Genomic DNA, 144,179 nt, shown 5'->3' with positions numbered 1-144,179 from the left:
GTCATCAAGACAGTGTGGTACTGGCACAAAAACAGACACATAGATCAATGGAACAGAATAGAGAATCCAGAAGTGGACCCTCAACGTTATAGTCAACTAATACTCGATAAAGGAGGAAAGAGTATCCACTGGAAGAAAGACAGTCTCTTCAATAAATGGTGCTGGGAAAAGTGGACATCCACATGCAGAAGAAGGAAACTAGACCACTCTCTTGCACCATACACAAAGAGAAACTCAAAATGAATGAAAGATCTAAATGTGAGACATGAGTCCATCCAAATCATAGAGGAGAACACAGGCAACACCCTTTTTGAACTTGGCCACAGTAACTTCTTGCAAGATACATCCACTAAGGCAAAAGAAACAAAAGCAAAAGTGAACTATTGGGACTTCAACAAGATAAAAAGCTTTTGCACAGCAAAGGATACAGTCAACAAAACTCAAAGACAACCTACAGATTGGGAGAAGATATTTGCAAATGACGTATCAGATAAAGGGCTAGTTTCCAAGATCTATAAAGAACTTATTAAACTCAACATCAAAGAAACAAACAATCCAATCATGAAATGGGCAAAAGACATGAACAGAAATCTCACAGAGGAAGACATAGACATGGCCAACACGCACATGAGAAGATGCTCCGCATCACTTGCCATCAGGGAAATACAAATCAAAACCACAATGAGATACCACCTCACACCAGTGAGAATGGGGACAATTAAGAAGGCAGGAAACCACAAATGTTGGAGAGGATGCGGAGAAAAGGGAACCCCCTTTCACTGTTGGTAGGAATGTGACTGTGTGGAGGTTCTTCAAAGAGTTAAAAATAGACCTGCCCTACGACCCAGCAATTGCACTGTTGGGGATTTACCCCAAAGATACAGATGCAATGAAACACCAGGACACCTGCACCCCGATTCTTCTAGCAGCAATGTCCACAATAGCCAAACTGTGGAAGGAGCCTCGGTGTCCATTGAAAGATGGATGGGTAAAGAAGATGTGGTCTATGTATACAATGGAATATTCCTCAGCCATTAGAAATGACAAATACCCACCATTTGCTTCAACGTGGATGGAGCTGGAGGGTATTATGCTGAGTGAAATAAGTCAATCAGAGAAGGACAAACATTATATGTTCTCATTCATTTGGGGAATATAAGTAATAGTGAAAGGGAATAGAAGGGAAGGAAGAAGAAATGGGCAGGAAATATCAGAAAGGGAGACAAATCATAGAGACTCCTAACTCTGGGAAATGAACTAGGAGTTGTGGAAGGGGAGGTGGGTGGGGTTTGGGCTGAATGGGTGACGGCACTGATGGGGGCACTTGACAGTATGAGCACTGGATGTTTTTCTGTATGTTGGCAAATTGAACACCAATAAAAATAAATTTATTATTAAAAAGTAAAACAAAATCAATTTGTCTGATATAGTGATGGCTACTCCATCTTTCTTTTGAGGATCGTTTGAATTAAAAATATTTGTGTATCATCTCACTTTCAAACTTACTCATATCTGTTTGACTTAGATCTCTGGCCATAACCTTATCTTGTTCTTTCGTTTGGGATGAATTCTTCAGGCTTGGCATTTTGTCTAAATCTCTGTTTTCTTCTTTGTGTTAGAAAAGCCCATTATATTTCCTGTTCCTGGGAGTCATGGGTTTATGAGGAAGAGGCCACATAGTTTTCAGAGCCTACCCTTCATGGTATGTCTCTGGTGTGTGCTGCATGCACTCTACTCCTGTGTTTTAGCTGCTCTGTCCTTCAGGCCAGTCATCTGCAGAGACTCTCCTCACCCACATTGACAGTGTTTGATCCTTGGCCAGGTTGTGCTGAATTTTTTTTCTGAATTTAACTAGGTGTTCTCTGATCTGCTTGTTAAATAAGATTTGATACTACTTCCACTAGAACAGAAGCCTTTCAGGACTCTGGCCAGGAGACGTTGTCTTTCTGCTGATCTTCTAAAAGGGGTCTACTGCACTGGGATTGAGGCAAACTTGACCAATAAGTATACAGCCAGAGCTCAGGGGTATGGGAGTTTGTGTAAGCAGGTTAGGTAGGCAGTGTAGGCCCTGTGTTCTTTATCACAGGTAGCCCTATGTTTATGCTGAGGAATAGGTGATGGAGATAGTGTCAGCCAGCTCCTTTATACCTGGAAAGGAATTTCAGGATATGTTGCTTCTTGAGAAGAGCAAATAATCCTTCTGTGTATCCCAGATATTTTCCAGATCACTTTTTCTACACTGTCTGCCTCCCAGTTTTTTACCTGCCTTCTCTCCAAGAGCAGAGCAGTGTCTTCCAGGCCCCATCCCAGGCAAGCCTGCTGACTTTTTTCTTTCAAGATTTTATTTAAATTCAAGTTAATTCATATGGAGAGTAGTATCAGTTTCAGAGGTGGAATTTAGTGATTTATCAGTAGCATATACACCCAGGCCTCATCCCATTATGTGCTCTAGTTAATGCCCATTACCCAGGTACTCCAACCCCAATTACCTTCCCTCCGAAGACCCTCAGTGTGTCCCCTGTATTTAAGAGTTTCTTATGATTGCCTTCCTCTCTGTTTATCTTTTTTTAATTTTCCTTCTCTTCCTCTATGTTCATCTATTTTGTTTCTTAAATTCCACATATGAGTTAAATTATATGATACTTGTCTTTCTCAGACTTATCCATCAACTGCACTCCTAGTACAACATAACTATATATGTTGGGTCTTGCTACACTGAGACTGACACATACTTGATCAAGAAGGGCAGTTGTGTTGAGCGTTGAGGTGTGGGACTTGGCATAAGCAGGTTAGGCAACCAGTGTCCCAGCTGACCTGCATTCCTCAGATGGCCCTGCATTTATGCTGAGGGGTGAGGGAGGGAAATGGTGCCAGCCAGCTCCCTTGTCCTCAGAAAGGCATCTCCTCGAAAACTAATTCTCAGTGATTCGTTCCAAGAAATGCAATAATCACCCTCTTGTGTGCTCCAGGCATTTCTCAGGTAGCTGTTTCCACATGGTCTGCCCCTGGGTTTTTTGCCTGCCTTTTCATCTGGAGTAGGGCACTGCTTTCAGGGCTCTATCCCAAACCAGCCCATCGGCCTTTAAAACTCTAGGCTTTAAAAAACAAAACAAAACAAAACAAAAAACTCTAGGCTTTAAACCCCACTGGTTGCAAGAACTCATGAAAACCAGCCCCTCTATTTTCCCCATCCTAGTTCATGGGAAAATGTTCTAGTTATTTCCATGTTCCTCTTTGTCTCACCTTCCTCTGTGACCTTGGCTCCCTCATTTCCCCTCCATAGCACCAGAGAGACCTATCTTCTCCAAACTAAGTCTCTGCGCTTCCTATTTTCTTCAGTGTGGCTTTGTCTCTCCCCTTAGTTGTAGAGTTTGTTCTGTCAGTCTTCAGATTGATTTCTGAGGTGATTAGAATGATTTGACAATTATCTGGCTGTGTTTCCAGAATGATACAAGCCTAATGTCATCCTACTATGCCATCATCTTGGCTCCTTCTCCCCACATCTTCATTTTTTTCTTTTTGCATTTAAGCTTAGTTGCTTTCCATTACCCTATCTTCCAAATTGCTGATTCACCTTTATGTGTTCCACAAACTTCCTTTAAAAAAAGACTACTTATTTATTTGAGAGAGAAAGCGAGAAAGAGCACAAGCATGGAGAGGGGCAAAAGGAGAAAAGCAGACTCCCCACTGAGAGCACAGCCCTACACAGACCTCAAGCCCAGGATTGCAAGATCATGACCTGAGTTGAAGTCTTACCTAACCAACTGAACCAGCAAAGTGCTCCTATGTTCTTTAAACTTCTATTAATACTTCATAGTGCATTATTTATTTCATTTGTTGGATTTTTATTTTTATTTTTTATTTTTTATTTTTTTTAATTTTTATTTATTTATGATAGTCACAGAGAGAGAGAGAGAGAGAGAGAGAGAGAGAGAGAGGCAGAGACACAGGCAGAGGGAGAAGCAGGCTCCATGCACTGGGAGCCTGATGTGGGATTCGATCCCGGGTCTCCAGGATCGCGCCCTGGGCCAAAGGCAGGCGCCAAACCACTGCGCCACCCAGGGATCCCTCATTTGTTGGATTTTTAAATTCTAATTTTATCCACTCATTTCTCAAGTCCATTTAGTATCTTTATAAACATTACTTTAAATTCTTCATCAGGGATATTGCTCATCTCTAATTCCATTTAGCTCTTTTGCTATGATTTTTGTCTTTTTCTTTCATTGGAGATATATATGTCTTTCTTCTTATTTTATCTAAATCTCTGTGTTTTATTAATGCATAGTTAAGTCAACTATATCTCCTGGTCTTGAAATTAGTGGACTTGTGTTGAAAAGTACTTATAGTCTCCTGTAGCACAATACCCCCTGGTCAGCAGAAAACAGAACTCTAGGGGTATTTACTCTGTAGGTTATGAGCACTCCACTGCTATGGTCAAGCCACATTTTCTGCTGCTTCTGCTTCTTCCTCTCCTCCTTCTCCTCCTCCACCCTCCTCCTCCTCCTCTTCTTCCTTTTCTTCTTCTTCTTCTTCTTCTTCTTCTTCTTCTTCTTCTTCCTTTTCTCCTTCTGTCACATTTACCTTCAATCAGGCTTACCCACTTTAGCTACTGGGTGCACTAAACACAGTTTGGTCTCTGTCCTATGAGAAATATGAATATACTGTGGGTTCACTGTTAGGCAAGTGAAGCAATTAGGATAGCTATCTGTAATTAGTTTCTCTGCCACAGTTGCAGGTTTTCTCCCTGTGAGGTTGAGAGCTTGGGTTGGTTGGTTGACCAGCAGTCAGACTAGATGTGTACAACAAACCTTGCCCACAGTTGTATGCATATTTTATGGCAGGGCTTGCTTCCTGACCAGCGAAGAGGCTCAGCTGCTGGACCTGCAGGAACACGGTTGTGTGGAATCACCTCTCCATTTTCCCAGTTTAGCAGTCGCTTTGGAGTGGTGCCAGTCCCAGCCAGGGCCACTTGCAGAGTGTGGCAGGGCAGGAATTACTTTGGATAGATGTCTCCTGGGAAAAGGGATTGGATTTGGCATATCCATGGGAACATGGACACAAGTCTTAACATGCTATTAAGGTATATCAAGAGCATTAAAAGTGATTCCTGGAAGAATCCAGCTATCTAGGTTGAGAGAAGAGACATTGTCTCCACTAGTACTTTTCCCCCCTTCTAGATATATCTCTGGAAGATACCTGCTCTTTCATCACATGTTCTGAGATTCGCATATAAATCTCCACTTATACTCCCAGGTGCTATTTCAAACTACTGCTTTTGTGCTATGGCTCAGGATGAGTAATTTATTATGTTGGATTTTTCTTTCTTTTCTAACAATTCTACACATTACTCCCTGCTGACTATGATAAGTGTAATCAGCATCAGTCAGCATACAGTGCTCTTTGAGGATAAGGACTCAGTTTCCTTTTCCTGTTACACTGTGGCTTTACTGCCATTAAGCCCACTGATTTTTAAAGTACTAAGAAGAAAGGCTCCTGGATGGCTTAATAAATGAAGCGTATGATCCTCAATTTTGGCTCAAGTCCTGATTTCAGGGTTGTAAGGTCAAACCCTGCATCAGGGTCTGTGCTGAACATGCAATCTGTTTAAGTTTCTCTCCCTCTCCCACTGTCCCTTTCCTGTTTTCTCTCTCTTTCTAAAACATACAAACTTGTAATAAAAAAAAAATAAAGCACCTAGAATAAAGCTCCAAGCTCCCAAAAGCAAGCAATACTGTCTTTCAAAACCTACTGTGTGTCCTCAGTGCCTAGATGGTTGGTATGTGGTTTGATCCTTTTTTCAACTCAAGTTTTGTGGTGTTTTCATTTGTCATTAGCCTTAGCAGGGGTTTAGTTCCCAACCACATCTCTGCCTCTCCTCCTCCTCTTCCTCCTCCTCCTCCTCCTTCTTCTTCTTTCTTCTCCTTCTCCTTCTCCTTCTTCTTCTTCTTCTTCTTCTTCTTCTTCTTCTTCTTCTTCTTCTTCTTCTTCTTCTTTCTTTTCTTTCTTCTTTCTTCTTCATGGCTTCTACATTATGATTACCTGCACAAGGTCTCTTCTGCCAGTCTTCAGGTCATCTTAAAAGTTAGTTGCATATGTGTATTTGTTATCTCAATATATCCATGGGACAGAGAGAACTCAGGATCATCCTGAAAACATTTTCCCCAAACCCTTGAATTCCTTTATTTTTAGGTCTGTGTTCACCTTAGGATCTTTGAGCATATTTAGAATATTTTATTTGAGGGTGTTTCTAGTAAATCTAATTTTTGTGTTTCTCTAGGAACAATTTCCAAGATGGTTATTTGTTTGTTGCTTTTTAACATTTTTTTATTTAAATCCCAGTCAGTCAAGAGAGGGTATAACATTAGTTTCATGTGTATACTATAGTGACTCAACACTTTTATACAACACTCAGTGATCATCACTACAAGAGCACTCTTTAGTCTCCATCACCTATTTAACTCATCATCCTTCCACCTTCTCTCTGGGAACCATCATCTTGTTCTCTATAGTTAAGGGTCTGTTTCTTGATTTGTATTTCTCTCTCCCTTACCTTTGCCTATTTGTTTTCTTAAGTTTCTTAAATTCTACCATATTAGTGAAATCATAAGGTACTTGTCATCCTCCAAGTAATTTATTTGGTGTAACAGAATATTCTGTAGCTCCATCCACATCATTACAAAGGCCAAGATTTCATTTTTTTAAAGATTTTTATTTATTCATCACACACACACACACACACACACACACAGAGGCAGAGACACAGAGGGAGAAGTAGGCTCCATGCAGGGAGTCTGACGAGGGACTGGATCTTGGGTTTCCAGGATCACACCCTGGGCTGAAGGCAGTGCTAAACTGCTGAGCCACCCAGGCTACCCAGATATCATTTTTTAATGTCTGAGTAATATTGAAATTTTGAAACTTTTTCTCCCTTTTCTATTTTTGGAATAGTTTGAGGAGAATAGGTATTAACTGTACTTTAAATGTTTGGTAGACCTCACCTGTGAAGTCTTCTGGCCCTGAACTTTTTTGGTTGGTGGATTTATGATTACTACTTCAATTACTTTTAATCAATGTGTTCAAGTTTTCTATATCTTCTTCTTTCAGTTTTGGTGGTATAATGTTTTTAGAAATATAGACTTTTCTTCCAGCTTCTGTAATGTGTTGGCACATAGTTTTTCATAATCTTTTTTTACAATTGTGTGTATTTCTGTCATGTTGGTTACTTATACTCTCTCAGTTGTGATTTTATTTAATGGGATTCTGTATCTTTTCTCTTTGATAAGTCTGGATACAGGCTTGTCAATTTTATTTTTTTTCAAAGAACCAACTCCTGGTTTCATTGACATATTCTATTTTTTGTGGTTTCTATATCAATTTTTCTACTCTATTAGTATTTTCTTCATTCTACTGGCTTTAGTATTTATTTTGTGTTCTTCTCTAGCTCTTTTACATGTTTAGGTATTTATTGAACATTTTTCATACTTCTTTAAGTAGACCGGTATTGCATTATACTTCCCTCTTAAGTCTGCTTTTGTTGCATTATTTTGGATTATTTTTAACGGGAGAAAATATTTCTTTTTTTTATTGGACTTCATTTTGCCAACATATAGCATAACACCCACTGCTCCTCCCATCAAGTGCCCTGCTCAGTACCCGTCACCCAGTCACCCCCAATGCCGCCCACACCCCTTTACAGAAAACACTTGTTTGTTTCCCAGAGTTAGGAGTCTCTCAAGTTCTGTCCCATCTCTGATATTGCCCACTCCTTTTTTCTCCCTTCCCCTTTATTCCCTGTCACTATTCTTTATATCCCCCAAATGAATTAGACTATATGATGTTTTTCCTTCTCTGATTGACTCATATCACTCAGCATAATACCCTCCAGTTCCATCCTTGTTGAAGCAAATAGTGGGTATTTGTCATTTCAAATGGCTGAGTAATATTCCATTGTATATATAGACCACATCTTCTTTATCCATTCATCTTTTGAAGGACACCAAGGCTCCTTCCACAGTTTGGCTATTGTGGACATTGCTGCTATAAACCTTGGGGTGCTGGTGTCTCGGCATTTCACAGCATCTGTATCTTTGGGGAAAATTCCCAGCAGTGCAATTCCTGGGTGTAGGGCAGATCTACTTTTAACTCTTTTAGGAACCTCCACACAGTTTTCCAGAGTGGCTACACCAGTTCACATTCCCACCAACAGTGCAGGAGGGTTCCCCTTTCAACACATCCTCTCCAACATTGTTGTTTACTGCCTTGTTAATTTTCCCCATTCTTACTGGTGTGAGGTGGTATCTCATTGTGGTTTGTATTTGTATTTCCCTGATGGCAAGTGATGCACGGCATTTTCTCATGGGCTTGTTGGCCATGTCTATATATTCTTCTGTGAGATTTTGGTTCGTGTCTTTTATCCATTTCATTTTTGGATTGCTTCTTTGCTGTTGAGTTTAATAAGTTCTTTATAAATCTTGGAAACTAGCCCTTTATCTGATAGGTCATTGGCAAATATCTTCTCCCATTCAGTAGGTTCTTTTTAGTTTTGTTGACTGTTTCTTTTGCTGTGCAAAAGCTGTTTATCTTGATAAAGTCCCAATTGTTCATTATTGTTCTTTCTTGTTCCTCTTGCTTTCATGGATTATCTTGCAAGAAGTTGCTGTGGCCGAGTTCAAGAAGGGTGCTGCCTGTGTTCTCCTCTAGGATTTGGATGGAATCTTGACTCATATTTAGATTTTTCATCTTTTTTGAGTTTATCTTTGTGTATGGTGTAAGAGAATGGTTCAGTTTCATTCTTCTGCATGTGGATGTCCAATTTTCCAGCACCATTTATTGGAGAGGCTGTCTTTTTTCCAGTGGATAGTCTTTCCTGCTTTGTCGAATATTAGTTGACCATAAAGTTAAGGGTCCACTTCTGGGTTCTCTATTCTGTTCCATTGATCTATGTGTCTGTTTTTGTGCCAGGACCACACTGTCTTGATGACCACAGCTTTGTAGTACAACCTGAAATCTGGCATTATGATGCCCCCAGCTATGATTTTCTTTTTTAATATTCCCCTGGCTATTCAGGGTCTTTTCTGATTCCACACAAATCTTAACATAATGTATTCCAACTCTCTGAAGAAAGTCCATGGTATTTTGATACGGATTGCATTAAATGTGTGATTTGCCCTGGATAACATCGACATTTTCACAATACTAATTCTTCCAATCCATGAGCATGGACTATTTTTCAATCTCTTTGTGTCTTCCTCAATTTCTTTCAGAAGTGTTCTATAGTTTTAAGGGTGCAGATCCTTTACCTCTTTGGTTAGGTTTATTCCTAGATATCTTATGCTTTTGGGAGCCATTATAAATGGGATTGACTCCTTAATTTCTCTTTCTTCAGTCTCGTTGTTAGTGTATAGATATGTCACTGACTTCTGGGCATTGAATTTCTATCCTGCCACACTTTCAAATTGCTGTATGAGTTCTAGCAATTTTGGGGTCGAGTCTTTTGGGTTCTCTTTGTACAGTATCATGTCATCTCCGAAGAGGGACAGTTTGACTTCTTCTTTGCCAATTTGAATGCCTTTTTTTTGTTGTTGTTGTTGTTGCCTGATTGCTGAAGGTAGGATTTCTATTACTATGTTGAATAGCAGTGGTGAGAGTGGACATCCCTGTCTTTTTCCTGATCTTACGGGAGAGACTCCCAGTGCTTCCCCATTAAGAATGATATTTGCTGTGGACTTTTCATAAATGGCTTTTAAGATGCTGAGGGATGTTTCCTCTATCCCTACACTCTGAAGAGTTTTGATCAGGAATGGATGCTGTATTTTGTCAAAAGCTTTCTCTGCATCTATTGAGAGGATTCTATGCTTCTTGTCTTTTCTCTTGCTGATATGATCATTCACATTGATTGCTTTGTGAGTGTTGAACCACCCTTGTGTCCCGGGGATGACTGTTCATGGTGGATAATCTTCTTAATGTATTATTGGATCCTATTGGCTAGTATCTTTTTGAGAATTTTTGCATCCATATTCATCAGGGATAATGGTCTATAATTCTCCTTTTTGGTGGGGTCTTTTTCTGGTTTGGAATTAAGGTGATGCTGGCTGAATGAACGAGTTTGGAAGTATTCCATCTCTTTCTATCTTTCTGAACAGCTTTAGTAGAATAGGTATGATTTCTTCTTTAGACATTTGATAGAATTCCCCTCGGAAGCCATCTGCCCTGGGCTTTTGTGTCTTGGAGGTTTTTGATGACTGCTTCAATTTCCTCACTGGTTATTGGCCTGTTCACGTTTTCTGTTTCTTCCTGTTCCAGTTTTGGTAGTTTGTGGCTTTCCAGGAATGCATCCATTTCTTCTAGATTGCCTAATTTATTGGCATATAGGTGCTCATAATAAGTTTTTAAGATCGTTTGTATTTCCTTGGTATTGGTGGTGATCTCTCCTTTCTCATTCATGATTTTATTAGTTTGAGTCTTCTCTCTCTTCTTTTTAATAAGCCTGGCTAATATTTATCCTTCTTATTAATTCTTTCAAAGAATCATCTCCGGGTTTTGTTAATCTGTTCCGCAGTTCTTCTGGTGTCTATATCATTGAGTTCTGCTTGAATCTTTTTTAACTCTCTTCTTCTGCTGGGTGTAGGATCTATTTGCTGTTTTTTCTCCAGCTCCTTTAGGTGCAAGGATCACTTTTGTATCGGAGTTTTTCCCAGTTTTTGGATGGATGCTTGCATTGCGATGTATTTCCCCCTCAGGACTGCTTTTGCTGTATCCCAAAGATTTTGAACGGTTGTATCTTCATTCTCATTAGTTTCCATGAATCTTTTTAATTCTTCCTTAATTTCCTGGTTGACCCTTTCATCTTTTAGCAAGATGGTCCCAAACCTCCTGTTTGAGGTCCTTATCCATTCTGTCACCCTCTGTCTTTTGATTAGAGCATTTAGTCTATTTACATTCAGAGTAATTAGTGAAAGATGCGCATATTGCCGTTTTAGTACTTGTTTTGATTTTGTTTCTGGAGATTTTCTCTGTTTCTCTATTGCCTTTGTTTCTTTTGGTCTCCTTTGCACTCAAAGTATCCTCTTTAGTATTTCTTTCAGAGCTCATTTAGTGGTTATGAATCCCTTAATTTTTGGTTTGTCTGGGAAATTCTTTATTTCTCCTTATATTCTGAATGGTAGCCTTCCTGGATAGAATATTCATGGTTGCAGAATTTTCCCAAGCAGTACTTTGTATAAATCATGCCACACCCCTCCAGCTTCCCAAGTTTCTGTTGAGAAATATTGAGCCTGTCTTATGGGTCTCCCCTTGTAAGTTAAGGACTTCTTGTGTCTTTATGCTTTAAAGCATTTTTTAACATTGTATTTTGCAAATTTAATTATAATATTCTTGATTTTGGCCTGCTATTGTTGTTTTTGATGAAAGTCGTCTATGCCTCCTGCATCTTGATGTCTGTTTCCTTCCCCTGATTAAGGAAGATTTTTACTTTTATTTCTTGAAATATTTTTTTCTGTTTCCTTTACTGTCTCTTCTTCTTCTGGAACTTTGATAAAATTAATGTTATATTTGATGGAGTCGGTGAGTTCCCTTAGTCTATTCTCATATTGCATAATTATTTCTCTGCTTTGTACAGCTTAATTATTTTCCATTATTTTGACTTTTAATACTCTGTTTCTCTGCTTCTTCCAGGCTGATCTTCATTGCATCAAGCCTATTTCTAATGTTGTTTATTGCATTTTCATCTCTGATTGATTCTTTATTTTATTTTATTTTATTTTATTTATTTTTTTATAAATTTATTTGTATTGGTGTTTAATTTGCCATCATATAGAATAACACCCAGTGCTCATCCCGTCAAGTGCCACCTCAGTGCCCATCACCCAGTCACCCCCACACCCCACCCACCTCCCTTTCCACCACCCCTAGTTCATTTCCCAAAATTAGGAGTCTTTCATGTTCTGTCTCCCTTTCTGATATTTCGACTCATTTTTTCTCCTTTCCCCTTTATTCCCTTTCACTATTTTTTATATGCCCCAAATGAATGAGACTATATAATGTTTGTCCGTCCTTCTCTGATTGACTTATTTCACTCAGCATAATACCCTCCAGTTCCATCCTCGTTGAAGCAAATGGTGGGTATTTGTCATTTCTAATACTTTTTTTAATTTTTTATTTATTTATGATAGTCACAGAGAGAGAGAGAGAGAGAGAGAGAGAGAGAGAGAGAGGCAGAGACACAGGCAGAGAGAGAAGCAGGCTCCACGCACCGGGAGCCCGACGTGGGACTCGATCCCGGGTCTCCAGGATCGCGCCCTAGGCCAAAGGCAGGCGCTAAACCGCTGCGCCACCCAGGGATCCCCGGTATTTGTCATTTCTAATGGCTGAGTAAGATTCGATTGTATACATAGACCACAGCTTCTTTATCCATTCATCTTTCGATGGACACTGGGGCTCAGATTCGATTGTATACATAGACCACAGCTTCTTTATCCATTCATCTTTCGATGGACACTGGGGCTCTTTCCACAGTTTGGCTATTGTGGACATTGCTGCTGAACATCGGGGTGCAGGTGTTCCGGCATTTCATTGCATCTGTATCTTTGGGGTAAATCCCCAGCAGTGCAATTGCTGGGTCGTAGGGCAGGTCTATTTTTAACTCTTTGAGGAACCTCCACACAGTTTTCCAGAGTGGCTGCACCATTTCACATTCCCACCAACAGTGGAAGAGGCTTCCCCTTTCTTCGCATCCTCTCCAACGTTCGTGGTTTCCTGCCTTCTTGATTTTTCCCATTCTCACTGGTGTGAGGTGGTATCTCATTGTGGTTTTGATTTGTATTTCCCTGATGGCCAGTGATGAAGAGCTTTTCGTCATGCTTGTTGGCCATGTCTGTGTCTTCCTCTGTGAGATTTTTGTTCATGTATTTTGCCCACTTCATGATTGTATTGTTTGTTTCTTTGGTGTTGAGTTTAATAAGTTCTTTATAGATTTTAGAAACTAGTCCTTTATCTGATACGTCATTTGCAAATATCTTCTCCCATTCTGTAGGTTGTCTTTGAGTTTTGTTGCAAATATCTTCTCCCATTCTGTAGGTTGTCTTTGAGTTTTGTTGACAGTATCTTATGCTTCTTATCTTGATGAAGTCCAAATAGTTCATTTTAAAAACTTTTGGTTTTATGGGTACACTGGTGTCTTCTATCATATTTTCAAGTCCAATGAGTATCCTTATGATTAAATTCTCTCTCATGCATGTTACTTACATCTATGTAGCTTAGATCTCTAGCTGTGGCCTTACCTTGTTCTGTAGGTTGTCTTTGAGTTTTGTTGACAGTATCTTATGCTTATCTCTATGTAGCTTAGATCTCTAGCTGTGGCCTTACCTTGTTCTGTAGGTTGTCTTTGAGTTTTGTTGACAGTATCTTATGCTTATCTCTAGCTGTGGCCTTACCTTGTTCTGTAGGTTGTCTTTGAGTTTTGTTGACAGTATCTTATGCTTCTTATCTTGATGAAGTCCAAATAGTTCATTTTAAAAACTTTTGGTTTTATGGGTACACTGGTGTCTTCTATCATATTTTCAAGTCCAATGAGTATCCTTATGATTAAATTCTCTCTCATGCATGTTACTTACATCTATGTAGCTTAGATCTCTAGCTGTGGCCTTACCTTGTTCTATAATTTGGGATAAATTCCTACATCTTAGAATTTTTTCTATAAAGCTGCCTTCTTCTGTATTAGAAAAGCCAATTATGTTTCCTTCTCTGAATGTAATGACCTCATGAGAAAAACTTCATGTAGTGTCCACAGTTTGGTGCTTCAGGGATTGTCTCCAGGATGTGCTATGTGCTCTGCCTATTGTGTTCTGGCTGCTTTATTCCTCAAGCCAGTGATCTGCAGAGGCTCTTCTTGCCTGCTGTGGCATAGTTTTGTACATGGACTGAATGTGATGTTTTAACCAGGTGTGCTCTGGAATGTTTGTGAAATGAAACCTGACACCAACTCCTCCAGAATTAAGGCCCTGCAGAACTCTCTTATCTGGAGACATGGTATAGGCTGCGATTTATACTGGTTTTCAGGGGTGGGGTCCCATGTCTTTGAAACTATGACAATATTGACTGAGAGGAGCTCCGCAAGAGCATAGAGTTATGATGCTTGGTAGAAACAAGTTAGGCAGCCAATGTTGGTGATGTGTTACTTCCCATCATTGGCTTTGTGTTCATCTTAGTGCTGGGAGAAAGTAATGGCACCAAGCAGCTCCTATGTTCATGGAGAGGTATTCTGTGAATGCTGCCTCTTAGGGTACACTCTGAAAAGAGCAATCACCCACCTACACATGGCCTTGTCTTTTTTCACTTTGCTGTTCCCAGGCTCTCTGCCCTTGGTTGTTTTCCTGTCCTATCTCCTGTTTTGCCTTCCAGGCTCTATCCCATCCAAGCCCCCTGACCTTAAAACTCTGCTTTAAAACCCTACTGCTTGCAAGAACTCATGAAAATCTGCCCTTTTCCAAGCCAATAGTTTCAGGGAAACTTTCTCCTTGTGTGTTTCCTGTGTGATCCTCTCTCCTTTCACCATTCTCTGTGACCATAGCTCCCTCCCTTCTGCATCATCCAAGATCCATTTCTTCTCTAAATCATGTCTATGTACTTACTACTTTCTTTGATGCAGTCTCTTCTTTCCCTTCAGCTGACATTGTAAAATGTCCCTTCTGGTTTGATAAGCAAGTCATAGTGGAAAAAGTCTTATAAGAAAGATTGAGACACATGAAGAGAATATTCCAGAGTAAATGTAGTGCTAAATGTGTGGCATATGTGGAAATAAAAATATTTGATATATGAATGGAGAATTGTAAAAATAAGAACTGGTGATGGACTAGTTAAAAATAATGATGGATTAAGGGACAAAAAGATAATTTCTAAAGTGTGAGGCTTTCTGACTTAAATAATAAGGGACTGGGGCACCTAGGTGGCTCAGTGGTTGCACATCTGCCTTTTGTTCAGGGCTTGATCCCAGGGTCCTGGGATCGAGCCCCATATTGGGCTCCCTGTAGGGAGCTAGCTACTCCCTCTTCCTGTGTCTCTGCCTCTCTGTGTCTCCAATGAATAAATAAGTCAAACCTTTAAAAAATAATAATAATAAGGGACCACTACATGAGATGTGTGTGTGTGTGTGTGTGTGTGTGTGTGTGTTTCCTTAAGGGTAATTAAATAAAGTTTAGTTTAGTTTAGTTTTGTTTTGTTTTAATTTAAACTTCATAGGTTTACAAGAAAAAATCAGTGAGGCAGAATGATTCTTTACATGGAAATTAAAACAACAATATTTCAAAAGGACACATAGTTAGAAACTTAATATTCAAAATTTTAAAGAATCATTTATTGCAGCAAATCTATAACACAAGAAAATCTACAGCCACACAGAAAAGATTTTCACTTTCGTAAATGAAGAGAGTGCTCAAATGCTTATAAAAGTTACCTTTGCATACATTATAATCTCATCTGGTAAAACACAGATTACTGTAAATGTATTGTCAAGATTTAGCAAAGAAATTGTGGGTATATCCTCTGTACAAAATATTTCTTGTTTCATTTACATTTTGTGCAATTTTTTGAAATTCTCTTCTTCAAATCAAAATAAAATATTTGTCACTTCCATTTTTATACTTTCTTGTTTGGGATAATGGTACACTGACTCACATTTGCATTTTGTTTTATTCTCTCAGGATTTCTCCAACAACATTGATTCTGAGACTCCATGAAAATCTGCTTTAATCAGAGTTACCTTCTGGAAATCTAGTGTTTATTATTGTAACCAAATTTTCTCTTTTCCAGTGAAATCACAGTTATTGTAGTTTCTGAAAATAAGCTTTAAGAATTTATAAAAATAATACATTATGATAAATGTAAATGAATGGAAAAACAGACACATAGATCAATGGCACAGAATAGAGATTGCAGAATTGAACCCATAACTTTATGGTCAACTAATATTCAACAAAGCAGGAAAGACTATCCACTGGAAAAAAACACTCTCTTCAATAAATGGTGCTGGGTAAATTGTACATTCACATGCAGAAGAATGAAACTAGACCACTCTCTTTCACCATACACAAAGATAAACTCAAAATGGATGAAAGATCTAAATGTGAGACAAGATTCCATCCAAATCCTAGAGGAGAACACAGGCAACACCCTTCTTGAACTTGGCCACAGCAACTTCTTGCAAGATACATCCATGAAGGCAAAAGAAACAAAAGCAAAAATGAACTATTGGGACTTCAACAGGATAAGAAGCTTTTGCACAGCAAAAGAAACAGTCAACAAAACTCAAAGACAACCTACAGAATGGGAGAAGATATTTGCAAATGACCTATCAGATAAAGGACTAGTATCCAAGATCTATAAAGAACTTATTAAACTCAACAGCAAAGAAACAAACAATCCAATCATGAAATGGGCAAAAGACATGAACAGAAAAAAAAAAAAGACATGAACAGAAATTTCACCAAAGAAGACACAGACATGGACAACAATCACATGAGAAAATGCTCCTCATCACTGGCTATCAGGGAAATACAAATCAAAACCGCAATGAGAAACCGCCTCACACCAGTGAGAATGGGTAAAATTAACAAGGCTGGAAACAACAAATGTTGGGGAGGATGTGGAGAAAGGGGAACCCTCTTGCACTCTTGGTGGGAATGTGAACTGGTGAAGCCACTCTGGAAAACTGTGTGGAGGTTCCTCAAAGAGTTAAAAATAGAACTGCTCTACGACCCAGCAATTGCACTGCTGGGGATTTACCACAAAGATACAGATGCAGTGAAACGCCGGGACACCTGCACCCCTATGTTTATAGCAGCAATGTCCACAATAACCAAACTGTGGAGGAGCCTCAGTGTCCATCGAAAGATGAATGGATAAAGAAGAAGTGGTCTATGTATACAATGGAATATTCCTCAGCCATTAGAAATTACAAATACCCACTATTTGCTTTGATGTGGAGGGACCTGGAGGGTATTATGCTGAGTGAAGTAAGTCAATCAGAGAAGGACAAACAGTATATGGTCTCATTCATTTGGGAATAAAAGGAAGGGAGAGAAAATGAGTGAAAATGTCAGTGAGGATGACAGAACACCTAACTCTGGGAAATGAACAATGGTAATGGAAGGGGAGGTGGGCTGGGGGTTCGGGTGACTGGGTGATGGGCACTGAGGTGGGCACTTGGCCAGATGAGCACTGAGTGTTATACTAAATGTTGGAAAATTGAACTCCAATAAAAATTTTTTTAAATGGTAAATGAATGGAGTAGACATTTAAATTGAAGTTGGAGACTCAGCGATTAGAAACGACAAATACCCACCATTTGCTTCAGCGTGGATGGAACTGGAGGGTATTATGCTGAGTGAAGTAAGTCAATCAGAGAAGGACAAGCAGTGTATGTTCTCATTCATTTGGGGAATATAAATGGTAGTGAAGGGGAATATAAAGGAAGGGAGAAGAAATGTTGGGATAAATTGAAGTTGGATTAAGTTACACACTTTTTCTTTTAGGAAATACACAAAATCACCTCAGCTTCTAGTTGCCTTTTCAATGAATTAAATTAATAAAACTAAAAGTTAAATAAAATAATCAATTAAAAGAATGAAAGAAAAGAAAGAAATCCAGTTATAGCTTTGGGATCAATGAAATGATAAAGAGAGTACTTAGATATAAATTATTCCATTGAATTCATATTGGAATGATTACTACCATTATTGGGATATGGAAATATTTCTTCAGTTGTGACTGGCTCAGAATATGCTAAACAGAAAGATTGAATTAGGTTTATCATTGTGGCATTGCACTAAGACACTCTTAATTGTACCAATTATACTATATCTATTTTGGTATAATTCAACCCAAAATGTCCATATTAAGTAATATCAATTTTATAATATAATTTTCAATACTTACCTTTTGAAATTTGGTTTAGGAATCCATTATAAATTGATTATTTTAGAGTGTCTCTCAAATCCTTTGCATGTTTGTGGTCAAAAGCAATATCTTTCTTGCTAGAACTTTTCTGAAAGCTGTCTTCACATCTTTGTTTCTCAGTGTATATATGAGAGGGTTTACCAAAGGGGTAACCACACAGTAAAACACTGAGATCACTTTACCAATGGTGAAGTTGTGTTTCGCTGGAGGGTGAACATAGGCAAAGATAATGGTGCCATAATAGATAGAGACCACAGTTAGGTGGGAGGCACAGGTGGAGAAAGTTTTTTTTTGTGCCTTTTGGGAAGACAGCTTGATTATTGTGACCACTATGTAGCCATAAGAGGACATAGTGAGAAGGAAAGAACTTAGAATCACGACAGAGGTACATGTGTAACCCAAAGTCTCCACCAAAAATGTATCTGAGCAAGAGAGTTTGAAAATGGGGTCTGAGTCACAAAAGAAATGGTTAATCTTCTGGGGGCCACAGAAATTTAGATGAGAAATGAGTATGGTTGGTGGGAGAGGGGCAATGAAGCCCCCAATCCAAGATCCAGCTGAAAACCGCAGGCACATACGAATACTCATGAGGAGTGAATAATGGAGAGGACTGCAGATGGCCAGGTACCGATCATAGGCCATCACCGCTAGCAGGATGCACTCTGTAGCTCCCATGGAGAAAAAGAAGTAGTACTGGGTGATACAACTGGAAACAGAGATGGTAACAACCTGTGAGAGGCAGGTGTCCAGCAATTTAGGCACCGTGGCTGTGGTGTACCAGATCTCCAGGAATGACAAATTTCCTAAGAAAATGTACATGGGCGTTTGGAGTGTGATATCCATGAGAACAATGAAAATAATGAGGGTGTTTCCCATGAGGGAGAGCAGATATACAATAAGAAATATCACAAACAAGGTGATCCGCAGATGTAGAACACCAGGAAACCCAAGAAAAATGAACTCTGTCACTCTTGTTTGGTTTGTTATATCCATAGCTCATAGTCTCTGATCTAGAATAAACCAGCAAAGCCCAGAGTGTGGTGGATAAGCAAAAATGGAATATTTATTTCATGATAATAGACTTCTAATAATAATTTAAAAAGTTAGTGGCTGGCAGTAACCTTAGTTGGTGTCTTTATAAATATTTTCCATGAGTTAGCTCATTTGGTTTGCAGAACAATTCTCCAAAATAAATATAATAATCCACTTCTCTAATAAAGAAACTGAGTTGAGAAATAATTCTGTTACTGTTACATCACTTTAAGTGGTGGGACAGATTCTATATAGGGAAGTTGTTTTGAAGTCCACAGTCCAAGCTAATATATAAAATGTGGCTATTGGAAGAACATAACATTGTTCCATAACTGAGTATTTCACATACTATTCATTAGATGATGGAGAAAGATCAATAACATTTTTATCAGGGGCTAGTGGATAGGATGGAGCTCTTATAATGAAGCTCCTAGGCATACTTGTTGTCTTATGAAGATAAATGGTTGCCTGCAGTATTAACTTTATTACCCATATTATACACCACCAATTAGGGTTAGGTTGGAGATGGGTACATGAGTAAATTCTATCTCCAGAAAATAGACAGTAGGAGTCAACATCTATATGGAGATAATTTTTTCATAAATATTCCTTTAATTTTCTTATTTTTTTTTTATTTTTAGTCATTACACTCACCAATTTTCCTACATTAGTTAGGGACAGTAAAGAAAATAATTTTAAGTCAAAAATCCATTATTCTCAATGAACATAGAGTTTGTTTCCATAGTATCATTACTGTGAAAGAACATTTAATATAATCACTTACTAATTTTAAACGTACAATATGGTATTTATAGTTACAGTTATGTTAAATGTTTCCGCCAAAATAAACACAAAAAAATAACCTAGAATTTATAATATAAGAAAATGATTAGAGAAAAAATTGGGAGTAATTTTTTAAAATATTTTTCTTGAGTTTGATTTTTTATTTTCATTAGAAAAATATTTTTTTCATTAGAAAAATATTAACATTTATGTAACACATGTAAGACCAAGAGACCGAAGTATCTCTTTTTGCTATTATCAGATAAATATTGTATGGAAATTTTTCTCCTAGTATTAATATAACAAGAAAAATAAGAATTTGGAAAGTATATCACTAGAGCCATGAAAAAAGAATTATCACAAAGAAAAAAATTTCTCTTTCTAAAAGACATCATACTTATTTAATTCTGTCTTTAGTAAAAATAGGGTTATATATGGGGTGCCTGTGTGGCCTAGTTAATTGGGCATCTGCGTTTGGTTCTGATCATGGTTTCAGGATCCTGAAACCAACCCTGTGTTGGGCTCTCCTGAGCAGGGACTCTGCTTCTCTCTCTCCCTCTGCCCCTCCCCTCTGTTCCTGCAATATTTACTCTCAAACAAATAAATAAATAATTTTAGAAAAAGGCTTAGACAAGTTATATATAACCATAGGAGGGAATTGGGTGATTAAAAAATCAATTTTAAATCATTTAACACATTTATAAAAATAAAATAATATTTAAATATGAAGATGAACATGAACATATATATTTTTAAATTTATAATTTTATATATTTTATACTTTGCATACCTATAAATTTATGCATAATATATTTACATTATTTATAAAACTATATATTTTAAAATTCATTAAATTTAAAAATTAATTCATATATTATTAAAATTTATTTATAGTTGTTTTAATTTATAGGCCATGGTTGCCTATCCTACATGCCAAATAAAATTCTGAGAAGGAATATTTCCCCAGATTGCAGAAATATCCCAAATTATAAAAGTATTTTATTAAATACCTCCACTACTCTCTAGGCAAGTGAAAAACAGTGCAGATTATATCCCCCAGATGTACTCACAGAATTTATTCTGTTTGATTATTTTTCAGGAGTGGAATTTTATTGGCTACATGCTCTTTAAATATTTCTTTTCACCAAGGTATATGTTACAGCACTCTATATTCAATTTGTTACAAGGGAAGTAAGCTAAGTAATCTCCACCCTGCTATTTTATTGGCTGTTTTACATCATCTATGCTACAAATAAACACCAAATTCCTTGTGTGTATGTGTGTGTGTGTGTGTGTGTGTATTTTCCCTCTATTTTCTTATACCTAATTGCCAGGATGCAGGAAACAGTACGTTCTGAAATTGCCTGTGTGAGAAGTATTAGAATTTTATGAGTATTGAGCCTTGGAAATTTGCCTTTACCTTAGGGCATTCATGTAGATTCCCTGAGGACTCTCCTTTGTAGAGGGTCAAAGTACTCTCCCTTGGGGCCAAAGGAAGAACAAAGCAACTATGAGAAATATTAGAAACAGAAGGAATTAAAAAAGAAAAAAGAAAAAGAAACTGAAGGAATAGTCTCCTAAGTGGCTTCATTAGCTGCTATTGCTCATGGTATTCACCCTTCATTTATGAGTATGGACTTGAACCTCTTAATATTTCAGCCACCAGAGGCATGATCAGAAAATACTATTTCCTAGCTGCAAAATACATACAAGATCAGCATTGAAAAATCTACTTTCAAATTAACAGAATACAAAACTAATAAGACAAACAAAACCCTGGATTGGTATCATTTATAAAAAAATAATTAAGAAAGCACTGACCAAGTGTGTAAGAACACATTGCTACCCACTATGTAGATTCCAAGGTTTAAGCATTTCACAAAGGTTTTAGGTACAGGAGCATAGTGAATATGTGCAGAAAGTATGAAAATATGACAAACTTTGGTATTGGAAGATAAGAAAATGATAATCTAGAAAATCAAATAAAATAAATATGGATGATATCCATATATGTGTATTTATAATAAATGAATTTGCAATATGAGTTTGAGCTTGTTCAAATTATTCAAGGAAAAGTATGTTTTGTTCAGTAAATTGTTTTATGAACACTGGTTATGCCATACATAAAATAAAAACTCACATCTTGTGCATAAATGCCAAGTAAGCCAAACATTTATTTATTTATTAAAGAATGGAACTTTAAACAAATGCTTATCACTATGTAAGTGGAAATCACCAAAGGATACTTGAAAATATGCAGAGGTGTTCATCTGCAGTGACATGGGATGCTGATGGCATGTATCTAGATGGACATGAGCATTGCTAATTATGTAAGGATGCCAAGTAATGCACCAGGGTGTTAGTCCTGTTCTCACTAAGAATAATTCCCCAAAAGGCAACAGGAGATATCTTTTAAAAATAAAATTGTGGAGTTACAGTTGACATATGATAAAATACACCTGTTATAAGTGTAAAGTTCAATATATTTTGGCAAATGTATATACATGTGTAGCTACAACCACAATCAAGAAATACAGTCTTCTTAATCACTCAAAATTTTCTCAAGCCTAATGCACTCAGTTAATTTCTTCCTTTAGAGTCAAGCAATCACTGTTCACTACTATGGCTTAGCTTTCCTTTACTATATGTTCACATATGCACAGTCATAAAGCATATACTTCTGGTGTTGGGCTTATTTCATCCACCATTATAAATTAGAGATTCAATTCATGATGCTGTGTGTTATTTTAAAGATTTATTTATTTAACTGAGAGAGAGGAAGTAAATGGAAAGGAGGGGAAGAGGGAGAGAATCTTCTTTGCTGAACATGGAGCCCCAACAGGGCTGGATATCATGACTCACAGTATCATGGCCTGAGTCAAAATCAAGAATTGGACACTCAATCGACTGAGCCACCCAGGTGCCCCCTTACTGCTGTGTTCTTTGTAAGCCTATCACTTTTTAGTGCTGAGTTGTATTCCTTTGAATAAATATACTAAATTTAATCATCCATTTACTCATTGTAGATTTGTTTGTTTATTTTCATTCCTATTTGGTTAAGAATGAAACTGCTTTTAAAAAGAATAAAAACTGCTTTGCATTGTTATGCACAAATCCTTGGCATAGATGTGTTTCTTTGTTGTTTTGTTTTCAAATGTTAAACTATCTTCATATTACCTGCATATATTTCAGTTGGTCATGATTCAATTCACGTATTATTTTGTATGTGTCTATTTCTATAGTCTGAAAATTACCTAAAAGTCTGATGAAGGGTCCTTATCTGGCTTGCCTAACTTGGAACATAGACTGGAAGATTTGCAGACATTATTCCTAAATTTTACACTAAAGAGCATTAAAACACAAAAGGAGGGCAGCCCTGGTGGCTCAGCGGTTTAGCACTGCCTTCGGCCCAGGGCATGATCCTGGAGACCTGGGATCAAGTCCCACCTCAGGCTCCCTGCATGGAGCCTGCTTCTGCCTCTGCCTGTGTCTTTGCCTCCCTCTGTCTCTGTGTCTGTCATGGATAAATAATTAAAATCTTAAAAAAAACATACCAAGGATAGGAAAATTCAACTAGTCAACATAGAATTGACTTCCAAAATTCAGAAGAAAAGAATTTTGAAGATTCATTTGACATTGTGGACATTTGAACATAACCATGTGTACAGGACACTATAGAAAGTCATATTTATGTTCAGGGCATGACATGTTCATGAAAGACTGGAGAAAATGTAAAGCTTCTTACCATAGGCTGAACCCTAGGATTAATGCAATACTGGCTAAAGGTGGAAGGATAAAAAAAAATTAAAAAAATAAATAAAGGTGGAAGGAGGCTCACGATAGTCAATACACTAAGGCTAGGAATGTTCTTATAGGTGTGTGCATTTTATTTTACTAGTTCCTAGAATTCATATGAACCTCTCCAAATACATTTGTATTTACAAAATATCAAAAAATCATTAAACACTTAGGAAAAAATAATCAAAGCATGTAAGTTGTGTACATGGAGTACAATATCATATTGCTGAAAAAAATTAAGAAATAAATTCTGAATAATTTAAAAGATATATTGTGCTTCATATACAAACAATTCAGTCAACATTTCAATACTACATAATCTGAAAAGTCAATGTCTTTTTTTCTGAAACGGAAAGCTCATTTTCAATTACCTAGAATTTTTTTTTCTTTTCAAGATTTTATTTATTTATTCATGAGAGAGAGAGAGAGAGAGAGAGAGAGAGAGAGAGGCAGAGACACAGGCAAAGGGAGAAGCAGTCTCCATGCAGGGAGCCTGACATGGGACTCGATCCTGAAACTCCAGGATCACACCCCAGGGCTGAAGGCGGTGCTAAACCACTGGGCCCCTGGGGCTGCCCTATTACATAGAATTCTTAGATGCTTTAAAGAGCCAAACTTTCTTGAAAAAAGAAGAAAATGTTGAAGGACTCATATTCTTGATTTCAAAACAATATAAGACTGACATAAGAGTAGACATACAGATATAGAATGACAGATCAGAAATAAACACATCTATGGAAAATAGATTTCTGAGAAGAATGCCATTTCCACTCAATGGGAAAAATGAAATTTCTTTAACAGATGATATTTGGATAAATGAACTTCCATATACAGGAAAATGAAGTTGGACTCCTACCTCAGTATATATAATAATTAATCCAAACAGACCAAATACATAAATATAAGAGTTGCTATTATAAAACTCTTAGAAGAGCAAATGGTAATAATACTTTGTGACTTGATATTTGACAGTGATTGCTAGATATAACACCAAATATACAAGCAGCAAAAGAAAGTAATGATAAATTGAACTACATCAAAATTAAAAGCTTTGTGTATGAGAAGTCATTGTCAGGAAAGTGCAAAGACAACATATAGAACTGAAAAAATACTTGTAAATTATGTCTGATAAGGTTTTTATATCCAAGTTATACAAATAAGTCATGAAAAAATTAAAAAACACAAGAAGTGATCAAAAGACATAAATATTCATTTCTTTGATGATATACATATATGATTAATAAATACATTCAAATGTGTTCAAAATCATTAGTCATTAGGAAAATTGAAATAAAAATTGTAAGAGGGACACCTGGGTGGCTCAGTGGTTGAGCATCTGCCCTCAGCTCAGGTTGAGATCCTGTGTCCTGGAATCAAGTCCTACATCAGGCTAGAGAGCCTGCTTCTTCCTCTGCCTGTGTCTCTGCTTCTCTCTGTGTCTCCCATGAATAAATAAATAAAATTTTTAAAGAACATCATAATCTAAAATTACTTTGCACCTACTGCATATTGTATATATACAGTGAAATATTATTCAGCCATAAAAAGGACATCCTGTTATTTGCAACAATATGAATGGACCTGTACACTTTATGTGGAGATATCATACAGAGAAAAACAAGTAGTGTATAATGTCATATATGTGGAATCTCAACCAGCAAAACATAGAGTGAGAGTAAATTGATGGTTAATAATGGATAGGGTTGGAGGAAATAACAGATATTATTTAAGGGTATAGGCATGATACAGGTAATAAATAAGCCCTAGAGATCTAATACAGAGTATAGTAAATATAGGCTACAATATTATATACAAATCATCAAACTTACTGAGATGAGAATTTAATTAATCCAACCACTGAAAAGAAATGATAATAATATAATAGGGGTGCTAATTATCACTGCAATGACAATTAGATGACAATATATGAGTGCATCAAATTATGTATATCATACATTTACACAATATTATATTATAAACAAAAATTAAAATAAGTGTGATATCTCATTTGGCTTATAGCCATAGATGAGCCATCTCCATGCACTTTTCCTGTGTTCTACCACCTAAATGGCTTTAAAGTACAGGATCCTATTTGAAATGCCCAGAAATCATCAAGAATCAGAGATTTTGAACTTAATTTGTCTGCCTAGAGCATTTGTCAGACTTTTGCCTACCTACTACAGGAGGAATTAAATAAAAAATAGTGGTAAGAATAATTGGGCAGAAAATTGGAACAATTCATTATTGTCAAAATACTAACTCTCTGTCAACATCATGGTTGGCTTCTAGAAACTATATGAAATTTTAGTTAATTAATTGTTTGTATATTTGGAAAATCCTTCATAAAGCTATTCACAAGAAACAGTCATGCTTGGGGATTGTTATTCTTAAATTTTCCATACAAGCAATCGTTCATAATTGTTGATTTATTAGATTTCTTAGGAAGATATTTCCTGAGAACTTCCATTTATGGGACATATTTGATTTCCAAGATAAGGCCCACACTTACTATACTAAGGCATTGAGCTAGGAAAACTTTAAAAGCTATTGGGTGAAGATAGATGTGATCTAACAAACTAGTTGTGTCCCTATTTATTATCCAGGAGAAAAGGGGTAAATATAATTATTTGAATTCAGTGTTTGAATAAACATGATCCAGCAGGGCAAGATGGTGGAAAAGTAGAGTCCCAAAGTCACCTGTCTCCACCAACTTACCTAGATAAATTTCAAATCATCCTGAAAACAAATGAATTCGGCCTGAGATTTAAAGAGAGAATAGCTGGAACGCTACAGAGAGAAGAGTTCGCGCTTCTAACAAGGTAGGAAGATGAAAAACAAACAAACAAACAAATAAATAAATAATTAAATAAATAAATCCAGTGGGGGAGGGGCCCTGCGAGGAGCCAGGCTAAGGCTGGGCGGGGAAAGCCTCCAGGACAGAAAAGCCCAGTCTCAGAGAGCAAGGAACTTTAACAATCTTCACGGAAGGCCAGGTGCTCGTAGAGAACAGGGTGACAGGATCGTAGGGACAGGATCTCAGGAGGGCAGTGGAGACTCCAAGTTCTGAGGATCACTAAGAGAAGAGGGGCACCCTGGGGGAGAATGCGCCAAACACCTTGGGCCAAGTGCAGTAAAGGGCTGGAGCACCCGCCTGGCAGGAACCTGGGTGTAGCTCAGGCAGTGGCTCCGGATGGAGGGAGTTGCACACCCCGGAAGCGGGATTCCAGTAGAACAGGCCCCAGATCCCAGGGCACTGGGGGACACAGCCCAGGATCCTGCCTTCCCCCCACCTCCCGGGACAGGCAGAGGTGGGAAGGGCACAGGACAGCAAGGAGGCTCATGCCACTGGCCTATCATGAGCTATTTAGGTCAGTGCCCTCCTCCCCTGGATCATCCAGCCCAGTGAAGCCTGGGAGACTGTGGTGGTTACTGTGAGAACTGACTCCAGGGCTGGGGAGCTAGCCACTGCAGTCTTGTTGTTCCACCTTGTGTCACCCTGTAACTGGGAGGGTCGTCAGGGAACAGGGAAAGGAACTCAAATACAAAAGAGAACATTGCACCTACATGAGCTGGAGAAAAAAACAAAAACAAAGAGATCCTACACCCAGCAGAAGTAGACAGTTAATAAAGATTTGAGCAGAACTCAATGATATAGAGAACAGAATAACTGTGGAAGAGATCAACAAAACCAGGAGTTGGTACTTTCAAAGAATTAATAACATGGATAAGCCATTAGCCAGCCTTATTAAAAAGAAGAGAGAGAATACTCAAATTAATAAAATCATGAATGAGAAAGGAGGGATCACTACCAACACCAAGGAAAAACACACCGTTTTAAAAACATATGATGAACAGCTATACACCAATAAATTAGGCAATCTAGAAGAAATGGATGCATTTCTAGAAAGCCAGAAACTACCAAACTGGAATTGGAAGAAATAGAAAACCAGAACAAGCCAATAACCAGGGAGGAAATTGAAGTAGTCATCAACAACCTCCCAAGACAAAAAAGTCCAGGGCCAGGTGGCTTCCCAGGGGAATTCTCTCAAACATTAAAAGAAGAAAACACACCTATTCTAATAAAGCTATTTGGAAAGATAGATAGAGATGGAGTACTTCCAAACTCATTCTATGAGGCCAACATCACCTTAATTCCAAAACCAGACAAAGACCCCACCACAAAGGAGAATTATAGACCAATATCCCTGAGGAACATGGATGCTAAAATTCTCAACAAGATACTAGCCAATAGGATACAACAATACGTTAAGAAGATTATTTACCAAGACCAAGTAGGATTTAACCCTGGGAGGCAAGGCTAATTCAACACTGGTAAAACAATAAATATGATGCATAAAATCAGCAAGAGAAAAACCAAGAAACATATGATCCTCTCATTAGATGCAGAGAAAGCATTTGACAAAATACAGCATCCATTCCTGATCAAAAGTCTTCAGAGTGTAAGGATAGAGGGAACAGTGCTCAACATCTTAAAAGCCATCTACGAAAAGCCCACAGTAAATATCATTCTCAATGGGGAAGCACTGGGAGCCTTTCCCCAAAGATCAGGAAAAAGACAGGGATGTCCACTCTCACCACTGCTATTCAACATAGTACTGGAAGTCCTAGCCTCAGCAATCAGACAACAAAAGGAAAAAAAAGGCAATCAAACTGGCACCGAGGTAGTCAAAATCTCCTTCTTCACAGATGACATGATACTGAACATAGAAAACCCAAAAGATTCCACCCCAAGATTGCTAGAACTCATACAGCAATTCGAAAATGTGGCAGGATACAAAATCAATGCCTATATCAGTGGCAATTCTCTACACCAAAAATCAGACTGAAGAAAGAGAAATTAAGGAGTCAATCCCATTTACATTGTATCCAAAATCATAAGATACCTAGAAATAAACCTAACCAAAGAAGTAAAGAATCTATACACTAAAAAATCTACAGAACAGTTCTGAAAGAAATTGAGGAAGACACAAAGAGATGGGAAAATATTCCATGCTCATGGATTAGAAAAATTAATATTGTGAAAATGTCAGTGCTAGCCAGGGCAATTTACATGTTTAATGCGATCCCTATCAAAATACCATGGACTTTCTTCAAGAGTTGGAACAAATTATTTTAAGATTTCCGTGATATCAGAAAAGACCCCGAATAGCCAGGGGAATTTTAAAAAAGAAAACCATATCTGGGGGCATCACAATGCCATATTTCAGGTTGTACTACAAAGCTGTGGTCATCAAGACAGTGTGGTACTGGCACAAAAACAGACACATAGATCAAAGGAACAGGAAAGAGAATCCAGAAGTGGACTCTCAACCTATGGTCAACTAATATTTGACCTAGCAGGAAAGACAGTCCACTGGAACAAAGATAGTCTCTTTAATAAACAGTGCTGGGAAAATTGGACATCCACATGCAGAAGAATGAAACTAGAGCATTCTCTTTCACCATAAACAAACATAAACTCAAAATGGATGAAAGATCTTTTTTATATATATAAATTTATTTTTATTGGTGTTCAATTTGCTAACATAAAGAATAACACCCAGTGCTCATCCTGTCCAGTGAGCACCTCAGTGCCCATCCCCCATTCATCCCCACCCCCAGCCCACCTCCCCTACCACCACCCCTAGTTCATTTCCCAGAGTTAGGAGTCTTTCATGTTCTGTCTCCCTTTCTGATATTTCCCACTCATTTTTCCTCCTTTCCCCTTTAATCTCTTTCACTATTTTTTATATTCCCCAAATGCATGAGACCGTATAATGTTTGTCCTTCCCAACTGACTTATTTCACTCAGCATAATACCCACCAGTTCCATCCATGTCGAAGAAAATCGTGGGTATTTGTAGTTTCCAAAGGCTGAGTAATATTCCATTGTATACATAAGCCACATCTTTATCCATTCATCTTTCAATGTTCACCGAGGCTCCTTCCACAGTTTGGCTATTGTGGACATTGCTGCTAGAACCATCTGTGTGCAGGTGTCCCCGCATTTCATTGAATCTGAATATTTGGGGTAAATCCCCAAAACTGCAATTGCTGGGTCATAGGGCAGGTCTATTTTTAACTCTTTGAGGAACCTCCACGCAGGTTTCCAGAGTGGCTGCACCAGTTCACATTCCCAACAACAGGGAAAGAAGGTTCCCTTTTCTCCACATCCTCTCCAACATTTGTTGTTTCCTGCCATGTTCATGTTCCCCATTCTCACTGGTGTGAGGTGGTATCTCATTGTGGTTTTGATTTGTATTTCCCTCATGACCAGTGATGCAGAGCATTTCCTCATGTGTTTGTTGGCCATGACTGTCTTCCTCTGTGAAATTTCTGTTCATGTATTTACCCATTTCATGATGGATTGTGTGTTTCTTTGTTGTTGAGTTTAATAAGTTCTTTATACATCTTGGAAACTAGCCCTTTATCTGATAGGTCACTTGCAAATATCTTCTCCCATTCTGTAGGTTGTCTTTTAGTTTTTAGGAATTAAGGTGATGCTGGCCTCATAGAACGAATTTGGAAGTACTCCATCTCTTTCTATCTTTCCGAACAGCTTTAGTAGAATAGGTATGGTTTCTTCTTTAAACGTTTGATAGAATTCCCCTGGGAAGCCCCCAGGCCCTGGACTCTTGTGTCTTGGGAGGTGTTTGATGACTGTTTCAATTTCCTCCCTGGTTATTGGCCTGTTCAGGTTTTCTGTTTCTTCCTGTTCAGTTTTGGTAGTTTGTGGCTTTCCAGGAATGCGTCCATTTCTTCTAGATTGCCTAATTTATTGGCGTATAGCTGTTCATTATATGTTTTTAAAATCGTTTGTATTTCCTTGGTGTTGATAGTGATCTCTCCTTTCTCATTCATGATTTTATTAATTTGAGTCTTCTCTCTCTTCTTTTTAATAAGGTTGGCTAATGGTTTATCTATCTTATTAATTCTTTCAAAGAACCAACTCCTGGTTCTGTTGATCTGTTCCACACTTCTTCTGGTCTCGATTTTGTTGAGTTCTGCTCGAATTTTAATTAACTCTCTTCTTCTGCTGGGTGTAAGGTCCATCTGCTGTTTTTTCTCTAGCTCCTTTATGTGTAAGGTTAGCTTTTGTATTTGAGTTCTTTCCAGTTTTGAATGGACGCTTGTATTGCGATGTATTTCCCCCTTAGGACTGCTTTTGCTGCATCCCAAAGTTTTTGAACAGTTGTATCTTCATTCTCATTGGTTTCCATGAATCTTTTTAATTCTTCCTTAATTTCCTGGTTGACCCTTTCATTTTTTAGCAGGATGGTCCTTAACCTCCATGTGTTTGAGGTCCTTCCAAACTTCTTGTTGTGATGTAGTTCTACTTTCAAGGCATTATTGTCTGAGAATATGCAGGGGACAATCCCAATCTTTTGGTATCGGTTCAGACCCGATTTGTGACCCAGTATGTGGTCTATTCTGGAGAAAGTTCCATGTGCACTTGAGAAGAATGTGTACTCAGTTGAGTTTGGATGTAAAGTTCTGTAGATACCTGTGCAATCCATCTGGTCCAGTGTATCATTTAAAGCTCTTGTTTCTTTGGAGATGTTGTGCTTAGAAGACCTATTGAGTGTAGAAAGTGCCTTAAGTGATGTCACCAAGTATAAGTGTATTATTATCTAAGTATGTCTTAAATTTGGTTATTAATTGATTGATTAATTTGGCAGCTTCCACATTCGGGGCATATATCTTGATGATTGTTAAGTCCTCTTCTTGCATAGATCCTTTAAGTATGATATATTGTCCCTTTTCATCTCTCACTACAGTCTTTGGGATAAGATTTAGTTTATCTGATATAAGGATGTCTACACCTGCTTTCTATTGAGGACCATTTGAATGGTAAATGGTTCTCCAACCTTTTATTTTCAGGCTGTAGGTGTCCTTCAGTCTAAAATGAGTCTCTTGTAGACAGAAAATTGACAGGTCCTGCCTTTTTATTCAGTCTGAACCTCTGGACCTTTTGTTGGGGGTCATTAAGCCCATTCATGTTCAGAGTTACTATTGAAACATATGAGTAATGTCATCATGATACCTATTCAATCCCTGTTTTTGTGGATTGTTCCTTTGGACTTCTTAAAGAGGAATTTTAAGAGTACCCCTTAAAATTTCTTGCAGAGCTAGTTTGGTGGTAACATATTCTTTCAGTTCCTGCCTATCTTGGAAGCTCTTTATCTCTCCTTCTATTCTGAATGAGAGCCTTGCTGGATAAAGTATTCTTGGCTGCATGTTCTTCTCATGTTGGATCCTGAATATAACCTGCCAGCCCTTTCTGGCCTGCCAGTTCTCTGTGGAGAGGTCTTCTGTTAATCAAATATTACTCCCCCATATAAGTTATGAATTTCTTGTCTCTTGCTGCCTTAAGGATTTTTTCTTTATCTTTGGAATTTGCAAGCTTAATTATTAAATGTCGAGGTGTTGAGTGGTTTTTTTTTTATTGATTTTAGGGGGGGATCTGTCTATTTCCTGGATCTGAATGCCTGTTTCCCTTCCCATATTAGGAAAGTTTTCAGCTATGATTTGTTCAAATACATATTCTGGACCTCTGTCCCTTTCGGCGTCCTTGGGAACTCCAATTAAACGTAGATTTTTCTTCCTCAGGCTCTCACTTATTTCCCTTAATCTACACTTATGATCTTTTAATTGTTTGTCTCTTCTTTTACTAGTTTCCCTCTTTGCCATCAACTTGTCTTCTATGTCACTCACTCGTTCTTCCACCTCGTTAACCCTTGTCGTTATGACCTGTAGTTTGGATTGCATCTCATTCAATTTATTTTTAATTTCTGCCTGTTTAGATCTAAATTCTGCAGTCATGAAGTCTCTTGAATCCTTTATGCTTTTTTCTAGAGCCACCAGTAGCTTTATAGTAGTGCTTCTGAGTTGGGTTTCTGACATTGAATTGTAATCCAAATTTTCTAACTCTGTGGGAGAGAGGACTGTTTCTGATTCTTTCTTTTGAGGTAAAGTTTTTCCTTCTCGTCATTTTGCTCAGTGCAGAGTGGCCAAAAACAGGTTGTATTGGGAAAAGGAGAAACATTATATGGTCTCATTGAATTTGGTAGTATAAAAAGTAGTGGAAGAGAATAAAGGGGAAAGGAGAAAAAATGAGTGGGAAAAATTGAAAAGGAGACAGAACATGAGAGACTCCTAACTCTAGGAAACGAATAAGGGGTGGTGGAAAGGGAGGTGGGTTGGGGTTGGGTTGACTGTGTGACGGGCACCAAGGGGGGCGCATGGTGGGATATGCACTGGGTGTTATGGTATAACTTGGTAAATTGAATTCCAATAAAATACTAAAAATAAATAAACTATAAATTCGTGTGAATGATAATAGTAACGTAAAATATAATCTTCAGCACTGAAAACTATGTCAACTCTATCAACAAATAATAATTTTTGAAAATAATAGAAGCATAACCAAATAGAGCACTTACATCTTCCCCTCTGTTTTCTTCAGTGAATTCTGACTAATATCTTCTTCATTATCTTTAATTTTTTTTCATTTATGTTAGAAAGAGCAAGAGAGGTAGGAGGGGCACAGGGAGTGAGCAAGAATCTCAAGCAGGTTCCATGGAACATGATATGGACCCAGACCTTATATGAACTTGAGATCATGATCTGAGATGAAATCAAGAATTAGATTTACAGATGTTGATGAGGACGTGAGGAAAGGGGAATGCTCTTATAGCCTTGGTGAGAATGCAAACTGTTGTAGACACTGTGGAAAAGAATATGGAGATTCCTTGAAATGTAAAAAATAGATCTGCTCTATGACCCAACAATTGTACCACTAGGTATTTATCCAAAGGATACAAAACTAATGATTTTTAGGGGCACATGGAACCCAATGTCCATAGCAGCAATATCCACAATAGCTAAAAAATGGAAAGAGCCCCGATGTCCATCTACATATGAATGGATAAATAAGATGTGACAAGTACACACACACACACACACACACACACGCACACACACAATGGATGGAACAACAGAGTATTACGTTAAATGACATAGCTCAGTCAGAGAAAGACAAATATCATATATTTTCACCCATACATGGAATTCAAGAAACAAAATGGACGAACTTAGAAGAAGGAAAAATAGAATAAGATGAAATCAAAGAGGAAGGCAAATCATAAGAGACTCTTAACTCTTGGAAACAAACAGAGGGCAAATCAAAACCACAATGAGATACCACCTCACATCAGTGAGAATGGGGAAAATTAACAAGGCAGGAACCCACAAATGTTGGAAAGGATGTGGAGAAAAGGGAACCCTCTTGCACTGTTGGTGGGAATGTGAACTGGTGTAGCCACTCTGGAAAACTGTGTGGAGGTTCTTCAAAGAGGTAAAAATAGATCTGCCCTATGACCCAGCAATTGCACTGCTGAAGATTTACCCCAAAGATATAGATGCAATGAAACCCGGGACCTGCACCCCGATGTTTATAGCAGCAATGTCCACAATGGCCAAACTGTGGAAGGAGCCTCGGTGTCCATCAAAAGATGAATGGATAAAGAAGAAGTGGTCTATGTATACAATGGAATATTCCTCAGCCATTAGAAACGACAAATACCCACCATTTGCTTTGACGTGGATGGAACTGGTGGGTATTATGCTGAGTGAAATAAGTCAATTGGAGAAGGACAAACATTATATGGTCTCATTCATTTGGGGAATATAAAAAATAGTAACAAGGAATAAAGGGGATAGGAGAAAAAATGAGTGGGAAATATTAGAAAGGGAGACAGAACATGAGAGACTTCTAACTCTAGGAAACGAATAAGGGGTGGTGGAAAGGGAGGTAGGTGGGGGGTGGGGGTGACTGGGTGATGGACACTGAGTGGGGCACTGATGGGATGAGCAATGGGTGTTATGCTCTATGTTGGCAGATTGAACTCCAATAAAAAAAAAGAATGAATATATGCAAGTGATGAATTACTGAACACTACATCGGAATGATGCACTATAGGCTGGCTAATGGAGTTCAAGTATTTAAAAAAAATTAATATGTCAATCAAGAAATTAGAGAAGACATTTTTAAAAACAAATGGAAACAAATGAAAATGAAAGCACAGCAACCCAACACGTTTGGGTTGCAGCAAAACTGGTCATAAGAGAGAAGAATACAGAAATATGGCCTACCTTAAGAAGCAAGTAAAATCTCAAATAACCACCTAGCCTTACACTTAAAGGAGTTCCAAAGAACAAAAAATGAAGCCTAAAGCCAGCAGAATGGAGGAAATAATAAAATTAGAGCAGGGGCAGCAGGATGGCTCAGACAGTTAAGTGTCTACCTTCAGCTCAGGTCATGATCTCAGTGGGATCAAGCCCTGTGTCAGGCTCCCTGGAGAGCCTGCTTCTCCCTTTCCCTCTGCCTGCCACTCGCTCTGCTTGTTGTTTATCTCTCTCTCTTTGTCTCTGTCTCTCTCCCCCTCTCTTTTTGTCAAATGAATAAAATCTTTTTTAAAAAGAAAAAAACTATCAGAATAGAAATCAATGATATAGATACAAAAATAAACAAACAAAAAAATGAAAACAAACAAACAAACAAAAAATCCACAAGAGAACAACTCAATGAAACCAGGAGCTGGTTCTTTGAAAAAAAAAAAATGATAAAACCGGTAAACCTCTAGCCAGAATTATCAAAAAAGAAAAGAGAAAGGAACCAAATAAATAAAATCAGAGAGGAGAAAAAGCAAACGAGAAAAAGAAAACAATAGCTCAGAAATACAGACAATTATAGAGAATATTATGGGAGCTCCTGGGTGGCTTAGTCAGTTAAGTGTCCAACTGTTGGTTTTGACCTAGGTCATGGTCTCAGGGTCCTGGTATCAAGTACTGTGTTCAGTTCCATGATCAGTGAGAAGTCGGCTTGGAATTATCTTCCCCTCCCTTTCTCTCTATCTGTATCTCCGCACTCCCTCTCAAATAAATCTTTTTGAAAAGAGTATTATGCACAGCCCAGGTGGCTCAGTGGTTTAGTGCCGCCTTTGGCCTAGGGTGTGATCCTGGAGGCCCGAGATCGAGTCCCATGTGGGGATCCCTGAATGGAGCCTGCTTCTCCCTCTGCCTGTGTCTCTGCCTCTGTGTGTATGTGTGTCTCTCATGAATTAATAAATAAAATATTTTAAAAAATAAAAAGAGTATTATGAAAAACTATAGGCCAACAAACTAGACAACCTGAAAGAAGCTGGTACATTTTTTTATTGGAGTTCAATAGGCCAACATATAGCATAACACCCAGTGCTCATCCCATCAATTGCCCCCTCAGTGCCTGTCACCCAGTCACCCCAATGCCCAGCCACCTCCTTTTCCATCACCCCTTCTTCATTTCCCAGAGTTAGGAGTCTCTCATGTTCTGTCCCCCTCACTGATATTTCCCACTCATTTTCCCTCCTTTCCCCTTTATTCCCTTTCACTATTTTTTATATTCCCTGAATGAATGAAGCCAAATAATGTTTCTCCTTCTCCAATTGACTCAATTCACTCAGCATAATACCCATTAGTTCTATCCACGCTGAAGCAAATGGTGGGTATTTCGATGCACACTGAGGCTCCTTCCACAGTTTGGCCATTGTGGACATTGCTGCTATAAACATTGTGTTGCAGGTGTCCCATCATTTCACTGCATCTATATCTTTGGGGTAAATCCCCAGCAGTGCAATTGCTAGGTCATAGGCCAGTTCTATTTTTAACTCTTTGAGGAACCTCCACACAGTTTTCCAGAGTGGCTGCACCAGTTCACATTCCCACCAACAGTGCAGGAGGGTTCCCCTTTCTCCACATCCTCTCCAACATTTGTGGCTTCCTGCCTTGTTAATTTTACCCATTCTCACTGGTGTGAGGTGGTATCTCATTGTGTTTTTTTTTTTTAATTTTATTTATTTATGATAGAGAGATAGAGAGAGAGAGAGAGAGGCAGAGACATAGGCTGAGGGAGAAGCAGGCTCCATGCACTGGGAGCCCGACGTGGGATTCGATCCTGGGTCTCCAGGATCGCACCCTGGGCCAAAGGCAGGCGCTAAACCGCTGCACCACCCAGGGATCCCCTCTCATTGTGGTTTTGATGTGTATTTCCCTGATGGCAAGTGATGCAGAGCATTTTCTCAGGTGCTTGTTGGCCATGTCTATGTCTTCCTCTGTGAGATTTCTCTTCATGTCTTTTGCCCATTTCAAGATTGGATTGTTTGTTTCTTTGCTGTTGATTTTAATAATCCTTTATAGATCTTGGATACTAGCCCTTTATCCGATATGTCCTTTGCAAATATCTTCTCCCATTCTGTAGGTTGTCTTTTAGTTTTGACGGTTTCTTTTTATTTTATTTTATTTTATTTTATTTTATTTTATTTATTTTAATTTATTTATTTATTTATTTATTTATTTATTTATTTATTTATTAACTTTCTTATTGGAGTTCAATTTGCCAACATATAGCATATGCTGTGCTCATCCGGTCAGGTGCCTCCCTCAGTGCCCGTCACCCAGTCACCCTAACCCCACCACCCACCTCCCTTTCTAAAACACCTTGATTGTTTCCCAGAGTTAGGAGTATCTCATGTTCTGTCATTCTCACCGATATTTTCACTCATTTTCTCTCCTTCCCCCTTTATTCCCTTTCACTATTTTTGATTCCCCAAATGAATGAGACCATATTCTGTTTGTCCTTCTCCGATTGATTTATTTTTCTTAGCATAATACCCTCCAGTTTCATCCACGTTGAAGCAAATGGTGGGTATTTGTCATTTCTAATGGCTGAGTAATATTCCATTGTATACATATATCACATCTTGGGAGATCCAGTGTTGTTACTGGGAGGCAGGATTTCTGGAAGAATGAGTGGCACAGACCTTGACGACCAGAATATATTGAAGGATTATGGGGCAGAGTGTCTGAGACTCTTGAACAATTAGGGCATGGTCAAAAGGCAGGGATCTTAGGTCTCATTTGAAAAACTATCATCTATTTACAAAGTAGTAGGAGAATACTTCTATCTTTTAAAAACTGGGTTGCTCAAACTAGCACATATTAGTTGAGTATAAATGTTATCTCCAGTAAATCCCAACTCCTCAAAGTGAGCAAGATTGAAGTGAAAGGTAAGATAAAAAATGCTTTAGATGAATGCACAAAATAAGTAAAAAGATTAAATATAATTGTATATTGCATAGAAAAGTAGCAGTGATTGGGGTGCCTGGGTGGCTCAGTTGGTTATGTGTCTGCCTTCTGCTCAGGTCATGATTCCAGAGTCCTGGGATTGAGACCATGCTGGGGCCCCTGCTCAGTAGGAAGCCTACTTCTCCCTCCCCCTTGCCCACTCATGCTCTCTCTCACTACCTCTATCTCTCTCTCTCTCTCTCTAAAAGAAGTAAACAAACAAAAAAAAGTAGCAGTGATGAATTATTTTATTGATCAGATGTGAAAAAATAACTTTCAAGGGAGACTTGCACATTAAATATGTCAAAAGGAAGGATAAAATAGACAAACTACATACTATAATTGTATTTTTATTCTTCTTTGAGACTTAGTCTTACCAAAAATACTTTGGGTATTTAATATATAGTATATATTTATACTTACCATTTAAATTTTGTACTTTGGGCATTTAATATTTAGTATATATTTATACTTACCATTTAAATTTTGTACTTTGGGCATTTAATATTTAGTATATATTTATACTTACCATTTAAATTTTGTACTTCCTAGAAGCATAGTTCAGCAACTACAATCTTGAAGCTTCACTAAAGGAAAAAAGTCCTTGTTAATGTTATATTTTGATGCTATGCAATATTGGAATTTAATTTGGTTCAGGTTCTTGGATTTCCTCAAAAGGCATATATACTAGTTGCTAATGGAAGAAGACAATTTTGAATTCAGATTTGCTGCTTTATTTCATACAATGGACGTTTTAACAATTAAATGAAACATTAGACTTGAAGCTAAGCTTCATGAAAGTGTGTTACTCAATTTTGGTAACTGCAAAAACTGTATAACTATCATTGAAGGTTTTACTCCACCCCCCGTTTTTATTAGAGCTAACCTCTGCCTCTACGTAGAAAGGACTTCACTAAGGGAATGTAAGGGAAGGGAGAAGAAATGTGTGGGAAATATCAGAAAGGGAGACAGAACATAAAGACTCCTAATTCTGGGAAACGAACTAGGGGTGGTGGAAGGGGAGGAGGGTGGGGGGTGGGGGTGAATGGGTGACGGGCACAGAGGTGGGCACTTGACGGATGAGCACTGGGTATTATTCTGTATGTTGGTAAATTGAACACCAATAAAAAATAAATTCATTATTAAAAAAAAAAAGAAAGGACTTCACTGAGATATTTTATCTAAAGTTGTGTGGTGAGGTTTCCCCCTAGTGTGGAAATACCACACTTGTTACAGAAACTGCCCTTAGATGTGTCTAACATTGGAACTGATAGAATCCGTTGCTTCATGAAGAACTTGGGATTTTAAGTTGGCCTCATTCAATACCCTTGGTAGTATGTGCCCCAATGGACATTTAGTTTAAACAGGTGAAAATAGTTCATTCTTTTTTAATAAATACAATTGAGTCACTAATACATGCTTTCATCTTATGGGACACCTGGGAATATTTCATTATGACTCTGTTATTCTAGTCCTGGAATCACATAAGAAATTTGACTTCAGAGTGTTTATCCCCCCCACACACACACTTGGGCATAATTAAAACACCACACACTAATTTGATTTAAAAAAAAAGCAATTCCAGAGATATCAGTAATTGAAATAATGAGGCAAGATCTTTTAGTTTAATACAACTTTTTTGAAATTGGTGTATCTGAATAATAATCATGGCGCTTCTGAAACTAACGAGGTAACTGAGAATAATTTGGAATTCTTAGAGTTCTGTCTCCTGGGTATCCCTTCCTAGATTAATTATGGTGCATATGGTTAATATCACCCAAAAGAACAAACATCTAATGCAAGGAGGAATCCTTTGAGAAATTGAGAGATCAAAAAGCCAAAATAACTGCGAAAATTAGAAAATAATAGAAGTATCTCAAAGCAACTGTCAGAAAAATATTCCAGAAAGAAAGATAGAGGAGGCTAACAGGTGATTCTAAGTTGAGGGAAAGAACTTGATTCATTGCACAAAGAGCCAGAAATTCAAATATGTGAATTAGAGAATCCTATTAACATGCTTACAGTCAATGTTATCAAAGAACATGACGAAGAAACATTGAGAATTTAGTTCATTAGAAAGATGATTTGATACTGGCCTCATAGAATGAATTTGGAAGTACTCAACCTTTTTCAATCTTTCCAAAAAGCTTTAGGAGAATAGGTATGGTTTCTTCTTTAAACGTCTGATAAAATTCCCCAGGGAAGCCACCTGGCCCTGGACTTTTGTGTCTTGGGAGGTTTTTGATGACTGCTTCAATTTCCTCCCTGGTTATTGGCCTGTTCAGGTTTTCTATTTCTTCCTGTTCCAGTTTTGGCAGTTTGTGGCTTTCCAGGAATGCGTCCATTTCTTCTAGATTGCCTAATTTATTGGCGTGTAGCTGTTCATCATATGTTTTTAAAATCGTTTGTATTTCCTTGGTGTTGGTAGTGATCTCTCATTTCTCATTCATGATTTTATTAATTTGAGTCTTCTCTCTCTTCTTTTTAATAAGGCTGGCTAATGTTTTATCTATCTTATTAATTCTTTCAAAGAACCAACTCCTGGTTCTGTTGATCTGGTCTCGATTTCGTTGAGTTCTGCTCAAATCTTTATTAACTCCAAAACCAGACAAAGATCCCACCAAAAAGGAGAATTACAGACCAATATCCCTGATGACCATGGATGCAAAAAATCTCAACAAGATACCAGCCAATAGGATCCAACAGTACATTAAGAAAATTATTCACCATGACCAAGTAGGATTTATCCCCGGGACACAAGGCTGGTTCAACACTCATAAAACAATCAATTTGATTCATCATATCAGCAAGAGAAAAACCAAGAACCATATGATCTTGTCATTAGATGCAGAGAAAGCATTTGACAAAATACAGCATCCATTCCTGATCAAAACTCTTCAGAGTGTAGGGATAGAGGGAACATTCCTCAACATCTTAAAAGCCATCGATGAAAAACCCACAGCAAATATAATTCTCCATGGGGAAATACTGGGAGCCTTTCCCCTAAGATCAGGAATAAGACAGGGATGTCCACTCTCACCACTGCTATTCAACATAGTACTGGACGTCCTAGCCTCAGCAATCAGACAACAAAAAGACATTAAAGGCATTAAAATTGGCAAAAAAGAAGTCAAACTCTCCCTCTTCGCAGATGACATGATACTCTACCTAGAAAACCGAAAAGATTGCTAGAACTCATACAGCAATTTGGCAGTGTGGCAGGATAAAAAATCAATGCCCAGAAGTACGTGTCATCTCTATACACTAACAATGAGACTGAAGAAAGAGAAATTAAGGAGTCAATCCCATTTACAATTGCACCCAAAAGCATAAGATACCTAGGAATAAACTTAACCAAAGAGGTAAAGGATCTATACCCTAAAGCTATAGAACACTTCTGAAAGAAATTTAGGAAGACACAAAGAGATGGAAAAAATATTCCATGCTCATGGATTGGCAGAACCAATGTTACCCAGGGCAATGTACACGTTTCATGCAATCCCTATCAAAATAACATGGACTTTCTTCAGAGAGTTAGAACAAATTATTTTCAGATTTGTGTGGAATCAGAAAAGACCCTGAATAGCCAGGGGAATTTTAAAAAAGAAAACCATAGCTGGGGGCATCACAATGCCAGATTTCAAGTTGTACTACAAAGCCGTGGTCATCAAGACAGTGTGGTCCTGGCCCAAAAACAGACGCATAGATCAATGGAACAGAATAGAGAACCCAGAAGTGGAACCTGAACTTTATGGTCAACTAATATTCGATAAAGGAGGAAAGACTATCCATTGGAAGAAAGACAGTCTCTTCAATAAATGGTGCTGGGAAAATTGGACATCCACATGCAGAAGAATGAAACTAGACCACTCTCTTGCACCATGCACAAAGATAAACTCAAAATGGATGAAAGATCTAAATGTGAGACAAGAGTCCATCCAAATCCTAGAGGAGAACACAGGCAACACCTTTTTTGAACTTGGCCACAGTAACTTCTTGCAAGATACATCCACGAAGGCAAAAGAAACAAAAGCAAAAATGAACTATTGGGACTTCATCAAGATAAGAAGCTTTTGCACAGCAAAGGATACAGTCAACAAAACTCAAAGACAACCTACAGAATAGGAGAAGATATTTGCAAATGACGTATCAGATAAAGGGCTAGTTTCCAAGATCTATTAAGAACTTATTAAACTCAACAGCAAAAAAACAAACAATCCAATCATGAAATGGGAAAAGACATGAACAGAAATCTCACAGAGGAAGACACACATGGCCAACATGCACATGAGAAAATGCTCTACATCACTTGCCATCAGGGAAATACAAATCAAAACCACAAAGAGATACCACCTCACACCAGTGAGAATGGGGAAAATTAACAAGGCAGGAAACAACAAATGTTGGAGAGGATGTGGAGAAAAGGGAACCCTCTTACCCTGTTGGTGGTAATGTGAACTGGTGCAGCCACTCTGGAAAACTGTGTGGAGGTTCCTCAAAGAGTTAAAAATAAACCTGCCCTACAACCCAGCAATTGCACTGTTGGGGATTTACCCCAAAGATACAGGTGCAATGAAATGCCAGGACACCTGCACCCCGATGTTTCCAGCAGCAATGTCCACAATAGCCAAACTGTGTAAGGAGCCTTGGTGTCCCTGGAAAGATGAATGGATAAAGAAGAAGTGGTCTATGTATACAATGGAATATTACTCAGCCATTAGAAATGACAAATACCCACCATTTGCTTCAACGTGGATGGAACTGGATGGTATTATGCTGAGTGAAGTAAGTCAATCGGAGAAGGACAAACAGTGTATGTTCTCATTCATTTGGGGAATATAACGGAATGGGAACAAAACGGAAAGGAAAAGAAATGTGTGGGAAATATCAGAGAGGGAGACAGAACATAAAGACTCCTAAATCTGGGAAACGAACTAGGGTTGTTTGAAGGGGAGGAGGGCAGGGGGTGGGGGTGAATGGGTAATGGGCACTGAGGGGGGCACTTGATGGGATGAGCAGTGGGTGTTATTCTGTATGTTGGTAAATTGAACACCAATAAAAAATATATTTATTTTAAAAACAAAGAAAGATGATTTGATTGGACAGACTATTATATTTATAGACTAGAGAATTACTTCAGAATTTTTCTTTTATTTAAATTTAATTAATTAATATATACTGTATTATTAATTTCAGAGGTAGACTTTTTTCCAGAGGTAGACTTTAGTGACTCATCAGTTGCATATAACACCCAGTGCTCATCACATAATGTGCTCTACTTAATGCTCATCACACAATTACTCCAGCCCCCACCCACCTCCTGTCCAGCAACCCACATTTTTCCCGTAGTTATGAGTCTCTTATAGTTTGTCTCCCTCTCTGATTTCATCTTCTTTTAATATTCCCTCCCTTCCCCTATGATCCTATGTCTTGTTTCTTAATTTCCATATAAGAGTAAAATCATATTAGATCTCTTTCACTGATTGACATATTTTGCTTGGCATAATACCCTCCAGTTCCAGCCACATTGTTAAAAATGTTAAAATTTCATTTTTTGATGGCTGAGTAATATTCCAGTGGAATATTATACACACACGCATGCGCATGCGCGCGCGCGCACACACACACACACACACACACACACACACCTTCTCTATCCATTCATCTGTTGAGTGACATCTTGGCTCCTTACACAATTTGGTTATTGTGGACATTGCTGCTATAACATTGGGATGCAGGTACCCCTGTGGATCATGACATTTGCATATTTGAGATAAATGTCTACTAATGCATTTCCTGGGTCATAGGGAAGCTCTGCTTTTAGCATTTTGAGGAAATCCATATTGTTTTTTAATTGTTTTGTAATTTTTATAGATAAGGAGATGAAAGACTATGTCAAAAATTCTGATTAATATCCATTTAACAAAGTAAAATATGTAATAAAGTTTTTCTTTAAAATCTCTCTGTAAACTTGAAGTATCAAATAGCTATAATAGCAAGCAAAGGATCCTCAATGCGGTATTATTGGGCATTTGACATTAAGGTGTGTACTCCAAGAATATCCCCATCCCATAGCAGGTATGGGGTAATTGGGTGATGGGCATTAGGGAGGGCAGGAAATGTGATTAGCAATCACTGTAATATGAAAATGATGAATTACTGAACTCTACATCTGAAACTATTGATGTCCCATATGTTGGCTAATTTAATTTAAATTAAAAAAGCACATACAGAACTGTATATATTTAATAGAAGAAAAAGAACTAAAAAATAAAAAGTTAAAAAAACTAAATTATAACTAAAACTTATAGGACATATAAGAAGCTAGTGGGAAAAAAAGCAGAATGTTTATGCATAAAATAAGAGGAAAATATAGTAAATGGAAAAAACGTAATTTCTTTAAAAGTTAAGAAGACAAAAGAGAATATCTGATAATTGACTGAGACTCCAAGCACATGAAGTGGTCCTGGGAATGAAAAAAGATGGAGGAGTAGGGTCGCCAAGTCACCTGTCCCCACCAACTTACCTAGATAACTTTCAAATCATTCTGAAAACCTACTAATTCGACCTGAGATTTAAAGAAAGAACAGAGGATTCCTGGGTGGCTAAGCGGTTTAGCACCTGCCTTCATGATCCTGGAGTCCTGGGATCGAGTCCCACATTGGGCTCCCTGCATGGAGCCTGCTTCTCCCTCTGCCTGTCTCTCTGCTTCTCTCTCTGTGTCTCTCATGAATAAATAAATAAAATCTTTTTAAAAATAAATTAAAAATAAAGATAGAACAGCTGGAACGCTACAGAGAGTAGTTTCTGTTTTTAACAAGGTAGGAAGGCGGAAAAAAAATTAAAAGAATCAAGTCAGGGAGGGGATCCCCTGAGGGGCTGGGCTGAGGCCCCACGGTGAAAGTCTCCAAGACAGGAATGGCCAGTCAAAGAGAATGGAAGTTTAAAAATCCACACTGGATTCTTCCCGGATGGAAAGATACTCAGCAGGGAAACTGGGCAGAACCGTAGGAGGGGCAGTGGAGCCTCCAGGTTCCCAGGGGCACTAACAGAGGAAGTGCTCCTCCGGGGAGAGCACACCACATACTGTGGGCCCAGCTCAGCAAAGGGACAGAATGTGCCCAACAAGGCCTCAGGGAGAAGCCAGTGGGTCAGGCGGGGGCTCCAGGACGAGGGGGTTGCACCCTGCTGCCATCAAGAGACCTGGCCCTGGGAGTGCAATTCCAGCAGCACAGGCCCCAGAACCCAGGGTCCTGAGTGGACACAGCCCAGGATCCTGCACTTCCCCCGGGACAGGGGGAGGTGGGGAGGGCACAGGACACTGAGGACTATCCTGATGCCGGACACCCCCAAGCTGTGCAGATCAGTGTCCCCTGCTCCAGGAGCACCCAGGGCAGTATGGACTGAGAGACTGTGGTAGTTACAGTGGGAGCTGACTCCAGGGCTGGAGAGAAGGCCGCTGCCAGTGTTGTTGTTCCTCCAGGTGTCACAGTGTGGCAGGGACGTAGGGGGCCCACAAAGGTATAAGGGACTCAGAAGATAAACAGCTCGCACTGGGGGATCCCTGGGTGGCGCAGTGGTTTGGCACCTGCCTTTGGCCCAGGGCGTGATCCTGGAGGCCCAGGATCAAATCCCAGTCGGGCTCCTGGTGCATGGAGCCTGCTCATCCCTCTGCCTGTGTCTCTGCCTCTCTCTCTCTGTGTGACTATCATAAAAAAAAAAAAACAGCTCACACTGAACCGTGCACACACCTGAGAAACAGCAAGCAAGTCCCTCCCCCAGAAGAACAGCTGGAATGACATAAGAAGAGCAAGTTATTAACAAAGATGTACTGGAAAGTTCCAGGGGAAGTAGAGGGATTACTTTATAGAATCAGAGGATAAGCCCCCTTATTTTTTGTTTTCTGTTTGTTCCCTGACCCCTTTCTTTCCTCCCTCTTTTTCTCCTTTTTCCAGTACAACTTGTTTTTAGCCACTCTCCATGGAGCAAAATGAATAGAAGGAAAAAATCAACACACACACACACACACACACACACACACACAAACCAGAAACAGTACTGTCTCGCACAGAGTTACAAAATTTGGATGACAATTCAGTGTCAGAAAGCCAATTCAGAAGCACAATTTTAAAGCTACTGGTGGCTCTAGAAAAAAACAAAAAGGACTCAAGAGACTTCATGACTGCAGAATTAATATCCAATCAGGTAGAAATTAAAAATCAATTGAATGAGATGCAATCCAAACTACAGGTCATAACAACGAGGGTTAACGAGGTGGAAGAACAAGTGAGTGACATAGAAGACAAGTTGATGGCAAAGAGGGAAACTAGGAAAAGAATAGACAAACAATTAAGACATCATGAATATAGATTAAGGGAAATAAGTGAGAGCCTGAGGAAGAAAAATCTATGTTTAATTGGGGTTCCCAAGGACGCCGAAAGGGACAGAGGTCCAGAAAATGTATTTGAACAAATCCTAGCTGAAAACTTTCCTAATCTGGGAAAGGAAACAGGCATTCAGATCGAGTAAATAGACAGATCCCCCCTAAAATCAATAAAAACCATTCAACACCTCGACATTTAATACTGAAGCTTGCAAATTCCAAAGATAAAGAGAAGATCCTTAAAGCAGCAAGAGACAAGAAATCCCTAACTTATATGGGGAGGAATATCAGGGTAACAGCAGACCTCCCGACGGAGACCTGGCAGGACAGAAAGGGCTGGCAGGATATATTCAGGGTACAAAATGAGAAAAACATGCAGCCACGAATACTTTATCCAGCAAGGCTCTCATTCAGAATAGGAGCAGAGATAAGGAGCTTCCAAGATAGGCAGGAACTGAAAGAATATGTGACCTCCAAACCAGCTCTGCAAGAAATTTTAAGGGGGACTCTTAAAACATTCCCCTTTAAGATGAAGTCCAGTGGAATAATCCAGTAAAACAAGGACTGAATAGATATCATGGTGACACTAAACTCATATCTTTCCATAGTAACTCTGAATGTGAACGGGATTAATGACCTCATCAAAAGGCACAGGGTTTCACACTGGATAAAAAAGCAGGACCCATCTATTTGCTGTCTACAAGAGATTCATTTTAGACCGAAGGACACCTACAGCCTGAGAATAAAAGGTTAGAGAAGCATTTACCATTCAAATGATCCTCAAAAGAAAGCAGGGGTAGCCATCCTTATATCAGATCAACTAAAATTTACCCCAAAGACTGTAGTGAGAGATGAAGAGGGACACTCTCTCATACTTAAAGGATCTATCCAACAAGAGGACTTAACAATCCTCAATATATATGCCCCGAATGTGGGAGCTGCCAAATATTTAAACCAATTAATAACCAAAGTTAAGACATACTTAGATAATAATACACTTATACTTGGTGACATCAATTAAGGTGCTTTCTACACTCAAAAGGTCTTCAAAGAACAACATCTCCAAAGAAACAAGAGGTTTTTTTTTTTAATTAATTTTTATTGGTGTTCAATTTACCAACATACAGAAAAACACCCAGTGCTCATCCCGTCAAGTGTCCACCTCAGTGCCCGTCACCCATTCCCCTCGTCCATTCCAGTGCCCGTCGCCCTCCTCCCCTTCCACCACCCCTAGTTCGTTTCCCAGGGTTAGGAGTCTTTATGTTCTGTCTCCCTTCCTGATATTTCCCAAGAGTTTTAAATCATACACTGGACCAGATGGATTTCACAGATATCTACAGAACTTTACGTCCAAACTCAACTGAATACACATTCTTCTCAAGTGCACATGGAACTTTCTCCAGAATAGACCACATACTGGGTCACAAATCGGGTCTGAACCGATACCAAAATATTGCAATTGTACCCTGCATATTCTCAGACCATAATGCCTTGAAATTAGAACTTAATCACAACAAGAAGTTTGGAAGGACCTCAAACACTGGAGGTTAAGGACCATCCTGCTAAAAGATGAAAGGGTCAACCAGGAAATTAAGGAAGAATTAAAAAGATTCATGGAAACTAAAGAGAATGAAGATACAACCATTCAAAATCTTTGTGATGCAGCAAGCATCCTGAGGGGGAAATACATCGCAATACAAGCATCCATTCAAACATTGGAAAGAACTCAATTACAAAAGTTATCCTTATACCTAAACGAGCTAGAGATAAAACAGCAAATAGATCCTACACCCAGCAGAAGAAGAGAGTTAATAAAGATTCGAGCAGAACTCAACAAAACCGAGATCAGAACTGTGGAACAGATTAACAAAACCAGGAGTTGGTTCTTTGAAAGAATTAATAAGATAGATAAACCATTAGCCAGCCTTATTTAAAAGAAGAGAGAGAAGAGTCAAATTACTAAAATCGTGAATGAGAAAGGAGAGATCACTACCAACACCAAGGAAATACAAAAGAATTTAAAAACATATTATGAACAGCTATACACCAATAAATTACGCAATCTAGAAGAAATGGATGCATTTCTGGAAAACCACAAATTACCAAAACTGGAACAGGAAGAAATAGAAACCTGAACAGGCCAATAACCAGGGAGGAAATTGAAGCAGTCATCAAAAACCTCCCAAGACACAAAAGTCCAGGGAGATGGCTTCCCTGGGGAATTCTATCAAACGTTTAAGAAGAAACCATACCTATTCTACTAAAGGTCTTTGGAAAGATCGAAAGAGATGGAGTACTTCCAAACTCGTTCTATGAGGGCAGCATCAACTTATTTCCAAAATCAGAGAATGACCCCACCAAAAAGGAGAATTATAGACCAATACCCATGATGAACATGGATGTAAAAATTCTCAACAAGAGACTAGCCAATAGGATCCAACAATACGTTAAGAAGATTATTCACCATGACCAAGTGGGATTTATCCCCAGAATGGAAGGCTGTTTCCACAATAGCAAAATAATCAGTGTGATTCATCATATCAGCAAGAGAAAAAAAAGGAACCATAGGATCCTCTCAATAGATGCAGAGAAAGCATTTGACAAAATACAGCATCCATTCCTGATTAAAACTCTTCAGAGTGTAGGGATAGAGGGAACATTCTGCAACATCTTAAAAGCCATCTATGAAAAGCCCACAGCAAATATCATTCTCAATGGGAAACACTGGGAGCCTTTTCCCTAAGATCAGGAACAAGACAGGGATGTCCACTCTCACTACTGCTATTCAACATATTACTGGAAGTCCTCGCCTCAGCAATCAGACAAAAAGAAATAAAAGGCATTCAAAATTGCGAAGAAGTCAAACTCTCCCTCTTTGCCGATGACATGATACTGTACCTAGAAAACCCAAAAGACTCCATCCCAAGATTGCTAGAACTCATACAGCAATTTGGCAGTGTGGCAGGATACAAAATCAATGCCCAGAAGTCAGTGGCATTTCTAAGCACTAACAATGAGACTGAAGAAAGAGAAATTAAGGAGTCAATCCCATTTACTGCTGGGTATTTACCCCAAAGGTAGAGATGCAATGAAACGCTGGGACACCTGCATCCCGATGTTTATAGCAGCAATGTCCACAATAGCCAAACTGTGGAAGGAGCCTCGGTGTCCATTGAAAGATGAATGGATAAAGAAGATGTGGTTTATGGAATGGAATGTAATATTACAATGGAATATTACTCAGCCATTAGAAACAACAAATACCCTCCAATTGCTTCAATGTGGATGGAACTGGAGGGTATTATGCTGAGTGAAATAAGTCAATTGGAGAAGGACAAACATTATATGGCCTCATTCTTTTGGGTAGTAGATAAAATAGTGACAGGGAATAAAGGGGAAAGGTGGAAAAATGAGTGGGAAATATCAAAAAGGGAGACAGAACATAAGAGATTCCTAACTCTGGGAAGCGAACTAGGGTGGGGGAATGGGAGGTTGGCAGAGGGTGGGGGTGACTGGGTGACAGTCACTGATGGGGGCACTTGATGGGATGAGCACTCGGTGTTATTCTGTGTTGGCCAATTGAACACCAATAAAAAATAAATTTACAAAAAAAAGGAATCAGAGAATATCTTCAGAAGAAAACAGAGGAAACAGTAAATCAGCAACAAATACATACCTATCAATAGTATTTTGAATATAACTATACTATATGCTCCAATCAAAGATATAGAGTGACAGGATATATTAAAAAACAAGACCAATCAGTATGCTGTCTATAAGAAACCCATTTTTGAGCTAAAGATCCATGCAGATTGAAAGCGAAAGGTAGAGAAATATTTCTCACAAAAATAAATGTCAAAAGACAAATGGATTACTAATACGTGAATTAGCCAATGTAGAATTTAAAAGAAAGACTGTAGGGAGCAGTGCCAACACTTGCTACCTAACTTGCTTACACAAGTCCCACCCCCCTGTAGTCTGGTGGGCCTGCCTTTCTAAATCAAGTTTGCCTGAGTGCCAGTGCCAGAGGCACCTGCCCCAGAAGATCAGCAGAAACTCCTGTGCACACCATGTCTCCCAATCAGAGAGTTTTGGACTTCAGTTCTAGTGTCAGTAGCATTAGTTCCTATTTACATAGCAGACCAAAGCACACTTGATTAAAGCTCATCACAGTCTGACCATGGATCACACCCTGCCCACAGCAGGCAAGGAGAGCCTCTGCAGAGGACAGCCTGAGGAATAAAGAAGCTACAACACAGCAGCAGAGCACACTTAGCATATGTCAGAGACATGCCCTGCAGGGCAGACCTCTCTACAAGATCATTATTCTTAGGAGTAGGAGACATAATGGGCTTTTCTAACACAGAGAAGAAGGAGAGACTAGAAAAATGCTAATTCAGAGGGATTCATTCCAAATAAAAAACAATTTAAGAACATGGCCAGAGATCTAAAAGACACAGATATAAGCAAAATGCCTGATGCACAATATAAAGGTATAATCATACGGACACTTGCTGGGCTTGAAAAAAGAATGGAAGACTTCAGGGAAATCATTAATAGAGATAAAGAAATTATAAATGAATCACTCAGAAACAAAGAATGCAATAACTGAGGTCAGAAACAGGCTTGATGCAATAGAGAGTAGGCTGGAAGAAGTGGAGTAACAAATAAGTGATGTGAAAAACAAAATAATGAAATACAGTGAACCTGAACAAAAGGTGAGAAAGAGTGATAGAGCATAAGAATAAACTTAGGGAACTGAAGAAACCCCATCCACTGTAATAACGTATACATTATAAGAGTCCCAGAGGAAAAGGAGCGCGAGAGAATGGCCCAGACAAATTATCTGAGGAAATAATAGTTGAAAACGTCCCTCTCTCTTCCCCGGCCCAGACACCTAAGGATCAGCACAGCAGACCCTCCTCCAGAAGACCAACTGGAAGAACAAAGGAAGAGCAAGTTTACTGACCAAGCAGCGCTGGAAAGCTCCAGGACTGAGAGAAAATAGTATATAGAACTAGAGGGTTCTTTTTCTTCTTTTTTTTTCCTTCTTCCATTACGACTTATCTTTATATCAAACTAAAATGTTCTCATATTTTTTCTCTATTCCCACCTTAACTACAATATTTTACCAGTTCTATATTTGTAAGGGTTTTTTTCTTTTTACTTTCATATTTCTACACTTAAATTTCTTATATATATTTTTCACTTCTAGATTCTTTCAATGTATTTAATTTAATTATGGTAGATATATGAGATATGGGCTTTTGTTTTGTGTTTTTTTTCTGCCTCATTTTGTCTTACAATGGCAAAAGCTAATACCTTCTAAAATATGACCAGCATGCACCCAGAACCAGGGGAATACCATGCTGGTTCATTCTGTGAAATTATATTCTCTCTTAATTCCCATTCTGTCCCTTCTTTTATCTCATTTATGTTTTGATGGTCAATGGTGGGGCTTTTTACAAATGTTTCTGATTTATAAAATTTGAGACTGAGCATCTTCTAACATACAGAACTTAATATACTCATAATGAAGAGGCTTACCATCTAGGACGCCTCAGGTAGACTATATTCTCCATCCACTACAACGTCTTCACCACCACCACCACTTCTTCTTCTCTTCTCTTTTCTTTTTTTAAGATTTGATTTATGTATTCATGAGAGACACAGAGAGAGAGGCAGAGCCACAGGCAGAGGGAGAAGCAGGCTCCATGCAGGGGGCCTGAATTGGGACTCGATCCCAGGTCTCCAGGATCATACCCTGGGCTGAAGGCAGCGCTAAACTGCTGAGCCACATGGGCTGCCCTCTTTTCTTTACTTTTTTTCTCTTTTTCTTTTTTTCCTCTCTGTTTTTGGTTTTGGACTTTTAATTTTTACTATTCTTTTAAATTTGTTTTTCTTTTTCTTTTTTTCAGTTCTGTGTATTTTATTTTATTTATTTTTTTAATAAATTAATTTTTTATTGGTGTTAATTTACCAACATACAGAATAACACCCAGTGCTCATCCCGTCAAGTGTCCCCCTCAGTGCCCATCACCCATTCACCCCCAGTCCCCGCCCTCCTCCCCTTCCACCACCTCTAGTTCATTTCCCAGAGTTAGGAGTCTTTATGTTCTGTCTCCCTTCCTGATATTTCCCACACATTTCTTCTCCTTTCCCTTATATTCCCTTTCACTATTATTTATATTCCCCAAATGAATGAGAACATACACTGTTTGTCCTTCTCCGACTGACTTATTTCACTCAGCATAATACCCTCCAGTTCCATCCACGTTGAAGCAAATGGTGGGTATTTGTCGTTTCTAATGGCTGAGTAATATTCCATTGTATACATAGACCACAGCTTCTTGATCCATTCATGTCTCGATGGACACCGAGGCTCCTTCCACAGTTTGGCTATTGTGGACATTGCTGCTGGAAACATCGGGGTGCAGATGTCCCGGCGTTTCATTGCATCTGAATCTTTGGGGTAAATCCCCAACAGTGCAATTGCTGGGTCGTAGGGCAGGTTTATTTTTAACTCTTTGAGGAACCTTCACACAGTTTTCCAGAGTGGCTGCACCAGTTCACATTCCCACCAACAGTGTAAGAGGGTTCCCTTTTCTCCGCATCCTCTCCAACATTTGTTGTTTCCTGCCTTGTTAATTTTCCCCATTCTCACTGGTGTGAGGTGGTATCTCATTGTGGTTTTGATTTGTATTTCCCTGATGGCAAGTGATGCAGAGCATTTTCTCATGTGCATGTTGGCCATGTCCATGTCTTCCTCTGTGAGATTTCTCTTCATGTCTTTTGCCCATTTCATGATTGGATTGTTTGTTTCTGTGCTGTTGAGTCCAAAGGGCTAGTTTCCAAAATCTATAAAGAACTTATTAAATTTGTTTTTCACATTAGTGGTCCTTTTATTATATTCTGTTCTTCTTCTTCTTTTACTTCCTGGTCTCTGACCTCTTCAGAATCATCTAGGATGCATTTTACTTAGGTTGTCATTGATATTCTTGACTCAGGCTACTCATACCGTCCCTCTGCACTAGACAAAATTACTATAAGGGCGAATTCAGCATAAAAGAGAGACCGGAAATAGTACTCTCTGCCACAGTGTTACAGAACTTGAAATTCAATATGGTGTCAGAAATTCAATTTAGAACTACAATTATAAAGCTACTGATGGCTCTGGAAAAAAGTGTAAAGGCCTCTAGAGACTTTGTTACAGCATAATTGATAACTAATCAGGCAGAAATTAAAAATAGATTATATGAGATGTAATCCAAACTGGATGTCCTAATGACTAGGGTTAATGAGGTGGAAGAGAGTGGGTGACATAGAAGATAAGTTGATGGTAAGGAAGGAATCTGAGGGGAAAAAAAGAGAAAAACAATTAGGAGCCCATGAGACTTAGGAAAGACTTCGGAAAATAAATGATAGCTTGAGAAGGAAGAACGTATATATAAATGAGATTCCAGAAGAGACTGAGAAAGGGAGGATCACAAAGTATATTTGAATAAATAATAGCAGAGAGCTTCCCAAATCTGGGGAAGGAAACATGCATTCAAATCCAAGAGATAGAGAGGACTCCACCATAAAATCAAGAAAAACCATTCAACGCCTTGATATTTAATAGCAAAACTTGCAATTTTCAAAGATAAAGAGTAAATTCTTAAAGCAGCATGAGACAAGAGATTCCTAATTTATATGGGAGAAATATCAGATCAACATTGGATGTCTCCACAGAGACCTGGCAGGCCAGAAAGGGCTGGCATGATATATCCAAGGTACTACATGAGAAGAACATCCAGCCAACAATATCCAGCAAGGCTGTCATTCAGAATAGAAGGAGAGATAAAGAGCTTCCAGGATAGGCAGAAAGAATATGTGACCACCAAAATAGCTCTACAAGAAACATTAAGGGGGACCATGTAAATGAAAGAGGAATCCCAAAGAAGCAATTCACAAAAACAGGGACTGAATAGGTAATACAATGACCCAAATTCATGTTTCAGTAGTTACTCTGAATGTGAATGGGCTAAATTATCCCATCAAAAGATGCATGGTATTGGACTGGATAAAAAAAGCGATACCATATATATGCTGTCTGTAAAAGGCTCATTTCAGACCTAAGGACACCTCCAGATGAAAATGAAAGGGTGGACACCATTTATCATTCAAATGGTCTTCAAATGTGGTCTTTGTATACAATGGAATATTAGCCATTAGAAACGACAAATACCCACCATTTGCTTCGACGTGGATGGAACTGGAGGGTATTATGCTGAGTGAAATAAGTCCATCAGAGAAAGACAAACATTACATGGTCTCATTCATTTGGGGAATATAAAAAAATAGTGAAAGGGAATAAAGGGGAAAGGAGAGAAAATGAGTGGGGAATATCAGAAAGGGAGACAGAACATGAGAGACTCCTAACTCTGGGAAACGAACTAGGGGTGGTGGAAGGGGAGGAGGGCAGGGGGGTGGGGGTGACTGGGTGACGGGCACTGAGGGGGGCACTTGATGGGATGAGCACTGGGTGTTATTGTATATGTTGGCAAATTGAACACCAATAAAAAATAAATTTATTTTAAAAAGGGGGAAAGGAGAAAAAAAGAGTGGGAAATATTAGAAAGGGAGACATTTCTCATTAGAAATGAGAGACTTCTAACTCTGGGAAATGAACTTGGGTTGAACTTGGGTAGAAAGGGAGGAGGGCGGGGGTGGGGGTGACTAGGTGACATGCACTGAGGGGAGCACTTGATAGGATGAGCACTGGGTGTTATTCTATATGTTGGCAAATTGAACACCAATAAAAAATAAATTCATATAAAAAACAAGTGGTCTTCAAAAGAAATCTGGCATACCAATACTCATATTAGATAAATTAAAGTTTATACCATAGACTGTAGTAAGAGATGGAGAGGGAACCTATATCATACTTAAAGGATCTATCCAACAATAAGACCTAACAGTCATGCATATTTACGTCCCTAGTGTGGGAGCTGCCAAGAATATCAATCAATTAATACCTAAAGTAAAGACATAATTAGATGATAATACACTCATATTGGGAGACTTCAACATGGCACGTTCAGCAAATGACAGATATTTTAATCATAGCATTGCCAAATAAACAAGGGACTTAAATGATACACTGGACCAAATAGATTTCACAGATATATGGAGCTTTCCATCCAAACGTAACTGAATATACATTCTTCTCAAGTGCACATGGAACTTTCTCCAGAATAGACCACATACTGGGACATAAATCAGGTCTAAATGGATTCCAAAAGATTGGAATTGTCCCCTGCACATTTTCAGATAAAAATGCTTTGAAACTAGAACTCAATCACAAGAAGAAATTTGGAAGAAATTCAAACACGTGGAGGTTAAAGACAATCCTGCTAACAGACAAAAGGGTCAACCAGGAAATTAGAGAAGAATTAAAAAGATTCATGGAAATTAACAAAAATGAAAATACAACAATTCATAATTTGGGTATATAGCAAAAGCAGTTCTAAGAGGGAAATACATCGCAACACAAGCCTCCTTCAAAGAAATTGGAAAAAACTCAAATACACAAGGTAACCTCACACCTAAAAGAATTGGAGAAAGAACAGCAAGTGAAACCTACACCAAGCAAAAGAAGAGAAATAATAAAGATTAGAGAAGAACTCAATGAAATAGAGACCAGAAGAACTGTAGAACAGATCAACAAAACCAGGAGCTGGTTCTTTGAAAGAACTAATAAGATAGATAAACCACTAGCCTGCCTTATTACAAAGAAAAGAGAAAAGATTAAAAAAAATAAAATCACGAATGAAAAAGGAAAGATCATCACCAATACCAAGGAAATACAAATGATTTTAAAACATTATGAGCTCTGCATGCCAATAAATTATGCAATCTAGAAGAAATGGATTCATTTCTGGAAAACCACAAACTACCAAAACTGGAGCAGGAAGAAATAGAAAAGCTGAACAGGCCAATAACCAGCAAGGAAATTGAAGCAGTCATCAAAAACCTCCCAAGACACAAAGTCCAGGGCCAGATGGTTTCCCAGGGGAATTCTGTCAAACCTTTAAAGAAAAACAATACCTATTCTACTGAAAGTATTTCAAATGATGCAAAGGGACAGAATACTTCCATACTCGTTTTATGAGCCCAGCATGAACATAATCCCTAAAGCCAGACAAAGACCTTACCAAAAAGGTGAATTATGACAAATATCTCCGAAGAACACGGATGCAAAAATTCCCAACAAGTTACTAGCCAATTGGATCCAACAGTACATTAAGAAGGTTATTCGTCATGACCAAGTGGAATTTATCCCCAGGATACAAGGTTGGTTTAACACTTGTAAGATAATGAATGTGATAGATCAGATCAACAACAGAAAAAACAAGAACCATATGATCCTCTCAATAGATGCAGAGAAAGCATTTGACAAAATACAGCATCAATTCCTGATCAAATTCTTCAAAGTGTAGAGATAGAGGAAAAATTCCTCAGCATCTTAAAAGCCAGCTACAAAAAGCCCACAGCAAACATCATTCTCAATGTGGAAACACTTGGAGCCTTTCCCATAAGATCAGGAGCACGACAGGGATGTCCACTCTCACCACTGCTAATCAACAGAGTACTAGAAGATTGTCTGCTCTCACATTAACTGTACACTTCTCCCTCTCTGCTTGGTCCCAGGACCCATGAAACTTCAAAAGACTTTTCTCAAGTTCCCTCAACAGCGATATGATTTTCCCACTGATTCTAATTTACTTCATCTTCTTCCCCTGTGCACAGTTCCATGGGGGAAAATGAACAGGAGTTGGCACTTTCTGCAGTTTGGACTTTTCTCATGCCTTTATAGTATGTGGCCAGACGTTTTATTGTAATTTGTGTTGACTGGTTGCTTTAGTTGTCTTCTCCAACAGAGGCAGCTCAATTCTTCATCTTGGCTCAGATGATTTGACCATAACCACTTATGTTCCTTCAATATCTGCTCTGCAGACACAACCAAGACAGAGCCTGACCATGGGGACTATAACACCTGATAAACGCATTCTTTCTTCCATAAGGCAGTCATGGATCAATTATTATGCATCAGTCATCATAGAAATTATGTAAAATATCAGTAAAACATGACTTCAGTTTAAGAAGTAGCTTAGCATTTGATAGAAATATACACATGTAAACATTAGGTCAGTAGTGTCTTATAATTTCTATGACAGAAGATTTAGGGTATAGGATGAACACAAAATAAATCTTGTAGCATGAAGAGACATGAGATGTAAAGGGGGAATGTCCTTCAGAGTCAAAGAGAGGTTTGTCCTTAAGTGGCTAGTGCTGAGTCTTAAAAAGGACATAGATAATTTCCAAGATGGAGGGGACTGGAGAAGAAGAAGAAGAAGAAGAAGAAGAAGAAGAAGAAGAAGAAGAAGAAGAAGAAGAAGAAGAAGAAGAAGAAGAAGAAGAAGATATATATATATATTTGTTGTTGTTGTTGTTGTTGTTGTTGTTAGAGGAGTAACACAGAAACAGTATAGCTGAGTGAGAAAAAATTAAGATATTGCAAACCGCTCAGTATGGCAGGGTGAAAATTAGACGTGTGGATGTGGACATAGATGTCAGGGGGTGCAGGCCAGAATAAGTAGGGCCTTGAGTGCCCTGTGTGTAGTGCCTGTCACTCTGCCTGCTGAATGGGGCTTAGTCTGAATTAGAATTAGAGGCAAAAAGATAACAACATGCACTATCATATTTCTCACTGTAGTATCTGACTGTCACTTGCCGTATCTACCTTTATTATTGTTTATCCAGTCAGTTCTACACAGTCAGGTGTTATTTTTTTAAGATTTTATTTATTTATTCATGAGAGACACACAGAGAGAGAGAAAGAGGCAGAGACACAGGCAGAGGGAGAAGCAGGCTTCATGCAGGGAGCCTGACATGGGACTCGATCCTGGGTCTCCAGGAACAGGACCTGGGCTGAAGGCAGTGCTAAACCACTGAGCTACCTGGGCTGCCCACAGTTAGGTGTTCTAAAACAGATTTCTTCAAAATCATCCATATCTGTAGGCTGTCAGCCTACACTTCAAAATCCTTACCAAACTAACAGACCTAGTTCTTTCCGATCTTTTATTATTTCTCCCTTCATACATGCACAGTGACTTACTACTTCTTATTTTAGGAAAACAGAAGGATAATTATCATTTTAAGATTTCTCACACAATTTGGACTTATTTCAACACCTCTACTAGTTGTTATTTATTTTATCTTTATTGAACGTCACCCTGCTTTGTGTCTTCTTTTAAAAATTTGATTGTAACATTTCCTTTCTTTTAACTTGTATTAATATTTATTTTTTTTTTAATTTTTATTTATTTATGATAGTCACACAGAGAGAGAGAGAGAGAGATGCAGAGACACAGGCAGAGGGAGAAGCAGGCTCCATGCACCGGGAGCCCGATGTGGGATTCGATCCCAGGTCTCCAGGATCGCGCCCTGGGCCAAAGGCAGGCGCCAAACCACTGCGCCACCCAGGGATCCCTTGTATTAATATTTATATTTTTTCCATTTTTATTCCTTTTGTCATAGTTAGTGTATTAATTCTCAATAATAGGACAATTTCAACATTAGAATTTTCTAAAATGTGAGAAAATAATTTGTGATCATCATGGAGAGACATTCTCCTTCCTAATTGTGGGAGTGGAAAGACTACATCTGACTCACATCTAGCTCGGTGCATAAAATATGCCCACTAGATGTAACCATCTTATTTGAATCCTTTACTATTATTTCACAATCAGAAAGAAGAACGTTAGTCAATGGGGAAGTGGAATATATTTTCAATTGAACTCTTGGCAAGTTTGGCAAACTGTTAGAGAATGGGAAATATATTCTGACATTTTATATTTCCTAGTTTTCTCATTCTTAGAGGAACACATGAGATTGTCTTATAGTATTCGTTTTATCCCTCTTTTCATTAAAAACATAGTATTCACTTAAATTTGTCATTTTAATTCAATTTATTTTCCTCCAATTAAATTTTTAAGTAATGTTATTTTTAGTAATTGTCAATCTACTCACACTACATAATCTTACTTTATATCATGAGAACAATGGGAATGTCTTTTTATTCTTTTTGTTAAGTTTTTATATTAATTAGACTGTAGTTAACATATAATGTTATGCTAGATTGCAAATATCTCCCATCAAGTGTATTGTCTTTTGTTTTGTTGATTGTTTCCTTCGCTGTGCAGAAGCTTTCTATTTTGATGAAGTCCCAGTGGTTTTATCTTTGCTTTTATTTTCCTTGCCTTAGGAGAGATGTATGTAGAATAAGGTTGCCCTAGTAGATGTCAAAGAAGTTATTGCCTGTTTTTTAACTTATAGTTACTATTAGGTTTGTATATAAAAGTTCTGCATAGAGCAGTCTGTATTAAGTTGATGATTGTTTAAATTTGAACCTGTTTCTTCTCTCCTTTCTACATTTTAGGAACATGTTAATACATTTTATATTCTTTCTTTGTGGGTTCACTGACTGATATTTTGCAGATATATTCATTTTTACTTATTTTGTGTTTTCTACTTTTATACACTCACTTTTGATCAATCCTTTCCACTTAAATAGTCCCCTTTAATATTTATTGCAAGATTGATTTAGTGGTCACAAACTCCTTTAGTTTTGTTTGTCTGGAAAGCTATTTATCTCTCTTTCTATTCTAAATGATTACTTTGCTGGATAGGATATTCTTGGTTGCAGATTTTTCCCATTCAGCACTTTGAATATAGCACACTATTCTCTTCTGGCTTGTCAAGTGCTAGCCAATGAACTTTCCATTGTAAGTTAATGACCCCTTTTGCTGCTTTAATTTTTTTCTTTATGTCTATATTTTGCCAATTTGATTATAACATATCTTGGTGTGTATCTGATTTTGTTGCATTTGATGGGGGTTCTCTGTTCTTGGGTTTCAATATCTGTTTTCTGCCCCAGGCATGGGCAGTTTTCAAGTAAATTTTCTTCCCTATTTTTAATCTTTTCTCTTATGGCACTGCTATGGTACAAATGTTTGATGGAGTCCCTGGGTTCCCTAAACCTATTCTCAGTTTGCATAATTATTTTTCTGTCTTTTGTTCAGCTTAATTACTTTCCATTACTCTCCCTTCTAGGTCACTAAATCAATCCTCTGCTTCTACACTACTGTTCATTCTATCAAGCATGTTTCTCATTTTGTTTATCAAGCCCTTTGTTACATTATTCCTCATCTCTGTGTCAAGGCTCTTATTCATATCTTCCACTCTTCTCAAGTCCAGTGGGTATCCTTATGATCATTGCTTTAAATTCTCTGTATGGGTGGGGGGAAGGGTGGTGGGCAGGGGGTGGGGGTGACTGGGTGATGGGCACTGAGGGGGGCACTTGATGGGATGAGTACTGGGTGTTATTCTATATGTTGGCAAATTGAACATCAATAAAAAATAAATTTATAAAAAAAGGGGAAAAATAAATTCTGTCAGATATGTTACTTTTATCTGTTTCACTTACGACTATGGCTGTAGCCTTGTTTTGTTCTTTCATTTGGGACACATTTCTCTGTCTCCTCATTTTGCCTGCCTCCGTCTTCTGCAGAAGAGGTCCTGGAATCCCAGCAGTGTTCCCTGGCCTCCAGAACCTGGGACTTCAGGGAAGCATCCTATGTGTGTTCCTTAACTTCCTGTTGTTGTGTCTGAGTCACTTTTCCTTTCAGTACAGTTGTCTGCATTGAATCTCTGACTTTTGTGGTCTATACTTGCTCTCTCAGTGTTAGTGGGACCCAGGTAGGCTAGCTCAGAAGGGATATGCTTACTGGGGATGTTGGGAGTGAAGCAAAGGTGTTACCAAAATTTGTCCTGGGACTCCACTCATATACCAGGTCCTCTGAAGTACTGCTGTGACTGGGGGCTGCTTCCTGGAGTGGCTGGTGGTTTGGATCTGGGAGTTGTGTGTTAGGATGGCTGGGAACAGCTGGGTCTGGTGTGCAGTGGTGGCTGTGGGCACATGGCTTGGGGCATCCTGGTGGCTGGGTCAGCAATATGGAGGCTGGGCATGATATGGTAGCTGGGTGAAATATGTAGTGACAACTGTGTACCTGGTAGCTGGGCATGGTACATGGTGGCAGCCACACAACCTAAAATTTAGTTTAAAATACAAATTATTTAATATTTAACTATTCAACTCTGTGTTTTAATCTCTAGATAGAGTTTTAAATCCAAGTATCTTACTTTTCTCTGTTGATATAGTGTACACAGATGAATGTGTAAGAATGTATATAAAGGGAAAAGATGAAGAGAAATTTCTCCCTATGTTAAGACCTGAATATTGTATCTTGTATGCAAAATTTTGTTGATAGTTAAAACCATGGAGATGATACTTGCTTCCTTATTTTGAGAGACAATTAATTTCATTAGAAGTGAGCTCATGTTTTTTGATATGTGTGCAAATAACCCCAACGTTGAAAACACTCAAAAATTTTGACGAGTCATTGGACTTGATGTTCTGAATCAGCAAGCTAATGAGGGTAAAAAAAATAATAAGTTGCACAAGTTAGTTTCTATCAGCCCTTCTATTTGTACATTGTGAATCTAGAATAATTTTTTTCAAATGTACCTGTTCTCATTTCCCTCTTAGCAGAAGCAGTTCCCTCTGTAGAAATGGAAAAGGCCAATGTGAGCTCCTTGATGGGTTTCATCCTTCTAGGCTTCTCAGGCCACCCTCACCTGGAAGCTGCACTCTTTGTATTTGTCCTTTTTTTCTACCTCCTGACTCTTGTGGGGAACCTCACCATCATCATTATCTCATACCTAGATCCCCTCCTCCACACCCCTATGTACTTCTTCCTCAGCAACCTCTCCCTGCTGGACCTCTGCTTCACTACTAGCCTTGCACCTCAGATGCTAGTTAACCTGAGAGGTCCAGAGAAGACTATCACTTATGGTGGTTGTGTAGTACAACTCTATATTTCGCTAGCACTGGGCTCCACTGAGTGTATCCTCCTGGCTGTAATGGCTTTGGATCGCTATGTTGCCATCTGCAAGCCCCTTCACTATGTGGCTATCATGAACCCAAGGCTATGTCAACAGCTGGCATCCATCTCCTGGTTTAGTGGTTTGGCCAATTCCCTGATCCATGCTACTATTACCTTGCAATTGCCTCTATGTGGCAACCACAGACTCGATCATTTTATTTGTGAAGTGCCAGCTCTCTTCAAGTTGGCTTGTGTGGACACCACTGTCAACTATTGGTGCTTTTTGTGGTTAGTGTCCTGTTTCTCCTAATCCCCCCAGCACTCATTCTTATCTCCTATGGCTTTATTAGTCAAGCTGTGCTGAAGATAAAGTCAGTGGAGGCAAGGCACAAAGCCTTCAGCACCTGCTCCTCCCACCTTACAGTGGTGATCATTTTCTATGGCACCATAATCTACATGTACCTGCAACCAAGGAACAGCTATACTCAGGACCAAGGCAAATTTATCTCCCTCTTCTATACCATGGTGACTCCAACCTTAAATCCTATTATCTACACTTTAAGGAACAGGGATGTGAAAGTGGCTGTGAAAACACTCCTGTCAAAAAAATTGTGCTCCCTATGAACATGATGTACAAGGAAGTGTTTGCAAGACATGTGGTAACCCAGCTTCTATTAAGCCAAACCACATTACCACATTTCTCAATTTCACACCACACAAGTTTGTGTTTACTTAATCTAACAAGGGATATTTTCCTCTTATGTCTAACTAAACAAAACATATATGGTTTCTTAAATTCAGAGCTTGAACAATGGAGAAGAGATTTGTGTGTGGGTATACATTGTAATCCTCACCAGAAAGTCTATATTTTATTTCTGACACTTATTCTCAGGGATTCAATAAATGTAAGTAATTAAATATTTACCAATTTTCTATGTTACAAATTCTTTTTTGTTGTTGTTTCCATTTTGATGAGTTATTTAGTGTTCAAACACCTTAAATTTACTTTATAATGTCTCTTCATTAAGGCTTCATGTTGGAAAATGTACTTCCCCTACAAAGGCAGAAAAACATATTTTAATACTTTCAATTTATTGAACTGTAGGATACCATATTAATTGTTCTTTTCCATATTCTCATTTAAAATTAACTATCAAGAAAGGGTAGGAAAAACAAAATATACTAAGCATGTTTTTTTTTTTGTTTTACCCCAAAAGATGCTACCTGTCCCTCCCTCACAGTTGCAAGCTAGATTTTATTTCAGAAACAAATAGCTGTGCCTTCTCACTAGATGATGTTGTTCTTGACATGGTTTGCATCAAAAAAAATTGGCAGTTCTCACACCCACTCATTTTACTGATATTTTCTTGGTTAAATGTGAATACTGAGATTTTTAACTGTATATATTTATTTTTATCTAGAGTGTGACTGAAAAACAGAAGTCTCTATTGGGAAAATGCCTGATGTTAGATGATAAGGTAGAAAGACCCTAAACTAACATCCTTCATAGACACACCAAATCTATATCAATTGATAGAGCAAATCCTCCTAAAAAGAACCAAGAGCTAACTGAACAGCTCTTCTTCAACAAGAAAAACCTCATAAAGAATGACAAGATTTCTGTTCATGTCTTTTGCCCATTTCATTATTGGATTGTTTGTTTTGGGGAATATAAATAATAGTGAAGGGGAATAGAAGGGAAAGGAGAAGAAATGGGTAGGAAATATCAGAAAGGGAGACAGAACATAAAGACTCCTAACTCTGGGAAATGAACTAGGGGTGGTGGAAGGAGAGGAGGGCGGGGGGTGGGGGTGAATGGGTGACAGGCACTGAGGGGGGCACTTGACAGGATGAGCACTGGGTGTTATTCTGTATGTTGGCAAACTGAACACCAATAAAAAATAAATTTATTATATAAAAAAGAATGACAAGAGATAAAGACACAGTGACAAAGGGAGCCCTCAGCCCTGATGCTGAAAATTGCACTGGGGATGGATAGTGAGAGAATGTGAGGAGATGTATGTGCCCTGTGGTGCTTTTTCTGCACAACTAGATATAGAGGAATTAGCCTTAGAACCCTGAGAGATGCCGGGAGAAATGCTGGAAACCTCTCAGATCAGAGGGGCTGGCAAACGCCATGGTGTATGGTCCCTGTTCACTCTAATAGTGCAGACAGAGCAGTCTCTGGGCTCCCTAACCTTCCTGTTGCCTCAGGGACCCCTGGGTCCCTATTTCACACCAGCTCTGGATGTTCTGAGGCACACAAAAGTTGTGATTTAAAACAGAAGCTGGAATATAACTGACCCAGGCCTTAAACTCTGCCTATAGTAGATGAGCTGCTGGAATTCTCCCCCCAGGCAAAGAAAGTAGTAAGGGTTTATGTTACCCTTCCACTATGATCACAGAGGGAAACAGGGTCCAGGTTTTATAGGGAGGCTTCTGCCTCAGTAATTCCCAGGCCACTAACCCATACCAGGCCAGATGCCTTGGCACACTAACCAAGACAAGAAGCCAGAGCTTAAAGAAATATATATATATATATATATATATAGTGAATATTCATATATATATGCTGAATATTCATATATATTCATATATATATGGTGAGCATCAGGACAGGCAGGTGCGACCCTCACCACCACTCTGCTGTCCTCTCATCTCTGGCCTACCTGTGCCCCACACCTGTTGGTGATGAGTGGCCCCAATAGCATGTCATAGCCCTGCCACCAGCCCACCCCTGGCATGTTCGTCACCTTGTGGGGTGGGACATTACCATCATCAGAGGCATTATCTTGGCTCTATACCTTCTCCAGATCTGCCTCCTCTTCATCATACTACACTGCTTGTACTGGCACAAAGGCACATATCACACCATGGAGGCAAAGGGCACAGAGTTTGCCTAAAGTGCAGATTTGGCCCATCAGGATGACCACTCCCCCCAGGATGAAGACAACAGCAGCAGAAAGGAGTACTTTATCTGAGGGGATCCCGACCTGACTTACCTCAATGCCTCCTTCAGCTTAGTAAGAGAAGATGCACCCTGTAACCCCACCCTGCTACCTGTACCACCAGGCAAACCATGAGAGGGTCCCCCTAATCCCAAGATATGCACCTGGCCAAGGAACACTAGGTGGTATCTTTTTTTTTTTTAATTTTTTATTTATTTATGATAGTCACAGAGAGAGAGAGAGGCAGAGACATAGGCAGAGGGAGAAGCAGGCTCCATGCACCGGGAGCCTGATGTGGGATTCGATCCTAGGTCTCCAGGATCGTGCCCTGGGCCAAAGGCAGGCGCCAAACCGCTGCGCCACCCAGGGATCCCACTAGGTGGTATCTTGAGGGAAGAGGGGATAGAAGGAAGAATTGAGCCAGGAAAGGCCTCTCCCAGGCCCCCGTGGATGCAGTGGCCATGCAAGAGGCCTGCCTTTGCTCTGCCAGAGGGATAAGGTCTGGATCCTCCTGCATAATACGGATTATCATCAGCATGGTGTGGAAGTCCTTGCTGAATGGGTTGGTCTGAGGGCTGGGGAAGCAAGGAAGTGACTCTTCTGTAAGCTGAATGGCAATAATGGCGTTAAATGTCAGTCCTTGACATTTGGGAGAAGCAGCAGACGCCAAAGCTAAAGACACTTTTGTTTCCCATTGACCCACCTAAATGATTGGAAATAAATTTGAAATGTAACCAAGTATTCAGAGTCAAATAAACAAATAAAAAACCACTATAATATAAAAGAGCTAGCCCTAAAACTCTGCCAAGTGATAAGTGAACTGTGGGAACACATTCAGGGTTTGAGGGGCTGGCAAGCACCATGGTATACATTGTTCCATGGTTTTGATAGTGTGAATGAGAGCAGGGTTTGTGTGTCCTAGCTGGTCAACCACCTTAAGTGAGGTATGCCCCTAATCCACACCACCCTCAGCTGACTCTCACTAAGGTAGCTCCATATGGCACACACCTGGATATGTCTGGTCAGCACTCACTACAGTTCTAATTATCTTGCCAAAGCGATAAGTAGAAAGTACCATGGAACATTCTGAGCCTTCACCAGTTTGCTCTAGATGATATAAAAAGGCATCTCTAGTGCAGAGCACTTTGAGACTTCCTGGCTCATTCCTTTTTTACTTCCAACTCCCTTGCCAGGGTGCCCCACTCGTGGAGCATTCAGGAAACACTGGCCCATGTATGCCTCAGCTGCAGCTATGCTGCCAAGGTGGCCCTTGTGCTGAGCACACTGGGATAACTTGGCTTGCACTCACATCAGCTTCAACTGTCCTGACAGGCTTCTGTCTGTGTAGAGAGCCCTGACAATGCCCAGCATGCATCCACTTTAACTTCAGCTGTTCTGCAAGGACACTATGCACAGGGAATACTGGGAATGTCTTGCCCATGTCCACTTCAGCTCTCTGTTCTTCCAGGGCATACCTAGAATGGAGTGCCATGAGACCCTCATAGAACATATAACCCATAATTCCAGCCATTCAGCCTGTTACTACACACAACCTAAACAAGGGATGACTACACCTAAGATTATTCCTACAAGTTTAGGAGAAGTAGCTGTTAAACCTAATTCATAGAAACACAGAAAATTAAGCAAATCCAGATACAGAGGAATATGCTCTCAAAAAAAAAAAAACACAACAAAAACATTCATAAAATAATAAATATAACAAAAATAAACATATCTGATAAAAAATTAAAAGTAATGATCAGCTTTACCATTTGCTTCAATGTGGATGGAACTGGAGGGTATTATGCTGAGTGAAATAAGCCAATCAGAGAAGGACAAACATTATATGGTTTCATTCATTTGGGGAATATAAATAATAGTGAAAGGGAATAGAAGGGAAAGGAGAAGAAATGGGTTGGAAATATCAGAAAGGGAGACAGAACATGAAGACTCCTAACTCTGGGAAATGAACTAGGGGTGGTGGAAGGGGAGGAGGGCTGAGGGTAGGGGTGAATGGGTGACGGGCACTGAGGGGGGCACTTGATGGGATGAGCACTGGGTATTATTCTGTATATTGGCAAATTGAACACCAATAAAAAAACTTATTATTAAAAAAATAAAAAATAAAAGTAATGATCATAAATATGCTCATTAGACTAAAGAGAAGAGTGAGAGAACTTCAAAAAAGAAATAGAAAATAATAAACAGTCAATCAGAGTTGGAGAATATAATAGAAGAGAAAAATACACTGAAAGGAATCAAGAGTAGATTAGCAGAGGCAGAAGAGATTCTTGAACTGGAAGATAGGGTAATGGAAAACACCCAAAATGAACAGCAGAAAGAAAAATAAATTTTAAAAGTGAGGATAGCTTAAAGGATCTCTTTGAAAACATCAAGTGAATAAACATTTATATTATGAGAGTTTCATAAAAAGAAAAGAGAGAAAGAGGCAGAAAACTTATTTGAAGAAATAATAGCTAGAATTTTCTCTAACTTAGGGAATGAAATAACTATCCAGTCCAAGAACCACAGAGTGTTCCAAAGAAGATGAACGCAAAGACAGCCACACCATGACAAATATTTATTTATTATTTATTTATTTAAGATGTTATTTATTTATTTGAGAGAGATACACAGAAAGAGATGGAGATATAGGCAGAGGGAGAAATAGGCTCCATGCAGGGATCCTGATGCAGGATTCTATTCCAGAACCCTGGGATCATGGCCTGAGCCAAAGACAGATGCTCAACCACTGAGCCTCCCAGATGCCCCTACCATGAAACACATTTAAAATGTTAAACATTAAAGAGGAAATAAGTCAATAGGAGAAGGACAAACATTATATGGTCTCATTCATTTGGGGAATATAAAAAATAGTGAAAGGGAATAAAGGGGAACAGGGGGAAAATGAGTGGGAAATATCAGAAAGGGAGACAGAACATGAGAGACTCCTAACTCTCGGAAACGAACAAGGGGTGGTGTAAAGGGAGGTGGGCAGGGGGTGAGGGTGACTGGGTGATGGGCACTGAGTGGGGCACTTGATGGAATGAGCACTGGGTGTTATGCTACATGTTGACAAATTGAACTCCAATTAAAAAAATATGTAAAAAAATATGTAAAAAAATATGTAAAAAAATCAAAAAATAAATAAAATAAAAAAGAGGAAAATAATTATAAAAGACAAAAAACAAAAACAGAAACAAAACCACAACAAGCCAATATGTACAAGGGAAACCCCATAGGAATTTGAATCAATTTTTCAGCAAAAACTTAGCAATCCTGAAAGGAGTGGCAATATATATGCATAGTACTGGAAAACAACAACAAACAACTAGAACTAAAATATTCTACCTAACAATATTATCTTTCAGAACTGAAAAATAAATGCATTTTCAAGGATAAAAAAAAGTTAAAATGGTTCATCACCACTATACTGACTTTAGAAGAAATTTTAAAGGGACTTTTCATTTTTAAAAGATTTATCTATTTATTTAGATTTAGAGATTGAAAGGTGAGGGAGGGGCAGGAGAAAGAATCTCAAGCAGATTTCCCACTGAGTGTTGAGCCCAAAATGGGGCTCAATCTGGAGATCTTGAGCTCATGATCTGAGTTGAAATCAAGAGTCTAGCGAAGCTTCACCAACTGAGCCACACAGGTGCCCTGGGCTTTTTTTAAGTAGACAAGAAAAGGCCACAATTAGAAGTAAAACATGTATGAATAAAATGGTGCAAAATATGACAACACATACATAAAACATAGAAGGTGTAGGAAAAAAGTTATTAAAATGTGTGAGAATTTAAATGAACATAATGTTTTTTTTAAATGATTTTATTTATTTACTCATGAGAAATAGAGAGAGGCAAAGGCAGAGGAAGAAGGAGAAGCAGACTCCATGCAGGAAGCCTGATGCAGGACTCAGTCCTGGGACTGTGGGATCATGCCCTGATCCAAAGGCAGATGCTCAACCGCTGAGCCACCAAGGCATCTGACTATCATCTTAATATAGACGTATTCTTTTTTAAATACAGACTTATATTCTTATGATGTTATATATGAACCCCATGGTAACCACAACAAAATGTATAATACATTTTCACACGCAAAACACTAAACAGAAAAAAAATCCAAACATAATATTACAGACAGACAACAACTACAAGGATAAATAAGAAAACATGCAACCAAGAATACTTTATCCAGCAAGGCTCTCATTCAGAATGGAAGGAGAGATAAAGAGCTTCCAAGACAGGCAGGAACTGAAAGAATATGTGACCTCCAAACCAGCTCTGCAAGAAATTTTAAGGGGGACTCTTAAAATTACCCTATAAGAAGAAGTCCAATGGAACAATCCACAAAAACAGGGACTGAATAGGTATCATGATGACACTAAACTCATATCTGTCAATAGTAACTCTGAACGTGAATGGGCTTAATGACCCCATCAAAAGGGGCAGGGTGTCAGACTGGATAAAAAAGCAGGACCCATCTATTTTATGTCTACAGGAGACTCATTTTAGACATAAGGACACCTACAGCCTGAAAATAAAAGGTTGGAGAACCATTTACCATTCAAATGGTCCTCAATAGAAAGCAGGGGTAACCATCCTTATATCAGATAAACTAAAATTTACCCCAAAGACTGTAGTGAGAGATTAAGAGGGACACTATATCATACTTAAAAGATCTATCCAACAAGAGGACTTAAAAATCCTCAATATTGAGATCGCTGGGTGGCGCAGTGGTTTGGCGCTTGCCTTTGGCCCAGGGCGCGATCCTGGAGACCCGGGATGGAATCCCACGTCAGGCTCCCGGTGCATGGAGCCTGTTTCTCCCTCTGCCTATGTCTCTGCCTCTCTCTCTGTCTCTCTGTGACTATCATAAATAAATAAAAATTTTAAAAAATCCTCAATATATATGCCCCGAATACGGGAGCTTCCAAATATATCAATCAATTAATAACCAAAATTAAGACATACTTAGAAAATAATAGACTTATACTTGATGACTTCAATCTAGCGTTTTCTACACTTGATAGGTCTTCTAAGCACAAAAACTCCAAGAAACAAGAGCTTTAAATGATACACTGGACCAGATGGATTTCACAGATATCTACAGAACTTTACATCCAAACTCAACTGAATACACATTCTTCTCAAGTGCACATGGAACTTTCTCCAGAATAGACCACATACTGAGCCACAAATCAGGTCTTTTTTTTTAAATTTTTTATTTATTTATGATAGTCACACACAGAGAGAGAGAGAGAGGCAGAGACATAGGCAGAGGGAGAAGCAGGCTCCATGCACCGGGAGCCTACCGTGGGATTCGGTCCCGGGTCTCCAGGATCGCGCCCTGGGCCAAAGGCAGGCGCCAAACCGCTGCGCCACCCAGGGATCCCCACAAATCAGGTCTTAATGGATACCAAAAGATTGGGATCATCCCCTGTATATTCTCAGAACATAATGCCTTGAAATTAGAACTCAATCACAACAAGAAGTTTGGAAGGACCTCAAACACGTGGAGGTTAAGGACCATCCTGCTAAAAGATGAAAGGGTCAACCAGGAAATTAAGGAAGAATTAAAAAGATTCATGGAAACTAATGAGAATGAAGATACAACCGTTCAAAATCTTTGGGATAGGGCAAAAGCAGTCGTAAGGGGGAAATACATAGGAATACAAGCAGCCATCGAAAAACTGGAAAGAACTCAAATACAAAAGCTAACCTTACACCTAAAGGAGCTAGCGAAAAAAACAACAAATAGATCCTACTCCCAACAGAAGAAGAGGGTTAATAAAGATTCGAGCAGAACCCAATGAAATTGAGACCAGGAGAACAGTGGAACAGATCAACAAAAGCAGGAATTAGTTCCTTGAAAGAATTAGTAAGCTAGATAGACCATTAGCCAGCCTTATTAAAAGGAAGAGAGAAGACTCAAATTAATAAAATCATGAATGAGAAAGGAGAGATCACTACCAACACCAAGGAAATACAAACGATTTAAAAAACATATTATGAGCAGCTTATACGCCAATAACTTAGGCAATGTATAAGAAATGGACGCATTTTTTGAAAACCACAAACTACCAAGACTAGAACTGGAAGAAATAGAAAATCTGAACAGGCCAATAACCACGGAGGAAATTGAAGCAGTCATCAAAAACCTCCCAAGACACAAAAGTCCAGGGCCAGATGGGAATTCTATCAATTATTTAAAGAAGAAACCATACCTATTCTACTAAAGCTGTTCAGAAACATAGAAAGAGATGGAGTATTTCCAAACTCATTCTACGAGGCCAGCATCACCTTAATTCCAAAACCAGACAAAGACCCCACCAAAAAGGAGAATTATAGACCTATATCCCTGAAGAACATGGATGCAAAAATTCTCAACAAGATACTAGCCAATAGGATCCAACAGTACATTAAGAAAATTATTCACCATGACCAAGTAGGATTTATCCCCGGGATGCAAGGCTGGTTCAACACTCATAAAACAATCAATGTGATTCATCATATCAGCAAGAGAAAAACCAAGAACCATATGATCCTCTCAATAGACGCAGAGAAAGCATTTGACAAAATACAGCATCCATTCCTGATCAAAACTCCTCAGAGTGTAGGTATAGAGGAAACATTCCTCAACATCTTAAAAGCCATCTACGAAAAGCCTACAGCAAATATCATTCTCAATGGGGAAGCACTGGGAGCCTTTCCCCTAAAATCAGGAACAACACAGGGATGTCCACTCTCACCACTGCTGTTCAACATAGTACTGGAAGTCCTCGCCTCAGCAATCAGACAACAAAAAGACATTAAAGGCATTCAAATTGGCAAAGAAGTCAAACTCTCCTGCTTCACAGATGACATGATACTCTACATAGAAAACCCAAAAGATTCCACCCCAAGATTGCTAGAACTCATACAGCAATTTGGCAGTGTGGCAGGATATAAAATGAATGCCCAGAAGTACGTGTCATTTCTATACACTAACAATGAGCCTGAAGAAAAAGAAATTAAGGAGTCAATCCCATTCACAATTGCACCCAAAAGCATAAGATACCTAGGAATAAACCTAACCAAAGAGGTAAAGGATCTATACCCTACAAACTATAGAACACTTCTGAAAGAAATTGAGAAAGATAAAAGAGATGGAAAAACATTCCATGCTCATGGATTGACAGAATTAATATTGTGAAAATGTCAATGTTACCCAGGGCAATGTACACGTTTCATGCAATCCCTATCAAAATACCATGGACTTTCTTCAAAGAGCTGGAACAAATTATGTTAAGATTTGTGTGGAATCAGAAAAGACCCCGAATAGCCAGGGGAATTTTAAAAAAGAAAACCATAGCTGGGGGCATCACAATGCCATATTTCAGGTTGTACTACAAAGCTGTGGTCATCAAGACAGTGTGGTACTGGCCCAAAAACTGACACATAGATCAATGGAACAGAATAGAGAATCCAGAAGTGGACCCTAAACTTTATGGGCAACTAATATTCGACAAAGCAGGAAATACTATCCACTTGAAGAAAGACAGTCTCTTCAATAAATGTTGCTGGGAAAATTGGACAGCCATGTGCAGAAGAATGAAACTAGACCACTCTCTTGCACCAGACACAAAGATACACTCAAAATGGATGAAAGATCTAAATGTGAGACAAGAGTCCATCAAAATCCTAGAAGAGAAAAGAGGCAACACACTTTTTGAACTCAGCCACAGTAACTTCTTGCAAGATACATCCATGAAGGCAAGAGAAACAAAAGCAAAAATGAACTATTGGGACTTCATCAAGATAAGAAGCTCTTGCACTGCAAAGGTTACAGTCCACAAAACTCAAAGACAACCTACAGAATGGGAGAAGATACTTGCAAATGACATATCAGATAAAGGGCTAGTTTCCAAGATCTATAAAGAACTTATTAAACTCAACACCAAAGAAACAAACAATCCAATCATGAAATGGGCAAAAGACATGAAATCTCACAGAGGAAGACATAGACATGGCCAACATGCACATGAGAAAATGCTCTGCATCACTTGCCATCAGGGAAATACAAATCAAAACCACAAGGAGATACCACCTCACACCAGTGAGAATGAGGAAAATTAACAAGACAGGAAACTACAAATGTTGGAGACAATGGGGAGAAAGGGGAACCCTCTTGCCCTGTTGGTGGGAATGTGAACTAGTGCAGCCACTCTGGAAAACTGTGAGGAGGTTCCTCAAAGAGTTAAAAATAGATCTGCCCTATGACCCAGCAATTGCACTGCTGGGGATTTACCCCAAAGATTCAGATGCAATGAAACACCGGGACACCTGCACCCCGATGTTTCTAGCAGCAATGTCCACAATAGCCAAACTGTGGAAGGAGCCTCGGTGTCCATCGACAGATGAATGGATCAAGAAGCTGTGGTCTATGTATACAATGGAATATTACTCAGCCATTAGAAACGACAAATACCCACCATTTGCTTCAACGTGGATGGAACTGGAGGGTATTATGCTGAGTGAAGTAAGTCAATCTGAGAAGGACAAACAGTGTATGTTCTCATTTATTTGGGGAATATATATAATAGTGAATGGGAATAAAGGGGAAAGGAGGAAAAATAAGTGGGAAATATCAGAACATGGAAGACTCTAACTCTGGGAAATGAACTAGGGTTGGTGGAAAGGGAGGAGGGCGGGGGGTGGGTGTGACTGGGTGGCGGGCACTGAGGGGGCCACTTGACGGGATGAGCAGTGGGTGTTATCTTGTTTGTTGGCAAATTGAACACGAATAAAAAATTTATTTATTAAAAAAATTATAAATAATAAAATAAAATAAATGGATTATGTTGGGGACACGTGGTCACTAAGGGGTTGAGCATCTGCCTTTGGCTCAGGGCGTGATCTCGGGTCAGGGATAACGTCCTGCATCAGGCTCCTTGTGGGGAGCCTGTTTCTCCCTCTGTCTGTGTCTCTGCCTCTTTCTCTGTGTGTGTGTCTCCAATGAATAAAAAATAAAAATATTAAAATAAAATAAAATAAAAATAATAGATTATGCTAGTATACTCACAATGAACACTAACCATATTTTACTTTCTTCATATTTTTTAAAAACTTGGTTTATACTTTCTGAAACTTTAATCAAACTATAAATGCGTTGTTTGACACTTTTTTGTCTACATAATAACATTCATAGTTGGAACAGGACAGAATTATTTAAAATATTTACATCAAATCCAAATAACATTATTTCAATTTAGCACTTCCTCCGTGACACCGAGTGAACAGATTTATAGTTTTGGATTTATGTACAATGATCCATTCAATTAACTAATATATATCTACCTGGCAAAATACTGGAAAACAATTATATTAGCTTCCCTTAAACCTAATTAATAACAGAAAAGTTTATTCAATCATGTATTTATTGTGAAACAGCCATAAATAAGTGATTGCTTTACTTTCCATGGAGCCTTTTGTCGCAAGATCTGTACACACACATGAAGAGAAATAAAGGCTTTGTTACTGATATTGTTTACCTGAGGTCAAAGAGCAGATACCAGCGAAGGGAAAATGAGTCTACCCCATACAGGAGCAGACTGTGCTTTGTCTCTAAAGTGAGAATATAAGGAAGTAACAAAGAGCGATATTTAGTATGTTTACTTGGCCGAGGTCACTGGGGCAAAGAACCCCAAGGAAGTAATTAAGACGTGTTCAATGGTGTTTAGTTCATTAGGAATAACGGAGGGAAAAGGCAGCCTGTAGGATAGAAATTTCTGTCAGTCTAATATTACTATTTAGCAAGGGATTATCTGCTGTTTTCAGCATCCAAATAAGGTGACCAACTCAGGGCGGACGCCTCGGCAGCCACGGCGGCGGGGCGGCGGGGGTCGCCCACTGGGGCCGCCCCCCGCCCCGCCCCCTCGCCCCCGCCCCGCCCCCTCGCCCCCGCCCCGCCCCCTCGCCCCCGCCCCGCCCCGCGCCGCCGCCGCCGGCCGGGCCGCTGTCAGCTCTCTTCGGCGGCGGCGCGGGGCGGAGACGCGGTGTGCGCTGAGCCGCGGCGGCCGCAGGCTGCTGCGCGTCCGGGGCCTTAGCTTCCCGCTGCTGACCCGCCCGGCGCTTTTCCTCTGCCCTCGCCGCCTCGTGAAACCGCTGGTCGTGTCCGTCCTCGGCGGTCCTGGCGCCGGCAGGGGACCCAGGGCGCCCGCATCGTGGAGAAGTACGGCTGCTCACACCTTTGTGCAGGAGGACTTCCTCGTGATGAAAGGAAGAACCCAGCTTCGCAGCCTGGGGGACTCATTGAAAAGTACATTGAAGATGGAAAGATTGTGCCAGTTTGTTAAAGAGGGAAATGGATCAGACAACGGCTGCCAATGCTCAGAAGAATAAATTCTTGATTGATGGGTTTCCAGGAAACCAAGACAACCTTCAAGGTCGGAATAAGACCACGGATGGGGAGGCAGATGTGTCTTTTGTTCCGTGTTCTGACTGTGACGATGAGATCTGTGTTGAACGATGTCTTGAGGGGAACGAGCAGTGGGAGAAGTGACGATGACAGAGAGAGCTTGGAAAAGAGAATTCAGACCTATCTTCAATCAACAAAGCCAATCATTGACTTATATGAAGGAATGGGGAAAGTCAAGAAAATAGATGCCTCTAAGTCTGTGGACGAGGTTTTTGATGAAGTTGTGAAGATTTTTGACAAAGAAGGCTAACTCTAAACCTGAAAGGAAACTCAAAATCATGCTTGAATATTGCTTTGATAGCTGCTATTACAACCCCTTTTTAAGGCAATTTTAATCTTTCATAATTACATCTCAGGTAATGGCTGGAAAGAATATAGTAAGACAAATTAAATTTTTTATCTTAGATTTTTTTGGTTATAGGAGTAGAGACTGAATTCGGGTCTAATTTTATCTTAGCTATGGTTGCTCACCAAACAAAGAAGGATATCAGCTAGTTCTTTGTTTTTACTCAAAAAGCATATCCCTTTTATAGTTTGTGCCTTCTGTGAGCAGAACTTTTTAGTATGTGTGTATATCCCTTTAATAATTACAACATGTTAGGATTAGGGATTCCCCCACTTCCTCGTTTTCTTGCAGGTTTTAAATTTCCAACCTGTTAAGTGAATTTGTGGACCAAATTCCAAAGGAACTTTTTGTGTAGTCGGTTCTTGCAAAATGTGTTTGGTAAACAAACTCATAAAAAGAATTCCTAGAGGTGTTTTAGTATTTATCAAATAACTGACCATTTCCTACAGAAAAGTAAGAAAACTTAGGCTTTGCTTTATTACAACTTATACAAAGTTGTGTGACAGGGCATCTTCTTTGCTTCCAGGGATTGGGTTGGGGTCACTGGGGGTTCAGAGCCTGGCAGAGTTGTCAGCTTTATTCTGACATAAGTCTGAGGGTAAGAGGCAAGGATCACATCTAATGACATGTGTTCCTATGCTCTATTATATAGTGTTATTAATGATTAAACTGATCTTAACAAAATTCCTAGCAGTGGAACCTTGAAGTGCATGTATTAGGTTTATGGTAAATGATTTGGTTAGCATTTTAGTAACACTTCATTCAGTGTTTTTGTTTGTTTTTTTAGACTAAATGTAGGGTTGGTATGAAGTAAAAAACATCTAATGTTTAATTTCCCATTTGTGTTTTATTTTCTTGAATCCTTTTTTTTTCAGTTATTTGTTTAAGGAGATTTAAAAATCATTGCACTTTGGTCAGAAAAATAATAAATATATCTTATAAAAAAAAAAGATGACCAACTTATTTCACAAAGCATTATGATTTCTAGATCTATCCATGTTATTGCAAATTGCAAGATTTAATACTTTTTATGGATAATATTCTAATTTATATATATTTATAGATATATATCATATATATCTTTACCTATTCATTTATTGATGGGCACTTTTAAATAATGTGTAATAAACATAAGGGTATATGAATCTTTTCAAATTAGTGTTTTTATATTCTTTGGGTAAATACCCAGTAGTGGAAGTACTGGATCATAGGATATTCTATTTTTAATTATTTGAGGAAGCTCTATACTGTTTATCACAGTGGCTGCAACAGTGTGCATTCCCACCAACAATTCATGAGTTTCTTTTTCTCCACATACTCACCAGCACTTGTTTCCTCCTGTGTGTGTGTGTGTGTGTGTGTGTGTGTGTTAGCCATTCTTATAGATGTGATGTAATATCTCATAGTCATTTTAATTTACATTTCTCTGATGACAAGTGATGTTGATCATCTTTTCTTTTTTTCTTTTTTTATTTTAAGTTAGATTTTTTATTGGAGTTCAATTTGCCAACATATAGCATAACACCCAGTGCTCATCCCATCAAGTGGGCCCCTCAGTGCCCATCACCCAGTCACTCCCACCCCCCACCCACCTTCCTTTCCACCACCCCTTGTTCGTTTCCCAGAGTTAGGAGTCTCTCATGTTCTGTCTCCCTTTCTGATATTTCCCACTCATTTTTCTCCTTTCCCCTTTATTTCCTTCCACTATTTTTTATATTCCCCAAATGAATGAGACCATATAATGTTTGTCCTTCTCCAATTGACTTACTTCACTCAGCATAATACCCTCCAGTTCCATCCACGTTGAAGCAAATGGTGGGTATTTGTCATTTCTAATGGCTGAGTAATATTCCATTGTATACATAGACCACATCTTCTTTATCCATTCATCTTTCCATGTGTCTGTTGGCCATCTGGTTGTCTTCTCAGGAGAAATATTTGTCCATGTCTCTGCTAAATACCCTGTCTTTTGATTGGAACATTTAGTTCATCTAGATTCAAAGTGATTATCAACAGATATGTACTTACTGAAATTTTATTTCTGGTTTTGTGGTTGTTTTGCTAATTCTTCTCTGTTCTCTATTTTTGCCTTGCTTTTTCTCTTGTGGTTTGATGGCCTTCTTTAGTGATATGCTTCCCTTTAAATGTTTTATATATCCATTATATTTTTTTTATTTGTGTTTACCATTAGGTTCACATACAACATCTTATGAATATACAAGTCTATACTATGTTGATGGTCATAAGTTTGAACAAATTTTAAAAGCATTAAATTTTTACTGCCCTCCCCATGTTATATGAATATGATCTCATAGTTCATATTCTTTATTTTGTGCATCTCTTGACTGATTTTTGTATTTATAATTTGTTTTACTGCTTTTGTGCTTTAACCACTATACTGATTTTATAATGATTAATCTACTACTTTTTTATATGTCTGCATTATCTTTTAAATGTTTTCCTTTTATGTTTCCTTATAAATGTTTTCCTTTAGTCTTATTCCTAACTATGGCCTTTTCTTTCCACTCAATAATCCACATTAATGTTTTTTGTAAGGCTGGTTTAGTGGTGATAAAGTCCTTTAACTTTTGGTTGTCTGGGGAAATTTATGCCCCTTCTACTCTGAATAATGGCCTTGCTGGGCATTCTTGGATACAAGTTTTTCTTTTTTTCTTCTCTTTTTTTTTTTTCCTTTGAGGACTTTGAACCTACCTATATCACTCTTTTTTTTTTTTTTGCTGTAAGTTTTTGTTAAAAGATCAGCTGATAGGGCAGCCCAGGTGACTCAGTGGCTTAGTCCCGCCTTCAGCCCAGGGCCTGATCTTGGAGACCCAGAATAGCGTCCCGCATTGGACTCCATGCTTGGGGCCTGCTTTTTTCTCTCTCTCTCTCTCTCTCTGTCTCATGAATAAATAAATAAAATCTTTAAAAGAAAGATCAGCTGATAACCTTATGGACTTTCCCTTGTATGTCTTTTAAACATTTCTCTGCTGCTTTTAAAGTTCTCGATCACTACTTTTTACCATTTTATTTGTTATGTGTCTTGCTGTGGACCTCCTTGGGTTGATTTTGTCGGAGGCTCTCTGTGCCTCCTAGATGAGGATATCTGTTTCCTTCTCCAGGTTAGGGAAATCTTAAGCTATTATTTCTTCAAAAAATTTTTTTGTCCCCACTTATCTGTCTTCAGAGATCCCTTTCTGGGATACTTATAATGCCACTGTTATTAGGTTTGATGATGTCTCTTAGTTCCCTTAATGTATTCTTATGCTTTATTATTATTCTTTTTTTTCTATTTGCTGTTCAGCTTTATTACTTCCCATTATCCTGTCTTCCAGATCACTGATCTTCTCTTCTGCTTTCTCTCATGTTTAATCAATATTCCCTTTGGTGTATTTTTTTTAATCTCAGTTTTTGCATTCTTCATCTCTGGTTCATTTTTATATTTCCTATATCCTTGTTGAAGGTTTCACTAATATTTTTCAGTTTCCTCAAGTCCAGCAGGAATCTTTATAACCTTTACTTTGAATTATTTATCAGTCATATGTTATTTGTTTCATTTGCTCTTTTGCTATGGCTTGGCCTTATTCTTTTATTTGAGACATATTCTTCTGCTTCTTCATTTTATTTGATTCTCTGTTTGTTTCTATGTATTAGGAAATCCAGATATGTTCCAGACCTTAAAAATTATGGCCTTGTGAAAAAGAGGTCTTACGGTGCCCTGTAGTACAACAACCCTGTTTCCCAGACCAAGAACTTCAGGTGTGTTCACCATGTAGGTTGCATGTGCCCAACTCTTGTGCCTGATCTGTGTTTATTTTCAGTCCAGTTGGCTGCAATGGTCCCCTTTGCTTGTTGTGGACACATGGGCATGATTAGGTTCCTATGCTGTTATTGGGCCTGTCAGGGCTTGTAGTTGCCATGTCAGCAGTCAGAGTACCTGGAGTTAAGGCCCATTAATTGTAGAAACAAATTTAAGCCCCACACATTATCAAAGCCAGATTATGATTGGGACTGGTCTTAGTGCAGGTTCCCTGTGCCTAGGGTGTCTGGTATGGCTCTCTAATCCTCTTGTTTCACCATGCTTGTTTCACCCTTCTGTTTGTGGTTAATCCTGCCAAGTATTTGTTTCCCAACATACCTGCCCTTCCAACCTTTTCTGATATGGCCTCTTCTCTATAATTAACTATGGAAAATCTGTTCTTCCCCAGGTCCATTTCAGAGTTAGATGCATTAAAGTGTCTGTTATCGCAGTGTGTTTGTGGAGCAAGGTGACCTCAGGATTTTCCTACTCTGCCATCTTCCCCAAACTCCCAATATGCCTGAATTTTAAGATCAAACACTCTTCAAAGTCCTCCAGCAGAGGTAACTAGTCATAGATTAAATTCAGTAGTATGTTGTGAACAAAGCTATATACACAAAGTTTACTTTTGTTTTTGCTTGTTTAGTTTAGGTTTTTGGTTTTTAGGTTTTTTTATTTAAATAATCTTTGAACAGAATCCTCTGATTTACCATTGAAGAAAAAGACAGTGGGTAACTAAACTTGATGCATTTCTTCTTTTTTAATGACTTTCAGTTTCCCCTCTCAGAAAGGTCAGTGTCAAAACCTATTGATTCTTAGAACTCTTACCACAGTTTACAGAAAAGAATTTCTAATACATGAAAAAATCAAAATTTAAATAAAAATCAGGTTAGCAAAAATCAGGGTCTGATCACTGGTATTATATTTTAAAAGTTTATTGAGTAGAATTACACCTCAAAAGTGAAATAGATAATTATGAGTGGAAATTCTTGGCATTTGAAATTTGAAGAACAGTGCTGGAATTGGATATTAGGTCATATATCTATGGATGTCCATTGTCCTAAGAAGTTTCCACTGTCTCCATGTCCCCAAACTTACAAACAGAAAGCTGTAGGATGCTCCATACCTTTAGGTCAATTTATATGGCTTAACCCAAACCACAGAGTTGTCATGTTTCACAGATGCAGAAACCCTCCCCTGGAGGTCACTATTCATTAATCTTTGTTAGTGTAAGATGATGAAGCATGAGATTTCTAGCGGGGAAGCACGAGTTCATAATCATGCTCAAGGCTACAGGAAGAAGGCCTAGTGACACAAGTCATCTTGATGAGGGCATATTCTGTTTCTGGTGCATCTCTATATGTCCTCACTCTCTTTGTGGTGGAGTCAATATTCTCATATCCATCATCATTGGAGCTCAGGGAGGGCCTCCGACAGGGTCTGTGACTAATGACAGAGTAGCACAGTTCCTCAGAACCACTGCCATTCTCATTTTCCTGCCAAGCACAAGAATAATAATAACAATAATAAATCAAGGATCCAGGACCATTAATCAAATTTGAGTTTAGTGACTGCTCCTCCTTTCTTCTTGTCTTATGGTTATCTTAACACATCAGGTATCCAAAGCACTTTCTCAAAAGGGCTTCAGAAATATCTTATAGACTTCATTTTAGCAAAATGTACTGTGCTCCAAGCTATTTTTCATTATGTTTTTGTTTCACTTCAAATAACAAAAGAGAAAGAAGGATATTATTATCATTCTGAATATCTAAAAATTGTAGTTGTATACATTGAATCACACATATTCAGACATAATATATGCAATAATCACACCTCAAGTAATTAGTTGAACTATATAAAACATCAGGTTTCATAAGACAAAGTAAAATTAAATTTTTGAGCTTAAATATATTCTCAACTGCACAGACTATGAAAGAAAAATGAAAGCATTAAGATACTATATTGTAATTAAATCAATAAAATGTGATATAGTATTAAAAGGAATAAACATTTTATGTCTATTAATTTCCACCATATTTTTTAAAGATTTTATTTATTCACTCATGGGAGACACACAGAGAGAGAGAGAGAGAGAGAGAGAGGGAGGCAGAGACACAGGCAGAGGGAGAAACAGGCTCCATGCAGGGACCCCGACACAGGACTCAATCCTGGGACTCCAGAATCATGCCTCAGGCCAAAGGCAGGCACTTAACCACTGACCCCCCCCCAGAGATCCCCAATTTCCACCATATTTGTAAATATAAACACTAATTCCTGGGTTTAAAGGTAACATAGAAAGCTGAAAAAAATTAATGTTTTATGATGGTCAAATTATAAGTATAAATTTATTTCATTTTATTTTCATTATAGTAGTTTTGAAAATGTATTTTAAAAATCTAAACAAAAAATAAATAAATAAATAAATTGTACATCAGCAAAACCGTAAAAAAATGAAAATTAAAATAATAAACTTCAGTAGAATTTGGGTCAACAATAAGAATTTTCCAGTCACTTAAATCAGTTAATATATTGTTTTATTTTTTAATGTTCTCTATTTCTGCATTAAAACTATAAAGGAAATTATTTATAGCATAAAATACTTTGATAGGCTTATTCAAAAATTACAAGAAAGACAGCTACCCTTAAATAGTCATCTGTAGTTTAACATTTATCACACAAATTAATATTTTTTATTACCTGATTAGAAGTGGGTGAAACTCCTTTACCTGAAGGATTAAAAAAAAAGTAACTAAGATATTTGACTATCACAAGTTGGAGGAAAAAGTTAAAAGGATAAAATACAGTGATAAAACTGGAAAGAAGTCCACCATCTAAGCATGTAACATTATATCATTATTATTAAGGTTCTCAAGTTGAATGACAATATCAGGAAAGAATATATGTCAGTATATGTGAATATATGTAAAAGAATATATGTGAATATATGTTGATGAAACAGTAATACTATGCTTCTTTGTAATTTCCTAAAGTAAATTTGCTAAATAAAGGTAGATTTTGGAATTGGGTAATAAAATTTTCTTCACAAACATGCCACAACAATAAAGTGGGGCAAGTTTCAAGAAGGAACAATTATATATGAAATTTAAGATATAAATTCTATAAAGCTATCATAGAGAATCTTAATTCTTAAAGATAAAAAATCATTACAGAGAAGGATACTGAAGCAACAAGATGAACTATTTTAAATTAGGTACCAATGTATAGATTCAAGTCAATTGCATCTATGAATGCTAAAGTAATTTATATTTTTGTTGTTAATCTGAGATCCACAACTAGTATTTTTTAGAGAATTATTTATTCATTTGTTCATATCCATTTTTAAGCTTATTTCTGTCTTTATTTCCCTTACCTCAGGGACATTTCTAGAAAGAAGTTGTTATGGGCAGTGTCAAAGAGGTTACAAAACCAAAAGGAAACCTATGAAATGGTAGAAGATATTTCCAAATGACATATTTGATAATGGGTTAGTATCTAAAATATATAAAGAACTTATAAAACTCAAAAAACAAAAAAAGAAATAATCCAATAATAATGGACAAAAGACATGAAAAGACATTTTTCCACAGAAGACATACAGATGGCTAACAGGCACATGAAAAGATGCTCAGCATCACCCATCATCAGAGAAATGCAAATCAACACTACAACTGCTTCTCTCCAAAAGCAGTGCAATGTCCTTCAGGCCCTATTCCAGCTGAGATCTGGCCTTTACAACTCCAAGCTTTAAGCCTTGCTGATTGTAAGAACTCATGATAATTCAAGTCCTCCCATTTTTCTAGCCAATGACATTGGGAAAGCATTCTACTTGTGTGTTCCTCTGTGTGCTCCTCTGTCTCCCTTCTCTGTATCCATGGCTTCCTCCCTTCCATGGTACCCATGATCCATTTCTCCCCTAAACCACATATCTGCACTTTCTACATTATTCAATGTGGTCTCTTCTTTCCCTTAAGTTGTTGAGTTTGTTCAGTCAGTCTTCAGGTCTATTTCTAGGGTATTTAGGATAATTTGCTTGTTATCTAGTCATGTTCGTGGAATGAGACAAGCCTAGGATCCCTCTTACTCCATGGCCATCTTCCTGCTCCCCACAACTAGTATTTTTTTAATTAACAAACTAGAATGAAGGAGGTCAAAGAACACTAAATATGGCAAAAATTCCAATTTATAAGAGGAATATTAAGTAATTCTGAAATTTACAACTTAATAAGTTTGATAGTGACCCTTAGCAAAATACTAGTTTATACTAAGTAAATTTAACAGATTCTTCAAAACTACAATATGTTAATAACTTTTCATAGCTCATTGTTTTTCATAAATTGAAGTCATCTTCAATGCACTCATTTCATGTATGGGATTTTATTTATTTACTTATTTATAAATCATTCATATATAATAATATAATTATATATGAACTGAGGGGATTATATATGAATGGAGGGAATTATATATAAACTGAGGAATTGCATAGCTTGAATAAATTCAATCACAGCATTAAATATAATTTGAAAAGCCAATTATCCATATAAAGAGCATGAGAAAATTAGACTACTGGGTGAAACAATTGTCACTATTGGTGCTAAAGTTGTTAAAATTCTTAGTAACAAACATACTTAGTCTCAGTTCAAAAACTTGGAACATCCCATGACTATATTAAAGACCAGTTGAATTAATATTTAGAGTAGATTTATGGTTGAATGTTAGGGGATTGATTATAGAAAAATATATACATTTTGTTAAAATCAGAATGAAAATATTAGAGAAAATTTATGATGACTATGATTACCCTGAATCCCAACTGCCAACAAACATTTTGTCAGATGAGGCACTCCTTTTGTTCCTGAATAATGAAACTCGTCCTACTTTGAAAACCCTGAAGGAGTTATCTTGCACAGAAAACCCAAAGACTATGCCTTACCAATGGCACTTCAATATATTCAGGCTCGAAATGAAAATCAGACCCACCATGCTCTTGAAGGTAGATTGTAACAGAAAAGTATTCCCTAATAAAACACAAAATTGAGCTAACAAAAGTGTTAATTTAGCATCATGGTGCTTTTATTGAATGAACTCTGTAAGTTCTAGATTATGAAGGGAAGCATATATATTCTATAGTACTGAATGAATGTCTTCATATCAGTGCACTTACCAGATATGGACTTAATATTGCACTCACAGATTTAAAAGCACTTCCAATCATTAATTGGAGTGGCTGCCTAGAAGTTGATCTCAGTAATGGCAACCCACATAAAATAGAATCAGTGTTTCAGGGTTTTTTAAGTGTCCTATTGCTGCTATAACCAATTATCACAATGTGATGGCTTAAAACAATATGTGTTAACTATCTTAAAATACTGGAGATCAAAATTAACAAAATTAGCCTCATAGGGCTAAAATCAAGGAATTGATAAGGCTGAACACCTTTCTGCAGAATCTAGGGGAGCTACATTTTCCCTTCTTTTCACTTTTAGAAGCTGCCCTCATTCTTTGGATCATGGCTTCCTCCTTTTTCAACCATAGACATAAAACCAGCAATGGCTGTTCAAATTTTATTCCTGATGCATTATTTTGGCACTATTTCTCCTGTTCCTCTCCATCACCTTCTAAAGATTTTTGTGTTTACTCTGGCCTCAGCTGTATAAACTAGATGAAAATATAACACCATATATGTAAAATGTGGAGAGGAGAGAAATAAAGAATATTCAAACTTAAATGATCTTCAACTTAATATGACTCCTGTATGCAGAAGATGTTTTATATAAACTTGATGTTAACCAAAAATCAAAAACCACTGTAAAGAAATGCAAAGAATAAGGAGAAAGAAATTTAAATGTAACACCAAAGAAAACCAGCAAACCAGGAGAGAAGAATGGATCAAATAAATATTCAGAAACAACCACAAAATAAGTAATAAAATAGCAATGATCTATTTCTTTCAATAATTATCTTGAATGTAAATGAACTAAATGTCCCAATCAAAAGACAAAGGGTGGCCAAAAGGCTTTTTAAAAAACCCAAAACCCATCTATATGCTGCCTATAGGATACTCAGTTTAGACCTAAAGCCACCTGAAGATTGGAAGAGGGGATGGAGAAACATTCATCATTCATCATTCATCATGTAATGGATATCAAAAGAAAGCTGGATAGCAATACGCTCATTGCACAAAATAGACTTTAAGATGCTTTAAAAAGAGAAAAAGAAAGACACTATATAATGTAAAGGGGACAATCCAACAAGAAGATCTAACAATTATAAATATTAATGCACCCAGCATAGGAGCTCCCAAATCCACAAAACAGTTAATAATAAACATAAAGAAATAAATTGATAATAATAAGAGGAGATTTTCACACCCCACTCACAGCAAGGATAGAGCATATAAGCAGGAAATGAACAAGGAAACAATGGCTTTGAATGGCACATTGAAACAGATGGACTTAACAGATATATTCAGAACATTTCATCCTAAAACAGCAGAATAAACATTCCTCTCAAGTGTACATAGGACGTTCTCCAGGATAATTTGCATAATAAGCTAGAAAACAAATCTCAACAAATTTTTAAAAATCGAAATCATACCATGCAACTTTTCTGACTATAACGCTATGAAACTAGAAGTCAACCACAAGAAAAATTCTGGAAAGGAGCAGCTGGGTGGCTCAGTGGTTGAGCGTCTGCCTTTGGCTCAGGGCGTGATCCTGGGGTCCTGGAATCAAGACCGGCATTGGGTTCCCCGTAGGGATCCTGCTTCTCCCTCTGCCCACATCTCTGCCTCTCTCTGTCATAAATAAATAAATAAAATCTTTTAAAAAAGAAAAATCTGGAAAGAGCACACATACATAGAGGTTATATGAAATTAAAAAGTACATGGAAACAAGTGAAAAAGAAAACACGACAGTCCAAAGCCTTTGGGATGCAGCAAAAGCGGTTGTAAGAGGGAAGTATAGAGCAATACAGACCTACCTCAAGAAGCAAGAAAAATCTCAAATAAACTGCCTAGCCTTACACATAAAGGAACTAGAAAAGGCACAACAAATGAAGCCTAAAGTCAAAAGAAGAAAGGAAATAATAAATATTTGAGCAGAAATAAATGATATAGAAAAAACAACAGGAACAACAATAGAGAACAGATCAATGAAACCGGGAGCTGGTTCTTTGAAAATATTAATAAAATTGATAAGCCTCTAGCCAGACTTCTCAGAAGAAAAAAGAAGAGATCAAATAAACAAAATCACAAATGAGAAAGAAAAAATAACAGAAGCCACATAAATACAAAAACTATGAGAATATTATGAAAAATGATATGCCAACAAATTGGGCAACCTAGAAAAAATGGAAAAATTCCTAGAAACATATACATTACCAAAATTGAAACAGAAAGAGTAAATTTGAACAGCCCAACTATCAGCAAAGAAATTGAATCAATAATCAAAAATCGCCCACTAAACAAAATCCAGGACCAGAGAGCTTCACAGGCAAATTCTACCAAACATTCCAAGAAGAATTAATACTTTCTTAAACTCTTCCAAAAACAGAAAAGGAAGGAAAACTTCCAAATTCATTCAATCAGGACAGCATTACTCTGATACCAAAACTGGATAAAGACTCCAATAAAAAAGGGAAATACAGGCCAATATCCCTGGTAAGCATGGATACAAAAACCCAAACAAAATATGATCAAAAAAATTCAACAAAACATTTTTAAAAATCATTTACCATGATCAAGTGGTATTTGTTCCTGGGTTGCAAAGGTAGTTCACTATTTGCAAACCAATCAACATAATTCATCAAATCAATAAAAGAAAGGATAAGAAGCATATAATCATTTCAACAGATCCATAAAAACCATTTGACAAAGTACAGCATCCATTCATGATAAAAACCCTTAACAAAATATCTTTAGAAAAGACACACCTCAACATAATAAAGGTCTTATAGAAAACAACAACAACAACAACAAAACCAGAGGGTAAAAACTGAGAGCTTTTCCCTTAAGGTCAGTAAGAAGACAAGGATGTCCACTGTCATCTCTTCTATTCAATATGGTACTAGAAGTCCTAGCTGCTGTAATCAGACGAAAAGAAATAAAAGGAATGCAAATCAATGAAGAAGTCAAAATTTCATATTTGCAAATAACACGATACTCTACATAGAAAACCTGACTCATCCAAAAATCTGCTAGAACTGATGAACAAATTCATTAAGTTACAAAATACAAAATCGATGTGCATAAATCAGTTGAATTTTTAAAAATTAATAATGAAGCATCAGAAAGAGAAATTAAGGAATCAATCCCATTTACAATTGCACCAAAAATAAGATACCTAGGAATACCTGTCCAAAGAGGTAAAAGATCTGTACTCTGAAAAATACAAAACACTGATGAAAGAAATTGAAGAGAACACAAAGATGGAAATATATCCCATCCTCATGAATTAGAAAAACAAATAGTGGGACGCCTGGGTGGCTCAGCAGTTAAAGCATCTGCCTTTGGCCCAGAATGTGATCCTGGATCCCAGGATTGAGTCCCACATCAGGCTGCCTGCATGGGGCCTGCTTCTCGCTCTGCCTGTGTCTCTGCTTCTCTCTGTGTGTGTCTCTCATGAATAAATAAATAAAATCTTTTTTAAACAGAACAAATATTGTTAAAATATCTATACTACCCAAAGCAATCTACCCAATTAATGCAATCTCTATCAAAATAACAACAGCATTTTTCATAGAACTAGTATAGACAATTTTAATTTGTATCAAAACACAAAAGACCCTGAACTGCCAAAGCAGTCTTGAAACAGAAAAGCAAAGCTAGAGGCATCACAGTTTCAGACTTCAAGTTATATCACAGGGCTTTAGTGATCCAAACAGTATCATACTGGAAATATATATATATATATATATATATATATATATATATATATAAACATAATATATATTTGTCTATATTTTTATTTATATATTTATATATTTTATATATGAATATATATAAATATATATTATATATATAGGATTTCACTCATATGTGAAATTTTAGAAATAAGACACATAAACAAGGCAGGAAAAAAAACAGAATATCAAACCAGAAAACAGATTCTTAACAATAGAGAACAAACTGATGATTACTGGAGGGGAGTGGGTGAGGGGATGGTTTGAATAGGTCATGGGTATTAAGGAGGGCACTTATAGTGAGGAGCACTGAATGTTCTGTGTAAGTGATGAATCACTAAATTCTGCACCTAAAACTAATATCACACTGTATGTTAACTAACCATAATTTAAATTAACACTTGAGGGAAAAAAATGATAGGTCTTACATCCCTCCTCCCCACCACTAAAACAAGATATGGTATATAGGTGATGTATGGAATTGGTGAATCACTGTATCATAAACCAAAAGCTAATATTACACTTTAGAAAACAGGAAAATATTGACAGATTTGGGAGTATACACATATTAAAACGAATATATCTTTCTTTAATGTCAATTTTATTTATTTATTTATTTTTATAATAAATTTATTTTTTATTGGTGTTCAATTTGCCAACATACAGAATAACACCCAGTGCTCATCCCATCAAGTGCCCCCCTCAGTGCCCGTCACCCATTCATTCCCACCCACTGCCCTCCTCCTCTTCCACCACCCCTAGTTTGTTTCCCAGTGTTAGGAGTCTTCATGTTCTGTCTCCCTTTCTGATATTTCCTACCCATTTCTTCTCCCTTCCCTTCTATTCCTTTTCACTATTATTTATATTCCCCAAATGAATGAGAACATATAATGTTTGTCCTTCTCCGATTGACTTACTTCACTCAGCATAATACCCTCCAGTTCCATCCACGTTGAAGCAAATGGTGGGTATTTGTCGTTTCTAATGGCTGAGTAATATTCCATTATATACATAAAGCACTTCTTCTTTATCCATCATCTTTCGATGGACACCGAGGCTCCTTCCACAGTTTGGCTATTGTGGACATTGCTGCTATAAACATCAGGGTGCAGGTGTCCTGGCGTTTCATTGCATTTGAATCTTTGGGGTAAATCCCCAGCAGTGCAATTGCTGGGTCGTAGGGCAGGTCTATTTTTAACTCTTTGAGGAACCTCCACACAGTTTTCCAGAGTGGCTGCACCAGTTCACATTCCCACCAACAGTGTAAGAGGGTTCCCTTTTCTCTGCATCCTCTCCAACATTTGTGGTTTCCTGCCTTGTTAATTTTCCCCATTCTCACTGGTGTGAGGTGGTATCTCATTGTGGTTTTGATTTGTATTTCCCTGATGGCAAGTGATGCGGAGCATCTTCTAATGTGCGTGTTGGCCATGTCTATGTCTTCCTCTGTGAGATTTCTCTTCATGTCTTTTGCCCATTTCATGATTGGATTGTTTGTTTCTTTGGTGTTGAGTTTAATAAGTTCTTTATATATCTTGGAAACTAGCCCTTTATCTGATACGTCATTTGCAAATATCTTCTCCCATTCTTAGGTTGTCCTTTAGTTTTGTTGACTGTATCCTTTGCTGTGCAAAAGCTTCTTATCTTGATGAAGTCCCAATAGTTCATTTTTGCTTTTGTTTCTTTTGTCTTAGTGGGTGTATCTTGCAAGAAGTTACTGTGGCCGAGTTCAAAAAGGGTGTTGCCTGTGTTCTCCTCTAGGATTTTGATGGACTCTTGTCTCACATTTAGATCTTTCATCCATTTTGAGTGTATCTTTGTGTCTGGTGCAAGAGAGTGGTCTAGTTTCATTCTTCTGCATGTGGATGTCCACTTTTCCCAGAACCATTTATTGAAGAGACTGTCTTTCTTCCAGTGGATAGATTTTCCTCCTCTATCGAATATTAGTTGACCATAAAGTTTAGGGTCCACTTCTGGATTCTCTATTCTGTTCCATTGATCTATGTGTCTGTTTTTGTGCCAGGACCACACCGTCTTGTTAATCATAGGTTTGTAGTACAACCTGAAATATGGCATTGTGATGCCCCCAGCTATGGTTTTCTTTTATAAAATTCCCCTGGCTATTCGGGGTCTTTTCTGATTCCACACAAATCTGAAAATAATTTGTTCTAACTCTCTGAAGAAAGTCCATGGTATTTTGATAGGGATTACATAAAATGTAAATACCATAATTTTAAAAGTAGACTCATTTTCTTAGAATGGAGAGGACGATGATAAAAGGAGAACAGAGATATGAATAAAAAATAAAGACAAGGTGATTCTGAAAAGAAAATATTTAGATTTTATGTTACATAGATTTATTTTTTAAGCTATCTGTTTGCTTTGGCAAATTCAAATTGGATTAACTCCAAAGCGAATTTAATCATTTGGGCAGAAAATGGTAATAGTGGCTGAAAAAAATCATATTTAATGAATAAATAGTCCCAAAAAATGATATTGTTTCTAATTAGAAAAGCTTGGTTTTACTGAGATTTATATCATAGTCCAAAAGATTGATCTTATTTTTCACCTTCTGAAAATACCTTCAACCCCATCCTCCCCTCTCTCACAACCTTTCACAGGAAGAATAACACATAAGCAAAATATGTGAAAAATATATTCAGAGAGGCAAGCCTCAGAAACAGCAGTCAGGAAAGGAAGCAAGTAGGAAAGTCTATTCTCGCCAGATTTTAGCCTCCTGGTGAAACAGGTATGTGGAGTGGTGATAGGTGGGAATGTGATTTGTAAAAGTTCCCCTTAATAAGACCCAATGCTGTAGCAGTTCATCAAGTGTCATTTAGTATGCAGGTTTGTATTTCAGGGAATGTAATTTATCTGCCTGAATCCATGTAATAATGCAGTATGATTCCAAGGAATATTAATTTAAATCAAGATAAACAAGTTCACTGTACATTGCACTCAAAAATGATGTATATTCAACAATAACATCTCAAGAATTTGGGTATAATGTATATCTCAAACATTTTACTAATAGAAGAAGGCATTACATTCTCAAAAAAAAAAAACAGTTGGGAAAGCACCCACACTCGCAGATGCAGAAACAATGTTAGGAATGAGCAAGAAGGAACCACTATAGATCCTAGAAACATTAAATACATAGAAGTATATACATAATAATTTTAAGTTTCAAGACTTTAAAACATTAATTGAAAAGAACAAATGTAATAAGAAATGAAACTCATAAAGCTGCAAGAAAATGGTAATAGTCTGTACCTACAGACAGGTTTTCATCTGCACGTTAAAAATTTTCTTTATAAATGTCTTCTACCCTAGATAGCTTCACCAGAAAATTATTTCAAAGATTATAAGAAGAAAAATTCATCAGTCGCCAATTCTTTATGAAGTAGGAAAAATCCAAGGCTGTATGACTGAAGGGCACCCACACCTTAGGTGTCCCCAAAAAAGGGCATGTCAGGGAGCAGAAAGGTGGCCGTGACCTAGGACATGAACAGTAGGGCATAGAGGCCAGAGAAATGAAGAAATGAACAGTTTTAGGATGTAGATTTTGACCAATATTCGTAAGTGCTAGTGATAGGGTAGTTTAAATTAAGATTGACAATTGTCTATTAGAGTCTGTAGTTACTTTTTGGCAGAGGCACTTCACTTTTTTTTTTTTTTAACAAAACCTAGAGTTAGAAATGTATTTTCTGCCATGCTTTAGTACAATCATATACATATACATACAATCAATATGATTGTCTCCTATGACAATTTTATGTCTAACACTATGATGTTTTTAAAATATATTATTCTACTTATGGCTGTGATGATGTTTGGTGAAATACATTTATTTCATGGGCCATGAAATAAGCTCAATGAAGCAGTAGTTCCAGAAGCAAGCACCATGAGCTGAGAGGTGATTAAGAAATGCAAAGTTCCAAATAATGAGGCTAAAAATGATATCAATACACTTGGCTGTAAGTTGAGGCAGAAGGGATAAAAAATGAGTTTCTTTCAGATATGTCTGTCCCCAGGGACAAACATTGCTGTTCATAATTGTTCATTCTGAGTAGTTACATGATTACTACATATGGTTACTATGCCAAAAAATGAGTACTAGAGCAAAGGAAGAAAAGAAAAAAAGAAGAGAAGAGAAAAAAGAAACACAACACAGCTAATTTTCAAAGTGGCTCTATTTAAAACTTCTATATAGAAATTAAAACAGCAGGATTTGGGTTAATTGCTTCCCATGGATGTTCATAAAGTGTTGCTCAAAATAAACCATACACAATAGTTTAATTTTGTTTTTTTTCTCTTTACCAAATAAGACATATCTAACATTTTTTCTATAGCTGATATCAAAGAAATTACTGCCTATGTTTTCTTGTAGGAATTTTATGGTTTCTGGTCTCACATTAGCTCTTTAATTCATTTTGAGCTATGTGTATGTGTTGTAAAAAAGTGATCCAATTTCATTATTTTGCATGTTGCTGTTCAGTTTTTCAGACACCATTTCACCATTTGTTGAAGAGACTATCTTTTTCCAATTATATATTCTTGCCTCCTTTATTATAGATTAGTTGACCATATAAATGTGGGTTTATTTCCAGAGTCTCTATTCTGTTCCATTGATCTATGTGTCTATTTTTGTGCCTGTGCCATACTGTTTGGATAACTATAGCTTTGTAGTACATCTTGGAATCTGATATTGTGATATTTCCAGTTGTTCTTTTACAAAAATACTTTGGCTCTTCAGGGTCTTTTGTGGTTCCATACAAATTTTAGGATTACTTGTTCTAGTTCTGTGAAAACTGTTGACACTTTGATAGGGATTGATTTGAATCCATAGATTGCTTTGGGTAGTGTGTATGTTTTAACAAATTGGTTCTTTCAATGCATAAACATGGAATATCTTTCCATTTATTTGTGTTGTCTTCAATTTAGTTTATCAATGTTTTATAGTTTTCAGGTACAGGTCTTTCACCTCCTTGGTTCAGTTTATTCTAAGGTATTTTATTCTCTTTGGTGTAATTGTAAGTGAGACTTTTTTTTTCAATTTATGCTTCCTCTACCTCATTATTAACGTATAAAAATGTTATAGATTTCTGGATATATTTTTTTTCTTTGCAATTTTGCTGAATTCATTTATCAGTTCTAGTAGTCTTTGATGGGGTCTTTAGGGTTTTCTATAGTATTGTGTCATCTACAAATGAAAGTTTTTCTTCTTCCTTACCAATATGGATGCCTTTCTTTTTTCTTGTTTGATTATTATGGCTAGGAATTCCAGTATGATGTTAAATAAAAGTGGTAAGAATAAATATTGGGACTACTCCAAAATAAAAAGGTTTTGAAGAGTAAAGGTAACCATCAGCCAAACAAAAAGGAAACCTACCCAATGGGAGAAGATATTTTCAAATGATATACCTGATAAAGAGTTAATATCCAAAAATGTGTTTAGAATTTGAACAACTCAACACCGATAAAAAAAACAATTACAAAAATGGACAGAGGATCTGAACAGACATTTTTGCAGAAAAGACATGAGGATGGCCAACAGACATGAAAAGATGCTCAACATCACTCATCATCAGGGAAATACAAATAAAAACTACAATGAGATTATCTGTCACAATGGTTAAAATTAACACAGGAGACAACAAATGTTGGAGGGGATGTGGAGAAAGGGGAACCCTCTTGTACTATTGGTGGGAATGCAAACTGGTGCAGCCACTCTGGAGAACAGTGTGGAGGTTCCTCAAAATTTAAAAATAGAACTATCCAGCAATTGCACTACTGGGTATTTACCTTCCAAAATACAAAAACATTAACTCAAATAAATATATGCACCCTGATGTTTATAGTAGCTTTGTTTACAATAACCAAATTATGGAAGCAGCCTAAGGGTCTATCAACTGATGAATGGATAAAGATAATGTAGTATGTGACACACACACACAGTGAAATATTACTTAGCAATAAAAAAAGAATGAAATCTTGCCATATGTTATGACATGAATGGAATAGTATTATGCTAAGCAAAATAAGACAGAGAAAGACAAATACCATATGATTTCATTCATATGTAGAAGTTTAAGAAAGAAACACACCAAACAAACCAACGGTTCCCAGAAAGGAGTTGGGCAGGGAATGAGTGAAATAAGTGATGACATTAAGGAGTGACTTGCTGTGATGAGCACTGAGTAATGTTTTGAATTGTTGAATCACCATATTGTACACCTGAAGCTAATAAAAAACTGTATGTTAACTATACTAGAATTAAAATAAAAACTTAATAAATTCAAAATGTACAATTCACAAGGAAAAAGAAGAAATTCAGGATACCCAGGAAAGAATGGAGTATTTCTTATAGTACAAATAGCTAAGAATCTAGTTTTTCCCCCCTCTTTCTGTATTTTACATGTCATTTGATTAACACTCTCTTGAGTTATTAGATTTTTAGCAAGGTAAATAAATTATTACTACTAACAAAAATGAGTTTAAAACTTGTAAAAAAATAAAAAATTTAAGGAAATCAAAAAATAATATACAGATACTACTGTCATACAAAAGTAATGAGATCAGTTTTGTTAGACAAAAAAAGAGAAAGAAATAAAGAAAGAAAAAGAAGGGCTAAGACATCCCTAGAAGGACCCCAAGATGTGTTTCTTATCTAGCACAGTATCAGAACTAATTTAGATGTTTAAATTTACAACTTCCCTTGTCTTAAAAATGTTATGAAGCAATGACTTACTTTTCTTATCTTGAATTTGATTTTGTCTCTCAAATGTAGTCATTTCCTGCCTATAAAGGAAAGATATAATAACATGAGACAGCCCAGTCATCTGAAGCTGAAAACATACTTGAAAGAAAGGTTTCATTATTCTTAACCTAATGTCATTGGTAGATTTACAATTCAAATATTAATTAAAATTAAAAGTCTGCTTACTCCAGCTATGTCTGAAAAACCAGGAAACATAACCATAACTGATTACACTGTTGAAGGATATGTTAATTAACCTAATAAGGGGAATTCTTTTCATAAAGTATACGTATATCACATCACCACATACACTTTAAAATTTTTTAAATTTTGCTTGTCAATTATAACTCAATAAAGCTGGGGGAAAAAACCAAAAATCTAGGAAAAGTGTGGTGCCTAGGCGGCTTAGTTGGTTAAGAATCCAACTCTTGACACCAATTCAGGTTGTGATCTCAGGGTCATGAGATTGAGCGCTGAAGTGGACTCCATCCTGGATATGCGGCCTACTTAAGATTCTCTCTCTCCCTCTCCCTTTGACCCTCCCCCTGTACATTCATTCTCTCTACAAAAAAAAAAATCTAGGAAAAGCATAAGAAGTAGAAAATAAAATTCCATATTTTATGAAACTTAAGGAATTGCTAGATTATCTTACCCTGTGTAATGTACCATATGTATGAAAAAAAGTTGTGAAATATAGTAATATTTGGAACATAGGAATATTTGGAATATTTGGAATATTTTTAAATAATAAATCAGAAGATCACTGTAAAACCATACTTGAATATGATAGGGTGCAAAGTAATGTTACAAAGAAGTTGGTGAATGATGAATCTGACTTGCTCAGCCAGCTCTGTGGTTGAGGATGTGACCATAAAACCCAAATCTGTATAAATTCACGTTGTGGATTATCACCATCAACTACTGACTGCCTATTTTAAATAGTGAGACTGTGGCTAGCTTTTGCTTCCAGACTGGAAATCTCCCTGGATTTTCTTACCTTCCTTTATTATTATTATTTTTTATTGACCTGTGTTAAAGTTTAAACTGTGTCCACCCCCAAATAAACTCCCAGCATATTGCAATGTGACTTTATTTGGAGACCGAGCCTTTCCAGAGAAAACTGATTTAGAATGAGGTTGTGAGGTGAGCTTTCATCTAATTTGAGTGTTGAACTTATAAGAAGAGGAAATTTGGACACAGACAGGCATACGGTGAGGATGATATGAAGACAGTCACATAAGCCAAAGTGAGAGGCCTCAGAAGAGACCCACTCTGCTAATACTTTGATCTTGGACTTAGGGCTTCCAAGATTGTGAGCAAATAAATTTCTGTTATACCTCTTGGTCTGTGGTAGTTTGTTATGGCAATTAAAGCAAATCAATGCAGCCTTATATAGAAATTAGTTCAGAAAATATTAAGGGTTAATACTATACTCACCCTTATCATCTTTGTTTTCCAAAGAGGATTGCCTGTAATCCCCACACCTATTTTGACTCTTCCACCACATAAGTCTTCACACATGTTAGAAGATAAAGATTAACAAATTGCCCTCTTCTCATTTCAGAACAAATATGGACAGGAGATGACATGATAAAGACGAAACCACAAACACTTGCAACTCTCATGCAATGTTTGTTACCAAAAATACTTAGAATCAATATGAAGCAAAGAAAAAAATAAGCATTAACTCAAATAAAATAGTAGTAGATCAATTTCTCTCAGACAGTAAGAAAAATAAGGACATGGAATATCTGAAATACATAATTAATCAAGTTTCCCTAACAGATAAATTTCAACTTATGATCCTTAAAAAAAAGCCATTGGAATTTTCAAAGCCTATAGGACATAATAGACATAATACTAGTTAGCTTATACTTAGTAAATACTGGTAGCAACCAAGCATGTGCTAATGAATGAATGTTAACTTTTTAAATGTTACCTTAACAACCACTATCTAAAGTTATACTATTGGGCAGCCCCAGTGGCCCAGCGGTTTAGCGCTGCCTTCAGCCCAGGCATGATCTTGGAAACCAGGGATTGAGTCCCACCTTGGGCTCCCTGCATGGAGCATGCTTCTCCCTCTGCCTGTGTCTCTGCTCTCTCTCTCTCTCTCTCTCTCTCTCTCTCTCTGTGCCTCTCATGAATAAATGAAATAAAATCTTTAAAAAAATAAAGTTGTACTATTTTTAATTGTAAGACAATTTTTCATATGAAAAAATCACATTGAAAGAATATCAGTCAATCGGAGAAGGACAAACATTATATGGTCTCATTCAATTGGGGAATATAAAAAATAGTGAAAGGGAATGAAGGGGAAAAGAGAAAAAATGAGTGGGAAATATCAGAAATGGAGACAGAACATGAGAGACTCCTAACTGTGGGAAAAGAACTAGGGGTGAGGGAAGGGGAGGTGGGCGAGGGGTGGGGGTGACTAGGTGACTGGCACTGAGGGGGGCACTAGATGGGATGAGCACTGGGTGTTATTCAATATGTTGGCAAATTGAACATCAATAAAAAATAAATTTATAAAATAAATAAATTGTATTAAATCTAAAATAAATAAATAAGGAATATAAGTAACTTGTTTAAAGTTGATGAACAATATATGACAAAGAACTTTGATAAAATCTGCAAGCAGAAATAACAGACACCAATAATAATGTAATAAAACCAGAATTTATTATTAAAAATATACAACACACAGGAGGGGCTGCACGCCCCAGGAGCAGCTCGGAGGTGGCTCTGGCAGAGGAAGTGGCTCCGCAGAGGAGGCTGCGGGGCGGGAACGCGAATCCAACAGCGCAGGCCCCGGGGCACAGGGCGCTGGGACACAGCCCAGGATCTGGCCTCCCCCGGGACAGGCAGAGGCCGGGAGGGCCCAGGACAGCAAGGACGCTCCTGCCCCGAGCTGAGCAGATCAGCGGCCCCACCACGGAGCCTCCAGGCCCTGTAGACTGAGAGCTCCAAGCTACTGCAAGAGCTGACTCCAGGGCTCCAGAGCTGGCCACGCCACTGCGGTTGTTCCTCCTGGGGCCTCACGGGGTAAACAACCCCCACTGAGCCCTGAACCAGGCAGGGGGCAGAACAGCTCCCCCAAGTGCTAACACCTGAAAATCAGGACAGCAGGCCTCTCCCCCATAAGACCAGCTAGACGGGCCAGTTCCAGGGGAAGTCAAGGGACTTAAAGTATACAGAATCAGAGGATATTCCCCTTGTTTTTTTGTTTGTTTGTTTTCTTTTGTTTTGTTTTTTGCTTTTTGATTTGTTTGCTTCCCCCCCTTTTTACTCTTTTTCTTTCTCTCTCTTTTTCTTCCTGTTTTCTTTTATTTTCTTTTTCTTTTCTTCTTTCTCTTCTCTCTTTTCCCCCTTTTTGCAATACAACCTGTTTTTGGCCATTCTGCATTGAGCAAAATGACTAGAAGGAAAACCTCACCTCAAAAGTTAATCTTGCAAATACCAAAGATAAAGAGAATATCCTTAAAGCAGCAAGAGACAAGAAATCCCTGACTATTATGGGGAGGAGTATAAGGTAACAGCAGACCTCTACACAGAGACCTGGCAGGCCAGAAAGGGCTGGCAGGATATATTCAGGGTCCTAAATGAGAAGAACATGCAGCCAAGAATACTTTATCCAGCAAGGCTCTCATTCAGAATATAAGGAGAGATAAAGAGCTTCCAAGATAGGCAGGAACAGAAAGAATATGTGACCTCCAAACCAGCCCTGCAAGAAATTTTAAGGGGGACTCTTAAAATTCCCCTTTAAGAAGAAGTTCAGTGGAACAATCCACAAAAAAGAAGGACTGAATAGATATCATGATGACACTAAACTCATATCTTTCAATAGTAACTCTGAATGTGAATGGGCTTAATGACCCCTTCAAAAGGCGCAGGGTGTCAGACTGGATGAAAAAGCAGGACCCATCTATTTGTTGTCTACAAGAGACTCATTTTAGACAGAAGGACACCTACAGCCTGAAAATTAAAGGTTGGAGAACCAATTACCATTCAAATGGTCCTCAAAAGAAAGCAGGGGTAGCCATCCTTATCTCAGATAAACTAAAATTTACCCCGAAGACTGTAGTGAGAGATGAAGAGGGACACTATCTCATACTCAAAGGATCTATGCAAGAAGAGGACTTAACAATCCTCAATATATATGCCCCGAATGTGGGAGCTGCCAAACATATCAATCAATTAATAACCAAAGTTAATGCATACTTAGATAATAATACACTTATACTTGATGACTTCAATCTAGCGCTTTCTACACTCAATAGGTCTCCTAAACACAACATCTCCAAAGAAAGGAGAGCTTTAAATGATACACTGGGCCAGATGGATTTCACAGATATCTACAGAACTTTACATCCAAACTTAACTGAATACACATTCTTCTCAACTGCACATGGAACTTTCTCCAGAATAGACCACATACTGGGTCACAAATCGTGTCTTAATTGATACCAAAAGATTGGGATTGTCCCCTGCATATTCTCAGACCATAATGCCTTGAAACTAGAACTCAATCACACAAGAAGTTTGGTAGGATTTTGATGGAATCTGGTCTCACATTTAGATCTCTCATCCATTCTGAGTTTATCTTTGTGTATGGTGAAAGAGAGTGGTCGAGTTTCATTCTTCTGCATATGGATGTCAAATTTTCCCAGCACCATTTATTGAAGAGACTGTCTTTCTTCCAGTGGATAGTCTTTCCTCCTTTTTTGAATATTAGTTGACCATAAAGTTGAAGGTCCACTTCTGGATTCTCTATTCTGTTCCATTGATCTATGTGTCTGTTATTGGGCCAGTACCACACTGTCTTGATGACCACAGCTTTGTAGTACAACCTGAAATCTGGCACTGTGATGCCCCCAGCTATGGTTTTATTTTTTAAAATTACCCTGGCTATTCGGGGTCTTTTCTGATTCCACACAAATCTTAACATAATTTGTTCCAACTCTCTGAAGAAAGTCCATGGTATTTTGATAGGGATTGCATTAAACGTGTAAATTGCCCTGGGTAACATTGACATTTTTACAATATCAATTCTTCCAATCCATGAGCATGGAATATTTTTCCATATATTTGTGTTTTCCTGAATTTCTTTCAGAAGTGTTTTACAGTTTTTAGGGTATAGATCCTTTACCTCTTTGGTTAGGTTTATTCCTAGGTATCTTATGTTTTTGGGTGCAATTGTAAATGGAATTGACTCCTTAATTTCTCTTTTTTCAGTCTCATTGTTAGTGTATAGAAATGCCACTGAGTTCTGGGCATTGATTTTGTATCCTGACACACTGCCAAATTGCTGTATGATTTCTAGCAATCTTGGGGTGGAGTCTTTTGGGTTTTCTAGGTACAGTATCATGTCATCGGCGAAGAGGGAGAGTTTGACTTCTTCTTTGCCAATTTGAATGCCTTTTATTTCTTTTTGGTGTCTGATTGCTGAGGCTAGGACATCTAGTACTATGTTGAATAGCAGTGGTGAGAGTGGACATCCCTGTCTTGATCCTGATCTTAGGGGATTGGCTCCCAGTATTCCCCCATTGAGAATGATATTTACTGTGGGCTCTTTGTAGATGGCTTTAAAGATGTTGAGGAATGTTCCCTCTGTCCTTACACTCTCAAGAGTTTTGATCAGGAACGGATGCTGTATTTTGTCAAATGCTTTCTCTGCATCTATTGAGAAGATCATATGGTTCTTGTTTTTTCTCTTGCTGATTTGATGAATCACATTGATTGTTTTACGAGTGTTGAACCAGCCTTGTGTCCCAGGGATAAATCCTACTTGGTCATGGTGAACAATTATCATAATGTACTGTTGTATCCTATTGGCTAGTATCTTGTTGAGAATCTCACAGAGGAAGACATAGACATGGCCAACACGCACAGGAGAAAATGCTCCACATCACTTGCTATCAGGGAAATACAAATCAAAACCACAATGAGATACCACCTCACACCAGTGAGAATGGGGAAAATTAACAAGGCAGGAAACAACAAATGTTGGAGAGGATGCGGAGAAAAGGAAACCCCCCTGCACTGTTGGTTGGAATGTGAACTGGTGCAGCCACTCTGGAAAACTGTGTGGAGGTTCCTCAAAGAGTTAAAAAGAGACCTGCCCTACAACACAGCAATTGCACTGCTGGGGATTTACCCCAAAGATACAGATGCAGTGAAACGCCAGGACACCTGCACCCCGATGTTTATAGCAGCAATGTCCACAATAGCCAAACTGTGGAAGGAGCCTCGGTGTCCATCAAAAGATGAATGGATAAAGATGATGTGGTTTATGTATACAATGGAATATTACTCAGCCATTAGAAATGACAAATACCCACCATTTGCTTCAACGTGGATGGAACTGGAGGGTATTATGCTGAGTGAAATAAGTCAATCGGAGAAGGACAAACATTATATGTTCTCATTCATTTGGGGAATATGAATAATAGTGAAAGGGAATAGAAGGGAAGGGAGAAGAAATGGGTATGAAATATCAGAAAGGGAGACAGAACATGAAGACTCCTTCTGGGAAATGAACTAGGGGTTATGTAAGGGGAGGAGGGAGGGGGTTGGGGGTGAATGGGTGATGGGCATTGAGGAGGGCACTTGACGGGATGAGCACTGGGTGTTATTCTGTATGTTGGCAAATTTAACACCAATAAACAATAAATTTATTATTAAAAAATAAATAAAACAAAATAAAATTTTAAGAAATTAAAAAAACTTTTAAATAATATAATTGGTGACAAAACAAAAATAAATAAATAAATAAATAAATAAATAAATAAATAAATAATAAAAATATACAACAATGTTTGGCATTGAAAACAATTCAGGACCACAAAAACACAAAAAGTAAAGTAATAAAAATATTGGGCAATAATACAACAACATCTGGGATACAGACACAATGGAATACTAATCATTCATCAAAAGGAATGAAATTCATTTGCAACTACATGAATGGAACTAGAGCGTATTAAACAAAATAAATCAGTGGGAGAAAGACAAATACCATATGATTTCACTCATGCAGAATTTTAGGGTCAAAACAGATGCATATAGGAGATAAGAAGGAAAAATAAAATAAGGCAAAAAAAAAAAAGAGAGGCAAACCATGAGACACTTAATTCTAGGGAACAAATTGAGGATTCCTGGAGAAGAGGTAGGTGGGAATTGGGTAACTGGGTGATGGGCATTAAGGAAGGCATGTGATGTGATGAGCATTGGGTGTTATATGCAACTGATGAATCACTAAATTCTACCTCTTAAACTAGTAATATAGGATATGTTACTTTAACTGAATTGAATCAAAAAAGAAAAAATATTAGAGGAAAAGTTATATTTGTACATGCTCTCATTTTAAAAATTTTTTTTATTGGAGTTCAATTTGCCAACATATAGCATAACACCCAGTGCTCATCCCACCTAGTGCCTCCCTTCGTGCCCATCACCCAGTCACCCCAACCCCCCGACCACCTCCTCTTCCACCACCCCTTGTTCATTTCCCAGAGTTAGGTGTGTCTCATGGTTTGTCACCCTCACTGATATTTTCACTCATTTTCTCTCCTTCCCATTTATTCCCTTTCACTAATTTTTAAATTCCCCAAATGAATGAGACCATAAAATGTTTGTCCTTTTCCGATTGACTTATTTCACTCAGCATAATACCATCCAGGTGCATCCATGTTGAAGCAAATGGTGGGTATTTGTTGTTTCTAATGGCTGACTAATATTCCATTTATACATAGACCACGTCTTCTTTATCCATTCATCTTTTGATGGACACCAAGTCTCCTTCCACAGTTTGGCTATTGTGGACATTGCTGCTATGAACATTGGGAAGCAGGTGTCCCAGCATATCACTGCATCTGTATCATTGGGGTAATTCCCCAGCAGTGCAATTGCTGGGTCGTATATGCCCTCATTTTTAAACAAGAAAAATTGAAAAAACAAAAATTAAGTTTTGAATTCAAAGCAATTAAAACAGAAAAATGGAAAAAATCAAGGACAGCAAAAATAAGAATCTAATAAAGATAAAAGCAATGACACTGTGACATTGTGGAAAAAACACAAAGTAAAAGTCAGATTGGGGTTTCCAGGGGTTTTTGGTGAGAAAAAGGTTGATAAAAGTCTTCCATATCTTGATTGAGTTGGTAGTCACATGACTACATGCTTTTCTAAATTTATCAACTTACCTAAAAAGGGTGAATTTTATTGTGCTATACTTCTGTAAACATAAATTTTAAAAAGCTAAATGATTTAAAAGAGCTCACACCATACCTTTTGTAAATATGTTTAAAATCATGAGTTAAATGATAATATTCTAATGAAAATGAAATAACCAAAATTGACTCAGGATGATGTAGATAATGTAACTTTACTCAAAGAACATCATCCTGTCAAATTAGCCAAAATGAGATTGAATTTAGTTCTAGCCCATATGTCTTATATATTTGATTTCAATTGACTCAGGTAGCCTAAACAGTTGAGATCTTCCTCATCAAATTAGTTAAATTTCTGTGAGTCCTATTCATAAAATTTGCAGCTTCTATGGAAAACAGGATGGAGTTTCCTCAAAAAGTTAAAAATAGAGCTACCCTATGGTCCAGCAATTGCACTACTAGTTATTTGCCCAAAGGATACAAAAACACTAATTCAAATGGATGAATGCATCCTGGTTTATAGCAGCTTTATCAACAATAGCCAAATTATGAAAAGAACCCAAATGTCCATCTACTGATGAATGGATAAAGAAGTGATATATAATGGAATATTACTCAGCCATAAAATGAAATCTTGCCATTTGCAATTATGTGGATGGAACTAGAGGGCATTAAGCTAAGTGAAATAAGTCAGTCAGAGAAAACCACCATGTGATTTCACTCATATATGGAATTTAGGAAAGAAAACAGCAGTGCCTGGGTGGTCCAGTCAGTTAAACATCCAACTCTTGATTTTAGCTAAGGTTATGATCTCAGGATCATGAGATTGAGCCCTGGGTTGGGATCTGTTATGGACATGGAGCCTGCTTCAGATTCTCTCTCTTCTTCCCCATCTGTCCCTCTCCCCTTTGCTCACTTTCTTTCTCAAAAAATAAATAAGTAAAATATTTTTTTTAAAAAAAGAAGCAAAACATGCAAATGGGAGGGAAGAGAGAGGCAAACCAATAAACATACTCTTATCTATAGAGAACAAACTGATGGTCACCAGGGAAAGTGGGTGAGGGGATGGGGGAAATAAGTGATGGGTATTAAGGAGGACACTTATCATGATGAGAAGCGGGCATTGTAAGTGTTGAATCACTACGTTGTTTTCTGAAACTAATATAACACTGTATGTTAACTATACTGGAATTAAAACTTTTTAAAAATTGTTTGGATGGGGACACTTTGGAGACATTTAATTTCTCATTTAATTACTATTTGTAATAAAGACTTGGATGTATTTGACAACATCAACACTTAAGTTCCTTTAAAGGGGAAGAATTGGAGAACATCACCTTACACAGATATCATTTTATACACAATAAAGCAAAAGCCAAGTTTAAACAACTTTTTGTTGCACAGAACCAGTTTGTGGAAGCCTGAAAAAAGGACCTTGTTTCAATAACATCATTTCTTCAGCTACATAATGTAAAGGAGATTAGTTACAAGGATGGCATAGCCACCCCACTGTGCAGAGAAAATTTAAGTGAAGTACTTAGGAAATGGCTGATTCCTGTAAACTTCATTTCATATCAGCAGTAAATATGGGCCTTCCCTTTCATCCCTCAACCTTTCACACTTAAAGAAGGGGGCATCTCAGATAAAAACCCAGATCTTGACGTGCAATGATTAGGAAAGAGGTTGAGTGCAAAGATATGGAAATCCCATGATCAGCAAACAAGGCAGGGTTTATCTAAGCTGGGGCAAGATATCAGTGTCCAGATAGCTGTTGTTTTTCCACTCTTTTTTTTCTTTTTTTCCACTGAGTATCTTGCAAAATTTGGGCAACAGATAGGCAAGTCAAGCAGTGGTCAAAGCCTCAAAGACCACATGGTCTATAAAGGAAGATGGACTATAAAGAGCTAATTTTTTCCATCCCATCAATAAATGTTAGTGATAATTTTTTTTAAAGTTAAACTAATATAAAGTTACTAGGTGATAGAAAGGTATAGTGGATGGTGCAGGAAATCCACTGGGTGTGGAAGCAATGTGGAGTTTCCCACATTGTATACTCAGGGATGTTTTCTGGAAGAGAGTGTCAGAACTAGAATTTCCAGAAAAAGATGCTATCAAGCACAGCACAGAAAATAAAAACCATGAGAGGTAAAAGATTAGTGTGCACTAGGGCTCTGGGTTCAGGCTGAGCTTCATGGCTTCAAGAACATGAAATGAGAGGAAGAGGGTGAGGAATTAAATCAGCAAACAAGGCAGGGTTTGTAATTAAATGAGAAATTCCTCTCATTTCAAGAGAGGGCAGAGGGTGGGGAATTAAATCAGAGAGATATGCAGGAGTCAATCCTTATAGGATTTCAGTCTTCAGTGAAGAGTTTCATTTTTATTCTGGATGTAATGGAGAGCAATTAAAGGATCTCATGGGAAAGGCATGATGAAACTTCTATTTTCCAAAGATTATTCTAAGTATGAGGAATAAGTTGGTGGTGTGGCCGTCATAAATAGCCAACCCAAAATAAACATATTTTATTTCAGCTATATGTTTGTATTTTGTGCTTTATATAGTCAGGAAGGAATGAAACATGTGCACTAATACTCCATTTCTTTTGTTTTTGTTTTGAGCCTCCAGATAACCCTTCTGCCAAGTCTTAGAGGCAATCACCAAAGAATTCTATGAGTTTAGCTCTATGAGGCCTAAAATAAGATGTTGGCTCTTATGAGACAGAGATTCTCAGTCCCTTGTGAGACAGAGGTGAATCTTAGAGAAAAGTGATGCAATACACTAGGTGCTTACCATTTTCTTTCCACATCTTGGTTTACATTCTTGAGCTCCTTTTGATTGTTTCTCAGGCAACTAGATGGAAACACATAGAAAAGAGACTCTTCAAATGTTTTCACCCCTTTCTCTTACCATTAAGATAAAGCTTGCTTTTTCTTTTTTGCCAAACTACCCTGTCCTTTATAACTGGCAGGAATTCACAAATTCCTTCAAATGTTTTCACCCCTTTCTCTTACCATTAAGATAAAGCTTGCTTTTTCTTTTTTGCCAAACTACCCTGTCCTTTATAACTGGCAGGAATTCACAAATACAGAAGAATGTCTATGGTCTGACATCTCCAGAAGAGGTGGGAGAGGCCAAGAATAGAGAAAGACCCTAACAGGAAGGTGTGGCTCCTCCAGTGAGCCAAAGGGACACCAGAAGCTCTTGGTTCATTCATTCCCATGAAATACTTGCACCATTAATCCTGGCCCTCTAATCCAGAGCAAGATTCTCCAAACTCTGCTGTTTGGCCATCCATACACATATACAACACTCTAATCCACACCTACATTCAGAGAACTTTATTGTGCATATTACTCCTGGTATTTTCCCAATAATTATCATCTTCCTTATAAGAGTCAAGCAAGCACTGAGTGATGGAATTAAGGCTAGAGAAATCAATGGTTACACAATAGTAATATACAGACCAAAGCGAATGATTAAGTTAATCAAATTTGTCACTACACTGGTCATCCAAACAATATTTTTTTTGGAATGGTCTTTGTCTGCTACTATCACACCTCCAACACTTGTCTATTCTCCTGCTTCTATGTAGGACTGAAGACAAAGTATTCCAGACTATAAGCCTCACTCTTGCTTACTGTCATTCAGAGAAGACATTTCCTCACTATCAATGGTTAAAAGTTCAAGAACATGGTTAGATATTGACATATTTGGCCAGTAAGCAAAAAATAGAATCTTTTAAATACAAAGTTAATCAGATTTGAGGAAGAAGAACCCTTTTTGGAGATGAGTTCTTATGTAGAGATTTCTGGATAATATGCACAAATGATTAAATTTAGATGTGATTCTTACTTCATAGCATTGATTATAAATCAGGCAAAAGTTAATCTCAATGTCCCATGTGTTCTCTTCTGTTTTCCTAAAGTCCAGTTTTCTCAAAGTTCCTATTTTCTAAACTGGTCAATGAAAAAAGAATATACTAAAGGGGATCCCTGGGTGGCGCAGTGGTTTGGCGCTTGCCTTTGGCCCAGGGCGCGATCCTGGAGACCCGGGATCGAGTCCCACATCAGGCTCCCGCTGCATGGAGCCTGTTTCTCCCTCTGCCTATGTCTCTGCCTCTCTCTCTGTCTCTCTGTGACTACCATAAATAAATAAAAATTAAAAAAAATTTTAAAAAAAAGAATATACTAAAATAATTCTCCTTGAGGTTATTAATGACTCACTGACTTACCCTTCTAAGAGAGATTTGTATTTTAAAGTTAAAAACAGGAATACAAAATCCTTCACATTAAAAGGAATGTAATTAGAATTCCATGTCACTATTACTTAAAATAAATGTTCACTAAATTTTGCCGTAGATAAGTAATTTTTTACTCAAGCAGAATTCAGATAACGTCAGGCCATAGGTGACGTACAAAGATTTGTTAGCTGAATTAATAAATCATCTAACACTCTGTCATTAAAACAATAGATGTTAAATGAATATTAAAAATGTATCTTGGTCAAAGTGTTGAGATAATGTGTGATTTTTGCATACTTCCTGGAATTTCCAACTTTTTTTTTAACTTTCCAAATATTTGGCATTAATTCATGACTTCAAAACTCCATAGATAGGGAGGCGGGGCAAGATGGCAGAAGAATAGCATCCCCAAGTCACCTGTCCCCACCAAATTACCTAAATAACCTTCAAATCATCCGGAAAACTTACAAATTCGTCTTGAGATTTAAAGACAGAACAGCTGGAACACTAGAGTGAGAAGAGTTTGCACTCTATCAAGGTAGGGAGATGGGGGTGGGGAAAGAAATAAAGAAACAAAAGGCATCCAAGGGGGATGGGCCCTGCGAGGAGCTGGGCTAAGGCCCAGCGAGTGCCCCCAGGACAGGAAAGCACCGGCCCGGGAAGCAGGAGCTTCACCAATATGACCGGATGGAAAGGCACTCCCAGGGAGTTGGAGCAGGACCCCAGGAGGGCAGGGGATGCCCTCAGGCTCCCTGGGACACTAACAGAGCACCAGCGCCCCAGGGAGAGTGCGCCACACCCAGCGACCAAGCTCCCTAAAGGGCTGCAGGGTGCAACGGGCTGGACCTGGGAATAGCTCAGAGGTGGCTCAGACAGCGGCTCTTCGTAGGACAGGCAGAAGCCAGGAGGGCACAGGATAGCAAGGGCGCTCCAGCCCCCATGTGGCCTCAAGCTGAGCAGATCAGCGGCACCCGCCCCCAGAGCATCCAGGCTCTTGTGGACTGAGAGCTCCGTAGTTACTGCAGGAGCTGACTCTAGGCCTGGAGAGCGGACCCAGCGACTGATGTTGTTCCGCCTGGGGCCTCACAGGATAAAAAACCCCACTGAGCTTCACAGTGGCCTCACAGGATAAACCGGTTAAACAACTTGTACTGAGGCCTGCACCAGGCAAGGGGGTTAAGCAGCTCCCCCAAGTGCTAACACCTGAAAATCAGCTAGGCAGGTCCCTCCCCTAGAAGACCGCTAGACTGACAGGGGAAAAACAAAATATTGACCAAGCAGCACTAGAAAGTTCCAGGGGAAGTCGAGGGATTTAAGTATACAGAATCAGAGGATACTCAACCTTCTTTTTTGTTTTTGATTTCTCTTTGCTTCCCCCCACCTTTTTTTTTTCTTTTCTTCTCTTCTCTCTCTTTTTTCTTTTTTTTTTCTTTTTCTTTTCTTCTTTCTCTTCTCTCTTTTTCTCCTTTTCCCAATACAACTTGTTTTTGGCCACTCTGCACTGAGCAAAATGACTAGAAGAAACACCTCACCTCAAAAGAAGGAATCAGAAACAGTCCTCTCTCCCACAGAGCTGCAAAATTTGGATTACAATTCAATGTCAGAAAGCCAATTCAGAAGCACTATTATAAAGCTACTGGTGGCTCTAGAAAAAAAACATAAAGGACTCAAGAGACTTCATGACTACAGAATTTAGATCTAATCAGGCAGAAATTAAAAATCAATTGAATGAGATGCAATCCAAACTAGAGGTCCTAACCATGAGGGTTAACCGGGTGGAAGAACAAGTGAGTGACATAGAAGACAAGTTGATGGCAAAGAGGGAAACTGAGGGAAAAAGAGACAAACAATCAAAAGACCATGAGGACAGATTAAGGGAAATAACGACAGCCTGAGGGAAAAAAATCTACGTTTAATTGGGGTACCTGAGGGCGCTGAAAGGGACAGAGGTCCAGAATATGCATTTGAACAAATCATAGCTGAAAACTTTCCAAATCTGGGAAGGGAAACAGGCATTCAGATCCACAAAATAGAGATCCCCCCTAAAAACATTAAAAACCGTTCAACACCTCGACATTTAATAGTGAAGCTTGCAAATTCCAAAGATAAAGAGAAGATCCTTAAAGCAGCAAGAGACAAGAAATCCCTAACTTATATGGGGAGAAGTATTAGGTTAACAGCAGACCTCTCCACAGAGACCTGGCAGGCCAGAAAGGGCTGGAAAGATATATCCAGGGTCCTAAATGAGGAAAACATGCAGCCAAGAATACTCTATCCAGCAAGGCTCTCATTCAGAATAGAAGGGGAGATAAAGAGCTTCCAAGACAGGCAGGAACTGAAAGAATATGTGACCTCCAAACCTGCTCTGCAAGAAATTTTAAGGGGGACTCTTCAAATTCCTCTTTAAGAGGAAATCCAATGGAACAATCCACAAAAACAGGGACTGAGCAGGTATCATGATGACACTAAACTCATATCTTTCAATAGTAACTCTAAACGGGAATGGGCTAAATGACCATAGTGCCATAAATGCAAAAGGTGCAGGGTGTCAGACTGGATAAAAAAGCAGGACCCATCTATTTGATGTCTACAAGACACTCATTTTAGACAGAAAGACACCTACAGCCTGAAAATAAAAGGTTGGAGAACCATTTACCATTCAAATGGTCCTCAAAAGAAAGCAGGGGTAGCCATCCTTATATCAGATAAACTAAAATTTACCCCGAAGACTGTAGTGAGAGATGAAGAAGGACACTATATCATACTTAAAGGATCCATCCAAGAAGAGGACTTAAAAATCATCAATATATATGCCCCGATGTGGGAGTTGCCAAATATATCAATCAATTTATAACCAAAGTTAAGACATACTTAAATAATAATACACTTATACTTGGTGACTTCAATCTAGCACTTTCTACAGGTCCTTTCGATAGGTCTTCTAAAAACAACATCTCCAAAGAAACGAGAGCTTTAAATGATACACTGGACTAGATGGATTTCACAGATATGTACAGAACTTTACATCCAAACTCAACGGAATACACATTCTTTTCAAGTGCACATGGAACTTTCTCCAGAATATACCATATACTGGGTCACAAATCGGGTCTGAACTGATACCAAAAGATTGGGATCATCCCCTGCATATTCTCAGACTATAATGCTTTGAAATTAGAACTAAATCTCAACAAGACATTTGGAAAGATTTCAAACACGTGGAGGTTAAGGACCATCCTGCTAAAAGATGAAAGGGTTGACCAAGAAATTAAGGAAGAATTAAAAAGATTTTGGAAATATTTCATACATGTGGAGATTAAGGACCATCCTGCTAAAAGATGAAACGGTCCACCAGGAAATTAAGGAAGAATTAAAAAGATTCGTGGAAACTAATAAAAATGAAGATACAACCGTTCAAAATCTTTGGGATACAGCAAAAGCAGTCCTGAGAGGGAAATACATCACAATACAAGCATGCATCCAAAAACTGGAAAGAACACAGATACAAAAGCTAACCTTACACCTAAAGGATCTAGAGGAAAAACAGCAAATAGATCCTACACCCAGCAGAAGAGAGTTAATAAAGATTCGAGCAGAACTCAACAAAATCGAGACCAGATGTTAGGCCCAGAAGTTAGGCCCAGGACCCTAAGCAGAGAGCAATGCCTGAAGAGTAGAATGAAATGTGGTCTCTGCAACTGCAAATATGGAAAACCAAAACATTTCCATCCGTCTGAGTCTAAATGGCTTTATTACAACATGGTTGAATTGAAACAACACCCTCTCACTGCTTTAATGGTAATAAATAAGAAAGGTCCATGGCTGTTTCCAAAGACCACCATCTCCATCAGAACATGGTAATAGATGTGTGTCAGAAAATTTATCAATTAAAAATGGTAAGTCTCAGTATTCTGAAGCAGAACATGTTGTCCTCTGCTTTCCTCAAATGAAAATTACACATGCTTCTCCATAACAGCCAAAAATCATTTATAAAAAAACTTCTTTCCATAAAGCATAAGCACAAGTTTCAGGGTTAAAGTTTTAAGCGTACTGTCATTGTAATCAAATGATCCATAATCTAAAAGACTTGTACATGTAATCACAAAAGTAGGTAGAATATGGTTAGTGCCATAAATGCATATAAACCATTTAGAAATCATAAAAATGACCAAAACTCATCAAACCAAACACTCAAGATTTGTGCATTTTATTGAATGTAGATTGTATCTAAATAAATGAATAAAACCCTGTTTGATTCTGCTATGGAAGCCCCAAGTGGGAAGTGTTTGGCCTTCAATATTTATATTAGAAATGAAAAAGACTGAAAAGAAAATTAAGTACTTAGTAAAAAAAACAGGACAATAAATCCAAAGAAAGTAAAAGAAAGAAAATAATAAAGGTAAGAAGTCAATGAAATAAAAACAATAGACCCAAAAACTCAAGAAATGGTCTTTTGAAAAAAGAAAAATAGGCCATGAATCATAATAGTAGGTGATAAAAAACTTTAAGACAAAAGATTGTTGAATTAGTGCAAAATATTGTTGAAGGAGTTTGAGAATACAAACCACTGGACTAACGGGTTTTCTTGTAGTTTTACAATCCTTTGGAGAAGGTTGAAGATGATTCTCAAGGGATAAAGGTCTTCTTTGCGTTCGAGCTACACATATTCAGTTATCTTGCCATCACTAAAATGTGTTCCTCGTTAGGTGAAGCGCCTGCTGTGACATTCTTGATGTACATATTATCTATAAAGGACTTATTGTTAACTCTTTTGGAGTTATGATTCTTGCTAAGTTTTTATGTTTGTTGAGAGAATTACTGTATGCCTGTAATAGGAAATTATATTTATTAGAAAGTATTTATTGTAAGAATATAGATTGTAAAAAATAAACCAGTCTGACAGTGAAAAAATAAAGGAATCATAAAAATGTGAAAGAATAGCTCCTGGCAAAGATCAGGAAGATATGGCATTTGGCCAGGGCATTGCAGAATGAATATTTTGATGAGTAAAGAGGGTTGAAAATGTACTTTGGAATAAGAGTTTTGATAGCCAGTGCACACAGCTTGAAATCAAAAGATTAACCAGTGGTCAGATTGATGATGGTATAAGGTCCATGTGATATATTTAGGGTAGAAAAGGCAGCAAAGCATATTAATTTATGCTGCCTTTAAATCCAAATTAATTTTACTGCCTTTAAATCCCTACTCTGCACTAAGTTCTAGGGAGACATACAGATTGCAAAGATATATTCATGGCAACAATTACCCTTGAAGGATTCTCTACTAAACAGAAAACAGTTGATTAGAGGCTTGTTGCTAAGCCTGGCAGTGAAGGCAATGCCCAAATTGAGAAGAGAACAAGAAGGATGGAGTTATTAAAACAGAATATCTAAGATCTTAAATTCCAAAATAAGTGGTCTACACTTCACATGTTAAGCAGTGGGAAATGAATGTACTGCTGAAACACAGGAGAATGTGATTAGACTTTTGCCATGGGTAGATAACCCTAGTTCTGTTACACAATCAAGTGGCCAAAAGTTACATTAAGAGGTGCTCACCATCACTCATCATAGGGAAACACACATCAAAACCACCATGAGATATCATCTCATGTGTAACGGAATGAAAAGAAGAGGTATCATGTTGGCAATGATATAAAGAAAAGGGAACCTTTTTATACTGTTGGTAGAAATGTAATTGATCTAGCCACTAATTCTTTAATAAAAAATGGAACTACCATACAATCCAGCAATCCCACTTCTGGATACAGTCAAAGGTAATAAAAACAGGGTATCAAAGAGATATCTGCACTACCATGTTTATTGCAAAATTGATCACAATAGCCAAGATATGGAAACAGTCTAAATGTCTGTCAAGGGATGGATGGATAAAGAAACAAACTGTGGCAGATGATAGATAGATAGATGATGGATGATGATGATGATGATAGATAGATAGATAGATAGATAGATAGATAGATAATAGAATATATACATATTATACTACTCAGCCATGGGAAAAAAAGAAACCCTGACATTTGTGACAAAATGGCATGGCATCAATTTGAGGGCATGATGCTAAGTGAAATAAGTCACAGAAAGACAAATATCACTTCTATGCAGAATTTCAAAAGGCTGAACTCTTAAGAACAGAGAGTAGAATGGTGGGTGTCAGGGATGGAGGTGAAAGAATTAGGGTGATGTTGTTTGAGAGCACAAACTTGCAACTAGTAGGCAGATATGCCCTGGAGATCTAACTCAAAAAACAGTGATTATTATCAACAATATTGTACTGTAAATTTCAAACTTGCTAAGGGACTAAATCTGAACTGTTCCAATCACAAAAAAGAAATGATAATTTATGTGATGTGACAGATGTGTTAGCTAACACTACCATAGTAATCATATTGCAATATATAAATGTATCAAATCAACGCATTGTGCACTTTAAACTTACACAATTTATATATCAATTATATCTTAATTTTTAAAATCTAATCTTGTTATATAACATATAAGACTGGAAGGGGTTCAGGTATTGGATTGGAAAGTGGGGTGCTATAAAGACAATCCTTTAAGATTAAGCAAACTATAAAAAGAATAATGTCTGTTGGGGATCCCTAGGTGGCTTAGCAGTATAGTGCCTACCTTTGGCCCAGGGCATGATCCTGGAGTCCCAGGATCGGGTCCTGCATCAGGCTCCCTGCATGGAGCCTGCTTCTCCTTCTGCCTGTGTTTCTGCTTCTCTCTCTCTCTCTCTCTCTCTCTCTGCGTATATGTCTCTCATGAATAAATAAAATATTTAAAAACAAAGAATAATTCTGTTAACCACATCTATTCTACAACTTCAAAAGCATTTGAATAAGATGAGGAAGGCTAAATATCATAGTGAAAGAGATTATAGGGGAAAGGAGAAAAAAATGAGTGGGAAAAACTAAAGAGGGTGACAAAACATGAGAGACTGCTAACTCTGGGAAATGAACTAGGGGGGGTGAAAGGGGAGGTGGTTGGGGGGTGGGGGTTACTGGGTGACGGGCACTGAGGGGGGCACTTGATGGGATGAGCGCTGGGTATTATACTATATGTTGGCAAATCAAACTCCAATAAATAAATAGATTAAATAAATTAATAAATAAATAAAATCGCCAAAGGAAGGTCCTACCTAAAAGCATTTGAGTACATTATTTTACATACATAATTTTCAAGGACCTGTTCATTCACATGCAGACCCCATAAGCTAACAAATGGGAAGATAAACCATATACCCAGATGAGGATAGAAAGTTATAGAGTCAGGTGACTACAGACTAGGGTTCCTGAATAAAATGCAGAATGTCAAGATTTGAATTTCAGATAAACAACAAATAATTTGTTTAGTGTAGGTATGAGGCATAAATAATGCTCCAAATATTGTGTAATATTTGTGTCATATTTGTGTCATATTTATGCTTCAAAAGAAAGGTTTATCTCAAATTTAAATCTGACTTGACATCCTGTATTTTTATTTTCTAAATCTGGCAACCTACCATGGTTCCAAATTATGGCCAAAGAAGGAGTAAACTGAGGTGGTGAGGGGTGACTATGAGTTATTAAAGAACTTAAAGAACACAGTCTTCAGGTTCAAACCTCTGAAAACATCACAGTGTAAGTGTTCCAAATGCATATACCCAGTCTCCCCCTCCCTACTCTTCCAACAAAGGTCCCTGCCCAGAGTCAGACTCACCTGAGTTCTCTCAGGAGATAATTCCCCATTCTCTCACTGTGACTCTGTTTTTCAGCTCCTGAGTTTCACTGCACTTTCAGCAATGATGAGCACAATATGAGGCAGGACGTTTCATCTAACCACTGGCTTGTGCTCCTACCAACAGAGAGCTGCCAAGAGATGGGCATCGTAGAGAAGGCAGGAACCATTCTGAAGGGGGGGGGGGAGGCATGTGGGTTAAAAAAATAAGGCTGAAATATAAGAGAATAAATCTAACACTCCTGGTTCACTTTGCTTTCAAGGAAACCCCAGTATTGGAGAATCAGAAGAGATAGGGGATTTTCTATTCTTCAGAAATCTTATATCTCCAGAATACCAATATTTTGTCCTCTTCCAAACAAGCAAAAAGAAATCCTCTTGTAGGGAAGGCTAAAAATAAAAGAAAGAAAAGAAAACATAGAAATAAAATGTGTTTGTTCTTCAGGTTATAAAAATTAAATCAAATGTAAATGTCTCTCCTAAAAGGTCTGATACTTCAAAAAAATTATAAGATGGGGAAAAATGGAAAAGGATATGAAAATAGAAGTGTATTGATATTATACAAGCTAGGTAAAGAAGTAACTGTTCTTCCTGCTGTTGTTCCAAGGCTAGTATTGCAAGGGGGAAGGAGACAGGGCCTGAGAGACCCATCACCACCATCTGGTGCTGCACTTCCTCCCTCACACCACCCACCAGAGCCACAAAGCACAAGTTGGCCTCGGTGATAATTTCAAGACAAGCGATTAGCTGGCTGCTGACTCTCAGCTGTTGCTTTGGGGGGAATGAAATAGTTTATTCATATTGTCTTTCACCCAGAAGCATGCAGAACAGATGAAAACTTCAGTTTAATCCAACATGAAATTGATTTGCTGAAGTCAGAAATTATATGCCATCTACCCCAATGTTTCATTTTGTTTTGTTTTGTTTTGTTTTGTTTGTTAACCAAATGAAGATACCAAGCCTGAGGAAGTTTCTCAGTGCTACCCATCGCAAAGCTCTGGGTTCTCATTTTTTATTACTATTTTATATTTCAATCATAGCATGGGAAAATGTATTTGAAGCAGGAGTGACACACTCATGCTGGGTTTATGCTACTTAATTCATATTTGAGAACCTATGTATCAAACCCTGCTTCCCAAACTTTCACATCTTACCAATGTCAGAGGATTCTGTAAAGTGTTAATTCTGATTCTGTCAAGCTACATTCAACATCCTACCTTTCTAACAAGCTTCCAGGTGATACCACTCTTGCTATTCCTTTGAGTAACTAGACAGGAGGCCAGTGAACCTCAAAGCATAGTCCCAGACCAGCAGCATCACCTTCACCTGAACTTATTAGAAATGCAAATTCTCAGGTCCTAACACACTAACCTGCTGAATCAGAAACTCTGGGAGCAGAATCCTGCCATTGCCTGCTAACATTTGAGGACTGCAAAGAAAAACGATCTTCCCCTTGTTCTGATTAATCATGCATAGTCGTGAATCTACAAGTATTCCGTTAAGTAGGTCCTTGTTGGGCCTCAGACCCTAAATGGTAGAGATGTGGTTACTCAAAAATCTTCACTTTCTTTAGCCTCTTAAACTCTCCTTTCTGTTCACACTGGCATGAATCTATCTAGAAAAAGACAAGATTCCACTACCAGTGTCTAACCAATGGACATCATGGAACTCATCTCCTTCTGTAGAATGAATAAGATACAAGGAAGTGAGTTTTAGCAAGCTGTACTCTGCAGGGATGGGGACAGTGATTCTTCTTTAACCACAATAAACATGCACATATACACTTTCCTTTGGACTCTCAGTGCCATGTAGAAGAGACAGTAGCCCTTTTAATGCCTACCGGATGTAGGTCATTCATATCTCCCCAAGATTTCTGTCAATATTCTCTACTGGTTGTTGTTCTTTTGATCTTACTACTTACTCTTCTACTTATCAGCAGTTCAGGTTTTATACAAAATGTTATCCAGTAACCTTGATACTCAAAGAACTATCACTTCAGTTTGGGCTGTTAAAGTTAGGAATTTTGAATGGAAAAAAATCTGTAGCCAAGAATACTCTATCCAGCAAGGCTGTCATTCAGAATAGAAGGAAACATTAAGAGTTTCCCAGGAAAACAAAACCTAAAGGAGTTTGTGACCACTAAACCAGCCCTCCAAGAAATACTAAGCAGATACTTTGAATGGGAAGAAAAATAACAAAAAAGACTACAAGGGAATAGAGAATATGTACCAAAACGATGACAAAACAAGTAATAAAATGGAACTAAATATGTATCTATCCATAATTACTCTGAATATAAATGGACTGAGGCAGGGCAAGACGGCGGAAGAGGAGGGTCCCCAAGTCACCCGTCCCCACCAAATTACCTAGATAACCTTCAGATCATCCTGAAACTCTACGAATTCGGCCTGAGATTTAAAGAGAAAACAGCTGGAATGCTACAGTGAGAAGAGTTCGCGCTTCTAGCAGGTAGAAAGACGGGGAAAAAGAAATAAAGACACAAAAGGCCTCCAAGGGGGAGGGGCCCATGAGGAGCCGGGCTGAGGCCGGGGCGAGTGTCCCCAGGACAGGAGAGCCCCGTCCCGGAGGAGCAGGAGCTGCACCGACCTTCCCGGGTGGAAAGGGGCCCACAGGGAGTTAGAGCAGGACCCAGGAGGGCGGGGATGCCCTCGGGCTCCCTGGGACACTAACAGGCACCTGCACCCCGGGAGAGTGCACCGAGCTCCCTAAGGGCTGCAGCGTGCACGGCGGGACACGGAGCAGCTCGGAGGGGCTCGGGCAGCGGCTCCGCGGAGGGGGCTGCGGGGCGGGAGCGCGAATCCAACAGCGCAGGCCCCAGAGCACAGGGCGCCGGGACACAGCCCAGGATCCGGCCTCGCCCAGGACAGGCAGAGGCGGGAGGGCCCAGGACAGCAAGGACGCTCCTGCCACGAGCTGAGCAGATCAGCGGCCCCGCCCCAGAGCCTCCAGGCCCTGTAGACGGAGAGCCCCGGAGTTACTGCGGGAGCTGACTCCAGGGCTGCAGAGCTGGCCCCGCCACTGGGGTTGTTCCTCCTGGGGCCTTAGGGGTGAACAACCCCCACTGAGCCCTGCACCAGGCAGGGGCTGAGCAGCTCCCCCAAGTGCTAACACCTGAAAATCAGGACAGCAGGCCCCTCCGCCAGAAGACCAGCTAGACGGACCAGTTCCAGAGGAAGTCAAGGGACATAAAGTATACAGAATCAGAAGATACTCCCCCGTGTTTTTTTGTTTTTTTTGTTTTGATTTTTTGTTTTGTATTTTTTTTTTGCTTTATGATTTCTGATTCCTTCCCTCACCCTTTTCTTTTTGCTTTCTTTCTTTCTCTTTCTCTTTTTCTTCTCTTTTTTTCTTTTTTCTTCATTTTATCTTTTTTTCTCTTTTCTTTCCTTCTTTCTCTCCTCTCTTTCTCTCCTTTTCCCAAAAACTTGTTTTTGGCCACTCTGCACTGAGCAAAATGACTAGAAGAAAAACCTCACCTCAAAAGAAAGAATCAGAAACAGTCCTCTCTCCCACAGAGTTACAAAATTTGGATTACAATTCAATGTCAGAAAGCCAATTCAGAAGCACTATTATACAGCTACTGGCGGCTCTAGAAAAAAGCATAAGGACTCAAGAGACTTCATGACTACAGAATTTAGATCTAATCAGCCTGAAATTAAAAATCAATTGAATGAGATGCAATCCAAACTAGAAGTCCTAACGACGAGGGTTAACGAGTTAGAAGAAAGAGTGAGTGACATAGAAGACAAGTTGATGGCAAAGAGGGAAACTGATGAAAAAAGAGACAAACAATTAAAAGACCATGAGGACAGATTAAGGGAAATAAACGACAGCCTGAGGAAGAAAAACCTATGTTTAATTGGGGTTCCCGAGGGCACCGAAATAGACAGAGGTGCAGAATATGTATTTGAACAAATCCTAGATGAAAACTTTCCTAATCTGGGAAGGGAAACAGGCATTCAGATCCAGGAAATAGAGAGATCCCCCCCTAAAATCAATAAAAACTGTTCAACAGCTCGACATTTAATAGTGAAGCTTGCAAATTCCAAAGATAAAGAGAGGATCCTTAAAGCAGCAAGAGACAAGAAATCCCTGACTTTTATGGGGAAGTATTGGGTAACAGCAGACCTCTCCACAGAGACCTGGCAGGCCAGAAAGGGCTAGAAGGATATAGTCAGTATCCTAAATGAGAAGAACATGCAGCCAAGAATATTTTATCCAGCAAGGATCTCATTCAAAATGGAAGGAGAGATAAAGAGCTTCCAAGACAGGCAGGAACTGAAAGAATACGTGATCTCCAAACCAGCTCTGCAAGAAATTTTAAGGGGAACTCTTAAAATTCCCCTTTAAGAAGAAGTCCAGTGGAAAAATCCACAAAAACAAGGACAGAATAGATATCCTGATGACCCTAAACTCATATCTTTCAATAGTAACTCTGAACGTTAACGGGTTTAATGACCCCATCAAAAGGTGCAGGGTTTCAGACTGGATAAAAAAGCAAGACCAATCTGTTTGCTGTCTGCAAGAGACTCATATTAGACAGAAGGACACGTACAGCCTCAAAATAAAAGGTTGGAGAACCATTTACCATTCAAATGGTCCTCAAAAGAAAGCAGGGGTAGCCATTCTTATATCAGATAAACTAAAATTTACCCCGAAGACTGTAGTGAGAGATGAAGCGGGACACTGTATCATATTTAAAGGTTCTATCCTAGGAGAGGACTTAACAAACCTCAATATATATGCCCCGAATGTGGGAGCTGCCAAATATATCAATCAATTAATAACCAAAATTAAGACATACTTAGATAATAATACACTTATACTTGGTGACTTCAATCTAGTGCTTTCTACACTCGATAGGTCTTCTAAACACATCTCCAAAGAAACGAGAGCTTTAAATGATACACTGGACCAGATGGATTTCACAGATATCTACAGAATTTTACATCCAAACTCAACTGAATACACATTCTTCTCAAGTGCACAAGGAACTTTCTCTATAATAGACCACATACTGGGTCACAAATCGGGTCTGAACTGATACTAAAAGATTGGGATCGTCCCCTGCATATTCGCAGACCATAATGCCTTGAAATTAGAACTAAATCAAAACAAGAAGTTTGGAAGGAGTTCAAACACCTGTAGGTTAAGGACCATCCTGCAAAAAGATGAAAGGGTCAACCAGGAAATTAAGGAAGAATTAAAAAGATTCATGGAAACTAATGAGAATGAAGATACAACCGTTCTAATCTTTGGGATGCAGCAAAAGCAGTCCTGAGGGGGAAATACATCGCAATACAAGCATCCATTCAAAAACTGGAAAGAACTCAAATACAAAAGCTAAACTTACACCTAAAGGAGCCAGAGATAAAATAGCAAATAGATCCTACACCCAGCAGAAGAAGAGAGTTAATAAAGATTCGATCAGAACTCAACGAAATCAAGACCAGAATAACTGTGGAACAGATCGACAAAACCAGGAGTTGGTTCTTGAAAGAATTAAAAAGATAGATAAACCATTAGCCAGCCTTATTAAAAAGAAGAGAGAGAAGACTCAAATTAATAAAATCATGAATGAGAAAGGAGGGATCACTACCAACACCAAGGAAATACAAACGATTTTAAAAGCATATTATGAACAGCTATACGCAAATAAATTAGGAAATCTAGAAGAAATGGACGCATCCTGGAAAGCCACAAACTACCAAAACTGGAACAGGAAGAAATAGAAAACCTGAACAGGCCAATAACCAGGGAGGAAATTGAAGCAGTCATCAAAAACCTCCCAAGACACAAAAGTCCAGGGTCAGATGGCTTCCCAGGGGAATTCTATCAAGCGTTTCAAGAAGAACCCATACCTATTCTCCTAAAGCTGTTTGGAAAGATAGAAAGAGATGGAGTACTTCCAAACTCGTTCTATGAGGCCATCATCACCTTAATTCCAAAAACCAAACAAAGACCCCACCAAAAAGGAGAATTACAGACCAATATCCCTGATGAACATGGGTGCAAAAATTCTCAACAAGATACTAGCCAATAGGATCCAACAGTACATTAAGAAAATTATTCACCATGAACAAGTAGGATTTATTCCTGGCTCACAAGGCTGGTTCAACACTCAAAAACTATCAGTGTGATTTATCATATCAGCAAGAGAAAAACCAAGAACCACATGATCCTCTCATTAGATGCAGAGAAAGCAATTGACAAAATACAGCATCCATTCCTGATAAAACTTCTTCAGAGTGTAGGATAGAGGGACCATTCCTCAATATCTTAAAAAGCCATCTACGAAAAGCCCACAGCAAATATCATTCTCAATGGGGAAGCACTGGGAGCCTTTCCCCTAAAATCAGGAACAAGACAGGGATGTCCACTCTCACTACTGCTATTCAACATAGTACTGGAAGTCCTAACCTCAGCAATCAGACAACAAAAAGACATTGAAAGCATTCAAATTGGCAAAGAAGAAGTCAAACTCTCCTTCTTCTCCGATGACATGCTACTCTACATAGAAAAACCAAAAGCCTCCACCCCAACATTGCTAGAACTCATACAGCAATTTGGCAGTGTGGCAGGATACAAAATCAATGCCCAGAAATCAGTGGCATTTCTATACACTAACAATGAGACTGAAGAAAAAGAAATTAAGGAGTAATTCCCATTTACAATTGCACCCAAAAGCATAAGATACCTAGGAATAAACCTAACAAAAGAGGTGAAGGATCTATACCCTACAAACTATAGAACACTTCTGACAGAAATTGAAGAAGACACAAAGAGACGGAAAAATATCCCATGCTCATGGATTGGCAGAATTAATATTGTGAAAATGTCAATGTTACCCAGGGCAATTTACACGTTTAATGCAATCCCTATCAAAATACCATGGACTTTCTTCAGAGAGTCAGAACAAATTATTTTAGGAATTGTGTGGAATCAGAAAAGACCCCCGAATACCCAGGGGAATTTTAAAAAAGAAAACCATATCCGGGGGCATCAAAATGCCAGATTTCAGGTTGTACTACAAAGCCGGGGTCATCAAGACAGTGTGGTACTGGCACAAATACAGACATATAGATCAATGGAACAGAATAGAGAATCCAGAAGTGGAACCTCAACTTATGGTGAACTAATATTCGACAAAGGAGGAAAAACTATCCACTGGAAGAAAGACAGTCTCTTCAATAATGGTGCTGGAAAATTGGACATCCACATGCAGAAGAATGAAACTAGACCACTCTCTTACACCATACACAAAGATACACTCAAAATGGATGAAAGATCTTAATGTGAGACAAGAGTCCATCAAAATCCTAGAGGAGAACACAGGCAACACCCTTTTTGAATTTGGGCCCAGTAACTTCTTGCAAGATACATCCACGAAGGCAAAAGAAACAAAAGCAAAAATGAACTATTGGGACTTCATCAAGATAAGAAGCTTTTGCACAGCAAAGGATACAGTCAACAAAACTCAAAGACAACCTACAGAATGGGAGAAGATATTTGCAAATGACGTATCAGGTAAAGGGCCAGTTTCCAAGATCTATAAAGAACTTATTAAACTCAACACCAAAGAAACAAACAATCCAATCATGAAATGGGCAAAAGACATGAACAGAAATCTCACAGAGGAAGACATAGACATGGCCAACACGCACATGAGAAAATGCTCCGCATCACTTGCCATCAGGGAAATACAAATCAAAGCCACAATGAGATACCACCTCACACCAGTGAGAATGGGGAAAATTTACAAGGCAGGAAACCACAAATGTTGGAGAGGATGCGGAGAAAAGGGAACCTTCTTACACTGTTGGTGGGAATGTGAACTGGTGCAGCCACACTGGAAAACTGTGTGGAGGTTCCTCAAAGAGTTAAAAATAGACCTGCCCTACGACCCAGCAATTGCAGTGCTGGGGATTTACCCCAAAGATTCAGATGCAATGAAACGCCGGGACACCTGCACCCCGATGTTTCTAGCAGCAATGGCCACAATAGCCAAACTGTGGAAGGAGCCTCGGTGTCCATGGAAAGATGAATGGATAAAGATGATGTGGTCTATGTATACAATGGAATATTACTCAGCCATTAGAAATGACAAATACCCACCATTTGCTTCAACGTGGATGGAACTGGAGGGTATTATGCTGAGTGAAGTAAGTCAGTCGGAGAAGGACAAACAGTGTGTGTTCTCATTCATCTGGGGAATATAAACAATAGTGAAAGGGAATATAAAGGAAGGGAGAAGAAATGTGTGGGAAATATCAGAAAGGGAGACAGAAGAGGAAGACTCCTAACACTGGGAAACGAACTAGGGGTGGTGGAAGGGGAGAAGGCAGGGGGTGGGGTGAATGGGTTACGGGCACTGAGGGGGGCACTTGACGGGATGAGCACTGGGTGTTATTCTGTATGTTGGCAAATTGAACACCAATAAAAAATAAATTTCTTATAAAAAAAATTTCTGGCTGACAATGTATTATTATTATTATTATTATTATTATTATTATTATTACTTTATGTTAAGAATTTAAATTTTAGCATAACTGGCCCTCATCAGGAAATTGTGGAGAATGTGCCTTCGTAGTAATAAAATATTTGCAAATGTAGAAGAAATGTTCCTTTGATGATGCCACTTGAGTGGAATATATCACAAGTATGTGTTGTATTTCATCCAGCGGTGCTGCCCCAAAATGACCAGAAATTCTGAAGGATGCAAAAGTTAAAGCTAACAGTGTTAGAGGATTTGAGGAGGTCCTTTCCATCATCCCTTTTAGAATCAAGACCTGATTGAAAACATTTGCCTAACTAATGGATGTTGTGATTTGTTTTAACAAACTGTGAGGATCAGTGGCCTCATGGTGTCTGTCGAGAAGGCAACTGTTCAATCCCTTATCAAATGTATGATTTGTGGGCAAGCCCGGCAGCGCGGCGGTTTAGCGCCGCCTGCCGCCCAGGGTGTGATCCTGGGTACCCGGGATGGAGTCCCGCATCAGGCTCCCTGCAGGGACCCTGCTTCTCCCTCTGTCTGTGTCTCTGCCTCTCTCTCTCTCTCTCTCTCTTTCTCTCTCTCTCTCTCTGTCTCTGTCTCTATGAATAAATAAGTAAAATCTGAAAAAAATGTATGATTTTTTAATATCTTTTCCCATTCACCAGGTTGCCTTTTCATTTTGTTAAATGGTTTCCTTCACTGTGCAAAAGTTTTTTATTCTGTTGTAGTCCCAATAGTTTGATTTTGTTTCTGTTTCCCCTGCCTTAGGAGACCTATCTAAAAAATGTTGCTGTGGCCCATGTTAGAGATGGTTTCAGGTCTCACATTTAGGTCTTCAATATATTTGGTGTTTATTTTTGTGTACTGTGTAAGAAAGTGCTCCAGCTTCACTCTTTTGCATGTAGCTGTTCAGTTTTCCCAACGCTAATTGCTGAAGAAGCTATCTTTTACTCACTGCATGTTCTTGCCTCCTTTGTCATAGATTAATCAACCAAATAATTGTGAGTTTATTTCTGGGCCCTCTAGTCTATCCCACTGTCTATTTCTATGCCAATATTGGTTTCATTACTACCACTCTTTTGTAGTATTACTAATGGGTTAATATCCCAAATATGCAATGAACTTATAGAACTCAATACCAAAATAAACAATCTGGTGTTAAAAATGGGCAGAATGCCTGAATAGACATTTTGCAGAGAAGACTTCCAGTTACTCAACAGGCTTATAAGAATACATTCAACATCACTAGCATCAAGGAACATGAAATCAATGCTGCAATGATATGTCATCTAACATCATCAATAATTCGTTTATTAGTCTTTTTTATTTTTTATTTTTAATAATAAATTTATTTTTTATTGGTGTTCTATTTGCCAACATACAGAATAACACCCAGTGCTCATCCCGTCAAGTGCTCCCCTCAGTCCCCGTCACCCATTCACCCCCACCCCTCACCCTCCTCCCCTTCCACCACCCCTAGTTCATTTCCCAGAGTTAGGAGTCTTCATGTTCTGTCTCCCTTTCTGATATTTCCTACCCATTTCTTCTCCCTTCCCTTCTATTCCCTTTCACTATTATTTATATTCCCCCAAATTAATGAGGACATATTAGTCTTTTTTAAAATAACAATAATGGTAAGAATGTAACTTGGTGTAGTATGAAGGTTCCTCAAAAATTTAAAAATAGAGCTGCCATATGATCCAGCAATTCCAATTCTGGGTTTTCACACAAAGAAAATGAAAACACCAATTTGAAGAGCTATATGAAACCCTATGCTCATTATATCATTATTTACAATATCTAAGGTATGGAATCAAGCTAAGTGTCCATTGATAGGTGAATGGGTGAACATGTGGTGCATGGTAGATGAATGGGTGAACATGTGGTGCGTAGATATATATTCATATATCACATATATAAGGGGATATTACCCAGTCATATAAAAAGAAATATCTTGACAATTTTGACAACTTAGATGGACATTAAGGATATTATGCTAAATGAAATGTATCAGACAGAGAGAGACAAATACCTGATGATTTCACTTATATGTGGAATATAACAAATGAAATAAATGAGCAAAACAGAAACAGACTCATAGATGTAGAAAACAATACCTATTGGTTACCAGAGATGTGAGGTTTTGGAGGTGGGCAAAATAGGTGAAGTGCATTAAGAAGTACAAAATAAATCTCAGGGATGTAAAGTAAACCACAGGGAATAAAGTCAATAATATTTTAATAACTTTGTATGGTGAAAGATGGTAACTGGACTCTTGTGGGGATCATTTCAAAACATATAAAAATACAAATAACTGTGATGTATAACTGAAACTGATAGGATATTGTATCTCAATTTATTTTTTTAAGATTGTATTTTTTCTTATTCACGAGACACACAGAGAGATGCAGAGATACAGGCAGAGGGAAAATCAGGGTCCCTGTAGGGAGCCCGATGAGGGACTTGGTTCCAGGACCCCGGCACTATGACCTGAGCCAAAGGCAGATGCTCAACCACTGATCCACCCAGGGTATTATGCTAAATGAAATCTATCAGACAGAGAGAGACAAATACCAGAAGATTTCACTTATATCTGAAATCTAACAAATGAAATTATATCTCAATTTTAAAAAGGAACAATGTGAAAATATGTAGTAGAATAGATTATTATTACAATTGCCCTCCTTATCAGTCCCTACATTTATTGTAATAAGTCACAGGATATGGAGCTCACCCAGATGGGGAGCTGAGCCCGCCTTATCCTGGGAGAAAAAAATCCAGCCCATAAAGAATTATTAAAGATGCTGATTTAATCCTTCCATTCTGGACAGTGGATCTAGATCCGACAGTGAAGGGTCTGAGTTCTTAAACATACAAATCATGCTTTCAGTGATGCTCATGGGCTGTGGTTTCAGTTATATGTTGATGAAAAGGCTCTTGGTGAGAAAGATGCAGAGTTTGCTACAGGATGTGGAATCCCCATACCTCTCCATGGACCAGAGATCTGCATTCTTATCCTTTTTAAAAATTATATTTATGTTTTTATTAAGTTAGAATTGTTTTAAAATTATATTTATTTTTTAAAGATTTTTTTTAAATTTATTTATTCATGAGAGAGAGAGAGAGGCAGAGACACAGGCAGAGGGAGAAGCAGGCTCCATGCAGGGAGCCCGATGTGGGACTCGATCCTAGGATTCCAGGACCATGCCCTAGGCCAAAGGCAGGCACTAAACCGCTGAGCTACCCAGGCGTCCAAAAATTATATTTATTTTTTTAATTTATTTTTTATTGGTGTTCAATTTGCCAACATATAGAATAACACCCAGTGCTCATCCCACCAAGATTATATTTATTTAAAGTACACAACATGATGGGGCAATTTTTTTTGATGGGGGCAATCCCATATCTTTGACCAGATATCATCCATATACAAGTCAGTAAAAGGGAGAGTGACTGAAGATGATGGAATAGATGGCACAACTAAATACGGAAAATCTGCATCTGAAAGGTTAGGAAGGTCAGAAGGGTGAAAGAAAGCTGCCCACAGGACAGAGGGGACTGTTCACACAGAGAGAGCAGAGATGTGAGTCCTCCCCATGGAGCTCAAAGCATAAAATACTTCATAATAATTTGTCTTTAAAATCCAGAGGGGCTGAATTCTGTGAATCTTTAAGACCAGTGGGACATGGATTGTGGAGCATTAGAAGTCTGCACTGGGTGAGCCAGGAGAGCAGGTGATACCTGGGTTATGATCCTTAAAAATAGAGCAGCCTGTGCAAAGGGGCCATATAAAAAATGCAGTTTATACAATGCTGGGGGCGAACTGGAGACAGATCTTTCATACAGAGCATGTTGGGGGTCTTCTTTGAAAAGAAGAGCTGATAAAAATGCCACTTTACCTCTGTGGTCTTCTTCCCAATAGCATTAGACAAATTTCAATATTGGAGTATTGTATAAAATATCTGACCAGTAATCCTCAAAACAGTCAAAGTCTTCAAACATAAGGAAAGTCTGAGAAACTCACAGTCAAGAGGAGTCTAAAGGTACCATAACAACTAAATGTAAGTGGTATCCTAAATGAGAAATTTCAATAGAAAAAAATGATATTGAAAGGTGAAAACTCAGAAAATCTGGATAAAACTATGGATTTTATTTTAAAATAATATATCAACATTGGTTCATTAATTGCAATAAATGCATTATACTAATATAAGATGTTAATAATAGGAGAAACTGAGCATATGATGTATGGGGACCAGCTATACTACATAGTGCATATCTAAAACTGTTCTATAAGGGAAAGGAGGGGAACTGAGTGGGAAAAATTAGAGAGGGAGACAAACTATGAGAGACTTCTAACTCTGGGAAACAAAGGGTAGTGGAAGAGGAGGTGGGTGGGGGGATGGGGATGGGCACTGAGGAGGGCACATGACGGGATGAGCACTGGGTGTTAGACTACATGTTGGCAAATCAAACTTAAATAAAAACAAATAAAAAATTAAAAAAATAAAACTGTTCTAAAAAATAAAATCTATTAAAAATCAAAAAAAAAAAAAGTAAAGGAGAAAGCTGGCAGGTGCCATTGGACTGTCCGCCCAGCATAAACCCTGAGCCACCTGCAGGGCATAGAGCACAACACTCAACCCTGGGCTCATGGCACACTCTATGAAAGTTGTGCATGCCCTGTTTAGGTATTAGGTGCACAGCTGCCGCCAGGCACGTACTCAGCTGCAGCACCAGGCTTACCATGCACCCTAGGCACCTCACAAACCAGGCCCAGTCGCCAGGGAGCACCATACCCAGCCTCTCACGCCCCCAACTGCCCCAGGGCAAAGCCACCAGCAGCTGCTTAGGGAGATCCAGCATATGACTAGTTGCCTAACACAAAATTTTATTCATTCAGTTAGTCAATATAAAGTAATACTTAGTTTCAGATGTAGTGTGCAATGATTTATCACTTGAGTATAATACCCACTGCTCAACCCACCTCCTCTCCAGCATCCCTCAGTTTGTATCCTTTAGTTAAGAGTCTCTCATGGGTTGTCTCCCTCTCTGATGACTTTCCCTTCAGTTTTCCTTCCTTTCCCTTATGATCCTCTGCACTGATTCTTATATTATTCATATGAGTGAGACCATATGAAAATTGTCTTTATCTGATTGACTTATTTCACTCAGCATAATACCTTCCAGTTCCATCCACATCGAAGCAAATGGTGCGTATTCATTGATTCTAATGGCTGAGCAATATCCCATTGCATATATAGACCACATCTTCTTTATCCATTCATCTGTCCAAGGACATCGAGGCTTCTTCCACAGTTTGACTATTGTGGACATTGCTGCTATAAACATCGGGGTGCAGGTGTCCTGCCATTTCACTGCATCTGTATCCTTGGGGTAAATACCCAGTATGCAATTGCTGGGTCATAGGATAGTTCTATTTTTAACTTCTTGAGGACCCTCCATCCTGGTTTCCAGAGTAGCTGTACCAGTTCCATTCCCACCAACAGTGCAGGAGGGTTCCCCTTTCTCCACATCCTCTCCAACATTTGTTGTTTCCTGTCTTGTAAATATTCACCATTCTCACTAGTGTGATGTGGTATCCTATTGTGGTTTTGATTTCTATTTCCCTGATGCTGAGGGATGTGGAGCATATTTTCTTGTGTCTGTTGGCCATGTGAAGATCTTTTCTGGAAAAAGTCTTCTCCTATTCTGTAGGTTGCTTTAACTTTTGTTGACTGTTTCTTTTGCTTTGCAGAAGCTTTTTATCTTGCTGAAGTCCCAATAGTTCATTTTCACCTTTGTTTCCATTGACTTTAGAGACATGTCTCATAAGAAGATGCCATGGCCAAGGTTAAAGAGGTTGCTTCCTGTGTTCTCTTCTAGGTTTTTGATGGATTCTTTTTTTTTTTAATTTTTTTTAATTTTTATTTATTTATGATAGTCACAGAGAGAGAGAGAGAGGCAGAGACACAGGCGGAGGGAGAAGCAGGCTCCATGCACCGGAAGCCTGATGTGGGATTCGATCCCGGGTCTCCAGGATCGTGCCCTGGGCCAAAGGCAGGTGCCAAACTGCTGCGCCACCCAGGGATCCCTTTTTGATGGATTCTTAACTCACATTTAGAACTTCCATCCATTTTGACTTTGTGTATGGTGTCAGAGAATGGTCTATTTTCATTCTTCTGCACATGGCTGGGCCAGCACCATTTATTGAAAAGACTGTCTTTTTTCTAGTGGATAGTCTTTCCTGCTTTGTTGAATGTTACTTGACCATAGAGTTGAGGGCCCATTTCTGGGTTCTCTATTCTGTTCCATTGATCTATGTGTCTCTTTTTATGCCAGTATCACACTGTCTTGATGATCACAGCTTTGTAGTACAATTGAAGTCAGGCATTGTGATGCTCCCAGCTTTGGTTTGCTTTTTCAACATTACCTGGGTTATTTAGGATTTTTCTTGTTCCAACTAATTTTAGGATTATTTATTCCAACTCTGTGAAAAATGTTCACGGTATTTTGACAGGGATTGCATTGAGTGTGTAGATTGCTTTAGGTAGCATAGATATTTTCACAATATTAATTCTTCCAATCCATGAGCTTGGAATATTTTTCCATCTCCTTGTGTCTTCCTCAATTTCTTTCGGGGGTATTCTGTACCTTTTAGGGTACAGATCTTTTACCTCTGTGGTTAGATTTATTCCTAGGTATCTTATGCTTTTGGTTGCAATTGTAAATGGGATTGACTCCTTACTTTCTTTCTTCAGTTGCATTGTTAGTGTATAGAAATGCCACTGATTTCTGGGCATTGACTTTGTATCCTGCCTCATTTCTGAATTGCTGTATGAGCTCTAGCAATCTTGGCGTGGAGTCTTTTGGATTTTACACATAAAGTATCATGTCATCTGCGAAGAGGGAGAGTTTGACTTCTTCCTTGCCAATTTGAATGCCTTTTATTTCTCTTTGTTGTCTGATTACTGAGGCTAGGACTTCTAGTACTATATTGAATAGCAGTGGTGAGAGTGGATATCCCTCCCTGTCCTGTTCCTGATCTTAGGGGAAAGGTTCTCAGTTTTTCTTCATTGAGGAATGGTATTTCCTTTTTTAATAATAAATTTATTTTTTATTGGTGTTCAATTTGCCAACATACAGAATAACACCCAGTGCTCATCCTGTCAAATGCCCCCCTCAGTGCCCGTCACCCATTTACCCCTACCCCCTGCCCTCCTCCCCTTCCACTACCACCACTAGTTCGGTTCCCAGAGTTAGGTGTCTTTATGTTCTGTCTCCCTTTCTGATATTTCCTACCCATTTCTTCTCCCTTCCCTTCTATTCCCTTTCACTATTATTTATATGAGAAATGGTATTTCCTGTGAGATTTTTCTTAATGGCTTTTATGATACTGAGGTATGATCTCTCTGTCCTTATATTTTGAAGAGTTTTGATCAAGAATGGATGTTGTATTTTGTCAAATTCTTTTTCTGCATCTATTGAGAGGATCATATGTTTCTTTTTTTCTTAATGTGATCTATAAAGCTTATTGACTAATCCTTATTAAGGATTGACTCCTTAATTTCTCTTTCTTCAGTCTCATTGTTAGTGTATAGAAATGCCATTGATTTCTGGGCATTGATTTTGTATCCTGCCACGCTACCAAATTGCTGTATGAGTTCCAGCAATCTTGGGGTGGAGGCTTTTGGGTTTTCTATGTAGAGTATCATGTCATCGGCGAAGAAGGAGAGTCTGACTTCTCCTTTGCCAATTTGAATGCCTTTAATGTCTTTTTGTTGTCTGATTGCTGAGGCGAGGACTTCCAGAACTATGTTGAACAGCAGTGGTGAGAGTGGACATCCCTGTCTTGTTCCTCATCTTAGGGGAAAGGCTCCCAGTGCTTCCCCATTGAGAATGATATTTGCTGTGGGCTTTTCATAAATGGCTTTTAAGATGTCGAGGAAAGTTCCCTCTATCCCAACACTCTGAAGGGTTTTGATCAGGAATGGATGCTGTATTTTGTCAAATGCTTTCTCTGCATCTAATGAGAGTATCATATGGTTCTTGGTTTTTCTCTTGCTGATATGATGAATCACATTGATGGTTTTACGAATGTTGAACCAGCCTTGTGTCCCGGGGATAAATCCTACTTGTTCATGGTGAATAATCTTCCTAATGTACTGTTGTATCCTATTGGCTAGTATCTTGTTGAGAATTTTTGCATCCATGTTCATCAGGGATATTGGTCTGTAATTCTCCTTTTTGGTGGGGTCTTTGTCTGGTTTCGGAATTAAGGTGATGCTGGCCTCATAGAACGAATTTGGAAGTATTCCATCTCTTTCTATCTTTCCAAACAGCTTTAGTAGAATAGGTATGATTTCTTCTTTAAACGTTTGATAGAATTCCCCTGGGAAGCCATCTGGCCCTGGACTCTTGTGTCTTGGGAGGTTTTTGATGACTGCTTCAATTTCCTCCCTGGTTATTGGCCTGTTCAGGTTTTCTATTTCTTCCTGCTCCAGTTTTGGTAGTTTGTGGCTTTCCAGGAATGCGTCCATTTCTTCTAGATTTCCTAATTTATTGGCGTACAGCTGTTCATAATATGTTTTTAAAATCGTTTGTATTTCCTTGGTGTTGGTAGTGATCTCTCCTTTCTCATTCATGATTTTATTAATTTCAGTCTTCTCTCTCTTCTTTTTAATAAGGTTGGCTAATGGTGTATCTATCTTATTAATTCTTTCAAAGAACCAACTCCTGGTTCTGTTGATCTGTTCCACAGTTCTTTTGGTATCGATATTATTGAGTTCTGCTCGAATTTTAATTAACTGTCTTCTTCTGCTGGGGGTGGGGTCTATTTGTTGCTTTTTCTCTAGTTCCTTTATGTGTAGGGTGAGCTTTTGAATTTGAGATCTTTCCAGTTTTTGAATGGATGCTTGTATTGCAATGTATTTCCCCCTCAGGACTGCTTTTGCTGCATCCCAAAGATTTTGAACGGTTGTATCTTCATTCTCATTAGTTTCCATGAATCTTTTTAATTCTTCCTTAATTTCCTGGTTGACCTTTTCATCTTTTTGCAGGATGGTCCTTAACCTCCACGTGTTTGTGGTCCTTCCAAACTTCTTGTTGTGCTTAAGTTCTAATTTCAAGGCATTATGGTCTGAGAATATACAGGGGACTATCCCGATCTTTTGGTATCGGTTCAGACCCGATTTGTGACCCAGTATGTGGTCTATTCTGGAGAAAGATCCATGTGCACTTGAGAAGACTGTGTATTCAGTTGAGTTTGGATGTAAAGTTCTGTAGATATCTGTGAAATCCATCTGGTCCAGTATATCATTTAAAGCTCTCGTTTCTTTGGATATGTTGTGCTTAGAAGACCTATCTAGTATAGAGAGAGCTAGATTGAAGTCACCAAGTATAAGTGTATTATTATCAAAGTATTTCTTTAGTTTGGTTATTAATTGGTTTAAATATTTGGCAGCTCCCACATTCGGGGCATATATATTGAGGATTGTTAAGTCCTCTTGTTGGATAGATCCTTTGAGTATGAGATAGTGTCCCTCTTCATCTCTCACTATAGTCTTCGGGGTAAATTTTAATTTATCTGATATAAGGATGGCAACCCCTGCTTTCTTTTGAGGACCATTTGAATGGTAAATAGTTCTCCAACCTTTTATTTTCAGGTTGTAGGTGTCCTTCTGTCTAAAATGAGTCTCTTGTAGACAGCAAATAGATGGGTCCTGCTTTTTTATCCAGTCTGAAACCCTGCGCCTTTTGATGGGGTCATTAAGCCCGTTCACATTCAGAGTTACTATTGATAGATATGAGTTTAGTGTCATCATATCTATTCAGTCCTTGTTTTTGTGGATTGTTCCACTGAACTTCTTCTTAAAGGGGAATTTTAAGAGTCCCCCTTAAAATTTCTTGCAGGGCTGGTTTGGAGGTTACATATTCTTTCAGTTCCCTCCTGTCTTGGAAGCTCTTTATCTCTCCTTCCATTTTGAATGAAAGCCTTGCTGGATAAAGTATTCTTGGTTGCATGTTCTTTTCATTTAGGACCCTGAATATATCCTGCCAGCCCTTTCTGGCCTGCCAGGTCTCTGTGGAGAGGTCTGCTGTTACCCTAATATTCCTCCCCATAAAAGTCAGGGACTTTTTCTCTCTTGCTGCTTTAACGATCTTCTCCTTATCTTTGGAATTTGCAAGCTTCACTATTAAATGTCGAGGTGTTGAACGGTTTTTGTTGATTTTAGGGGGGGATCTCTCTATTTCCTGGATCTGAATGCCTGTTTCCCTTCCCAGATTAGGAACGTTTTCAGCTAGGATTTGTTCAAATACATATTCTGGCCCTCTGTCCCTTTCCGCGCCCTCAGGAACCCCAATTAAACGTAGGTTTTTCTTCCTCAGGCTGTCATTTATTTCCCTTAATCTATCTTCATGATCTTTTAATTGCTTGTCTCTTTTTTCCTCAGTTTCCCTCTTTGCCATCAACTTGTCTTCTATGTCACTCACTCGTTCTTCTACCTCGTTAACCCTCGTCGTTAGGACTTCTAGCTTGGATTGCATCTCATTTAATTGATTTTTAATTTCTGCCTGATTGGATCTAAATTCTGCACTCATGAAGTCTCTTGAGTCCTTTACGGTTTTTTCTAGAGCCACCAGTAGCTGTAAAATAGTGCTTCTGAATTGGCTTTCTGACATTGAATTGTAATCCATATTTTGTAACTCTGTGGGAGTGAGGGCTGTTTCTGATTCTTTTTTTTGAGGTGAGGTTTTCCTTCTAGTCATTTTGCTCAGTGCAGAGTGGCCAAAAATAAGTTGTATTGGGAAAAGGAGAAAAAGAGAGAGAAGGAAAGAAAAGAGAAAAAGAAAAAAAGAGAAAGAAGAAAAAAAGGGGAAAAAGAAAAGAGAAAGAAAGGAGAAAAAAGAAAGGAAAAAAAGGGTGGGGTGGGGTGGGGGAAGCAATCAGAAATCAAGAAGAAAGAAAGAAAAAAAAGCACAAAACCAAACAAAAACAAAACAAAAAAAAAACAAAAACAAAAAAACAAAACAAAACAAAACAAAAAAAAACAGGGGGAGTATCTTCCAATTCTGTATACTTTAAGAACCTTGACTTCCCTTGGAACTGGTCCGTGTCGCTGGTCTTCTGGGGGAGGGGCCTGCTGTGCTGATTCTCAGGTGTTAGCACTTGGGGGAGCTGCTCTGCCCCCTGCCTGGTGCAGGGCTCAGTGGGGGGTGTTTACCCCGTGAGGCCCCGGGAGGGAGCCACAGTGGCGGCGGCAGCTCTGGGACCCTGGAGTCAGCTCACGCAGTAGCTCCAGGGCTCTCCGTCTGCAGGGCCTGGGGGCTCCGGGGCGGGGCCGCTGATCTGCTCAGTTCCAGGCAGGAGCGTCCTCGCTGTCCTGGGCCCTCCCGGCCTCTGCCTGTCCCTGGGGGAGGCCGGATCCTGGGCTGTGTCCCGGCGCCCTGTGCTCTGGAGCCTGCGCTGTTGGATTTGCGCTCCCGCCCCGCAGCCCCCTCCGCGGAGCTTCTTCCTCCGCCGGAGCCGCCGCCGCGTAGCTGCTCCCGGAGCCCCGCAGCCCCCTCCGCGGAGCCGCCACCCGAGCCCCTCCGAGCTGCTCCAGGTCCCGCCGAGCGCTGCAGCCCTTAGGGAGCTCGGCGCATCTCCCCGGGGCGCAGGTGCCTGTTACTGTCCCAGGGAGCTCGAGGGCATCCCCGCCTTCCTGGGGATCCTGCTCCAATTCCCCGGGAGCCCCTTTCCGCGGGGAAGGTTGGTGCAGCTCCTGCTCCTCCGGGACGGGGCTCTCCTGTCCTGGGGACACTCGCCCCGGCCTCAGCCCGGCTCCTCCCGGGCCCCTCCCCCTTGGAGGCCTTTTGTGTCTTTATTTCTTTTTTCCCCATCTTCCTACCTTGATAGAAGCGCGAACTATTCTCACTGTAGCGTTCCAGCTGGTCTCTCTTTAAATCTCAGGCCGAATTCGTAGATTTTCAGGATGTTTGGATGGTTTTCTAGGTAATTTGTTGAGGACAGGTGACTTGGGGACCCTACTCTTCCGCCATCTTGCCCCTCCCCCTTTAATAAGTTCTTTATAGATTTTGGAAACTAGCCCTTTATCTGATATGTCATTTGCAAATATCTTCTCCCATTCTGTAGGTTGTGTTTTAGTTTTGTTGACTGTTTCTTTGGCTGTACAGAAGCTTTTAATCTTGATGAAATCCCAATAATTCATTTTTGCTTTTGTTTCTCTTGCCTTCATGGATGTATCTTGCAAGAAGTTGCTGTGGCCGAGTTAAAAAAAGGATGTTGCCTGTGTTCTTCTCTAGGATTTTGATGCAACTTGTTTCACATTTAGATCTTTCATCCATTTTGAGTTTATTTTTGTGTCTGGTATAAGAAAATGGCCTAGTTTCATTCTTTCCTTTTTAATATTTCCCTGGCTATTTGGGGTCTTTTCTGATTCCACACAAATCTTAAGATGATTTGTTCCCACGCTCTGAAGAAAGTCCATGGTATTTTGATACATGGTATTTTGATAGGGATTGCATTATATGTGTAAATTGCCCTGAGTATCATTGCCATTTTCACAATATTACTTCTTCCATTACATGAGCATGGAATATTTTTCCATCTCTTTGTGTCTTCCTCAATGTCTTTCAGACGTGTCCTGTAGTTTTTAAGGTAGAGAATATTTATCTCTTTGGTTAGGGTTATTCCTAGGTATCTTATGCAAAACTTTATTCCTTTGTTGATCTTCTGCTTAGATTATCTGCCCATTGCTGAGAGTGGAGTGTTGAAGTCCCCTACTATTACCATCTTTTATTGATGTGTTTCTTTACTTTGGTTATTAATTAGTTGATATAATTGGCTGCTCTTAAATTAGTAGGGTGAATATTTATAATTGTTAAATCTTCTTGTTGGACGGACCCTTTAAGTATGATATAGTGTCCCTCTTCATCCCCTACTATAGTTGTTGATGTAAAATCTAATTTGTCTCATATGATCTTTGCTACCCCAGCTTTCTTTTGAGGTCCATTGGCATGATAAATAATTGTCTATCCCCTCACTTTCAGTTTGGGTGTCTTTACATCTAAAGTGAATCTCTTGTAGACAGCATATGGATGAGTCTTGCTTTTTCATCCATGATACCCTGTGTCTTTTGACTGGAACTTTTAGCCCATTTACATTCAGAAAACCTATTGAAAGATAAAAATTTAGTGCCATTGCATTACCTGTAAAGTCCTTGTGTTTGTAGATTATTTCTGTTTCTTTCTGGCCCATGTTATTTTGGGGGCCTCTCTTCACTTACAGGGTCCCCTTAATATTTCTTGCAGAGTTGTCTTGGTGGTCACATAATATTTCAGCTTCTGTCTGTCCTGGAAGCTCTTTCTCTCTCCTTCCATTCCTAATGACAGCCTTGCTGTATAAAGTATTCTTCGCTCCATGTTTGTCTCATTTAGTACCCAGAATATATCATTCCAGCCCTTTCTGGCCTGCCAGGTCTCTGTGGATAGGTCTTATGCCAGTCTGATATTCCTAGACCTATAGGTAAGGAACCTTTTGTCTTAAGTTGATTTCCAGATTTTCTCTTTATCTCTGACATTTACAATCTTTATTATTATATGTCAGGGTGTTGATCTATTTTTTATTGATTTGGGGAGGTGTCTTCTCAACCTCTTGGACAAGAATGCTTATATCCATCCCCAAATTAGGGAAGTCCTCAGCTCCGGTTTGCTCAAATAAATCTTCTGGGTCTTTTTCTATTTCTTCACCCTCAGGCACCCCAATAATTCTGATATTTCCTCATTTTATAGCATCACTGATTTCTTGAAACCTCCCTGCATGATATATTAGTTGCTTTTTCCTTTTTTCCTCAGCTTCCTTCCTTTCCATACACTTGTCTTCTATGTCACCTACTCTTTCTTCTGTCTCATTTACCCTCATTGTTAAAGAATCCAGTTTAGACTTCATCTCAGTTACAGCATTTTTTTATTTTATTTTTTTAATAATAAATTTATTTTTTATTGGTGTTCAATTTGCCAACATACAGAATAACACCCAGTGCTCATCCCGTCAAGTGCCCCCCTCAGTGCCCGTCACCCATTCACCCCCAACCCCCGCCCTCTTCCACTTCCACCACCTCTAGTTCGTTTCCCAGAGTTAGGAGTCTTCATGTTCTGTCTCCCTTTCTGGTATTTCCTACCCATTTCGTCTCCCTTCCCTTCTATTCCCTTTCACTATTATTTATATTCCCCAAATGAACGAGAACATATAATGTTTGTCCTTCTCCAATTGACTCATGAATAAAGAAGATGTGGTTTATGTATACAATGGGATATTCCTCAGCCATTAGAAATGACAAATACCCACCATTTGCTTCAACGTGGATGGAACTGGAGGGTATTATGCTGAGTGAAATGAGTCAATCAGTTACAGCATTTTTGTTTTAGCCTGATTAGATCTGATTTCTATACTAAGAGATTTTCTAATGTCTTTTATGTTTCTCTCAAGCCCAGCTAGTAACTTTGTAATTGTTATCCTGAATTCCATCTCCTGCATTTTACTTAAATCCATATCTATAATGGCTTTGGCAGAGAGTATTAACTCTGTTTATTCTTTTTGTTGTGTGTGTATAATATTTATTTTTCACAAATTATTCCAAAAAATATAAATAGAAGAAAAACTTCAGAACTCATTCTACAGGGCCAGCTTTAACCCTGCAACCAAAAGTAGATTTAAAATTCCACAAAAAAAGAGAAATATAAGCTAATATCTTTGATAAACATGAATGCAAACATTATCAATAAAATTCTATTAAATCAAATACAATTAATTTTAAAATAATCATTCACCATAGTGAAGTGGGACTTATTCCCAGGTTATAAAGTGGTTCAATATTTGAAAATCAGAGTATGTGATACATACCATTAATAAAATAAAGGATAAGAATCATAAGATCTTCCCAATACATGCAGACAAAGCATTTGACATAGTAAAATACACATTCATGATAAAACCCCTCATCAACTGCAATATAATAAGCACATGCCCTCACATTTTTCCCTAGCCCTAAACATTATTTTGTCCCTAAACCTAGCCCTAGCCCTAGATCTTAGGGGGGGGGGAATGATTTGGAATATATATAATAGAATATTACTCAGCCCTAAAAAAGAATGATATCTTGTCATTTGCAACAACATGGGTGGAGATGGAGAGTATTATACTAAGTGAAATAAGTCATAGAAAGATGCATACTGTATTACATCCCTTATATGTGTAATTTAAGAAACAAAACCAAGAATAAAAGGGGGAAGAGAGAGAGAGAGAGAGAGAGAGAGAGAGAGAGAGAAGCCAAGAAACAGACCCTTAACTATAGAGAACACACTGATGGTGACCAGAGGGAAGATGGTGGGGGGATAGGTTAAATACATAATGAGGACAAAGACATGGACTTGCCCTGATGAGCACACGGTATTGTGGGAAGTGTTGAGTTACTATCTGCACAACTGAAGCTAATATAATACTGTATATTAAATAACTGGAATTAAAATAAAGGGAGAAGAAATGGGTAGGAAATATCAGAAAGGGAGACAGAACATAAAGACTCCTAACTCTGGGAAACGAACTAGGGGTGGTGGAAAGGGAGAAGTGTGGGGGGTGGGGGTGAATATGTGATGGGGACTGAGGTGGGCACTTGACGGGATGAGCACTGGGTGCTATTCTGTAGGTTGGCAAATTTAACACCAATAAAAAATAAATTTATTATTAAAAAAATAATAAAAATAAATATGAAAAAAATAAAGATTTAAAAATAAAAGGCTCTACTCCAGCTTTCACCACTCAAAAAAAAATATACAACTTGATGATTTGATATACATATACATTGTGAAATGTTCACTAAGATGAAGCAAATTATCCCATCTATTACTCCACATGGTGACTTTTATAATGAGAACATTTAACATTTACTTTCAGCAAATTTCAAATATACAATGCAGTATTATTAATAACCACTATTCTGTGCATTAGATACTCAGAACTTAAATATCTTCCCCAAATGAATGAGACCATATAATGTTTGTCCTTAAGGGAGACAGAACATGAAAGACTCCTAACTCTGGGAAACAAACTAGGGGTCATGGAAGGGGAGGTGGGTGGGGGGGTGGGAGTGACTGGGTGATGGGCACTGAAGTGGGCACTTGACAGAATGAGCACTGGGTGTTATTCTATATGTTGGCAAATTGAACACCAATAAAAAATACATTAAAAAAAGAACTTAATATCTAATAAATTTGTATCCATTGACCAATATCTCTCCCCATTTTTTCCCACTCCCCAGCCTCTGGCAGCCATCATTTAACTATTTCTTTAAGTTTGAATTTCTTTATTTCTATCTTTCTTTCTCTTTTTCTTTCTTTCTTCTTTTTCTTTCTGTCTTTCTACATATAGATTAGATTATAAAATATATTTCTCTTGCTCTGTATAACTTATTTCAGTTAGCATAACGCCTTCCAGTTTCACCCATATTGTTTCAAGTGGAAGGGTCTCATGATTTTTATGGCTGAAAAATGTTCCAATATATATTCTTCATCCATTAGTCCTTCAAGAGATACTTGCTGTTTCTATATTTTAGTTATTCTGAATAGGGTGCAATAAGCATGGGAGTATGGGTATAGCCGATAGATACATAAAAAGGTGCTTAACACACAAGTAATCAGGAAATACAAATAAAGACCCCAATGTCATGTCATACCTGCTAGAATGATTATATTCTTTTTTTTAAATTTATTTTTTATTGGTGTTCAATTCACCAACATATAGAATAACACCCAGTGCTCATCCCGTCAAGTGCCCACCTCAGTTCTCCTCACCCAGTCACCCCCACCTCCCACCCACCTCACTTCCACCACCCCTAGTTTGTTTCCCAGAGTTAGGAGTCTTTCATGTTCTGTCTCCCTTTCTGATATTTCCACTCATTTTTTCTCCTTTCCCCTTTATTCCCTTTCACTAGGTTTCATAATCCCCAAATGAATGAAACCATATAATGTTTGTCTTTCTCTGACTGACTTATTTCATTCAGCATAATACCCTCCAGTACCATCCATGTCAAAGCAAATGGTGGGTATTTGTCGTTTCTAAAGGCTGAGTAATATTCCATTGTATACATAGACCACATCTTCTTTATCCATTCATCTTTCGATGGACACCAAGGCTCCTTCCAAGTTTGGCTATTGTGGACATTGCTGCTATAAAAATAGGGTGCAGGTGTCCCAGCATTTCATTGAATCTATATCATTGGGGTAAATCCCCAGAAGTGCAATTACTGGGTCGTAGGGCAGATCTATTTTTAACTCTTTGAAGAACCTCCACACAGTTTTCCAGAGTGGCTGCACCAGTTCACATTCCCACCAACAGTGTAAGAGGGTTCCCCTTTCTCCGCATCCTCTCCAACATTTGTGGTTTCCTGTCTTGTTTATGTTCCCCATTCTCACTGGTGTGAGGTGGTATCTCATTGTGGCTTTGATTTGTATTTCCCTGATGGCATGTGATGCAGAGCATTTCCTCCTGTGCTTGTTGGCCATGTCCATGTCTTCCTCTGTGAGATTTCTCTTCATGTCTTTTGCCCATTTCATGATTGGATTGTTTGTTTCTTTGCTGTAGAGTTTAGTAAGTTCTTTATAGATTTTGGAAACTAGCCCTTTATCTGATACGTCATTTGCAAATATCTTCTTCCATTCTGTAGGTTGTCTTTGAGTTTTGTTGACTGTACAACAAAACTTTGCTGTGCAAAAGCTTCTTATGTTGATGAAGTCCCAGTAGTTCATTTTTGCTTTTGTTTCCTTTGCCTTCGTGGATGTATCATGCAAGAAGTTACTGTGGCCGAGCTAAAAAAGGATGCTGCCTGTGTTCTCCTCTAGGATTTTGATGGAATCTTGTCTCACATTAAGATCTTTCATCCATTTTGAGTTTATCTCTGTGTATGATGCAAGAGAATGGTCTAGTTTCATTCATCTGCATGTGAATGTCCAATTTTCCCAGCACCATCTATTGAAGAGACTGTATTTTTTCCAGTGGATAGTCTTTCCTCCTTTGTCGAATATTAGTTGACCATAAAGTTGAGGGTCCACTTCTGGATTGTCTATTCTGTTCCACTGATCTATGTGTCTGTTTTTGTGCCAGGACCACACTGTCTTGATGACCACAGCATTGTAATACAACCTGAAATCTGGCATTGTGATGCCCCCAGCTATGGTTTTCTTTTTTTTTAAATTCCCCTGGCCTTTAGGGTCCTTTCTGATTCCACACAAATCATTTTTTAATACTAAATTTATTTTTTATTGGTGTTCAATTTGCCAACATACAGAATAACACCCAGTGCTCATCCCATCAAGTGCCCACCTCAGTGCGTATCACCTAGTAGCACCACCCCTCGCCCTCCTCCCGTTCCATCACCCCTAGTTTGTTTCCCAGACTTAGGAGTCTTCCATGTTCTGTCTCCCTTTCTGAATATTTCCCACTTATTTTTCTCCTTTCCCCTTTATCCCCTTTCACTATTATTTATATAGCCCAAATAAAGGAGACCATATAATGTTTGTCTTTCTCCAAATGACTTATTTCACTCAGCATAATACCCTCCTGTTCTATCCACATCGAAGCAAATGGTTCCACACAAATCTTAAAATAATTTGTTCCAACTCTCTGAAGAAAGTCCATGGTATTTTGATAGGGATTGCATTAAACGTGTAAATTGCCCTGGGTGACATTGACATTTTCACAATATTAATTCTGTCAATCTATGAGCATGGAATATTTTTCCATCTCTCTGTGTCTTCCTCAATTTCTTTCAGAAGTGTTCTATACTTTTTAGGGTATAGATCGTTTATCTCTTTGGTTAGGTTTATTCCTAGGTATCTTATGCTTTTGGGTGCAATTGTAAATGGGATTGACTCCTTAATTTCTCTTTATTCAGTCTCACTGTTAGTGTCTAGGAATGCCACTGACTCCAGGGCATTGATTTTGTATCCTGTCACACTGACAAATTGCTGTATGAGTTCTAGCAATCTTGGGGTGGAGGCTTTTGGGTTTTCTCTGTACAGTATCATGTCATTGGTGAAGAGGGAGAGTTTGACTTCTTCTTTGCCAATTTGAATGCCTTTTATGTTTTTTTGTTGTCTGATTTCTGAGGCGAGGACTTCCAGTACTATGTTGAATAGCAGTGGTGAGAGTGGACATCCCTGTCTTGTTCCTGATCTTAGGCGAAAGGCTCCCTGTGTTTCCCCATTGAGAATGATATTTGCTGTGGGCTTTTCGTAAATGGATTTTAAGATGCTGAGGAATGTTCCCTCTATCCCTACACTGTGAAGAGTTTTGATCAGGAATGGATGCTGTAGTTTTTCAAATGATTTCTCTGCATCTACTGAAAGGATCCAATGGTTCTTGTTTTTTCTCTTGCTGATATGATCAATCACATTAATTGTTTTATGAGTGTTGAACCAGCCTTGCATCCCAGGGATAAATCCCACTTGGTCATGGTGAATAATCTTCTTAATGTACTGTTGGATCCTATTGGCTAGTATCTTGTTGAGAATTTTTGCATCCATGTTCATCAGGGATATTGGTCTATAATTCTCCTTTTGGTGGGGTCTTTGTCTTGTTTTGGAATTAACGTGATGCTGGCCTCATAGAAAGAGTTTGGAAGTACTCCATCTCCTTCTATCTTCCCAAACAGCTTCAGTAAAATAGGTATCGTTTCTTCTTTAAGCGTTTGATAGAATTCCCCAGGGAAGCCATCAGGCCCTGCACTTTTGTGTCTTCGGAGGTTTTTGATAACTGCTTCAATTTCCTCCCTGGTTATTGGCCTGTTCAGGTTTTCTATTTCTTCCTGTTCCAGTGTTGGTAGTTTGTGGCTTTCTAGAAATGCGTCCATTTCTTCTAGATTGCCTAATTTATTGGCATATAGCTGTTCATAATATGTTTTAAAATCGTTTGTATTTCCTTGGTGTTGGTAGTGACCTCTCCTTTCTCATTTATGATTTTATTAATTTGAGTCTTCTCTCTCTATCTCTTTAATAAGGCTGGCTAATGGTTTATCTATATTTCAAGGAACCAACTCCTGGTTTTGTTGATCTGTTCCACAGTATTTCTGGTCTCAATTTCATTGAGTTCTGCTCATATCTTTATTAACTCTCTTCTTCTGCTGGGTGCAGGATCTATTTACTGTTTTTTCTCCTGC

General features: G+C 38.4%; 3 protein-coding genes, 1 long non-coding RNA gene and 1 pseudogene across 4 annotated transcripts; 2 read left to right on the top strand and 3 right to left on the bottom strand.

Moving 5' to 3' along the window:
• Positions 1 to 17,982: 17,982 nt before the first annotated feature.
• Positions 17,983 to 18,942, bottom strand: LOC112909614 (olfactory receptor 6F1-like). Its single transcript, XM_025985594.1, has one exon. It carries the CDS (start codon positions 18,940 to 18,942, stop codon positions 17,983 to 17,985), a length of 960 nt encoding a protein of 319 aa, XP_025841379.1.
• Positions 18,943 to 61,783: 42,841 nt separating this feature from the next.
• Positions 61,784 to 62,721, top strand: LOC112909625 (olfactory receptor 2G3-like). Its single transcript, XM_025985602.2, is given in 2 exon segments — positions 61,784 to 62,369; positions 62,372 to 62,721. Coding segments are annotated over 2 exon segments (936 nt in total).
• Positions 62,722 to 75,025: 12,304 nt separating this feature from the next.
• Positions 75,026 to 76,260, top strand: LOC112909615 (UMP-CMP kinase pseudogene; annotated as a pseudogene).
• A 4,324-nt stretch (positions 76,261 to 80,584) lies between these two features.
• GCSAML (germinal center associated signaling and motility like) lies at positions 80,585 to 81,356 on the bottom strand. The gene is made up of 2 exons (XM_025985595.2): positions 81,335 to 81,356; positions 80,585 to 81,254 (listed from the first exon to the last, which is right to left on the bottom strand). The coding sequence occupies exons 1-2, from the start codon at positions 81,354 to 81,356 to the stop codon at positions 80,905 to 80,907; spliced, it is 372 nt and encodes a 123-aa protein (XP_025841380.1). The 3' UTR covers positions 80,585 to 80,904.
• Positions 81,357 to 82,347: 991 nt separating this feature from the next.
• Positions 82,348 to 115,502, bottom strand: LOC112909596 (uncharacterized). The gene is made up of 4 exons (XR_003233132.2): positions 115,434 to 115,502; positions 106,263 to 106,322; positions 95,301 to 95,350; positions 82,348 to 82,377 (listed from the first exon to the last, which is right to left on the bottom strand). It is a non-coding gene; the product is annotated as an uncharacterized lncRNA (long non-coding RNA).
• Positions 115,503 to 144,179: the final 28,677 nt, after the last annotated feature.

This window comes from Vulpes vulpes, chromosome 6, assembly GCF_048418805.1.
Source record: "Vulpes vulpes isolate BD-2025 chromosome 6, VulVul3, whole genome shotgun sequence".
NCBI lineage: Eukaryota > Metazoa > Chordata > Mammalia > Carnivora > Canidae > Vulpes > Vulpes vulpes.
The sequence above is the reverse complement of the archived record's forward strand: the minus strand, read 5'-3'. Positions and strand labels throughout refer to the sequence as shown.

Coding starts and splice junctions, on each gene's coding strand:
- LOC112909614 (XM_025985594.1), bottom strand. CDS start 18,942: ATGGATATAACAAACCAAACAAGAGTGACAGAGTTCATTTTTCTTGGG.
- GCSAML (XM_025985595.2), bottom strand. CDS start 81,356: ATGAAAAATAGCTTGGAGCACA. Junction 81,255..81,334: donor GAAAAATAGCTTGGAGCACA/GTACATTTTGCT, acceptor TGATGTGTTAAG/ATAACCATAAGACAAGAAGA.